General features: G+C 42.0%; 2 protein-coding genes across 6 annotated transcripts in view; both read left to right on the top strand.

Moving 5' to 3' along the window:
• The window catches only part of LOC121857692 (solute carrier organic anion transporter family member 1C1-like), a 73900-nt gene extending 13310 nt beyond the window's left edge, over positions 1-60590 (top strand). The window contains exons 3-17 of one of the 2 annotated variants that reach the window (XM_042353770.1): positions 19438-19607; positions 20054-20269; positions 20589-20695; positions 21424-21517; positions 22122-22262; positions 22520-22702; positions 23203-23367; positions 37117-37256; positions 37407-37522; positions 37814-37952; positions 38207-38248; positions 46561-46769; positions 47160-47263; positions 57683-57784; positions 58113-60590. In XM_042353770.1, the coding sequence (XP_042209704.1) occupies positions 19438-19607; positions 20054-20269; positions 20589-20695; positions 21424-21517; positions 22122-22262; positions 22520-22702; positions 23203-23367; positions 37117-37256; positions 37407-37522; positions 37814-37952; positions 38207-38248; positions 46561-46769; positions 47160-47263; positions 57683-57784; positions 58113-58273 (2089 nt within the window). In that variant the 3' untranslated portion in view covers positions 58274-60590. The remainder of the gene's footprint in view (positions 1-19437; positions 19608-20053; positions 20270-20588; positions 20696-21423; positions 21518-22121; positions 22263-22519; positions 22703-23202; positions 23368-37116; positions 37257-37406; positions 37523-37813; positions 37953-38206; positions 38249-46560; positions 46770-47159; positions 47264-57682; positions 57785-58112) is intronic. The other variant, XM_042353771.1, reaches the window with a different exon arrangement.
• A 26844-nt stretch (positions 60591-87434) lies between these two features.
• LOC121857763 (cysteine protease ATG4B-like) lies at positions 87435-131499 on the top strand. Of its 4 annotated transcripts, XM_042353913.1 has the most exons (5): positions 87435-87667; positions 127677-127765; positions 129383-129512; positions 130834-130932; positions 131261-131499. In XM_042353913.1, exons 2-5 carry the CDS (start codon positions 127751-127753, stop codon positions 131461-131463), a joined length of 447 nt encoding a protein of 148 aa, XP_042209847.1. In that variant the 5' UTR covers positions 87435-87667; positions 127677-127750; the 3' UTR covers positions 131464-131499. The 4 variants fall into 4 exon arrangements, with proteins under 4 accessions (XP_042209847.1, XP_042209849.1, XP_042209850.1 ...); XM_042353916.1 differs by lacking the exon at positions 129383-129512 and having other exon boundaries at positions 87463-87667; XM_042353914.1 differs by lacking the exon at positions 127677-127765 and having other exon boundaries at positions 87472-87667.
• Positions 131500-140000: the final 8501 nt, after the last annotated feature.

The following is a 140000-nucleotide window of genomic DNA, read 5'->3' as shown; positions in this document are numbered from 1 at the left end:
GCATGGTGCGCACAAGGTCGCCCAGTCATCAAAACTTTACCGAGTTCTTCACCCGCCACCCACCACAGCCGGCCCAAGTCAGTGATAGCGATAATTATAGTGAGGATATGGACTTATATGGACTTTGAGGTGTTTGACAAAGAGGCCCTGCAAGCCTCTGTGGTGGATAGTGGTACAATTGATACAAGTGATACAGGTGAGGGCCAATAATCTGCCCTCTGCCTCAGAACCAACCCCCCATCCCCGTGTGCCCAGCCATCTTTTCTACTAATGTAAGTGTTAAAAAACCTAATATTATTGATATTTCTCTTAATTATTAATTGTGTGTGCATACCATCATAAAGTTAAGATAATATTTTTACTACAACATAGTTGTGTGTCGTCAAAAAGTGGAGTTTGGGGGGTCGGCCCGGTCTCTATTTCAATTAATCCCATATGTTATGTTGTTCACTTTACACGTTTCTCACTTTTCGAGGTACCCTGTGGGTTGAATTAACCGCGTAAAGTGAGGGTTGACTGTATATATATACAGTGACCCCTCCGTTAACGAACTCAATCCGTTCCAGAAGGTCGTTCGTTAACCGAAAAGTTCGTTAACCGAAACCATTGTTTCAATGGGTTTTGGGTAATTGGTTCCAGCTCACCGAAAATTTCATAAATTCAACAAAAATGGTAGAAAAGTTCACTTACTTTGAGGTGTGTATGTAGAAGGCTCCTGGATGATGATGGGATTTAGAATAGGGGTGGAGGAGAAGGAAGAAGAGAAGGCATTGGGGTGGAAGAAGTCACCCCATGGCGCCATTTCACCCATAAAATTTTAGCTCTCTTGGTGTAATTCAAGATTATTTTCTTTAAATCAACACTGCACTGCATTATATATTGTCAATATGTAAAATATATTTCAAAATGACCAATAATTTGCTTGGAAACACAGAAAAAAGCGTTTAGTTGAAGACAGTCTCGAGCAAGATGTTACCTCCAGTGGAAACAGAGAGAGACTAACGCCTGTTTGCTGTGTTAAAAGGCTGGACGCCGTGCATTAAACTAGTCACTTTACCTTCAATTATGTTCTATAATTGTTAAAATGACTACAAAATTGAATATTAAACTTTTAAAATTATTGAATAGTATGAACTTCTTGATATTGACTAAAATAGTAAGGAATTTAAGCCCTAGAACCGATTAATGTATTGGCGGACTGATACTAAAGCTGGTTGCCCGGTCAGTGCAAGCGAAAACATGTTGATGTCGGTTCGTAAGAACTTCGTTAACCGAATTTTTTTTCGTTAACCGAATTGAAGATCCTTATGGAAGGCAGTTCGTTAATCGAAATTACGTTAACCGAGGTGTTCGTTAAACGAGGGGTCACTGTATATATATATATATATATATATATATATATATATATATATATATATATATATATATATATATATATATATATATATATATATATATACACTATATATATTTGTGTAATAAATGTATGTAGTAAGTATATACAGTAATCTTTTTCACTCAAATCCTAATGAAACACTATTGAATTAGAATACTGTAGCTGGTTGAAGCAAGCTTATAAATTAAAGAAAATACTTGCAGTGTGTTTAATATATTACAGTATGTTATAAATAAATAAATAAACAAATAAATCGGTAAATCCATTTCAAGTAAATGAAACAATTGTATTCGATACCGACATTAGTTCAAGTTAAATAACAGACTTTTAAGTGAGTCACTAGTGTTTACACTACACCAACCGGTAACATTTGATGCCATTACTTGAAGTGAATTGGCTTTATTTTAAAAAACCAAGGATGTGTAAACAGCACTGGTCAATGGGATGGTTGGTAAAGGACTACTGGGTCAGTAAGCTCCCAATGGTAAGTGTCACATTTGGGGTACCTGTCTTATACAGCGAATAGGGCTCAAAACCTACTTTTTAAATGGAAATTTGGGGGGCCGTCTTATACACCCCGTCGCCTTGTAATAATTATTCATAGTAAATAAAAATTTTAATAAAAATACACCAAAATAAAATAAAAATGATTACAATAATAATAATAATAATAATAAAATATAATAATAAAATTAATAATAATAATAACAATAATACTGTACGTAATAATAAAATAATGCAGTAAAGAAATACAAGAATGAAAAAAAGATCAAAAGTAAGAAACACGACCTAGACCTATGAATTATTATTATTATTATTATTATCATTTTTATTATATTTTAGACCCCCAGGCCCCAATGTGGGTCAGTGATCTATGCCCGGGTGGGCTAATACACATAAAAAAAAAAAAAATCCATTCTGAAAACCGAAAAATTCCGAAAACCGAAATGGCTCTGGCCCCAAGGATTTCGGATAAAGGATTGTCAACCTGTAATAATAATAATTATTCATAATAAATAAAAATTTTAATAAAAAATACACAAAAATAAAATAAGAATGATAACAATAATAATAATAACAATAATACTGAAATAATAAAATAATAATAATAATAATAAAGAAATACAAGAATGAAAAAAAGATCAAAAGTGAGAAATACGACCTAGACCTATGAATTATTATTATTATTATTATTATTATTATTATTATTATTATTATTATTATTATTATTATTATTATTATTATTATTATTATTATTATATTTTAGCCTCCAGGCCCCAATGTGGGTCAGTGACCTGTGCCCGGGTGGGCTGGTCCCTGTAAAAAAAAAAAAATAAAAAAAAATCAACCATTCTGAAAACCGAAAAATTCCAAAAACCGAAATGCATCTGGTCCCAAGGATTTCGGATAAGGGATTGTCAACCTGTATTTGTTATTACAGTGGTCCCTTGGTTAACGAGCACAATCCGTTCTAGAAGGTTGCTCGTTAACCGAAAAACTCGTGAACCGAAACCATTGTTTCAATGGGTTTTTGGGTAATTGGTTCCAGCTCACCGAAAATTGCCTAAATTCAACAAAAAAGGTAGAAAAGTACACTTACTTTGAGGTGTGTATGTAGAAGGCTCCTGGATGATGATGATGATGATGGGAATTAGAATGGGGGTGGAGGAGAAGAGAAGGCATTGGGGTGGAAGAGAAGTCACCCCATGGCGCCATTTCACCCATAAAATTTTAGTTCACTTGGTGTAATTCAAGATTATTTTCTTTAAATCAACACTGCACTGCATTATATATTGTCAATATGTAAAATAAATTTCAAAATGATCAATAATTTGCTTGCAAACACAGAAAAAAAGCATTTAGTTGGAGAGTCTCAAGCAAGATGTTACCTCCACTGAAAAGACAGAGAGACTGGCGCCTGTTTGCTGTGTTGACAGGCTGGATGGCGCTCATAAAACTAGTTACCTTACCTTCAATTATGTTCAATAATTGTTAAAATGACTAAGAAAATTGAATATTAAACTTTTAAAATTATTGAATAGTATAAACTTCTTGATATTTACTAAAATGGTAAGGAATGTAAGCCCTAGAACCGATTACTGTATTGGCGCACTAATACTACAGCTGGTGGACCGCCAAATGCAAGCGAAAACATGTTGAGGTCGGCTCGTAAGAAACTCGTTAATCGAGGGATTGCTCGTTAACCGCAGTTAAGAATCTTATGGAAGGTAACTCGTTAACCGAGGGACCTCTGTACTACACATTGAAACAAGATGTCATTGAAAAAGATGCCATTCATTAAAAAATTATATGAAACTTTCAGATATAGATTGTATTCAAATACAAACATGAGTAAAAATAAAGGGCCTTTGCTTACATAAAAATATCAATGGGAAACCTGTGCTTGGTGTTGTCTCATGATGTTCCTTGTCCGAGGTCGAATGGTTGACAGGCATACCCTCAAGTCCTCCTCCAGTGTTTGAAGCCGCGACCTGTTCTTGCTTTTCATTGTGTTCAAAGCAGAGAAGCCAGCTTCACACAGATACGATGTTGCCAAAAGAAGAAGTGCTTCAATTGCGTTCTTTGTAATGATGGGGTATTCCTCTCGATGGGACAACCAGAATGAAGTCATAACTGTTGATAGGTGCTTCAGTTTCAGTCCTCTGTCATTTCTGATTTCCGTCAGCTCATCCTCTTCTGCAACAGTTAATCCTGCTGACCCACACGCACTTACCACAAAACGTATCCAAATGCTATTTTTTAGAATGCTATCCAAATGCTATTTAAACTCCCGTGGCACACCTACGGATGCTTCGCGGCACACTAATGTGCCGCAGCACATTGGTTGAAAATCGCTGCACTAGCGGTTCAATGCCTTTGAAGGGTTTCACTCAAGGTTCGGTACCTTAGAAGAGCTTCACCAGAGGTTCAGTGCCTTAGGTTGGGTATAAGTGGGAAGGGGTTGGGTGTAAATGGGGCTGTCCAGTATGGGCCAATAGGCCTGCTGCAGTTTCCTCCATTCTTATGTTCTTATGTTCTTGAAGTGTTTCACTAGAGGTTCAATGCCTTAGAAGTGTTTCACTAGAAGTTCAATGCCTTAGAAGTGTTTCACTAGAGGTTCAATGCCTTAGAAGTGTTTCACTAGAGGTTCAATGCCTTAGAAGTGTTTCACTAGAGGTTCAATGCCTTAGAAATGTTTCACTAGAGGTTCAATGCCTTAGAAGTGTTTCACTAGAGGTTCAATGCCTTAGAAGTGTTTCACTAGAGGTTCAATGCCTTAGAAGTGTTTCACTAGAGGTTCAATGCCTTAGAAATGTTTCACTAGAGGTTCAATGCCTTAGAAGTGTTTCACTAGAGGTTCAATGCCTTAGAAATGTTTCACTAGAGGTTCAGTGTTTCACCATAACTGTGGTTCAGAGCATGAATTTCAACATACTGGAGAGAATACACTAGTTTAACCATTAAACACCTTACATCTCAAGGGGCTTAGTTATTTATACAGTACTACTCTTTAATACCAGATACCATAAAGGGTGGAGTAGTGTACTACAGAAGCATAATACAAGGTAGAGTAGGAACACTTCACCACTTTATGTCAATAGAGGCAAAATTTAGTCAAATCTTGTGCTGTATTGGGTTCAAGTATTCATCTTAAAAGAATATTATTGTTGAATAGACTTAACTGTTTACCATTGTTTGTGTGCTCCCATCTATGTACATTGTTTTTATACCTGCACTGCCCATGTACTGTACAGTCGGCCACAGTTACATCTGTTACAGCAGTTGACAGGTTTTGTGAGATGTGGCATGGCAGTGATTGTTTGCATCATAGTAAAACTCCTCGAATGGTCTTAAGGAACCTCACATTGGTAGACAGACGAAGGATGCTAATTAAGCATTTCGCCTCTGTCTCTGAATGAAAATATTTCTAGCATGGTTATAGTTCTAATAAAGATTATAAAATAAAACACCATTGGCTCCTATCTGCTAAATGGTGGCATTGTTGCAAGGTGTTGTAGTACAGGCACCAGTCTGATGGCCCTCTTTTGGACATTTTCAATCAACTGACAGTCATTAGTATATCACTGTTATCACAGGGACCAGTACTCCAAACAGGGAAGCACCTCACTCTTGAAGAGCATCTACTTGTGATGGACTATCTAGATATCTGAACAACCTTCTTATAAGATCTACCAGCTTAGTCGCTTGATTCATCTTCTTCTCATAATGGCCTGAGAACTTCAGTTTGTTGTCAACATATAAACGCAGGTCCTTTCAGTCTCCGTTAATGCTGTTTCTTCGTCCCGTTGGGACATGTGATATGCCTCCTTACTTTATGAAGTTGAATCTTAACTGAAGAGGTTATAAGAAATAAATTTTCAGAGCTGAAGTCAAAGCTGATGGTTCATAACAGTCTCGGCCCCCCGTGGTGCTTCTCAGAGTGCTAAAAGAGTTGTGCAACGAGCTTGGTGAGACCCTGAAGATCCTAGTCTGTAAGTGCCTGGATGAGCAAAGGGTCCCCAGTGATTGGAAATGGCTTACGTGAGTCTTACTGTCAAGAAGGGCGATCGTTACTTCACGAATAATTATAGACCGGTGATCCTGACCAGCATAGTATACTTGAGAGCATTATAAGAGATGCCATGATGGAACATCGTTGAAACAACCTTGTAAAGGATTGCCAACACAGTTTTATGCCGGGACGCTCCTGTTTAACACAATTACTCAAGGTGCTGGATGTTTGGACCCAAATTCTGGAACGGCGACAATATCGACAATACAGCATACCTGTATACCTATATTTTGCCAAGGCTTTCAACATCTTACCCCATAAAAAGCTGAAAATTAAACTGGAAGGGTATGAGATTCGGGGAAGTGACCTAGCATGGATTGGAGACTTTATGCATGATCACAGGCAGTGTGTGTGATGATTAATGATATGAAATCATCATGTGTACCCATGACAAGCGGGGTACCACAGGGCAATGTATTGAGCCCGTTGTTGTTTTTGTTTCATAAATGACATGCCAGAAGCTATACACTCCTCCATACAAATGTTTGCTGATGATTCCAAACTATTTAGGGAAATTAAGAACCAAACAGACTGTGAAGAGTTGCAGAAAGATCTCTGTGAGCTTCAAGAATGGTCTAAGAAATGGCTGCTAAGATTGAATTTCATGAAGTGTAAGAGGATGCACATGGGTCGTACCAACAGTAAGGAGGTGTATCATATATCCCAATGGGACAAAGGAACGGCATTAATTGAGACTAAATGCGATAAGGACCTGGGTGTGTATGTTGACAATGAACTGAAGTTCTCAAGCCATTGTGAGAAGAAGGTGAATCAAGCAACTAAATTATTTGGTTTTATAAGAAGGTCGTTCAGATATCTAGACGGTCCGTCCCTCATAAAGATTTTCAAGAGTGAGGTGCTTCCCATCTGGAGTACTGTCACACTGTTTGGTCCCCGAGATATGCTAGGGACTGTCAGTTGATAGAACTGTACAAAGGAGGGCCACCAGACTGGTGTCTGCCCTTCGATACCTCAGCTGCCCAGAGAGATTAGAACTCTTGCAATTATCTAGCTTATACTACAAACGGGCAAAGGGGACCTAATTGAGGTGTATAAACATCTCAAAGGGCACTTCTCAGTCAAGTGTCCATACCTGGTGCTGGTAGCTGCTTGCCCCTCAAGGGGTCTCAGCTCAGTGTTGAAGAAGCCACAAGTCTAGAAAACTGTGAGGGCAAACTTTTTCAGAGTGAGAATTGTGAACTCTTGGAATAATCTGCCAGAGAGTGTTGTGATGGCACCGAGTGTGAGCTCTTTCAAGACCAGACTTGACCAGCACTGGAGCAGGTTCAGATACATCGAGGAGCCAGTGCATGCCCTTACTTGCCAACAGTATGTGAGAGACGTGACCAAGTGACTAGTGAGCTGATTAATGATGAAGAGGGTAAAAGTAAAGTAAAAAGATGAACATGGTTGAGGTTTGCCAATTCTTAAAAGTGGAGTTGGCATCTTTTGCAGTTGAGCTCATATGTTTCGAAACATAATTAGTTTATTTGTAACTGCAAGTAGAAGGGCAGTTAACATGTGTATTAGGTTTAGGATCAGGATCACATGAGCGCTAGCTACATTGCAAATTGATACTTCCCAATTCAAACTTTAATTTGCATTTCATTTATAAATAGAACAGGAGTCTGTGAGTTACAATTAAACAAATACATTTGTAACATATGTCAACTATTTCATTGCAGTCACACTTCTTTTCATATGCTATATTCCTCTGTGGCAACTTATCTCCTGAGTTGGATGTTTCCAAATACAGTCAACCCTCACTTTACGAGGTTAATGTAACCCACAGGGTACCGCGGAAAGTGAGAAACGCGTAAAGTGAATAACATAACATATGGGATTAAATGAAATAGAGACCAGCTGACCCCCAAACTCCACTTTTTCCAACACAATACCCATGTTCTAGTAAAAATAACATCTTAATTTTATGATGGTACATGCACACAATTAATACTTAAGAGAAATAGAGAAATACAGTCGCCAAGCTAATGTCCATTCAAATAATGGACTCAACTCCCTCCCCCTCTTCTCACACTACACTCGCTGGCTCTTCCCTCTGAGAAATTTTTGGGGGAAAACCAGGTATAGTAAAAAATAATACCTCAAACTAAAGTTAGGATAATATAATTGACATTGCTGGATTCCTTGTAAGACCAGGAATATTTTGAATATAAATGTCATATATTTTTCACAAAAGATAACATATTTACTCAGAGTTAACATTACATCTAAAATTTGTATGTCTAATGCAAAATCTATGATGTTTATATTCAAAATGATCATCAAATTGTAAGAATTCCAGCAATGTAAATTATATTCTGGCCGGGTAATTTGTATGAATTTTATGAGTTAAAACAAATATCTTCAGTTAATAAAAAAAAAATATTCTTCACGACACTATCTGTCAATCAAAGTACCCCACCTTGCCTCCCCCCCTCTTCCAAGCGCCAGATGGTCAGTCCGTCCCAACCCTCCCCCCCACCTCCCACCAACCCTCCCTTCAAGAGAAAGGGTGGGTGAAAAAACTAGATTTTAACATTTAGTATTAAATAATACCTCAGATTAAATTTAGGATAATATAATTGACATTGCTGGATTCCTTGTAAGACCAGGAATATTTTGAATATAAATGTCATATATTTTGCACAAAAGATAACATATTTACTCAGACTAAACATTATATCTAAAAATTTTATGTCTAATGCAAAATATATGATGTTTATATTCAAAATGATCATCAAATTGTAAGAATTCCATCAATGTAAATTATATTCTGGCCGGGTAATTTGTATGAATTTTATGAGCTAAAATAAAAATCTTCAGTTAATAAAAAAAAAAATATTCTTCACATGGTAACAGATGGTCGGTCGCCGGTCCCTCCCACCCACCCACCAACAGTCCCTACTAGATAAATGTGTGGGAATACCAGACTGTTTACCTTTTTAGTAATAAATAATAAATCAGACTAAAGTTAGGATAATATAATTGACATTGCTGGATTCCTTGTAAGACCAGGAATATTTTGAATATAAATGTCATATATTTTTCACAAAAGATAACATATTTACTCAGAGTTAACATTACATCTAAAATTTGTATGTCTAATGCAAAATCTATGATGTTTATATTCAAAATGATCATCAAATTGTAAGAATTCCAGCAATGTAAATTATATTCTGGCTTGATAATTTGTATGAATTTTATGAGCTAAATAAAAAAATTATACTTCACCGTGTAAAGGGGTACACCCACCGCGGAATGTGAGCATCCTGGGTTCTGGCAGGGCACCGCGTAAACGTAGAAACGCGGAATGTGGGACCGCGTAAAGTGAAGGTTGACTGTATTGGTAAAGCAAAGCCAACAGTGGTGTCTTAGTTTCAAGAGGCTATATTGTAACTTTTTTATTTCATTTCAAAGGTAACATAAATAATAGCTACAAATATCATTACATCATTATTAAAAGACTCGCTTCTCAACCAGGTATTCCAACCCTCCCGATAAACCAAGTGCCATACTGCTCTTTCTAAAATCCACCATACCCACCTGTAAAGCTACTTTTCTTGCTGTTTATACTTTGTTGAAATACCTACGGTATATCCATGTTCATTGTATACCTGCACTGTATATGTGTATTGTATACATGCTGAATCAATGTAAACTTTTATCCTGTATGACAAATTTATGGAATTAATATTTATATATCCATCTATCTTTCCATCTGTTTATCTATTTATCTTCCTATCTATCTGCACACAGGGTACCAAAACCATCAGAGTCTCTCTCTCTCTCTCTCTCTCTCTCTCTCTCTCTCTCTCTCATTGTATGGAAATAAAATTGTCCAACACGGCAACACTTGTGGCTTGTTAGCCACAACAGCACTTGCTTGGTCACGCCTGTACATGTTCTGGGTATCAAGTTCTATCTACAGGAGCGAACACAAACACCTGTAGAGTTTCGTAGGTTCTATTTACTGGATAAACAGATATGTACACAAGGGAGGTAGCGCTCCTTACTCTGTATGGGGGTCAACTGGTCTCTAGGCGACATGTGGTGAGTGATACATTAGCAGCTTCCATATGTCGCCAGGCACATTAATTAAGCATGTGGGACATGGTAAATACATTGCCACACGCTGCTAGCTAGGCTGAATAAATAGTGTGTAGGGGTATCGAGATATTAATGTTGTCTAGCACTCAGGATGGAAGGAAACTCTAATGTGGTTTTCTTGTATAATATATAAGTTATATGATAGGCAGTCTGGTGCTGGAGGTGTTGCTTGTTCAGGAAGATGGGCAGAATGAGAGTTGGTTGATGAGGAAGCTCAGAGAAGGACAGCTGGTGGGTCGCCATGCTCGCTGGCTGGAGCAAGGACCGCCAGGCAGGCGAGGAGGAGCTAAGGCAGCCAGGCAGCGGCGGAGGAGGAGGTGTTGCTTGTTCAAGAAGAATGGTCTGAATGAATCTCAATGGAGAGACAGAGCTTATATACCCAGCAGCAGCCGCTATGAGTCATGTTGGGAAAACCCAGAAAGTCGCCGGTGACTGGTTCCGTTGCTAAGATACGGTAACATCTGGTTGGTTGCTAGGGAAGGCGGCACATTGGAATGCGATACGCAGTTTGTAGGGGAGACGTCCACTACAAGTGTATACAAATGGAGCACATACATAATATACATACAGCATACATAATATACATACATAATACATAATATACATACACCTCCCTCCCCCCTATACGCTCATAGCAAAGTCTTGAGCGGACCTTTTCTTTTGGATCCGTTCTGAGCGTCGAGGGACTCGAACACTGGGAAGGGAATGGGACTCAACACTGGTGGCAGGGTCAGCAGAAGGCATTGTTATGGGGCGGAGAAAACGGCGGTTCCTCCACCACACACGACCACTGGGTAACCGCACCTGGTAGTCCCGTGACCTACCGAGACCCATGACTACGCCCACTTTGTCCCAACATAGGGAGGTCGGGTCCTGAACACGGACTTGGGTGCCGACACTCAACCTGGGGAGAGAACGGGCGTGGTCATTGTAGCGGGCGACGAAGTCTTGAACACGTTTGGTGGCTCGGCGATCACAATCCTCTGTCTTGGCCTGCCACTCCTTGGAGAAGGATTGAGGGTGAGCAGGGACACAAGAACGAAGGGGGCGTCCATACAAGACCTGGGAGGGGAGCGTCCGGTGTAGTTAGGTGTGTTGCGGAGTTCAAGAAGACCCCGGTCGAAGGCCTCGCAGTCAATATTCCCAGAAGGGGCCACCTTAAGGATGAGGTGCTTCAAGGATTTGACAGCAGCCTCAGCGTGGCCGTTGGACTGCGGGTAATGGGGCGATGACAACACATGCCGGACTTCCCATCGGTCAAGGAACACAGCAAAGTCCCGGCTTGTGAACTGGGGCCCTCCGTCGGTTCGCAGGCGCACAGGAACGCCCACGTCACGGAAGAAGTGGCGGAACTTGATGATGGTGGCAGCAGATGTCGTGTCATTACCGCACTTGATGACAACCGGCCAACCAGAGAGACGGTCGACGATAACAAGGAAGGACTTTCTTGGCACAGAGAAAAAGTCGGGTGGGGTTGTCGTCACTCATGAAGGGTTCCTGCTGCTGGCTGGGTTGTAATACTTGGCAGGGCTCACACGCACGGACAACATTGGAGATGTCGGAGTCGATGCCGGGCCAGAACACAGTCTGTCGTGCACGTCGTTTGGTGGCCTCAGCTCCATGGTGACTGTCGTGAAGGCGAGCCAAGACGTGGGGACGTGAGGCAGCAGGGACAACTACACATGCTCCGTACAGAACAAGGTCTCCGTCGCAGTAGAGTTCATCGCGGAGTTTCCAATACGGGAGCAGGGTGTTGTGAAGGTCGTAGCGAATGCTAGGAAATCCATTCCTCACACACTCAACGAGTCGGACGTAGGAAGGGTCATCTCGGGCCGCTGTTCGAAGGTCCTCCATTGCCTTGTCGTCATCTGTTGACAGGTCCGAACGAAGGGATTGGACGGCGTGTAGAGTGACCACAGTCCTGAGGGAAAGAGCGAGGTCGGCGTCGAGCACATGGTCTCCTGGAGTAGGGCGGCTGACAGGAGAGCGGGATAAGGCATCAGGGATGCAGAGCTCCTTTCCAGCACGCCACACTGCTGTAAAGATGTACGCCGAGAGCTTCTCTTTCAGACGCTGGAGGCGAGGGTTCTCAACGGCGTCCAGCGTGTAGTGGTTGAGGATCGGAACAAGCGGGCGATGGTCGGTCACTAGGTGAAAGTGTTGCAGGCCTATGAGGTAAAACCTGCAATTGGACATCGCCCAAACCACAGCCAACAGCTCCAACTCAATAGTGGCGTAGCGCGTCTCGGTGTCAGAGAGGAAACGCGAGCCACACTGGACGAGCCGGAACTGCCCTCCACCATGATCCTGCAATAGGGCGTATCCCACGCCGTACAAGCGTGAGGCATCTGTCTGCAGAACCGTCGGCAAGGCTGGGTCAAACGTGGCGAGGACAGGTGGACTAGACAGGGCCTGTTTCACTTGCTGGAAGGCCTTGTCGTGGTCGGGGATCCACAGGAATGTCCTCTTGGGGCTCATCAGGGGGCGAAGTGGTTGGGCAGCTGCGGAGATGCCCGGCGAAAACTCTGCTAACTGGTTGACGAGACCGATGAAGGACCTCAAGTCAGTGAGGTTAGCAGGGGTGGGAAAATCCGTGATGGCGCGGACCTTCTCCGGGTCAGCTGCAATACCATTCCCTGAAAGGGTGTACCCACAAAAGTCAACTGAAGAGCTGGCCAGAACAAACTTGTCGGCATTTAGGGTAATGCAGTGCTTCCGGCACCTGTTGAGTACCTCGTAGATACGGCAGAGGTGATCCATATAATCCTCATCGTACACGAGTATGTCGTCGACCACTTTCACGCAGTTTGCTAGACCTTGTAGAGCCATATCACCTCGAAGACAGAAAGCGTCTCCTGTAGCGGCGAATCCCATGGGGCCACGGCAATAACTGTAACATCCATGCGGGGTGATGAAAGTTGTGAGTGGTCGGTCTTCTTCAGCAAGCTCTATCTGCCAGTATCCACACAGGGCGTCCATCGTCGTGAAGAAGCGCGCCTTCGGGTTCACACTGCGTATAGCTGCAAAGGGCGTGGGACGAGACACCTGGCTGTTGAGCTTGGAGAGGTCAGTGGTGATCCGAACACCACCTTTAGGTTTTGCGACGACAACCATAGGGTGACACCATGGAGACGGGTCATCGCCGGTTGGTGCAATAATTTCTTGGGCGACCATGGAGTCCAGCTCGTTTTTGACCGCCTCGCGGATGGCCAGGGGGACCAGTCGAGGGGTGTAGATAGCGAAGGGCTTCACGTCGTCCCTCAGGTGGATCCTCATCGGGGGGCCTACCATCTTCTTGAGAGGCTTGGATTCCAGAGCGGACTTGGTCACCAGAACGTCGCTGAATTCCTTCAGGAAGTACTTCCGAGCATCCGAAGGAGAGGTGTCACTGGCAAGAGGCAGGGGTAGGGCGGCAGCAGGGTCATTGCTGCTCCCTTCTTGTACCCTGTTGGCGTGTTTTACCTTGAGAATAGGTTTGGGGAAGCCCTGGGAGATGATGGCCAACTCTTGACAATGTCTGTAGGACAGCAAAGGAGTCGGGACACCGTTATGCACATCAATCCAGGCTTGACACGACCTGTTGCCAAAGGTGACTTGTGCTTGGAGTGAACCTAGGGCTGGGGCCATCTGTGAACCATCTGCCGTGAAGCGGAGATCCTTGGGTGGTGGTCCTAGATCACTTGGAGAGAGCCCCAAGCATTGCAAATGCTGGGGACCGATGACTGTAGCATCAGCGCCGGTGTCGGGCAACATCTGAAGACGGGATGACACACTACCGTAGGTCACGATGACACTGATGTACTGGGGGACTTTGGTCCTGGGAGGCGAGGAGGAGCACACATTCCTAATATGGCTCGAGCGTTGTCCAGGGTCGTCATGCCTCTGATTGGAAGACTGCGGGCGGCCCTCACTGGTGGAAGGGCACTGAAGCTTCCGCCGACGCTGTCCCATGGGTTTGTTGGTAAGGCAACACTTGTCGTAGTGGCCCAAACGACCGCACACATTGCACTGGACGCGTTTGGCTGGACACCGTACTGTGAGTGGCCCTTACAGTCACAACTGTTGCAGGTAGACTCAGCAGCTGGACACACCTGTGTTCCACGACCGCACACATTGCACTGGACGCGTTTGGCTGGGCACCGTACTGTGAGTGAACAGTGGCCCTTACAGTCACAACTGTTGCAGGTAGACTCAGCAGCTGGACACACCTGTGTTCCATGCTGCTTGCCACAGTTGTTACTAAATGAACCGGGCGTGGGCGTGGTGGGCGAAAGCGTTGGAGTAGACTTCTTGTCCTTCTTGTACCGGGACACAGCGCGCACAGCTGTAGGGGGAGCTCGGATGGCAGAGGTGGCACACCTGGCAGCCTCAAAGGAGCGACATATCGTCAACACATCCTTAAGAGAAGAGGAAGAGTCGAGGGAGGTGAGGCGTTGGACAAGCTCCTCGTCCTTAACACCCATCAGGATCACCTGCTTCAACTGGGTCTCTTCGCACTGCTGGTGGTTACCTAGGCATATATCTACCTCTTCTGAGGCTCTCTTGAGTCGTACATAAAAGGCATCGAAAGTCTCGCCCTCCATCTGTCTGCAGCTAAACAATTCCCTCCTGCATAGAGCTTCATTCCGCTGCCCTTTGATATGCCATTGTAGAATGTCCAGTACCTCCTCTACAGACAAAGAAGAGGTCGGAGGTACCTGCAACGTATGTTCCAAGACACGCTGAGTTTCCAAGGACATGCACATATGCAGCTGAATAAGTTGTTTAGGCTGTGACAAGCTCTGGAGATCCACCATTGTAGTATAATCAGTCCACTGTTGCCGCCATTCACGAAAGGTCTGGAAATTCACATCAGGCTTCAAGATGGGTGGTGTTTGAGCAGCCGCTTTAGGTGGGGCTGGTGGGCTTGAAGAAAGCGTTGATGAGGTATCTGAACCAGTCAGTACCGAGGCAGTGTTAGAGCCAGGGGCTTGGTTAACAGCGAGGCGAGATATCAAAGCTTCAAACCGTGCACTGTCTTCCAATCTCCGTTGGTGGTCTCTCTCTGCCTCTGCTTGCCTTCTTTCTTCATTCTCCACAAGTCTGTTAGCTTCATCCTCGCACCTTTCATTCCTCATGAACTTCATTAAAGCAATTATCTCTGGAGACAACGCTGAATATCGAGGTGAAGGGCTGCGCGATGTGGTGGGAGCTGGAGCGTCCTGTCCCGCTTGGTCATCCATCTCTGCCGAGCTGTCATCCGACTGACTCATCCGGGCGTTGGCTCCACGACTGCGTACGGCACGAGACATAATAACTTATCTGTGTACTGTGTCTCAAATCAATGTTGACCGGTCAGCCCGTCGTATCAACAAGATCTGAGACAAAAAAATAATTAAATGCACAGATAAGTAGATTATATATATAAAATATATATAAAGGAATGGCTGCAGTCAGTGTGTTCGTACGTGTGTGTGTGTGTGTGCGCGCCTCTCGGGCGGGCCAGGCAGGCTGTGAGGGGGTGGAGGGGGCGACTCGCGTCAGTTACCCTCCAGGCTTCGCGAGGGGAGGCGTACTCAAGTCTACTCCTTGCAAATGCCCAGAACATGCCTTTTACCTTGGGAATCCTTTAGAACAAGGTCACACAGTTATAACACTAAACACACAATGCACTAAACACTTCACAGAAAATCACTGTCACAGACACTGCTCAAAGTTGCTATAAATTCTTGGAGGAGACGGCCACTAGCGGCGGTTGACACAGAGAAGGGGTACATAAGCCGGTCTTCCCACAAACTCCACACTTTCACTTGTATAATTATCCAGTAAAATGACACACTGCGCCATGTACGTGTTCTGGGTATCAAGTTCTATCTACAGGAGCGAACACAAACACCTGTAGAGTTTCGTAGGTTCTATTTACTGGATAAACAGATATGTACACAAGGGAGGTAGCGCTCCTTACTCTGTATGGGGGTCAACTGGTCTCTAGGCGACATGTGGTGAGTGATACATTAGCAGCTTCCATATGTCGCCAGGCACATTAATTAAGCGTGTGGGACATGGTAAATACATTGCCACACGCTGCTAGCTAGGCTGAATAAATAGTGTATACAAATGGAGCACATACATAATATACATACAGCATACATAATATACATACAACACCCACCTGTGTTAACATTATCCGAGGTCCCTTTACTGTATTCATTTTTTCTCTCTCGCACTTCCATAATTACTTTTAAAAGAATTTTGAGTGAAAATAGTTCTTAGTGTTTTCAAGGATAGAGTATGTATGTTTAAATATGGCCTGAAGTTTGTATTAAGTATAAACAGTGGTGAAAACTAAGTACAGTGCCAAGGAATGTTCAACCATGTGCTTGAAAGTAAAATCCAACAACAACAATCCATTAGATTAAAATATATACAGTATATATTTTTTTTTTACCTTACGGCCACTCAATCTATAGGTGGCCATGCTAAAGTAAGGAGGCCAGTGGAACGGGCTTATTTGTGGGCTAGTACTGTTATCACTTCCACAGTTTATGTTAGTAGACTGTTCCATAGGTCTACCACTCTCTGCAAATTAGTGTTTCCTTATAATTGTCCTACATGACATCTTGATGAGCTTGAAGTTGTGCCCTTTCATGTTGGTGCAAGTGACATGACAAATTATTGGCCTGGGTTTAAGTTTTCCATCCCTTTCAAAATTTTTAGTGTCTCAGTATTATGGTTTCTCTTGATATTTATCCTCTGGGGTATCCATTGGCCATTTAGGCCTTATTGCAATAGAAAAAAAATCACAAAAGTAGATTAACATCAGAGTGTGGGTGCTTATCAAGTGGGCCCGGTCGTGTCTTGGTCAGAATATACGTAACTACCATCTTCAAGCCTCAGGTCCAATACTTCTACTCGTGTTTCTAACTTTGACTTTGCGTTGCGGTAAAACGCCTTTGGATTTGACTTGATCTCGCTTGCAATCAGCCTCTGGAACTCCTCTCCTCTTCTACACTCTGACTTTGCTTGGTTCCTGGATCTGGCATACATCCTCCTGTCCTGCTCATTTTTTACCTAACCTACATTTTGAATTTGTTTTTGTTTTTTCTTCTTAATTTTGTCGACCGCTACATGGTTCATGTGTAGTGATCTCCTTGTATTTTAGAGGCACTGGGTTTGATCTTGGGTATATATTTATCACTCAAATGGTTCACTTTACTGGCTATGATATTCAGCATAGTGTCTGCATTCTTATAACTTAGTGAGTCAGGCCAGTGGATACCCCTTATCCTGTTGTAATTTCCATTGTAATATTTTAACCTTGGCCTGGTTTTGTCATGAACCAAGGAACAGTTAAATCTAAAGGACAACATTATGGGGTGGCTGGTGCCAACGGAGGTTAGGTGTTCCAGCTTGGCCACCATACCCTCCTCGTTTGTTATGATGATGTCCAGTGGCTTGTGTGTTTGCTCCCCTCTGTAATGAGTCGGGTCTTTAACATGTTGGAACAAAAAATTACCTCTCGGAGTTTCTACAAAAAGAGTATCAGGATTATTTAAGTCATTTGGCATAGATAAAGTCCCCCCATGACAAGGAGGTGGCTAGGGTTGAGCACCATTGTGTTGTCTGTTAAGGTTATTAAGGTCCTTTGGTTTAATAAGCTACTATAAGGTAATCTGTAGATTCACCCGACAATAAGTAAGTCTCCCCTTTAATTTAATTTTACACCTCTTTAATTCTTCAAAAACATCCTCTCCCTGTACCCTCACCTGGCTGGCTCTAAGGTCTTGCCTAGCATAGATAACCACACCCCTCCTGCAAGTTGCTTGAGAAAGGTTCGTAAATGAGTCATATCCGTCTATACTGAACTCACATTCCTCCAAGTCATTTCTACTGTTCTTGTACAACAGTTCTACAACACCTGCTATATCAGGTTGATGTACTTTCATTAGTGTTTCAAACACAAGTGCCCAGAAAAATTCCGGTGATAAGAAAATTCATCTCAATGCCCATAAATCTCGCAAAAGCAGAACCATTCTGCATCAATTATTCCAGCTAACAGGGAGATTACTTATACAGTATAGTGTGTCAGTATCGTTGAGAACTCTGTTATAACACACATCATAAAAGAGAACGTTTCTTCTCTTCCAGTTCTCCATCATCTCCCTTCTGTACTGATGTACCCTATGGTGTTGTTTCTCTGGGTCCTGATATGCCCCACAGTGCTAGTCCCTTTCTTTTAGCCCTACAATGTCCTATGGCTTCCTCTGCCCCATGAGATCCCTTCTCCCAGCCAAAATGTGCCCCATGATTTACTTTTGCTCTTTTCTTTTATTCTCTTCACCACTGATTGGCTCTTTAGCCACTTGGTTGGTCGGTCACGTCTCTGTTACGCACTGTTGGCAAATACTGGGCATGCACTGGCTCCTGAATGCATCTGAACCTGCTCCAATGTTGGTCAAGTCTGATCATGAAAGAGCTCACACTCAGTGCCATCACAACACTGGCAGATTGCTCCAAGAGTTCACAATTCACACTCCGAAAAAATTCGCCCTCACAGTTTTCGAGACTTGCGGCTTCTTCGACCTTGAATTTTGACCCCTTGTGGGGCGGTCATCCACCAGCTCCAGGTATGAACACTCGATTGAGTAGTGCTCTTAGAGATGTTTATACACCTCAATTGGGTCACCCCTTGCCCGTCTGTAGTATAAGCTAGACAGTTACAGGCGCTTCAATCTCTCAGGGTAGTTCAGGTGCCGAAGAGCAGGCACCAGTCAGGTGGCTCTCCTTTGGACATTTTCAATCAACTGACAGTCCCTAGCATATTTTGGGAACCAGACCGGGTGACAGTACTCCAGGCCTGGAAGCACCTCACTCTTGAAGATTGTTACGAGGGACGGACCGTCTAGATATCTGTACGACCTACTTATAAGACCTGATAGTTTAGTTGCTTGATTGACCTTCTCACAATGGCCCCAAAACTTCAGTTCATTGTTAACATACACACCCAAGTCCTTTTTACATTTAATCTGTTAATGAAGTTTCTTTGTCCGGTTGGGGCATATAGTACACCTCCTTACCATTGGTATGACCCAGGTGCATTCTCTTACACTTCGTGACATTGAATCTTAGCGGCCATTTCTTCGACCACTCTTGAAGCTCACAGAGATCTTTCTGGAGCTCCACGCTGTCTGTTTGGTTCTTAATTTCTCTAAATAACTTGGTATTGTCCGCAAACATTTGTATGGAGGAGTGTATAGCTTCTGGCATGTCATTTATGAAACAAACAACGGGCCCAATACACTACCCTGTGGTACCCCGCTTGTCAGCCCCAATATACCCCATGGTTTCCTCTGCCCTGACCTGCCCCATGATGCTGCAGGTGTGGACTTGGAACCGTGAGGGGTGGGACGCTACAGAAGTTGGCTACCCCCGTCACCTACCTGGTCATCTCAAGTGTGGTGGCTCTGGTACAAGGTATCTTCTATACCTACGCTAATGCCACTCTCTCCACCGTTGAGAAGCGCTTCAGACTACCCAGCAAGATTTCAGGTGAGACCACGTAGAAGGAAGAAACACATACAATTACCTGAAAGAGGAAACTTGTAGAATTTCATGAAGGAGGGAACCTGTAGAGTCACCTGAATGAGCAAACATGTTTCTGGGAGGACAAAATCATCATTGAAACAAAAACATACAGTACTTGGGAAAACATTTTACCTGGATGGATAAAAAACATACCTTTAGGAACAGGAGACATGTTTATAGGGACAAAAACTTAATTAAGGAGATAAAATTTGACTTGTATGGACAAAATCATGGTTGTATCCTGTAGAAACAAAGAAAATAAATAGGCAGAGCCAAAAATGTATTGATAAATTAGCATGAAGGACAATGTGTTCTTGGTAATGCTTGACAAATTAGCCTCCACTTCATTACATTGTTTTTTACTTTAGTGCCCACACAGACTTTGCTCCACTATTTTCCTCTTGCCACAGGTCTAGTGACGACAGGGAATGATGTAATACAGCTGGTGTTGGCGTTACACATCAGCTTCTTAGCGGGACGGGGTCACCGTCCCCGCTGGCTGGCCCTGAGTATGTTGTGTGCTGCCCTGGGCTGTCTCCTCGCTGCCATCCCTCACTTCATCTTCGGTGCTGGTGATTTGGTCTCCTTGCAGCAGGATAATACCAATAGTACCCACCCACCTAGCAGTGAGTTAGTGCCAATCAATACTAAAGTGAGCTGGGAAACAGGTTTATGAATACTGGACACACAATTGCCTGTACACTATAAGTAACCAGAGGGTTTTCGTACAGCAATATGTTATAATACACTTGATACTGTGAATATATAGTAGTAGGTATTAATAGTGAGTTATAATGCCAATGCATATAAAATATAACTACCATACTCTAGGTTTATTTTACGTTACACCCATTTTCTCTCTCTCTCGCTCTCATAGTTTTGTTATAGGGGATTTTTATTTTGTTATATCTTAGTTATATTGTCATCAACGTCTTGCATTTCCAGAGGAGTTGTGTGGCTTTTCGGACAACTCGACCTCATCCTGTGAGACTGACATGGCAGCCATCGGAGCAGAACAATACACTGTAGTTACTCTCCAACTCCTCTCTCAGGTGAACCTTCATCACCCCCCACCAACCCAACACCACCCTTACATCACCCCAACACCACTTGACACCACCCTAAAACTACCTTACATCTCCCCCTCACACCACCCCAACACCACCCTTACATCACTCCAACACCACCCCAACACCACTTGACACCACCCTAAAACTACCTTACATCTCACCCTCACACTACCCCATCACCACCTGACACCACCCCAACATTACCTCACATCACTCCAATGCTACCTTACATCTCCTCAACACTACCTCACACCTCCCTAACACCACCTCACACCTCCCTAACACCACCTCACACCTCCCTAACACCACCTCACCTCCCTAACACCACCTCACACCTCCCTAAAACCACCTCACACCACCCTAACACCACCTCACACCTCCCTAACACCACCTCACACCTCCCTAACGCCACCTCGCACCTCCCTAACGCCACCTCACATATCCCCAACACCACCTCGCACCTCCCTAACGCCACCTCACATATCCCCAACACCACCTCAGCATATATCATTATTATTATTATTATTTAAAAACATTACTCCTTGGGAGTTTCTTGTTTCAAGTCTGTGGAGTATAATTGATGACTCACACTGAAAGTAACTGACTTTCTCTCATTGTTAATGTTCATCATGACTACGGTATATGGTGCTCCATATTGTTAAGATATATGAGGAGCTCTTAGTGATATACTGTATTGTGGTATGTGACAGATGCTGGCAGGGTTTGCATCACTAATGTACTACACTATTGGCTACACCTACCTTGATGAGGCTGTCAGTAAGAAGAGGGTCCCTATTTTCTTGGGTCAGTAGTCTTGGTTTTTGCTTTAATGTTTAATGTGTTTGTGCTCTCCTTCGTGGAACTAACTCATGTGATTGTGGTCAATCAGATGTTTCTGAAACATGCTTCAAACTCATCCATCTATAATGATCATTGTTAGTCACTTGTGTTCAGAGCATGTTTCTAACTTGTTCATTTCATAGTCGGTCAACTGTATTTAGAACTTACCTCCTTCTCACCTAACTAATTGTGTAAACTTCCTCTATTTTTGTAATCAATTAGTGTAAGCATGTCTCTGTTATTTTTAATCAGATACATTTACAGGTGCTTCTAAGTTTTTTCTGCTTGCTGTATAAAATATGCTCACAATATATATTTATATTTTATTTTTGGTGATCAGCTGTTTAAAACATGCCTCTAACATGTCTTTTATTATATTAATCAACTGTGTTTACAACTTGGCTCTAAGGTTTTCTTTCATTTTGATTAATGGTGATGATTAATCAGCAGTGTTTAGAACATTACTAAAGGTTGGATTTTAATCAGTGTTTAGGTCTTTGTGCTTAAATTTTATTTTGATTAAGTAGCTATATTTAGAATATGAGTAATTTATTTTTTTATTAATCAGCTGTGTCTGGGAGTATGAGGATCCTGGGCCCAGTCTGTGGGTACTCCCTGGCATCATGGGCTCTGTCCCACTGGGTGACTCCCTCACTCACCCCTGACCTCCACCCCAGGCATCCTAGGTGGGTTGGGGCCTGGTGGATAGGTAAGTGGATCAGTCCGTCAATAAATGGGTGAATGGGAATATTTGATAAATGATATATTGTGTCGATCATTTATGCTTTTAGATTTTTTTTCTTCTTCTCTGCATCATCTTTAACGCTTTCACTAATGGGATGCCATTTAAACAAAATTATATGACTAATGCCAGACAATTTTATTCAGCACAGAGAGACCCCCATGCACAAAGGGTTAAATATATGAAAAGAATGAAAACCTCAACCTTACCTGCTTCCTTTCTAGGCTATCTGGTAATTGGCTCCTCCCTGCTAGTGATCACCTGGTCCCTAGTACTCATGCCACGCACACTACCAGGGGCAAGGCGGAGAGCACTTGTTGAACTGAAAACTGCCGCTGAGAAGGGCAAGGAGGCTCTCCAAGCATTTGCCGAGACTCTTCGACCTGCTCAGTCCAAAGGCTATAAAGGTATTAACCTAACCCATCCTAATCTAATTTTATCAAAGTTGACATAACCAAATCTAACCCCAGAAGGTTGTATTAGGAGGAATGATCATCAAGTGAAATAAGCAGGGGTGTCTAATCTTCAGGTAATTCAGATTAGATTTTACATTAAGTGTGAGAATATGTATCATTTGGGACTAGAATATTAATATCTCTAGATTTTGAGGATGTTAATTCCTCCCTGTTGACGGCCTCCCCAGTTTCGACACCTATTTTTCATTTCTGCCATTTATCAGCTTATTGGCCATCTGGACACTTGGTCTGTTCCTTGTTACAACCTTCATTTTCCAGTGTTAGGACTGGAGGAACACTGGAATACCCAGAGAAAACCTGTTATGTTTGGATGATTTCATCTTGTCAATCCCCATTCTGTACTATAATGGCTTAACCTTCCCTCACACATAATTGCTCCACCTTTCCCCTTGATACATTCATTCTCCATCTTCCTCTGACATTTCCTACAGGTATGTGTGGCAGCCTGCGGCGGCTGTTGACCAACAAGGTGTTCATCCTGATCACCTTCAACCAGGTATTCTTCTGGTTTGCTTTCTTTGGCTACATCACTTTCAAGCCCAAGTTTCTTGAGCACCAGTTCAAGATGTCAGCAGCAAAGGCCAACCAGTATATTGGTAACTATTATGCTTTTTGCCCTTAAGTCTGTGGCTGTCTGTGTTTATCTCAGAAATACCCAACAGGAATGTTCTTGGAGTGACAATCCCCATAAAGAGGTCTTGGAGACAAGACAAACTCATGTAATATTTTTAACAAAATAACCTGGCCATGCCTATAAGCATTTTATTCTTAATCATGTTTACTTACAAAAACAAACTTCCCAGGTGTTTATGATCAAAATCTCTTCATTATTCACATGATTTTCATAAACATGGTTGTAAGCTGAAGAGCTCATTGTGTTAATGCTGCCATTGATGAATGGGTTAGGAAAAACGTAGTTCTGATTTGAGTTCTTTCAAACATTCTTCTTGTGTGTGTACTCATATATGCTGTGATTCTTGTACAGTAATTGTTATGTATATGTACTGTATGTGTAGGGCTTAACATTGTACTATGCCCCAGACAGTCATGTGTAGCCATTGTACTGTACTGCACACATCATGATCACCCTTAACTCTCTTCATTCATATTACAGTTGCATACCATTCAAATTCACCGTGTTTGTAGAGGGTCACAGAAAACGGTAAACTTTTGGAAGGAGTGTCTCACATGCTATATGTTATTTTATACGAATTGTACTAATGTACGGGCTTATCATATTAAGTGTATGTACTGATAGTATTAAGGAGAACTCAAGGTATTTATAGTATGACTGGGAAAGTCCAATTGATACAGTCTAGTGTACTACAGTAGGCTCTCGCCAATAACGTCTAATAGGTGCCTGAAAAACACCGTTATTAGCGAAAACGTTATTTGTGTGACATTAAAATACATGTAAAAAGGGTTTATTGGTGCTGCCGCCCCAAGAATTTCACCCATTTTTTCCCCTTTGTAGCCCTGCCTAACACTTTTAGTGAGCTGAAATAAAAAGATTTGTTATTCAATCATCAGAATAAAGAATTTGAGTAATATAACACTTACCTTGGGGGAGTTTTTGAGGTGCTTGGTGTGATGATTGTTCCGAGGCTGGGGCATGGAGGCTACTGCGTCGAACCTCCGCCCACATCCCTGGCCCCATCTCTGTCCCCGTCCCCATGCTGGCCTCTCGCACCCGGTTCACCCACTTCCGCTAACGCTTCATCAAACTCCGGGCATTCACTCGCTCATTGTACTGCTTCTGGTACTGTATTTTCTTGAAATAGATTCTAAAACTCCAATCACTTGCTCCCTTTCACCTGATTCACTCTCAATGTCTTGGATCATCTCTTGAAGGCTGGTAAAGACACCTAATAAGAGTGACAGCTTCTGTGTCGTCACTTTCCTCTGCTCGGTCTCCCCTGCATCACTCGCTGCATCACCACTCTCACCACCTTCTTCATCCTCCAGGAGATCCTCGACGTCATTTGTGTTATCTTTTTGCATCGGTTCTTCTAAATCTTCCCGAGTCACTTCTTGAAATCCTGGGGCTGGGATACTGCGGACGGTTTCCAACACTTGGTTCATTAGCTCTGTTGGCTGCTGTTTCTCCGTCTCGGCAGACTTGAGTTGTGGCAGGAGTGCCAACCAGGCATGCCTAACGGTTGCTTTCGTAGTACAGTATTTCCCCAGGCTTTTACAAAGAAATTGACTGCCTGGTGAATGTTATAATTTTTCCAGAAGGCAGTAACAGTCATTGTGGAGGTTGAAGGTATGCCAGGAGGAGGAGTGGAGGCGGAGGCTGTGAGTGAGCCAGGTGGAGTAGCGGAGGCGGAGGGTGTGTGAGTCAGGTTGAGCAGCGGAGGCGGAGGGTGTGAGTGAGCCAGGCGGAGCAGCGGAGGCGGCGAGGGGAGGACCCTCCTCCTCGCTACTGCTCACAGTTTCAGCAATTTCCTTCACTTCTTCTTGCTTATTAGTTCCTTCCTCATCTTGTCATGAACATATTTGTAGTACAGCAACTTTACATCCGCTATGATTTCTTGGTCTAGTGGCTGTATTTTGGAGGTTGTATTTGGCCGTAGAAACACAACCTCAACGCTTGGGTGATGTCCTACTAGAAATCGTGCATGACTGGGGGCATTGTCTAGAAAGAGCACCACTTTGAAGGCTACATTCTTCTTCCGGCAGTATTCTTTGGCATCCTTAACAAAACAATCATCAAACCACTTCTTTGATAACTCCGTGGACATGTAGCCTTTATTTGTCTTTTCCCAGTAGACATTCAGTTTGGACATATCACATCCCTTGTAAGCTCTTGGTCTTTTATATTTGTAGATCACCAGAGGCTTCATGAGGCAGTCACCTGAAGCATTACAGGTTAGGAGGACACTAAAGCGATCCTTTGCCATTTTCACACCTTTTGCCTGTTTTTCTTTCTTAGAGATAAATGTTACTTTAGGGGAATTTTTCCAAAACAACTCGGTCTCGTGACAGTTAAAAATCTGATCCAGGGTATAACCTCCCTCTTGAATGATTTGATTGGCAATTTCAGGGAAGGAATCTGCAGCCGTTAAGTCAGCAGACGAAGCCTCACCCCGATACTTTGCATACTTTGTGCCACTTCTAATCTTAAACTTATGCAGCCACCCTACTGAGGCATTGAAAGGAGGGGGAGACTTAATGTCTTTCATTCTACAAGCTAACCATTTCACAAGAAAATGCTCTGTTATTACTATCAACCTGTTTCTATCACTTTTATCATTCATAGCTCGCCTCGCATTTCCATCACTACCGAAATATTTCTTAGCCAGCGCAATACTCTTCTTGGTCTCCTCTAGGTTCCTCTTAATATTTCGCACTGTAGACTCAGGACAGTTCAATTTCCTCACTGTTATCGCCGCTGGCTTATAAATGCTGGTGTCAGTTGTTGACTATCGCTGCCTTCCCCGAACAAACTTTGGATCTCTCAGAGCCCCCCACACGGCCTGTTGCCTCGTGAGATGTGGCGGCTGGGGAGGGAGTGTTCGGATAAAGAGTTCCTGATTCTGCTGGATGTAAAGTTTAAAGGGACGTGGCTCTCATGACACAGATCTCCCTCTAGTGATGCCCCCCCCACGTGACCTGTGACCTTGCCAGATGCGGCGGGGTGTTTACCGCCAGCATCAGTGCTGGCACCCCAGGAGTGTTATCAGTACTGGCGAGTGAGTATTGGCGTGTGAGTGCTGGCGTTTGCTGCCCTACCCTAACAAAGATTGGGGGGTGGGCGGTGTTTACGGAGAAGAGGTCCTCATTCTGCTAAATGAATGGTTTAAAGGGTGGCGTGGCCGCCTGGACTCCAGGAGATCGCTCGCTCGAGTGATGCTGTGAGAATCAGCCCTCGAGTGATGCTGTAAGGAGCAGCCTTCTGCTCGCACTGATAAACACCACACAATCTTGTCCAAGAATTTGTGCTGAGACAATTTACACAGTACTGTTGTCTCTTGGAAAACCATACTGATCTGCATTGACCCGCACTTGTAAGTACAGCCTAAGTGAAGACATAACCCTCGGTACTGAAATATTGTTGACTAATTACGTCTACTCGTTTCTGCCGAACTTGGAGTAATAAGACAATGCAGAATGAAGCAAAGCTAAGATTAATAGAGTTATAAACTTTGTATCATGTCACTATGCTCAATAATCAATTATAATTAAGACAAATTGTGTGAGACTAACGAATTATGTATAAGATAGATCACCATGTAATACTAATGAACGCCTTGTTCTCTGCAGGTTTTGGCCACATCAATAAATATTGAATGCGTCAACAGGCGGGTTTCAATCATTCCCTTTGACTTGCCCGTCACCTGAACGTCCTTATTTCCAAGGCGTTTATATTCACAATATCAATGTTCCTTGCACCATTTTCAATGAGCTCAACAATCTGTTCTTTATCCTTGACCGAGTAGGCTCGATTCTTGTAACTTTGTCTCTTAGCTTTGGGGTCTTTTTCTCATTCACTTTAAAAGTTCCCGGGCATTTGGGTGGCAAATCACTCCATCCACCACCTCCCCTAGCCCCCACAGGCAAAAACGCAGAAGCCATTGTTGATCACCGACCCTAGCAACCACTGGTTATAGAGGCGAAAATCTCACACATGGGCGCAGCGCTGTATTCCACGGAGCGTGTGTGAGAGTGAGGCGGAGCGGACAACATGGCAGCAAACAAACGCTATCGTTGATGCGCCCGGACGCTTCCCGCGAAATCTCCGTTATTCAAGAGATTCCAAACGCTATTATTGAAAATGGGTATCTATTGTAACTTACCTTTCTTGTTGAAAACGTTATTGTGGAAATCGTTATTGGCGGTGTTGGAAGGTCACCGTATTTACGTCTGTACGATTACCGAACCTAGCTACCTTAGGTATCAAATGAAAATATAGTCTTTATCGACTTACGAGGATTCCGTCCCTACTACCAGGTCGTAAGTCAAATTGGTCGTAAGTCGAAAAGGCGAAAATAATACATAGAAATTTGAAAATGAAATACAGTACAGTAAAAGTAATCAATAATGGAAAATGAATAAAGTGTTACTGTGCACTTACCTTTAATGTAGTCATCTGAATGCACACGGGGCCTCAATACTTATTTAATTAAGCATGGAGACTACATTAATTGGATGAAGCAGAGGAGGAGACAGGGCTGGGTGGGTCATCAATGTCGCTTTCTTCAGACAGGTTTATGTACTGTGGAAACTTGCTTGTTGAAGGTATTGGATCATCTTTAGGGAGTGAAGAGGCAGCAGTGGGGAGACTTCTTAAAAAATATGTCCAATTTAGACTGCACAGTTTGCCTTTTCTTTTCATTGTAAATCTCCCTGTAGCAAGCAAGTGCATCTTGCATCAGTCTGTCAACTTTTGCAAAATGCTCAACATTTTGATCCATTTCTTCAAACATTTGCATCCCCTTATTAATGGTAGGAAATGCCTCTGCCATTTGTTTCACTGAAAACTTTTTGGGGGGTGCAGGTTCCTCTTTTCCATTTTGTCTCTCTTCTTCCTCTGCAATTATCTGTGCATCCAGTTCAATAAGATCCTCGTCACTTAGCTCTTCTGCTACACTTTCCACCAACTGCTCAACATCTTCATTATCAATTTCTAATTCCAGCTGTTTACCCATCTGCACTATCTTGTTACTAATCTCAGAAATTGCTTCATCTTCATTAAATCCTTTGAAACTGTTCACATATCTTTTCAGGACCTTCTTCGATATTCCATTCATGCACTGACCTGTAACCTCATCCCATGCTGCAGCTATGTTCTTTGTACATTGCAAAATGTTGTAGTCCTTCCAAAACTCTCTTGAGCATTTTCTCACCTTCAGTAGCAGCAATAACCTGAAAGAAGGTCATACGTAAATAATACGCTTTAAAAGCAGCAATAGCACCTTGATCCATGGGTTGGATGATAGAGGTAGTGTTAGGTGTAAGGTAGACTACCTTAACATCAGGATGCAGGTCGTCCAGGTGTGGTGGGTGTCCCGGAGCATTATCTAAAATTAATAAAATCTTGAACGCAAACAGTGCTAGGGTCATCCATGCTTTCTTATTACTGCGATAAAACACTGGCAGTGTGTGCTTGCTGACATTTTTAAAAGCCCTTGGGTTCTCTGAATGACATATCCCCCCAACAGAAGTGTGATTCGGTCCTTGAATGCCTTGAATCCCGGCATGTTTTTCGCCTCTTTGTGGATGTATGTCCGTTCTGGCATGCGCTTCCAGAATAAGCCAGTTTCATCCACATTAAATATTTGCTCAGGCAAATAATTTCCCTCCACGATGACAAGATCTAGCTCCTCCTTAAAAGCTTCAGCGGCACCCACATCAGCACTTGCTGCCTCTCCACTCACCTTTACACTGTGCAAATTATAACGTTTCTTAAACCTTTGGAACCACCCATGACTTGCTGTGAAGTTTTGGTTGCACTCATCTCCTGCCTGCTCTTTCAGGCTTTCGAAAAGGCTTCTTGCCTTAGCCTGTATGGTTAGAAGGCTTAAGGGTACATGCTTTTGCAGCTGATCTTCCATCCACATCACAAGTAATTTCTCCATCTCATGAAGAGGACCTTGTCTTTTTTCCGTTATTATTGTTCCCTTTATAGGTGCTGATCCTTTCACTACCTCACGAAATTCGTTCCTTGTCCTTCAAAATTTTTTATATCGTCATGTGAGAGAAGCCAAGGTCGCGTGATATGGTTGCTACCATTTTTCTATTTTCATATTGCATTATTATTTTCATTTTCATCTCAGAAGTAATTGACTGCCTCTTTTTCTTCTCAGCACCACGAGAACTCTCACTTTTACGCTTGCCAGCCATTTTAAAGGGAATTACAAACGAAAATTTTGTCAGTACTCAGTGCGATCACTAACAACAACAACAACGACGGCCAAACACCAACTGAGCGGGCTACGGCATGGATGCTATACACTACGAGGTGGCCCAGCCCAAGCTGTCATACGGCGTCACATTACAACCAAACGTCGGGACTCGAAAATACGTGATGTGAAAAATATTTTTTACGACCATGGCGGTCTTATGTCCGGGTTGTCATAAGTCGAATATGTCGTAAGTCGAGGAGAGACTGTATAAGGACAATGATCTGGAAAAAGGATAAATGTTTCAGTCATATGTGAAGTGTTGGGGTTGACCCAGAAACTATACTTCAAAGGTTATATCGTGTGTACCTCAGTATGAACTTAATACACATCGTTACCCCATGTGACGAATAACCACCATAAGTGCGATGATTAGAAAACCTTATGAATGTGTTGAACAATTGCGAAGTGTGGGGGAATGAATACTTGGAGGTTTAAGTGAAGGAGATACCCAAGCCAAGAACCAAGGCTTTTCTATGTTTGTTGGGGTTAACCCGGCTACAGTTTTGAGTTAATGATATAACTCAATTAATTTCCCCAAGAACTGGCAAACCAGACACTTACTTTAGTATGTAATTTAGAATTAAGGCATGTAATGATAAGGCATAAAGTCACAATATATAAGAAAGAGTATATGTGAGGACTAGAATAATGTCAAGGATAAAATTAAAAATAGATATTCATAGGCCTAGCTCAGGGTGGGACGCCAAGCGTGGCTCTCAGTCGGGCATCGCTTCTCACCCAAACCGGTCAGTACCCTAACACTCATGATACCCCACAGTATTTATAGAGGCCTATCTAGCAGTATATGTACATCTTAATACCTTGCCTAATGTTATAAAGTGAATTAATATAGTGGTAATAGTGTGTGGTGATATAAAAGCCTCTCAGGCATTATTCTCAGTCGAGCATCGCTTCTCACCCAAGCAGCAGGTGCATGCCGAGAGCGTAGGTAGAGTCCCCAGTGAGATCGGAGGAATGCTCGGCCCAGCCACCATCGCCCTACTTTGAGGCACTCACGTGTTACTATGGGGAACGATGCTGGCCACCATTCAGTCTCCCTTAAGGCCCCTGGACATCCCACATATCAACATCCAGGACAGAAGACAATGATTGTCTTATATGAGATACTTCGCGGTTGCCACTTAAGCGACCCCATGATACCGGACGCTGGGTTAGTCCTGGTGTGATTACCGGGGAAATATCCCATCTACCTAGCAAGAGTAGAGTGTCAGCGGGGTACTGATCATGTGTACCTTGGCGCTACAAGGAAGATTGGTGCTGGAAATGTTGGTGCTACAAAGTATTTTTGGGTTATGAGGGCTTGAACTCCCACCATTTATGAGGGCCTCTGTGTGCCAGTAACAATTCCTTTTACTCTTATATTTATCACCATTGGTAGCGTGACGATAGGAGGCTCGTGGGTAGGTGTAATGATAGTATCAAGCAATAGGGAAGAAATAACGGTAACTACTGTAGGTAAATAATAGACACAATTATACAAATACAAAGTTTATTTAAACATGAATATGAAATTAGAAGAAAGAATTTATTTGTACTAACAGACGAAATCTAGTACTAGGCCCTCAGGCTCAACATACTCACACCATTACTGGGTGGACATATTCAATAACACTTCCAACCCTACTGGGTGGACATACTCAAGAACACAATTATTATAGTCATTTAGCACCATAAATACTAGGGCAACTGCCACTACAACACTCAGTCGTCAGGTGTGATACTCAAGCAACAGCCATGGGGTCCAGCCACCATGGAGTACTATCCGACGAACTCTGGAGATCCCAGTGGATTAATTCCACCACACAAATAGCCCTACTGAGTTAGACACTCATCCACCAATGATGGGGGCTGGTAGTGGTGTGTGGCTTGGTGATCCGGCATCACCTCGTGGACCAAGCGTTAGGGCCAGACGAGCCAGTTATGGGGGCTATAGGTAGTCTGAAGTGTCTGACGGCCGGGTCTCACGAAGGTAACTGATCCTACTGGACCTCGGACATCTCCCCAGACATAGTGGATACAACATCCACGCTACAGACACGGCCTAGGCTGCGTTAGGGACCTGTATGGATGAAGGGACGGGCACTTACTAACCGGTGACAACAACATCACGTTTCAGGGGACGTTAAAGACGTAAATACGACTTCACTCAGAGCATATCAACTACGTTACTGTAACGCTTGCACAAGCAACTATTAATTGGGTCAAATCACTTAAAGAAGGGCAAATTACAACACAGAGTGGAATGGCATACCTGTATGGATGAAGGGACGGGCACTTACTAACGGTAGAAATGCCCGCGTGCCCTCACTCAAACCAGACCAGGGAGTCCACCTACTCCTATTCCGATGAATTAATTTACGGTACACTCTGACGTTGAAATTGAGACTATGAACTCATTTTCATTCTCTACTATTATCTTCACTAACAATGCTCTGACTCAGCTATCAAAAGCAAATTTAAATTGATTACAAAGGGTTGGATGGCAACAGGTCCCAGCATACAGCGTCTGCTACTCAATCCGCGGATTATATTCCAAGCTCCCATAGACAAAGACGGGGGAAACAGAGAAAACGGGGGACGTTTCCACTGGGGGACTCAGAAGGTTTTGTGGACGTTTGAGCGTAATATGAATCCTTAAGGTTTTCAGGTTAGCTCTTATCATGACCATTACAGGGTGATTGTATAAAAAATGACCCGAGTACATTCATCCGCCTCTACCGCCGTGGACTTCCCCGAGTCCCGAGTATTGATGTTGTCGTCCACACCTTCCCTGGTCGTAAATCCACCAAACTGCGGTATATGCTCAAACTTAACTGCCTTGAGCAGATTAATGATGTTGCCTTCTCTCTTACGACCTCCCACCCTCCTATCCTCGTCTACTGTGATGGGTCTGTTACCACGCTGAGCAGCGCTGGGGCAGCTGTGTGGATTCCTGAGCGCCAGGCACGCAGGAAAATTAGGGTCCATGACTGGGCCTCCTCCACTGACACTGAAAGCATAGCCATCCTTGCAGGTATTCATGAGGGGGCGACCTATGCTCGCACTGAACGCCGGAACCTCCTTATAATCGGTGACAGCACTTCTGCGCTAGCGAGGCTCAAATTACCCTCCCCCTGCCGCCCAACACACCCTAGGCGCTGTCACCGAGCTAGAACAAACTGATGGCACCCGTGTCAAGTTTATTTGGATCTCGTCACATATAGGAATAACTACCTGTGACACTGTTGATCAGCTTGCCAAAGAAGTGACACAAGAAGAAGATATTGAAGCCACCCTCACTCTCTCCCTGAATCATCTCAAATCTCGCATACACGCCACACAACGAGAAGCATTCGACGAAAATTGAACACACCTGAAACAATGGGGCAGCGTCACACTATGCCACTATGACGCTGTAACCGGTGACTCCAACCGCCACTACAAAGAGTATCAATCCTTGACTTGATCTCAACAGATTATGTACATGAGACTGCGCCTAGGGTACAGGTACCTATGGGAGTACATTGGCAACCCTGAGCCTGGCCACACTGTTTGTAAACTTTGTGGCCAACCCGACTATCACACCCTCTCTCACTACATCCTCACTTGCCCTATGACCTCCTCCTACAGGTCCCCAGCTGTTACCAACACCTCTTCCCTCCCTAACCAGATATCCCTCCTCCTAGTGACAGGCCTGGCACTTGACTTTATTAGGGACCTGCCACGCTTTGCCATAAACAGATGAAATGTACCGGGAATTTTCCCTCCACACACTCATCATTCTGTCACTTTTTGTAACTTGCTGACAAAACCTATGACCCTTCAGGCTTTTATGCCCTTAATGCAGGAGTCATAAATGCTAGCATGAACTTAGCATGCTTTCCAGATGGGCACTGTAAACGCTTCTGCACTTCACCATGCACAGGATGTAACGGGGTGCCCAATAAACTAGCCCCCTCCGGGGCAATCTAATCTAATCTATTTTAATTAGTTCATTTGGAGATGCTCATGTATTTTGATGAAGGTCAACTATTTTTTTTATTGTGACTGAATGCAATATTTTTTTGTAGGAAGTAAATGACCCGGTAGTTAAGTCATGATTGATGTTTCACCCTTCCTCCCACTCTTGATTTGGTCAATGAAAAACACAACCCAATGCCTGGCTCGCTCTGCCATCTACCTAAACAAGCTACATACTGTCCAGGGGGTCTGGTGGCAGCGATCTTAAAATTTAGAGTAGATTTAAGTTATCCCCTTAGGATTAGTGACCCCAGAATGGACAGTACAGTGGTCCCTCGGTTAACGAGCGCCTCGGTTAACGAGATTTCGGTTAACGAGTTACCTCCCATAAAATTCTTAGATTCGGTTAACGAGCAACCCCTCGGTTAACGAGTTTCTTACGAGCCGACCTCAACAAGTTTTGGCTTGCACTGGGCGGTCAACCAGCTGTAGCATTAGTCCGCCAATACATTAATCGGTTCTAGGGCTTAAATTCCTTACTATTTTAGTAAATATCAAGAAGTTTATACTATTCAATAATTTTAAAAGTTTAATATTAAATTTTTTAGTAATTTTAACAATTATTTAACATAATTGAAGGTAAAGTGACTAGTTTAATGCGCGGCATCCAGCCTCTTAACACACAGCAAACAGGCGTTAGTCTCTCTCTGTTTTCAGTGGAGGTAACATCTTGCTTGAGACTCTCTTCAACTAAATGCTTTTTTTTCTGTGTTTCCAAGCAAATTATTGGTCATTTTGAAATTTATTTTACATATTGACAATATATAGCGCAGTGTTATTTTAAAGAAAATATTCTTTATTTACAACAAGTTTAACTTTAAAAAGCACGTGTTGACATTGTTTGAATCCAGCATGGGGCCTAAGAGATCAAGAAAAGCGATTTCAATCCAAACCAAGCAGGAAATCATAAAAAAACGTGAACAAGGCATTAGAACAAATTCTTGCACAGAAAGACAAATTTAAAGAAGTGAAAGTGAGAAACAAATCTACAAGAGTGTTTAAAAGTAGATCTCTAATTGCAGAAACTGAGAGGTTACTTATCATCTGGATTCGGGAAAAACAGATGAAAGGTGATTCAGTTTCTACTGAATTCATTAGTGAAAGAGCCAGGGAGATTTACAAACATTTAAAGACAGATCAACCTGGTTCTTCAGGCACAGAATTTGAAGATTTTCGGGCCAGCAAAGGCTGGTTCGAAAAATTTAAGAAAAGAAGTGACATTTTCAGTGTTGTTAGGCATGGTGAAGCTTCTAGTGCTGATAAGGAAGGGCTTTCAAAGTTTTTAGATGAATTTAAAAAACTGATGAAAGAAGAAAATTATCTTCCACAGCAAGTGTTCAATGTGGACGAAACTGGGCTGTTCTGGAAAAAGATGCCCAAAAGAACATTCATCACCAGAGATGAAGCCTCTTACCTGGGCATAAACCCATGAAAAACCGTCTCACTCTATTGCTTGGTGCCAATGCTTCAGGGGATTTCCGACTGAAGCCTACGGTATGCTTGTCTACCACTCTGAAAACCCCAGGGTGTTCAAGCAACAGAAAGTGGTAAGAACAAAGCTTGGAGTTTATTGGAAGTCCAACCGTAAGGTATGGGTGACAAGACAGCTCTTTTAATGAATGGGCTGTTGATGTGTTTTGCCCTTCTGTCAAGAGCTACCTAACCACCAATAAACTCCCTTTAAAGGCTCTTCTCCTCATGGATAATGCTCCTGGTCATGACCCTGACCTTGCCAGAAATTTTGAGTATCAATTTGACTTTGTGAAAGTGTTGTTTTTGCCTCCAAACACTACATCAATCATACAGCCAATGGACCAGAATGTGATCAGCAACTTCAAGAAATTGTACATGAAGAAAATGTTTAGGAGGTGTCATCAGGCAACTTCCCATGATCCTGAACTAACACTGAAACATTTCTGGAAGACACAATTCAACATCCTAGAGGCTGTAAAATTGATTGTGTCATCATGGCAAGAAGTCTCCACTAGATCCCTCAATTCTTCATGGAAAGCACTGTGGCCATCAGTAGTCCATGATTTTGAGGGATTTGAGAAAGAAACAGAGTTGGACCAGGAGATTGTGTCCATTGGTCAGTCATTGGGCCTTGAAGTGGAGGAGGAGGATGTGGAAGAGCTTGTGATGTCTCATGAGGAGGAACTTACTCCTGATGACTTGAAGCAACTGGATGAGATGTTACAGGTAGAGGCTGACAGTGGTGAGGAGAAAATTAAAAGTGATGACCATATGTCAGCTAAACAGTTGAAAGATGTGATTTACCACTGGAAGAAGTTCAGGGAACTGGCTTCAAAGCACCCAGAAGTGGAAAAAACTGAACTAACATTGTGTCATGTTGAGGACTCAGTGGTCTCCTTCTTTAAACATAAGTTAATGGTGAGGAGGACAGATGCCCCACAGACCACAATTGACACTTTCTTCAGTAAAAGGCAGAGGGAACAAGATGCTGTCCCTCAGCCTTCCACTTCAAGAAGGAGAGAGGATGTTCATGGTGGAGAATCTGTCAGTCCAGAGGTTCCTGACATTTTCATGGAAGGTGACTCACCTTCCAAGAAGCAGTAAAATGCTTCTCCTCCACCTCCACTTCCTTCTCTTCTCCCTTCTTTTCCTCCACCTCCCACTTCAAATTCACATCATCATCATCATCCAGGAGCCTTCTACGTACACACCTCAAAGTAAGTGAACTTTTCTACCTTTTTTGTTGAATTTAGGCAATTTTTGGTGAGCTGGAACCAATTACCCAAAAACCCATTGAAACAATGGTTTCGGTTAACGAGCAATCTGCTGGAACGGATTGTGCTCGTTAACCGAGGGAACACTGTATAGTACTAATAATTATTCTTGAATTGTTTGGCATTATCTATTAAAAAACTAGATTGTTTTTAGCTTATTTCATATTAAATAAATGAAACACTATTGTAATTTATTTGAAAGTACTTGTTTATATGTGTGTGTATTTAACAGATATTAAACAAAGGATTAACAAAACAGTTCTGCTGTTGTGACATTTATCCCTAATGAAAAATAAATGTATCTCTTGAAGGTCACACTCCACATCCAGTCACTGAAGATAATTGATCCAAATAATTTTCCAGTTGCACTACTTCTTATTATAATAGTCATCCCCCATGGTGGAACTATAGGATTCCTCTTCCTTTGTCTGTCTGACCTGAATCTTCTATTACTGCTCAATACCTAAAAATCATTGAAGGTGGTTTTTCCATCATCATTAGCAGAGATTTAGAAAAGGATTAGACAATAATGCACCTTAAATGGATTTTGCATTAGATAAATAATGGTGGCCTTTGGGAACAGTTTGAGACTTTGAAGTGGAATATACTGTATAGCTTCTTTTAAATCTCATGTGACCTTTGAGACAGATTTGGTGTACATGTGTTTCAGCTGGAGCAGCCCTTGCAGCGACTCTAGTGGGCTGGCTCGCTACAGGAGTCGCCATCACTCTGTTTCGGCCACGCACTAAGACTGTCCTCGCTTTCATGGCCATTCTCTCACTCACTGACTGTCTACTCCACTTATGTATGGTTAGTTAGCTGGTTACTGTTACAGATGAGCTATTTATTTGGCATTTTTCACTTTGACAACCATTGTTCGTGAACTCTCTTAATAGTTTTTAGCTTATCTACTAGTAATAAGCAATTTGCCAAGATGCCTTGAATATTTCTGCTTTTTAGGTGAACATCTCATGTGACCATGACATCATCAGGGGCATGGACCAGGTGCTTGAGTCTCGTGTTAAAGCTCACCCCGAACACCAAGTGTCTGTCCCAAAGAATAATATTACACTCCAGTGAGTACCTGATCTCTGTTTGATAGGTATAATTCACCTCTGAAATGTGGACTACCCAGTACTGTACATCAAGTGTGAAGTCTTCTTTATAGTTGTGAAATTCTACTACCTGTACAGTACAGTATTTTGTCAAGATTTTCCCTCTACTTAAATTACTTTTATCCTCTTCGCTACTGATCGGCTCGTTAACCACTTGGGTGGACGGTCGGTCACGTCTCTTTTATGCACTACTGTATTGTTACGTGCAGGGGAATGTATTTACACAATTGTTACCCATTCCATCTCCCCCAGCAGCACTTCCTTGGATGATTGCTCCTCAGAGTGCGGGTGCAATTTCAAGTTTTCGCCAGTGTGTGTGGATGGTGTCACAAATTTCTACAGCGCATGTTTTGCTGGCTGCACTGCTGTTGCAAAAGCCAATGGCACCATTGTAAGTTGTAATTGAAATTACTGTTAGTTACTGAAGTAGTTCATTAAAAGTATGAGAAATAAATTATAACTGACTGTTAAGTAGAATGCAGTCCTGTATCTTATTGACCATTTACATTGATAATATGGTTTAACTTCGTAATTTGATTGAACATACTGTACTTAAAATTCAATTTGATAATATGTTCTGTAATTCCAACTTCAGTATTTTTGTCTAATGGGTCTGAGAGTTGATCAGATTTCTTCTTTTTGCAGGTTTATAAAAACTGCACCTGTTCTAATACAGTGGAGTCTGTGGTAAGTAAATCCTCCCACCAAATACTGTACAATATATAATTAAACATATTAGCCACCAGAGTTAAAGAGATTAGTGTTACTGTTGCTAATATATTTTAAGATTTTTTTTAAAGGTATAATTTAGTGTTTATGAAAGTTACACTAAATATAATCAAGGTGGGTTGTCTTTGATTACCTCAGGGAGTTGTAACCCTGCCTTGTTGTTGTGCTGTTAAACACAACAGTTTTTTTTTCTCTCTCTCTCTCATTTGGGCATGCCTGAGAATTTATACTAAGTTACTCTATTATTATCTTTCTCATTACTTATTCAACTGGTAATTATGTTGCCATCACTCAGGCCTGCCTCACACAACATAAACATGGCTTCAGGATTAAAACCTCTTTAATTAGTTAGGCAGCTGACAAAGAGGTCAAGACATATAAATTCTAGGCATTTTCTGGCAGTTAAGTTATATTGGAGGAATGAAGTGTGATACAAGTACTGTGTGTACGTCAACAATGAACTTAAGCTCTCAGGCCATTGTGAGAAGAAGGTGAATTGGGCAACGAAGCTATTAGGTCTTATAAAAAGGTCATTTAGATATCTGGATGATCCGTCACTCGTCACGATTTTCAAGAGTTAGGTGCTTCCCGTCTGGAGTACTGTCACCTCGTCTGGTCCCGAGGTATGCTAGAGACTGTCAATTGATTGAGTGTGCAAAGGAGGGCCACCAGACTGGTACCTGCTCTATGGAACCTCAGTTACCCAGAGAGATTAGAAATGCCTGCAACTACCGAGCTTATACTACATTCGGGCGAGGGCTACCTATTCGAAGTGTATAAACATCTTAGGGGGCACTGCTTGCTCGAATGTATATACCTGGAGCTGGCAGATACCTGCCCCACAAGGGGTCACAGCTCAAGGTTGAAGAAGCCACAAGTCCAGAAAACTGTGAGGGCAAACTTTTTCAGAATGAGAATTGTGAACTTTTTAAACTATCTGCCAGAGAGTGTTGTGAGGGCACTGATTGTGAGCTCATTCAAGGCCAGACTTGACCAATACTGGAGCAGGTTTTGACATATTCAGGAGCCAGCGAGATGCTTATATGCCTCAAATAGGTCTCCCCTTGCTTGTCTGTAGTATAAGCTAAGCAATCTCAGGTGCTGTAATCTCTCAGGGTAGCTGAGGTGCAGTAGTGCAGGCACCAGTCTGGTGACACTCCTTTGGACATTTTCAATCAACTGACAGTCCCTAGCATATCTCGGGGACCAGATGGGGAAGCTCTTCACTCTTGAAGATCGTTACGAGGGACGGGCCGTCTAGATTTCTGAACGACCTTCTTATAAGACCTAATAATTTAGTTACCTGATTTACCTTCTTCTCACAATAGCCCGAGAACTTCACTCATTGTCAGCCTACACACCTCGGTCTTTTTCACATTGTCTCAATTAATGCAGTTTCTTCATCCCGTTGGGACGTATGATATGCCTCCTTACCGTTGGTACGTCCCAGGTGCAGCCTCTTACACTTCGTGACATTGAATCTTCGCAGCCATTTCTTTGACCATTCTTGAAGCTCACAGAGATCTTTCTGCAGTTCTTTAAAGTCTGCTTGGTTCTTAATTTCCCAAAATGACTTGGCATCATCCTCAAACATTTGTATGGAGGAATGTACAGCGTCGGGCATGTCATTTATGAAGCAAAAAAACAACAGCCCAATACACTGCCCTGTGGTACCCCGCTTGTGACAGGTACACATGATGATTTCGTGCCACTAATCACCACACACACACTGCTTGCGGTCATGGAGAAAGTCTCCGATCCACGCTTGGACATTTCCCCAAATCTCATACCCTTCCAGTTTAATTTTCAGCCTTTCATGGGGTACACTGTCAAAAGCCTTGGCAAAATCTAGGTAAATATTGTTGATTTTACCACCCTGTTCCAGAATTTGGGTCCAAATATCCAGTACCTTGAGTAATTGTGTTAAGCAGGAGCTCCCCGTCATAAAACTGTGTTGGCAATCCTTTACAAGGTTGTTTCGTATTAGTTGTAACATCATGGCATCTCTTATAATGCTCTCAAGTACTTTACATACGATGCTCGTTAGGCTCACCGGTCTATAGTTATTCATGGAGTGACGATCGCCCTTCTTGAAGATTGGACTCACATGAGCTATTTTCCAATCATTGGGGACCTTTTGCTCATCCAGGCATTTACAGAACAGGAACTCAGCAAGATCGTTGCACAACTCTCTTAGCACTCTGGGATTCACCCTTTAGCTTTAACAGTATATTTCTTATAACCTATTCTGTGAACACAATGTGGGTCAGTGCTGTGTCGAACCGTCTTTCCTCAAACGCAGGAAAATTAATCACATCCTCTCTTGTGAACACTGAGGAAAAGAAGCTTTTTAATGCCTCAGCTTTATCCTGGTCAGAATCTGCGTAACTACCATCTTCAAGCCTCAGGTCCGATGCTCCTACTCATGTTTTTATTTTCGACTTTGCATAGCGGTAAAATGCCTTTGGGTTTGACTTGACCACGCTTGCAACCAGCCTTTGGAACTCCTTTTCAGCCCTTCTACACTCCGACTTTGCTTGGTTCCTGGCTTTTGCATACATCCTCCTGTCCTGCTCATCGTTTGACCTAACCCACACCTTGAATATCTGGGTTTTCTTCTTAACTTTGTCGACCAGCGCATGGTTCATGTGTAGGGGTCTCCTTGTATTCCTAGAGGCACTGGGTTTGGTCTTGGGTATATATTTCTCAATCAAATGGTTCACTTTACTAGTTATGATATTCAGTGTAGTGTCTGCGTTCTTATGCCTTAGTGGGTCAGGCCAATGGATGCCCCTCATCTCATTGTAATTTTCCTTGTAATATTTGCATCTTGGCCTGGTTTTGTTGTGAACTAAGTAACAGTTAAATCTGAAGGACAGCATTGCATGGTGGCTGGTGCCAACTGGGGCTAGATGTTCCAGTTTGGCCACCACACCCTCCTCATTTGTTATGATGAAGTCCAGTGGCTTGGGTGTTTGCTCCCCTCTGTAATGCGTTGGGTCTTTAACATGTTGGAACAGAAAATTATCTGTCAGTTTCTACAAAAAGAGTAGTGGGGTTATTTAAGTCATTTGGTGTGAACTCCTTTCTACAGTCAAAGTCGCCATAGTTAAAGTCCCCCATGAGAAGGAGGTGGCTAGGGTTGAGCCTCGCTGCATTGCCTATTAAGGCTCTTAAGTTCCTTTAGTTTGGTAAGTTACAGTTTAGGGATCTGTAGGTACACCCGACAATAGGTAAGCCTCCTCCCTTTAATTTAATTTTACATCACTTGGATTCTTCAAAATCATCCTCTCCCTGTATCCTCGCCTGGCTGGCTTTAAGGTCTTGCCTAGCATTGATAACCACACCCCTCTTGCAAGTTTATTGAGAAAGGTTCGTAAATACTGTCAGTCATATCCGTCAATACTGAACTCACATTCCTCTCGGTCGATTCTCCTGTTCTTGTACAACAACAGTTCTACAACTACTATATCGGGTTGGTGTACCTTCAGTAGTGTTTCAAACTCCTCTCTCTTATCAAAGAATGTGTCAGTATTAGTGTACATGACATTCAGGCCGGAATTTGTTCTCAGTAAAGTCTCTGCTCTTGGTAGTAACCCCGGCTCCCTTCCATTCTCAGCATTGTATTTTGCAGGGTGTGGTTAGAAATATAATTGTTTACACGGCGCTCGCCTCCTCATGGGTGGGAGGTAGAGCTGATGACTCCTCCTGAGTGGAAGGTAGAACTGGTGCCCCCTCCTGGGTGGGAAGTAGAGCTGGTGCCTCCTCCTGGGTGGGAGGTAGAGCGAATGAAGGGCGTACTGCTGCCTCCTGGCTCTGTGTTGGCGCTCTTGCTTCCACTACCCTCCCCCTGAATATAACCCATGTACACCTGTCCTCGTTCCTCCTCGACTCCTCTGCTTCAAGCCCTGCAGGACCTTCCTGTGCTGTTTCCTCGGCATTACCGTGCAATCTGGGTGAATGAATCTCTTCCGAAATGCATCTCTCCTTGCTAAGTTTTTTGCCTGCCGAATAACTTCCCATTTCTTCTCACTCACTAGTGTGATCTTGTGGGGGGCAAGACTTGCCCCCTTGCTTTTGTCCCAGCCTCCTCACATCCTGAGGGGATGATGGCATATTCACAACCTCTGTACTGTACAAGTAATCTCAAACTGCAAATTATCATGTGTTTTCCTACTCTCAGCTCCATCCGACTGGCTGGTTGTAGCTGTAGTAAAATTAATGTAAAAATTAATATGGTTGTTTGAAGTTATGTTATTTAATGTTAATAAATGGAACAATATAAGTAGCTAACCATTAATGTTAAAGAAAAATTCCGAAATCCGAAATGCTTCTGGCCCCAAGGATTTCGGATACCTAAGGGATTGTCAACCTGTCCCTCAGACTAAAGTTAGGATAATATTGTGGGGTACGGGATATTGGGTTCACACTCAGGATGGGATGGAGAAAGGAAACTCACAATGTGCTCTTTGTATACATGTTGTATTGGATGTACAGTGCAGCTTGGTGCTGGGAAGTGGCAGCGTGGTTACAAGCGTGATGTAGAGAGAGTTGGTTGGTGAGGGTGCTCAGAGGACCAGCTTGTGGGCCGCCATGGTCGCCGGCGAGAGCGAGGGCCGCCAGGCAGGAGCGGAGGAGAAGGAGGTGTTGCTTGCTGGTGGCTGTAGGTAGAAAGAGGCAGGTCACCACGAGGTCAGGTCTTATATAGCGGGAGTAGGCGTGGCTTAATAGTTGACCTCAGTCATGTAAGGCGGCGCTGGTTGACCTAGACACGAGGTGCGGCTAGATTCGTGGTTCGACTCGTCAGCGACAAACAGCGTTTGTAGGGGAGGAATCCACTACAGTACTCCCCCTTCCCTCCAGGCGGTGTAGGAGACTTGTTGTCTGCAGGGTTGCATGGCACATGTGAGGCAGAACGGGCGGTGCATGCCTCATGTGAGATGTAATGGCGAGGGCGAGGATGAGCTGGCCGCTAGGGGAGACAACTGTCTAGACACACGAGATCTGTGGGAGAAGAGAGGGAGAAAAAGGGTGTGTGGGGGTGATGAATGTTGTGCTTCTGTCGCTGCAGGGGCAGCGTCATCATGGTCACTGGCTGGGATGACTGGGTCAGGGGCGACATCAGGAGGAGGGTCTATGATAGGAGCAGGTTCTACAACAGCAGCAGGGTCCATGACAGTAGCAGGGAGTGCCTGAGGGGAAAAAAAAACGGTGTGTGGGGACGATGAATGCTGTGCTTCCCTCTCGGCAGGTACAGAGTCCTCAGATGCGCCTGCTGGGGTCGATAGGACGTGGTGCTTGGGGCAGGAAGAGGAGCTGGTGTCTGCTTAGAGAAGCAGTGCTGCTCTAGGGTGTCTAACCTGCGGTGTAGAGACAGTAGCTGTAGAGCCGATGAGAGCTGCCTCTGTGTGGATAAGCCAGTCTTCCATGTTGCTTGAAGACTGGGAGAGTGATCGGTTTCTCCTCCATCCTGTCTGAGTGCGAATCTCCGAGGGTCACCATTTGTGGGGTTATGTGATATTTCTCCTCCATCATGTGTGAGTGCGAATCTCCGGGGTCACCATTTGTGGGGTACGGGATATTGGGTTCACACTCAGGATGGGATGAAGAAAGGAAACTCACAATGTGCTCTCTGTATACATGTTGTATTGGATGTACAGTGCAGCTTGGTGCTGGGAAGTGGCAGCGTGGTTACAAGCGTGATGTAGAGAGAGCTGGTTGGTGAGGGTGCTCAGAGGAGGACCAGCTTGTGGGTCGCCGGAGGAGCGAAGGCCGCCAGGCAGGAGCGGAGGAGAAGGAGGTGTTGCTTGCTGGTGGCTGTAGGTAGAAAGAGGTAGGTCACCACGAGGTCAGGTCTTATATAGCGGAGGTAGGCATGGCTTAATAGTTGACCTCAGTCGTGTAAGGCGGCGCTGATTGACCTAGACACGAGGTGCGGCTGGATTCGTGGTTCGGTTCGTCAGCGACAAACAGCATTTGTAGGGGAGGAATCCACTACAATATAATTGACATTTCTGGATTCCTTGCTGGTCAGGGAATATTTTGAATGGAAACTTCATATATTTTGCACAAAAGATAAATTATTTGCTTTGTGTAAACCAAATTATTACATTAGATCTAAAATTTGTATGTCTAATGCAAAATCCATGATGTTTATATTCAAAATGATCATCATATTGTAAGAATTCCAGCAATGTAAATTATATTCTGGCCGGGTAATTTGTATGAATTTTATGAGCTAAATAAAAAAAATTATACTTCACCCGTGTATATGAGTAGACGCACCGAGTAAAATGAAATTCCGGTTCTGGCTAGGTACCGTGTAAAGCGAAACCGCATAAATCGGGGTATTACTGTATACTTTTTAGTACTATACTTGATACTGAAACATTACTAAAACCCCACCTAAGTAACACATACAGGGTAGTAGGACTTAACCAGAGAGTACTTCTGTCCCTGAATCAAGCAGGGCTCACTTAACATCCAGACTGTAGCCAAGCAATAGTAGGTGGTCTCCAAACTAAGGCCCGACATCATGCATCTAGCTCAGCAACCACAGCAGGCAGTATCAACTCCACTCAGTGCCTCTGAGAACAAGAAATACAGCATGATCTGATGCTCTTGCTTATTTATTCACAGTAGTCATGACACTAGCGGGGAGGACTGGCTACAGTATTTACAGAGCTATTACGTTGACTCATATACACATGGTTCTATTGCAAGTAGCACTCTTAAGAGTTTACATTTATTTCTTTAGGCTAATCTTTTTAATTTTAATCAGTGTCTGAGCTATCAATAGTTCAGTAAAACATTCACTTAAAGGGAACAAATTGAAAATCATATCTAAAAGGTTTCTCCTTCAAATGAACAAGGACAAGCTTTCATCGACACCTTGCACTTTCACTGATTGATTACAGATGGTTAATTTCAACATTTCACAAAGCTACTTCAATGCATCTATGAGATTCTCTTGATATTTCCAAGCTGGAAGGGTACAGAATTTTGGAAAGTGTCCTAGCGTAGATCAGAAATTTTCTTCATGGCCGCAAGTAGTGTGTAGTGATTAACGGCACGGAATTGTTATGCGTACCTGTGAAAAGTGGGGTACTACTGGGCAGTGTACTGGACCTATTGCTGTTTGTTTGTTCATTTCATAAACGACATGCCTGAAGTTATATACTCCTACATGCAAATGTTCGCAGACAGCGCCAAATTATTCAAGGAAATCAAGAATCTCACAGACTGTGAGGAGCTACAAAAAGATCTCTGTCAGTTTCAGGAGTGGTCAAAGGAATGGTTAAGATTCAACATCACAAAATGCAGGAGGATGAACCAAGGTCATGCCAAACAGTAACGAGGCATATCACATGTCCGCAGCATTAGCGGAGACCAAATGTGAAAAGGACCTTGGTGCATATGTTGATAACAAACTAAAGTTTTTGGACCATTGTGAGAAGGTGAATCATGCTACTAAGCTGGTGGGTCGTATAAGGTCTAACTACAATGTGACAACTAAGAGAACCACAACAGATGAAACGGCGTGAAAGTACTTCTGATGGGCTCATAAATTAATGTAGTTTATATCATAATTTTTCACTGTAATTACGTATGGGGCTTTCAACATATTACTCAATTGATCTTGAAAGCCTCGACTAACATTAGGTATATATATCTTAATGCTACACATACGGACTTAATTTTAATTTGTAAATTACTTTCTACGTGTCATTTCTGGGACATACAAGAGTGCACATATATTTGTTATGGGTGACTGAAGAAAGAAATAATCTATTGAGTGTAATATGAATCATCATGTCTCACGAACAATATCTACTAATGTCCTTAGTATATTGTCATTGGTTCCCACCCTATGGGTAGGTGTTAGGGCATCCATCCGTAAAACTCTGCTTCAACATGCCGGCTGGCAACCGGGTCAACAGAGTTGTGCCCATCCCCTGGTCTTGGGCTGGCATCCTGGGTTTGCATTGGTGGGAAAGGAAGGAGGGGGGGGGGGGGTCATTCTGTTATGGTTTTACGATTTTACCCAACAGCTGCCATTAGGTAATCACAGCTTACCCACTCAAGCATGGAAAATGGGTATAAAACACTGATGATGGTTAGAGTTTTTGTGTTTTTAGATGATTATGAATAGATCCTACTTTCCTTTCAAGTATCCTTGATATATTTTCAGGCAATGATGCAAACCTTCGTACATGTACAGTATTAGGTTACATAAAATCATTAATTCTTATTACCATTGTTTGCCCCAGAGTGTCATATCCTCTAGTGTGACCTCATATGTAGGTACAGCTTCTCCTGATGTAACCTCAGAGGGGACCAGTGCATCACCCGTGTCTTCAGCAGTGGCTGGATACTGCCGCTACGACTGTCCCACCTTCTACATGTACCTCGCCCTTACTGTCCTCACCAAAATGACCAATGCTGCCAGCAGAGTTCCTGTAAACATCATATTATTCAGGTTAGTTCCATATCTCTCATACATCAAGTATTCTCAGGGTGTTTCCCATATTTGTTGTTCCAGTTCCATACACTCTTAAAACCAATAGTTTCACCACACTTTATTGAACATGGAGGAAATAAATAGGAAGAATGTGAAAGTTCAGTCTTCCACATATTTTCTTAATCCCTGAAAATAAGCATTTTATATCTAATCTGAAAATGGAGAGCCTTCATTCCCACCACAGTGAAAGTATGTAGTCATAACCTTAGTCATCACTAATGTCCAGTATTGTGAAGTACTGTGTCATAATCAGACAACTCTATGATCCAGTAAAATATAAATTAACCTTAGACAGGCATTTTAAATTGCAGTGCTTTAGTCAACATTTTTATTAATATTTATATACAGGTGTGTACAGGAGCGAGATAAGGACTTGGCTTTGGGTGTGTTCAATGCCGTCCTGGCCTTAGGTGCTTCCATACCAGCCCCCATAATCTTTGGTTGGGTCATAGGTAAGACATACTTTTGACACTTGTTACCTCACTGTCTCCTTTGTGTTACACTTATTACTTCATATATTGCTTCATGTTATACTTGTTGCTACATTTTACTATTTCATGTTTTATTTATTCTCTCTCTCTCTCTCTCTCTCTCTCTCATTTATTATCAGTTTCACAATTTTTGTTATATAGTACAGGTACACCACTGGTTATCCGGAAACTGATGGTCCGGCACCTCCTTTAGTCCAGTCAAAATTATAAGAGGGCACTTAACTTCCCTCCCTCCCAGCCTGGGTGAAGCTCGTTTTAGGCTTAAAGTTTTTATCTATAAAATGTAGCTGACTAGACATAGCAAAATATAAATTACATTGCTGAAATTCTTGTAAGATAGTGATTAATTTGAGTATGAACATCTCATAGCTTGCACAAGAGATAGAAATTTTAGTCTAGTGTAGTACTTTTGAGTACAAGTTTTTTAACTTATATTTTCGGGTAGATATATGTAACTTTGTTCTTTAATTTTACTCATTTACATGCACACACCATACTAAAGATATACAGTTGTACCCCACTTAACGCGGTCAATTGAACCCAGAGGGTCCCGCGTTAAGTGAAATCCGCGTTAAGTGAACAACAGAACATATGGGATTAATTCCAATAGAAACCGGCCCGACCCCCAAACTCCACTTTTTGAAGGCACATACCTATGTTGTAGTAAAAATAACATCTTAATTTTATGATGGTACATGCACACAATTAATACTTAAGAGAAATAGAGAAATACAGTCGCCAAGTTAATGTCCATTCAAATAATGGACTCAACTCCCTCCCCCTCTCACACTACACAGCCGGCTAACAGATGGTCGGTCGGTCCCTCCCTCCCCCCCCCACCCCCCACCAACCGTCCCAAGGAGATGTGTGGGATAACCTCAAACTAAAGTTAGGAAAATATAATTGACATTGCTGGATTCCTTGTAAGACCAGGAATATTTTGAATATAAATGTCATATATTTTGGACAAAAGATAACATAGTTACCTAGAGAAAAATTTTTATCTAAAAATTGTAAGTTTAAAGCAAAATATATGATGTTTATATTCAAAATGATCACCAAATTATAAGAATTCCAGCAATGTAAATTATATTCTGACCGGGTAATTTGTATGAATTTTATGAGCTAAAACAAATATCTTCAGTTAATAAAAAAAAAAATAATCTTCACGACACTATCTGTCAATCAAAGTACCCCACCTTGCCTCCCCCCCTCTTCCAACCGCGGTCAGTCCCAACCCTCCCCCCCACCCCCCACCAATCCTCCCTTCCAGAGTTTTTAACATTTAGTATTAAATAATACCTCAGATTAAAGTTAGGATAATATATATTGACATTGCTGGATTCCTTGTAAGACCAGGAATATTTTGAATATAAATGTCATATATTTTGCACAAAAGATACCATAGTTACCTAGAGAAAAATTTTTATCTAAAAATTGTAAGTTTAAAGCAAAATATATGATGTTTATATTCAAAATGATCACCAAATTATAAGAATTCCAGCAATGTAAATTATATTCTGACCGGGTAATTTGTATGAATTTTATGAGCTAAAACAAATATCTTCAGTTAATAAAAAAAAATAATAATTCTTCACAGGGTAACAGATGGTCGGTTGGTCCCTCCCTCCCCCCCACCCCCCACCAACCGTCCCAAGGAGATGTGTGGGATAACCACTAAATTTTAATAAATAATACCTCAAACTAAAGTTAGGATAATATAATTGACATTGCTGGATTCCTTGTAAGACCAGGAATATTTTGAATATAAATGTCATATATTTTGCACAAAAGATACCATAGTTACCTAGAGAAAAATTTTTATCTAAAAATTGTAAGTTTAAAGCAAAATATATGATGTTTATATTCAAAATGATCACCAAATTATAAGAATTCCAGCAATGTAAATTATATTCTGGCCTGGTAATTTGTATGAATTTTATGAGCTAAAACAGGCAGTCAGGCAGGGTGGCGGGTGGGGCAAATCTAAAAATAGCGTCTCGGACACCGCGTATATGTGGAAAAAATCCGCGTTAAGTGAAAGTTCAGCTTTGGCAAGGCACCGCGTATATGCGAAAACGCGTTAAGTGAAACCGCGTTAGGCGGTATATATATATATATATATATATATATATATATATATATATATATATATATATATATATATATATATATATATATATATATATATATATATATATATATATATATATTACACCTAGACCCCGACTTACGACTACGTGGACTTACGACCGTCGGGACTTACGACCCCTCAGAAAAATTTTTTTTTAAATGACACACGCATTTTCTATACCGAAACGTTTCCAGTTAATGTAGTCTCCATGTATAATTAGAAAATTATGGGGGCCCCATGTGCATTCAGCTGACTACATTAAAGGTTAAGTGCTCAGTCACACTGTATCCATTCCTTATTATTTATTACTTTCACTGTACTGTATCCATTCATCATTATTCATTACTTTTACTGTACTGTATTTCATTGTAGATTTTTTATTAAAAAAAATTTTTTTTTAATTTTTCTATGTCGGACTTACGACCTGGATTTGGGTCCCTAACCCCGTCGTAAGTCGGGGTCTAGGTGTGTGTGTGTGTATATATATATATATATATATATATATATATATATATATATATATATATATATATATATATATATATATATATATATACATACATACATACATACATACATACATACAGTCCCCGACTTACAACGGGGTTAGGGACCGATGACCAGATCGTAAGTCGAAAAGGTGAAAATAATACATAGAAAATCTAATATGGGTGTCTCTTTTTCGTCTCAGCACCACGAGAACTCTCACTTTCATGCTTGCCAGCCATTTTAAAGGGAATTACAAACAAACAAAATTTCATTACACAGCGCGATCACTAACGTCGGGACTGGAAAATAAGTAATTTGAAAAATATTTTATACGACTGCGGCAGTCGTATGTCCGGGTGGTCGTAAGTCGAGTAGGTCGTAAGTCAAGGAATACCCTGGTCACACGCATAAGGTCTAGGGTTTGAGTCCTGGCTGGTGAGGTCGTTGATTATATGTTCAAGTCCGCATGTTATATGGACTAAGTGCAAGTAATGAATACCATGATACCGTATATGTGGCCATCCCTCTCCGTCTTCTCCTGTTCGTTCACGAAACTTTTCGGGCTTCCGCCCTGGGTGTTCTGATTACTCTCAGCATGCAGGCCAGAGTTAAGTCTTCATAACTCTATTTTATTAATGTCCCCAGTAGCGGGTTCAGCCTATCCAGGCGAACTTTAGCGAGGCTGCTAGTCTTAGTGATCCTTCCGGATGCTGACCTTCCTGTCTTGCTAGCAGTCTAGAGTTATGTTGGGATGAACCTTGTATCCTTAGTATGGGTTAAATGAGAACCATTCAGGGTGGAATTCTCAGCCCAATACATCTTGCTGGAGTAATGGTGAACGATGTTAGCCAATGGAGCGCTATGGTAGCAGCTCATCACTGTCAACCCTTCTGGGTGACTTGATGCTCACTCAGGCATCATCGCTCAAGCATGATTATTTGAAGCGGTGATGTCTGTGCACCGTGATTGGCAACAAATAGAGAACTTGGTGATCCCTCAAAATATAAATGCTCTAAAATGAAGTTAGTTTGATTAAGAAACAAAGTTCATTGAGCTGAGGGATAATTGAGATAAGAGAAGGGAGAGGTGTATGATATAGTGAGTTAGTTGTTTATGATTGTCATACTGGTGACTTATATAACAATAAGAGATATTAAATGAAATAACTTACTAAAATATCACAGTTACGAGTCATATTGATTATGTTTGGGAGAAAATGTTATCTCCCTTGTATTATTATGATGATACAATGTGAATCATAGTGTTTCTCCTAGTTTAGATGAGTGATGTGCAACTGGAGGATGAAGGACAGTTGTCTGGACTGCTAGATGACGGAGGAGACCATGGAACGGTCCCTGGGGAACATGTGTTGAGTGAGGAGCTGTAAGGAATTGAGAGTTCAGCTCATACACTACATACAAAGATGTGAATTCAGTAGTAGTAGTAGTTTCACCAATGACCCAAGGGGACCATACTACATGTAATTATCAAGGATGTAGGGCCACTTGGATTACCAAGTTAGATCCTCATTTGGCTTGCATAATTCCTAGCAGCTGTGTCTCAGAAAACCTGTTTTCACCATTGGATTGTGCAGTTTATGATCAAATTTTGACAATTAATCAAGCTGCTGGAGATAAGAAGGAATTATCAAAGATCCAAATTAAGAGTAGATGGAATAAGGCCTTAAAGAGTAAAATTCTAAATGTAAAACACTGGAAAGATCCCAAGTTGGCAGAAAGTTTAGAATTATGGGTGATAGGTAAGAGGCTTAATCCCCAGTTAGACCAACCTGCTTCTGCTAAGAAAAGTAGGTTATTGGATATTTAAGGCAAGAACCTATACCTAGTCAACCCAATTTTAGTGGATTTCAGAATCAGGATGAGGAAGTTGGCACTAATAGTGTTCAGTCACTAAAGCAGTGAGAACCTGTTGAGACTGACTTCATCCTGTCCCCATTTTGGCAACCACTTCCACCTGGGGCAAAAGTGTTGGTTAATATGAGTGGAAACAGGCTGCTGTCGACTGCCATGCAGCTGATGGAGAACATTGAGTGTAAGGATGATCCAAACAGGCCTTGGGAAACATTGGTAAGACCTAAATCTCCTTTGTTTTCAACCACATCCGAGTCTGTGGATTCCTTATTCAAGATATTTTATGAAAATGTTTCTAAACTTCCTGATCTCTCAGCACTTAAAAAGAGACAGGAAGGCCAAGCAACCGAGGGTCATCATTCATTGCATTCAAAAGGTGATACTACAATTTCTTGGCCTGATAATTGCCCAAAAAATTATCTCTGAAATAGATTGAGTCTGGGCTAAAATAGTGAAAGACTTAACATTCATTCCCTCAGATCGGAATGCTCACAATTTTTTTTTTTTTTTTTTTTTTTTTTTAGTTCCAATGCAATGACAAAAAGAGTTCCTGATATAACTTTCTCAGTATTTGTCGGCTCCAAAATATACTGACATAAGCTATGAAATAAATTTGAAACCAGTTGCTTCTGCACTGTTGCAGGAAGAGTTCAAATTTAGGAAGTTGGCAATGGGTATTTGGTCTGCAATCATGATGTGTCAGTTATTGACTAAGCTGGTGAAGGACTATGAGGACAGTTCAAAAGTAGACAGATGTTTTGCTGCTGCTATACAAGGGATTCCATATTATCTGTACAACTCATTTATGGAAATGTTGTTGAAAGCCCTAAAACTAAAAGCTCAGCTAAGGAAGCAAGCCACTAATAATGCTTCAAGTGGTAGTGCTTATTTATTGCTATGTTCTTCCCCTCTTTCTCCTGCTTTGTTTGAGGAATAAGCATTAGTTAAGTATAGATCAGCTGTTGAGCAAGCTATTCATAATACTGTTCCCAGGAGTTCTAGGTTCAGTTATCAACCTAGAGGAAACTTTAGGGGGAATAACAATTCAAGACATAGTAGGGGGAAGCCGTTTGTTCAGAAGTGGAAGGAGACCTTATTCCACCACATCAACGATCACTCCCTCCCAATGAAGCCAGACAGCTGGGTCGTCTAGGGAGTTGGGAAAACAGGTGGACTTCTTCCATATGGACGTACAAGACAATCAAAGGGAGCCTCACATGGACTTGATTGAGGCGCCCTCCCCTAGTGTTACAAAAAAGGGGTCAGAAACCAACCCCCTTACTCACAGAATTTGTAATTCAACTGCAAACAGAGGTGTGATACAAGTGTTGCAGTCAGAGAAGTGTTTCATGTCTCGCCTGTTCCCAGTCCCCAGGAAAGGCAGTGACAAATCCTAGGTACAGAAAGTTTCTAGTGTTTGCAGTGGGGCATGTAAGTTATCAGTTAACAGTGATGCCATTCGGCCTAATAATTACACCAAAAGTGTGTACAAAACTGGCGAAAATCCCCAGGGAGATCCTTATGAAGGAGGGCATAAGAACTTTGGCTTATCTAGAGGATTGGCTGACAGTGGGAAACTCTTTCAAAGACTGTCAAAGGGCGACCCAACATACACTAGTACTAATTCAAAACCTAGGATTAAGATAAACCAGGTTAATTCAAATTTCCTACTATGTCAGAAATTGGATTGGTTAGGTCAGTCTTCCAGAAACAAAGGTAACAGATGTGATAAACCAAGTAGAAGCCTTTTGTGTAAAGCAAGAGGTTTCTTGGCATAATTGGAAAAACTACTGGGTCTGTTGAATTTTGCCACCATAGTACTATAGTTCCTTTGGGCACGTTAAGCAAGAAGCAACTAACTCATCTGGGGTCGAAATTGATTCACAGAAACAAAAATATTGCTTCTTTTCTCCCTATTCAGATAAAGATTCATCTGTCATGGTGGACAATCTAATCGGTTCATCTCCCTGGGTTCCCCCTCGAACAGACTTGGTCGTTTGTACGGACGCGTTTGAGATAAAATGAGGATACCGTTCCTCAAAAGGAGAATTCTGTCAAGGGAAGTGGAACAACTCCCTTTGAGACAAACACATAAACATAAAAGAATTAGCAGTAGTTCTATCCTTTTTGTTGGCAAACCCAAATTTAAAAAACATATCGTTTCTGTTTGCCATGGACAATAGAACAGCAGTGTTTTGTCTCAATCATCAAGGCTCAACCAGATCTTGGCCCCTTCTCACACTGAAAGAAAGAAAAATCAAAGTTTGTGTAACACAAGCACTTTACCTCAAAGCAACTCACATACCGGGAGTACAAAACAATTGGGCAGATGCGTTGTCCCGTCTCAGGTCAGTATCGACTGAAACAGAATGGTCCCTAAAGATATCAAAGTTCAAGAGTCTAGTGAGGACTCCACAAATAGATCTCTTTGCCTCACTAAACAATCACAAGATGTCAACTTATGCATCTCTGGAACGATCGAATCTTTTAGGAAATGCTCTACTCATAGATTGGAACCATTGGAATTCAATCTATCTGTTCCCACCTGTGAAAATGTTGCCCAAAGTGGTTAAAAAACTCAGATCCTTCCAGGGAAAGGTCCTTTTAATTGCAACATATTGGATCCTACATCCGTGGTGTCTGGATCTGTTGGAATGGTGCCCTCATCCACTACAATTGCAACATGGATGTCTAGACCAGGTATTGCACCCTCAGTTCGAGATATCCTTGGCACTTCACGCTTGGAGTTTCTCAAAAGATGTTTAAATAGATTGTTGGGTATTTCCAATATAGTTAACCAAGTGATAGCAGGTCATAGACCCCAAACTTCTATGCAATATGAGAAAGCTTGGAAACTTTTTTTTTCAACAATTTATCAGGTTAACGACTCCAATCACATTGTCGGAAACAGTGGTGTTAGAATTTTTAGACATTCTGTTCAGAGTTAAGGGCCTTCAAGGATCTACAATTGCATCTTATTTATCGGCATTGGTTGACCCTCTGGCATGGTGTTTTAATATTTACTTTGAACCCAAGAATTTATCAAATGCTCAGATCGTCCTTTTTCATTCAGAGACCCCCTCGGCCTAAGAGAATTCCACCTTGGTCTCTAGATAAAGTTACTAAATTTCTTATGGGGCCTAATTATAATATAAATCTGAACCGGGATAGATTGCTCCAGAAGGCAGCCTTCCTTCTAGCAATAGCAACAGGTATGAGAATCCATCATTATTAGTATTTTCTGAGGAAGATGTCACCCCTTTATTCTACGAAGATTCTAAGAAAAAATGATAGTGAGAATTTTCAAGCTCAATCTCAACGGCTAATGGATGAGACAAGGGTTCCTCATATATTGTGCCCAGTTAAGATTCTTCAAGAATGGTTAACCAGATTCCCTAATCGAGTCCCCTATGTATTCTCATCACAGGATGATAAGAAATTGTCTCCCAGTCAAATGACAAAATATTTATCTCAGTGAGTCAAGCAGACCCTGGCCAAAATTTTTTGGCACACGACACCAGGAACTATGCAGGGTCTGTGGTCTTTCTGCGGTATATGAGCTTCAGTCAGATCAAGGAAGCGGGCTTTTGAAAATCTTAAAATACCTCTAAAAACAGCTATCTTCATCTATCTCTGAAAGATGTTTCACATGTGGTGGTACTGGGGTCCCCTCCCCCATCTAGTTATTCTCCACAACCAGGACCTTCTTCTTCCTCATCAGAATAAAGTGAGTATCCTACTTGGATATGTAAATTAACATTTTACCTTCCGGTATATGTTCCTAATATTGGAAAATATTCCAAAAAGTTTATAATTATAATCTGGACCTAAGCTAGCGGAGCCTTATATGCAATGTCACCTCTCTCTCCACCTCCTGCTCGGGTAATCAAAGCTAGACATCATATTCTGGATTGAACAAAAAGCCGGTTTTTTTTCTAAAAACCAGTTTTTGTGATATAGTCCAGAATGCGACGTCGACATCCCACCCATCTCCACCCCTCGAGAGTTGACATTTGTTTACTGCTCCATCTTGGGCAAGAGATGACGGTAGCAATGTGTGTGATGGAGGGTGCGGGAGGGGTTTTTGATAATTGCAATTAAATGCCAGGTAGTGACGTGTCCTCCTAATATTACGTATTTAAGTAATTATTAGATGTTTTAATTGCCTGTATGTTGACCTGGCGAATTATGCTAGGCATTTCCATACCTAGGTATAAAGCTACATGTCGCATTCTGGACTATCACAAAAACTGATTTTTAAGTTTTTTTTTCACATTTAATTTACATTTAATGTTTGTTAAATTTAAGTTTCTAGCAGTCCATGGTGCTTTAGAGACATGATAGGTGTATCATTAGTGGATCCGAGGTGTATTGTTGATTTATTATTACTTGACCTCGGTTGGTTCGGCAAAACGGATAATCCAGCAAGGCTTTGGAACCAAGGGTCCTGGTAAATCGGTGGTGGAACTGAATATGATTTATTTTTCCTTTTCTTCATCATTACTGGCCTCTCACTTTCTCTTCACTCTCCCAGACCATTCACTTGTTTAATATTTTAATTTTCCTTGATCTCCCCCTTTTTTCCTCGACTACCTAAACATTTCACATTTTTTTTCTTCTTTTCGCTATCTTTTTAGCATACAGTAGTTTCACATTTATTCAGCACTGTACAGTATTGTAAACATAGCATTAAAGGTGCATTTTATAATTACAGTGTAGTCTCATTTACGCGGCTTTTGTTTACGCGTTTGGTCATTTACGCGGTGCCTTGCCAGAATGAAATGCTTTAATTACGTGGTAAATTTGGTCATTTACGCAGGTGAAGTATAATTTGTTTACTGTATTTACTGAAGATATGTGTTTTAGCTCATAAAATTCATACAAATTACCCGGCCAGAATATAATTTACATTGCTGGAATTCTTATAAGATTGTGATTATTTTAAATATGAACATCATAAAATTTGCATTAGACATACGAATTTTAGATCTAATGTAAGAATTTTGATTAGAAAGAGCAAAAATTTTATCTTTTGTGCAAAATATATGACGTTTATATTCAAAATATTCCTGGTCTTGCAAAGAATCCAGCAATGTCAATTATATTATCCTAACTTTAGTCTGAGGTATTATTTATTACTAAAACTGTAAGCCTACTGTTTTCACCCAAACATTTCTCAGAGAGGGAGGAGCCAGCGAGTGTGGGAAGAGAGGGGGGGGGGGGAGTTGAGTCCATTATTTGAATGGACATTAACCGGCAACTGTATTTCTCTTAATTATTAATTGTGTGTTCATACCATCATAAAATTAAGATGTTATTTTTACTACAACGTAGGTATTGTGTCGGAAAAAGTGGAGTTTGGGGGTCGGCCCAGTCTCTATTTCAATTAATCCCATATGTTCTATTATTTCATTTACGCGTTTCTCGCTTTACGCGGGCCTACACGGGTTCAATTGACCGCGTAAATGCAGACTCCACTGTACTACAGGTATTATTATTATTACCACATATTTTTTCACAGTTCTACTATTCGACTGACTTATCTTCTGCCAAATCAAAAAGTAAATATGTATACTGTACAAATGGAAAATTGGCCCATGAGAAAAAAGTGGGCAAATCAAGAGCTCAAAAATATAGTTGTCAAGCTACTAGCCAGTTCCCTATAGCATTAACTTGCTCTCTACAGACATAGTCTTTGACCAGGACAGATGTGAGTAAAGTTACGGTATCATTCCTGAATTTGTTTTTGAGAAAATCCACGCTCACTCACCGTCCACACTTGACAACTTATTTATACAGTATCCTCATTATCAATTGTCTGTTCTCTTTTATGCACTGTTGGCAAATACTAGGTATGTTTGGGCTAATGCATTTTTTTCCCAATAGACCAAGCTTGTCGCCTGTGGGAACAAACTTGTGGGAGGAGAGGGTTCTGCTGGCTCTATAATCTGGATGTTTACAGACATATCCTCCATGGTATCCCTGCAGGTAAGTGCAACAAGGGAGAGAATGGGAGGTGGATATATAATAGGTGGGGCTTATATAGTAGAGATAGTACTTAAGGTATAAAGATGAAAAGGGAAAAAATTTGCATAAAAGTGAGAGTATGATAGGGAATATGGGAGAAAATGAGAGTAGCAGGAGACCAGGTTGAAGAAATGGAAGAGGAGAGAGACAACAATACTTGCAAGTGAATGATAAGATAGTGAATGAGTAATTTATTGGATTTGGAATCCATTTTACTAAAAACTGTTACAGTATATAGTATATATCATTATAAGAAATTTTATTATTCACAGATTGTTGTAATTTTCAGGCTTAATGGCTGGCTGTCTGCTGACGGAACTCATTCTGCTATCAATGCACAAGTCCATCCACCTCTACGGGGAGGAGGACGAACCCAGTACGCACACTGTCTACACCACAACCACAGAGGAAGAACGAAAAAACAAACAAGAGATAGATGCTTGCTTATAACCATTATCAAGCACAGCTCTCAGTTCTTATTGGGATTAGATGTTTTACATAGCATTCTGCTACAGCTTAAGAGTTTATAACAGGGTAGAATGTCATGTAATAAGACTTAATTCAAGGCACCCTGCAACATGGTGAGAAAAGGCTCAAGTTAAAAAATAAATCTGAACATATTTATATTTGTACTTGATGCAAAAGTTTAGAGTACAAAGCAAATAAATTTCTTACCACACTTTGCCAGGTGATCTCACGATTGTGGGAAGTTCGAGTAAAAATAAATAAGCTTTGCTGGGTGATGTGATGTTTATTTTTAGATGACCTGGCTACTGGCAGTACACAAATTACAGTACTGTGTGTGTGTGCTATATTGTATTCATCCATTCCTGTCCTTATCATATAAGAAGGTCAAGAGGTGTTGATAACTTCTAGTTACTTAGTACCCTGTATACCATAGGTCCGATACCCAAAGCCTTAAAACACTACTGTACTTAAACAATTCTGCAGGGCTTTCAGAATCAATCTGTACCTGGTACTTTTAGCTGCCTCAACTTAACACTGGTAACCTTCTAGCTGAAATGCAACAACTTGCCAAAGATATGTATAGTTCATGTAATAATATTATCAACTTCCAAGTCAGTAAAACTTTTCTGCATGGCAAAAAGATTATTGTAGTGAAGACATTCTGGAGAAGTTACTGGTATCATTCAGACTTTCTTCATGGCTGTAAGAATTGTGTCATGATTAATGGCACAAAATTGCCTTGTGCACCTTTGACAAGTGGAGTATCACAGGGCAGTGTGTTGGGACTGTTGATGTTCTTTTGCTTCATAAATGATATGCCAGATGTCATTTATTCCTTCATATAAATGTTTGCAGAGGATGCAAAGTTCTTCAGGGAAATTAAGAACCAATAGACTGTGAGTCTACTGAAAGATCTCTATTGGCTGCAGGAGTGGGCAGAGGAATGGTTGTTGTTTCAATAGTATGAAATGCAAACGGGTGCACCTAGACTGTATGACCTATAATAGTAAGGAGGTATATCACATGTCCCAAAGTGGCAAAAAAAACATCAATAATTGAGACCACATGTGAAGAGGAAGGATCTGGATGTGTACGTCTGTTGACAATGAACCATTTTGAAAAGGAGGTAAATCAAAGAACTAGAGTACAGTACTAGGATTTACTCGTATACGAACATTGTTATTCAAAGGTGAGGGACTCCTTCGCTTGGAGTACTAACATCCTGTTTGGTCATCAAGACATGCTAGAGAATGTCCAAAAGAGGGCCACCAGACTGGTGCCTACACTCTAGCACCTCAGGTATCAAGAGAGATTTAGAACACCTACAGTTGTCTAGATTATATGGATACTAAAGACAGCAAGGAGTGATTTAATGGAAGAAATTGATCAATTTAGTATTCATGGAATAAGTGGAGAGACCAGATTCACTGTAAAAAGTGAAAGTGGAGACAACTGTACCTCTTGAGGTAGAAGATTATTGACAATTTTGTTTCGAAGTATAGAAACATTAAGGACAGATGGGCATTATTATTATTACTTACTTTTTTCCTCTTCGCCACTGATCAGATCTTTAGCCGCTTGAGCAGTCGGTCACGTATGTTATGCACTGTTGGCAAGTACTGGCTCCTGAATGTATCAGAACCTGCTGCAGTATTGGTCAAGTCTGGCCTTGAAAAAGCTCACACTCGGTGCCGTCACAACACACTGTGGCAGATTGTTCCAAGACAAGGGCGGATCCAGGGGGGAGGGTCCGCCCCCCCCCCCCCCTTTCCCCAGAAAATTCAAATATTTTTTTCTTTAATGCAGTATTGTACTCAGACATTTTGGTAAAGTACAATTTAATTACTACTGACCTCAGAATATCTCCTAATATCAAGTGCACATGGCTTCAAAATGGGTGGGCTCGCTGTGTACTCCATGTTCCCCCACTCAACTTCTTGGTCCCCCCTTTTGATATTCCTGGATCCACCCCTGCAAGAGTTCACAGTTGGGCATGCAACTGGCTTCTGACACAAGAAGACAATGAAAAGTTAGTCACTGGATGTCTGAATCATTTCACCATTTCATTTCCTTACTGTCACATTGAGCAAGAAGGCAAAGTGCCCTGAATGCTGGCTTTTAAACATCAGTACAGTCGAATGCACTTTTTTTTTTCCTTACAACAATGTATTTTGCAGGCATTAGTGATGTGGTATTGGGATATGCATTTCAAAATAGTATTTTCCTTATTATACTTGGCAATGTTTTTAATGTTTGATATAAAATGTATTTTTAATAAATTTTTACATTTGTTGCATCAGTTACTGTTTTGTTTCCTATTAACCATGAAGGAAAAGGTTTATTGAAAGCCCAATTATTCTGTTGAAGACTATAAGTGTAATAGCTTGTTTGTGGAGGGAAATAATGATGCATTTCTAGAGATGCATATGATTTATGGCATTACAATGTACTGTACATGTTATGAAGTGGTTAGGTTACTTGGCTTTTTTGTTTTTAAAAGGTGGGCTATGCCCAGGGACAGGTCACTGACCCACATCAGGGCCTCGGGAGCCAAAATATAACAATAATATTAATAATAACCATAAATAAATACAAAGATGAAAAAATTAATCAAGAGTGAGAAACGATATACAGTATCTATGTTGTGTTGTCAATAGTAAGAGAAACAATTGAAACCCTGCAATTGTGTGTAAATGAGGCAGAAAGTCAGATCAGCACTCTTGGACATGGTCACAATTGTTTTGATGCCATATGGCAGCAGGGTCTACCATTAGACAATATATTATGCTTCCAATATCTCCCCAGGCAGTAGTACTTCCCTGTTTGATAGCTGTCTACTCTACCTACTACAGCAACAGTCTCTTCCAATTCCTACCAGCCTCCCACATTCCCCTCTGCCAGCCTCCCACAGTCCGCCCTACCAGTCTCCCACAGTCCTCTCTGCCAGCCTCCTACAGTCCTCCCTACCAGCCTCCCACAGTCCCCTACCAGCCTCCCACAGTCCCCCTACCAGCCTCCCACAGTTCCCCACCAACCTCCCACAGTCCCTCTACCAGCCTCTCAGTCCCCCTGCCAGCCTCCCACAGTCCCCCCAACCAGCCTCCGACATTCCCCAACCAGCCTCCCACAGTCCTCCTACCAGCCTCCCAGTCCCCCCTGCCAGCCTCCCACAGTCCCCCCTGTCAGCCTCCCAGTCCTCCCTGCCAGCCTCCCACAGTCCCCCTGCCATTTTGTGTTGTCTCGTATTGTATCTGGAGGCCATAACTTACAGGACCTTTGGAGCTCCTGTAACAATAAACCTGGACATACAGGTTTTTTTTTTCCAAATTGCATAAACAGCATAATCCTGCCAAGTTATGATAATCCTCATTAAAGCTGTTTTCAATGGAAAATAATATTAAAAGATATATTCTAATCAGTTAAAAACTATCTTATATAAAGCATCAGTGTTTATGTTTTACTAGGCAAGATGGAGCTGATCGATGTACTGTATATTTAAACGATCGAGCTTTGCTACGTGAAAGGAAGTACAGAGACCGTTTGGACCCTCTTACACAAGTGATGAACATATGCTGAGGTTCTACATGTTTCCTCAATGTGAAATTTTTAAGCAGTACAACATGTGATGCGCCTTCTTACAGCTGGTACGTCCCAGGTGCATCCTCTTACACTTCGTGACATTGAATCTTAGCAGCCATTTCTTCGATCATTCTTGAAGGTCACAGAGATCCTTCTGCAGATCATTCCTGAATAACTTGGCATCGTCCTCAAACATTTGTATGGAGAAGTATATAGCTTCCGGCATGTCATTTATGAAACAAACAAACAATAACGGGCCCAGTGCACCGCCCTGTGGTACCCCGCTTGGCACTGGTACACACAAGATTTAGTATCATCGGGGGCGGATCCAGGGGAGGTCCTGAGAGTCCAGACCTCCCTTTTCATCAGAAAATTACAATACCTTTTCTTTAATGCAGTATTCAGGCGTTTTTGGAATTTAAAAAGTAATTGTTACTGACCTCAGAATAACTCCTAATATTAAGTGCACATGGCCTCAAAATGTCCATAACATTAGTCAGATTTTCAAAAAATTTCAGGGGGGCTTATAGCGCCCCCATCTGGGTGGGCTCGCTGTGCTCACCATTTTCCCCTACCCATTAATTCCTGGATCCACCCCTGACCATTAATCACATGGGTGGTGTGACTTTTACATGGATGCTGTGACTGAGGCATGGTTTTTTTTTTTTTTTCACGTCCCTACATCCTTGTGTAAGGTGAAGCGCAGAAGCGTTTACAGCGCCCAACAGGGAAGCATGCTAAGTTCATGCTTGCCTTTATGTCTCATGAGTTAAGGGCGTAGAAGCCTGAAGAGTCAAGGGCGTAGAAGCTTGAAGAGTCAGTGGTTTATGTCATCAAGTTATTGGAAGCTCCAACAACTCCCTGAATACGAATTCGCAACTTTCGACTTACAACAGGCACCTACTTTACTGCTAGGTGAACAGGGACTAATGGGGGCTAGGAAGTATGTCCAAACAACTTCCACCGGCCCGGGAATTGAACCCGTGACATCTCGCTTGCGAGGCAAGAACAGTACCACTTCTACCACCGGTCCCCCATGAGGCATGGGTTGTGTGGCTGAGGCATGGGTGGTGTGATTGAGGCATGGGTGGTATGACTGAGGCATGGGTGGTATGACTGAGGCATGGGATGTGTGACTGAGGTATGGGTGATGTGACTGAAATATGTGTGGTGAGACACAAAGGACTAAGGAGAGTGCATCCCAGACCCCTTGGCCAAAGACCATCTAAAGATGGTCTTTGTCTTGGCGCTCTAGACTGCAAACCTGGAAGCGTCCCAGACCGCCAGTCACCATGGGGACGCCCCAGACCTCCAACCGCTTCTCGGGGCACCTCAGACTGGCAGCCATCCCTGGAAACACCCAAGGTCGCACCCTTAGGTGCATCCTTTTGCATTTCGTGATATTGAATCATAATAACCATCCTTACCATTTCCTCCAATATGTCCTGGAAATCACGCATCCTTAACATTGCTAAAGCTGCCTCCCGAAAGTTGGGAATGCTGTACAGATGCCGTAGCTACTTCACTCCTGAGCAGTTGCTTCAAGTATATAAGGGATTCGTTCATCCTCACTTGGAGTACTGCTCTCATATCTGGGGTGGCTCTTCTTCTGTCCAACTGTTAGATAGGGTGGAATCAAAGGCATTTTGTCTTATTAACTCTCCTCCTTTAGTCGACAATCTTTCTTCCTTTCTCTTCGCCGCAATGTTGCTTCACTCTCTCTCTCTTACATGTACTTTAACGGGCAACGTTTGGTGGATTTGGCATCCTGTGTACCACCGGCAAGGCCGTGGGCTCGTAACACATGTCTTGCCCGCGGTGCCCACCGTTTCTGTGTGGATGTCGGTCACACTAGAAAAACCCGTTATAGTACATCCTTCTTTCCTCACACAGCCAAACTGTGGAATGCTCTGCCTTCTGTGTTTCCATATTTATATAATCTGTCTCACTTTAAAAAGCTTTTTTCCGGCATCTTCGTGGTGTAGATTAACACAGTACTGTATGTATGATATATATGGACACAAAGTAGTACCTTCAGCTGTATATTGTTATATTACTATTATTAATTATGTATAGTAAAGTATTACAGAACATGTATTAATTCTATGTAATATTCTATTTATTGTGCACCATATTATGTATATAAATTATCACATTTATACTTTATGTATTCAGCTTGTGAATGCTGGCATCTGTATAGGCCAGCGCGTAGTAATACATAGATAGATGTAGAGGTAGTTAAGACTGAGTCCTGGTGGCGTGCCCACAGGCTTCCTACTGTATTATCTCCCGTACGAGAATAGAACCTACTTTTAAAGACAACAAGTGTTTGTATATACCCTCAGTAATATAGAACATTCTTTGGGTATCTGGCAATACGCTAGATGGCGCAGTGATTATTTCTCAGTGAGATTCAGTGGACCAAGACTTCCCCGGACTCTGTTTATGGCGTCTCTTCCACTTCAGCCGACAGCAAGACTACTACAAGCCCCTAGACTTACAGTGTTGTGAAGTGCTATGCTGTGTACAGTGCTATGCTGTGAAGTGAAGTGTTTTGTGAAGTGCTGTGCTGTGTATTTTAATCATAATTGTCTGTGCAAGTTGCGGTCAGCTGACTAAGGGAGCGACCCGACAGTACGTGCTCTCCCGTCTCTGGTCTGAGGGTGACTGAGGAGCTACGCGACGCTGGCCACTCGCTCCTACGTCTGGCAGCGCGCCAAGTCTCTCCCCTCCCGCCAGGCACACACACACACACACACGCATTCACCTTATATTTCTGGTGACTTACTGTAAACTTCTGTAATTCTGTGCATAGATTACGAGGGGCTGACCCGGTCTTTTGCACAGATAGAGTACGGAAGCAGTCGGCATGTCTCACAGGGATCATAACGATACCCTGGACGATGGGGCTACGAGTTTTAGTGTGGGAGATCTCTCCCCACCCACCCACACTCCCCACAGTGACAATGCCCAATCACCCACAGAATCTCCTCGCTCGTCGCGAGCCAGCTCTCCTGCGATACATGCGTCCACAGATCTCCTTCAACTGATAAAGTGGATGGAAACTTCTCGACGCCAGGACGATATGGCAAGGAGAGAAGAGGAAGAAATTAGGTACAAAGAGTCTGAAAGACGACGCCACAAAGAGGAACAAACACGCAGAGAACTCGAAGACATACGTAGACGTGAGGATGACCTTAGAAGACAGGAGGATCAAGCCAGATTTGAAGCTTTGATTTCTCTGTTAGCCTCCCCACAACGTTCTACCGTACAAGATTCGTCTGCTACAACTGATGTTGATGCGACTAGAGGTACTGGTACCTCATTTTCCAGAGTCGGAACAACACCTCAAAAGGCTGCTGTACAGACGCCTCCCTCTCTGATGTCTGACGCTTCTTATCAGATGTTTCGGGAATGGCGTCGACGTTGGCAAGACTACGCAACAATGGTTGACTTGTCCAGTTTATCACAGCCGAAACAAATGATCCAGCTTCGTATGTGCTTGTCCTTAGAGACACAACGTACTCTCGAGCACACACTTCAAGTGCCTCCTACGACAACTCTGACGGTAGAGGCCGTGCTCGACAAGTTGCAGGAACACGTCAAGGGACAGCGCAACGAAGCACTCAGGAGAAGACAACTCCTCCAATGTAAACAGCTTGATGGAGAATCTTTTGACGCGTTTTTTGTAAGGCTCAAAAGGTGTTCAGAGGAAGTTGATGTTTGTCCCGGACATTCTCAAGTCTGTGAAGAAACACAACTTAAGACAATTATCTTAACGGGTGTCCGAGATGAAGAGCTAGTTCAGCGTCTCATTTCCCTCGACCCCACTTCCTCCCTTCAAGATGTTGTTACGAAATGTCGAGCGTACGAGGCCGCCAGGTGTGCGACTTCAGCTTTACGCTCACAGCCTGACCAGGTGAGGGCAGTGTCTTCCTACAGAAAGGGTAAGAAGCAGCAAAGTAACCCCACCCCTCACCCTCCAGCTACACCTTCAGCAGCAGTTTTGTGTAACAGCTGTGCGAGACAGCATAATGCCTCCCAGTGCCCAGCTGCTCAAAGCGTGTGCAGAAGTTGCGACCGCCAGGGTCACTGGGCTTATACAGTCAAGTGCCCTGCTAGCAAAGTTCAGTGTAGACTTTGTGGTCGTGTGGGCCATTATGACAAATGTTGTCGTAAGAAGACACATAAAGGACACCACCTAGGATCCAAGAAGTCATCCTCAGGTAGTGCTGGCGCGCCCCCTCCTTCTGGCAAGCATCAAGACGCTGTGTCCAGTCGTTCCTGCCGTCGTGTAAATAGTTCCACAGACACGACGCCCCAGCACATCAATGCCGTCATTTCTTACGGTAACTCGGCATCCAGTCTTCAGATGTTACCTGACACCGGTGCTGACGTCTCAGTAATTGGTCCACAACATTTAGCAAGTTTGGGAATACCCCGGAGCAACCTACAGCCCCCTCCTCAGACAACGAAACTGACAGCTGATGGTTCCAAGATGGCTCCAGCGTTGGGATCTTTCTGGGCTACCCTTACCTTTGGTAAGCAGTCTTGCTCAGCCCGGATTGATGTTCATAATGGTATCCCGACTCCGCTTTTATCATATGGCCATTGTCAAGAATTGGCCATTATTTCCAAGGAATTCCCTAAACCTATCTTAAAGGTCACCCATGTCAACAGGTTGAAGGAATTCCCTATCTCTACTAACACGTCCCCTTCTGACGCAAGAGCTTACCTTCTCAAGGAGTTTGCTGACGTGTTGGTTAATAAGAAATCTTTAGGATCCACACCACTCAAGCCGATGGTGGGTCCACCTATGAAGATTCATCTTAAGGATGGTGCTACACCTTTTGCCATCCACACCCCTCGTTTGATTCCTCACGCCTACAAGGAGCTAGTTAGACAAGAACTTGACTCCATGGTTGTTCAGGGAATCATCAAACCGGCCGGAGACGAACCTTCACCTTGGTGCCACCCTCTCGTCCCCGTCGCCAAACCTCGTGGTGGAGTACGGATCACCACCGATCTGTCAAAACTTAACCAACAAGTTTCCCGTCCAGCCCACCCTTCACCCACACCCTTCGCAGCTGTTCGAAGTGTGGACCCGAAGGCGAAGTTTTTTACAACTATGGACGCCTTATGTGGTTATTGGCAGATCGAGTTGGCTGAAGAAGACCAACACTTGACTACATTCATCACACCATTTGGAAGATACCAGTATTGCAGAGGACCCATGGGATTTGCCGCTACGGGCGATGCCTTCTGTCAACGTGGTGACGCGGCCCTTCAAGGAGTCACGAATTGTGTCAAGGTGGTTGATGATATCTTACTCCACGACGAAGACTACTGTGCCCACCTCTCCCGGATATATGAAGTTCTCACCAGATGTCGAAAGTACGGGATTACCCTCAACGCTGACAAGTTTGTAGTCGCCGCTCCATCAGTGAACTTCTGTGGGTACACTCTCTCAGCATCAGGCATTGCAGCTGACCCGGAGAAAGTAAGTGGAATAAGGGATTTTCCAACCCCTGCCAACCTAACAGACCTCCGTTCTTTTTTAGGTCTGGTCAATCAGCTGGCTGAATTCACACCTGACATCTCCGCCGCAGCCCAGCCGTTACGCCCCCTGCTGAGCCCCAGGAGGACATTCCTGTGGACCCCAGATCATCAAGAGGCCTTCCAGCGAGTTAAGCAGGCCCTTGTGAGTCCACCTGTCCTCGCCTGTTACGACCCAGCCCTACCCACCGTCCTCCAGACTGACGCCTCCAGACTCTACGGCGTTGGTTACGCCCTTCTGCAGGACCATGGCGGTGGACAACTCCGCTTAATTCAGTGTGGATCCCGGTTCCTGACGGACGCTGAGACCCGATATGCCACGATTGAGCTGGAGATGTTGGCTGTTGTCTGGGCGATGGCGAAGTGCCGTTTCTACCTGATAGGACTTCAGCACTTCACCCTCTTCACGGATCATCGCCCCCTTATACCTATAATCAATCACTACTCTTTGGATGCAGTAGAAAATCCTCGCCTTCAACGTCTGAAAGAGAAGCTCTCGCCTTATCTCTTCACGGCTGTGTGGCGTGCGGGTAAGCTGTTGTGCATCCCGGATGCCCTGTCCCGCGCCCCTGTCAGTCGCCCCACCCCAGAGGACGAGATGTTGTGTTCTACAGCTGCTGCATCCCTCAAGTCAGTGGTTTCATTGAAGGCCGTCTTCACATCAGAAGAGTCTACAGCACCGGATGCAGACAAGACCCTTGAAGATCTCCGCACCGCAGCCCGGGCCGACCCTTCCTACATCCGGCTCGTCGACTGTGTGTCTCAGGGATTTCCATCTACCCGATACGACCTTCATGAATCGCTACTCCCGTACTGGAAAATACGCGAGGACCTCTATTGTGACGGAGACCTCGTCTTGTATGGTCCACGAGTAGTTATTCCTGCTGCCCTACGCCGCCGTACCTTGGCCCGCCTTCACGACAGCCATCGAGGAGTGGAGGCCACCAAGCGACGGGCGAAGCAGACTGTATTTTGGCCCGGAATCAACGCGGACATTGCAAGTACCGTCCGTGCCTGTGAACCGTGCCAGATTCTGCAACCTAGCCAGCAACAGGAACCTTTAATGTGCGACGATAACCCTTCAAGACCCTTCGAGTCTGTGTCGGCCGATTTCTTTGCAGTTGCAGGGAAGTCCTTCCTCGTCATTGCCGACCGACTGTCTGGATGGCCTGTTGTCGTCCCCTGTGGTAGTGATACAACGGCTACTGCTACCATCCGGAGCTTCAGGCATTACTTCAGAGAAGTTGGTGTTCCCCTCCGCCTCAGGACTGATGGAGGACCCCAGTTCACCAGCCACGAGTTCCGGGACTTCATGGACCGTTGGGGAGTCCGTCATGTCGTGACCTCGCCCCACTACCCCCAGGCGAATGGACACGCTGAAGCCGCAGTCAAGACTGTGAAACACCTGATCCTTAAGGTGTCACCCTCAGGAAATATCGACTGCGAGGACTTCGATCGAGGTTTGTTGGAGTTACGCAACACCCCGAACTTCACCGGACGCTCCCCAGCCCAGGTTCTATACGGACATCATCTCAGGTCTTGTGTTCCTGCCCACCCGAAGTCTTTTTCTCAAGAGTGGCAGGCCAAGACTGAAGAATGTGACCGCCGTGCAGCAGAACGAGCCGCAGATGTCGCTGCTCGGTACGACTGTCATGCCCGCCCCCTTCCCAGGTTGAGTATCGGCCAGCAGATCAGGATTCAAGATCCGGTATCTCACCGCTGGGACAAGGTTGGGGTTGTTATGGGTATTGGCCGGTCCAGGGACTACCAAGTGCGTCTTCCTAGTGGTAGAGTATGGTGGAGGAACCGTCGTTTCCTCCGACCTGTGGAGCTGCCTAGTGTTGACCCCTCCCCAGTTGAGTCCCCTAATGTTGATGTCTCTAAAGTAAATCCATCCCCACCTTGTGTTTCTGCCCCAGTACTCCGCAGGTCCGAGCGACTCAGAAACAAATGGTCCGCTCAAGATGAAACTATGAGCGTATAGGGGGGAGGGAGGTGTATGATATATATGGACACAAAGTAGTGCCTTCAGCTGTATATTGTTATATTACTATTATTAATTATGTATAGTAAAGTATTACAGAACATGTATTAATTCTATGTAATATTCTATTTATTGTGCACCATATTATGTATATAAATTATCACATTTATACTTTATGTATTCAGCTTGTGAATGCTGGCATCTGTATAGGCCAGCGCGTAGTAATACATAGATAGATGTAGAGGTAGTTAAGACTGAGTCCTGGTGGCGTGCCCACAGGCTTCCTACTGTATTATCTCCCGTACGAGAATAGAACCTACTTTTAAAGACAACAAGTGTTTGTATATACCCTCAGTAATATAGAACATTCTTTGGGTATCTGGCAATACGCTAGACTGTATAAATTTTTTTTTCTCTAATTTTAATTTCTTTCTGTTCTTATTTTTTCGCCCCTAGGCCCCGTTGTGGGTCATTCGACCTGTGCCTGGGTGGGCTAATTCCCATAAAAAAAAAACCCGCTGACCAATCCTAAAGCTGAAAGAGATCTTTCTGTAGCTCTTTCACAGTCAGTTTGGTTCTTAATTTCCCTGAATAACTTGGCATCTTCTGCAAACATAGGGTTCTATAATGTTGAGTCCCAATTAGCCTAGCTAAGCACATTACATGTAAATTGCATAAATATACTGGTCCATTTATTTTGATATAAAGTATGTTGTTTGTTTGTTTCATAAATGGCATGCCTGACGCTGTACACTCCTTCATACAAATGTTTTTGCCGATGACGCTAAGTTATTTCGGGAAATCAAGAACCAAGCAGACTGTGAAGAGCTGCAGAAGGATCTCGGTGAGCTCCAAGAATGGTCGAAGAAATGGCTGCTGAGATTCAGTGTCACAAAGTTTAAGAGAATGCACCTGGGGCGCACCAACGGTAAGGAGGCGTATCATATGTCCCAAGTGTAAGGGCGGGGCACACACTGCCACCATTGAAAGGGCGGCGACTCTACTACTGACTGCTGAACCACCAAGGCCACCCTTAAAGACAGGGATTTTCTACTCTCCCTTATACTCTTATCTCATCCTTCTCTCTGTCTACATATTTCAATTCATGGTTACTACATAACCTCTGTTCTTTTGGTAGCATGGCGAGGGTAGGCACATGGGTACTGTAATTCTGGTATCAAGGTCACTTGGACAGAAATAAAGGTGGATACCGAGGAGAAATGAATACCCTTAATATACTCTAAGAAATGGCTTATAAATATGAAATCAAAGTAGGAAAAAGGATGGCATTAACATACAATTCCAAGGTGCAACACCTCGGCTTTACTCAACTGCAATTCACTTAGGTACTGTACTCTTACTCCTCACAACCTTACTGGTGTTACATAACATTACATACAGCTCCAAGGATCAACCTTTGGCTTCTCTTAAGTGCCATTCCAAATGGATACTTTACTTCTTACCACCTTACTAGGTACATTTCATTACATACTATGAGGGCCACTACTGCCACCACTTGAGGGCCTCTGTGTGCCAGTAACAATTCCTTTTACTCTCATACTTATTACCATTGGTAGCGTGACGATAGGAGGCTCGTGGGTAGATGTAATGATAGTATCAAGCAATAGGGAAGAAATAACGGTAAATACTGTAGGTAAATAATAGACACAATATACAAATACAAAATTTATTAAAACAATAATATGAAATTAGGAGAAAGAATTTATTTTTACCAACAGACGAAATCTAGTACTAGGCCCTCAGGCTCAACATACTCACACCACTACTGGGTGGACATACTCAATAACACTTCCAACCCTACTGGGTGGACATACTCAATAACACTTCCAACCCTACTGGGTGGACATACTCAATAACACTTCCAACCCTACTGGGTGGACATACTCAATAACACACAACTCTTATAGTCACTTAGCACCATAAAGACCAGGACAACTGCCACTACCACCTTCAGTCGTCAGGAGTGATACTCAAGCAACAGCCATGGGGTCCAGCCACCATGGAGTACTTTCCGACGAACTCTGGAGATCCCAGTGGATTAATCCCACCACACAAATAGCCCTACTGAGTTAGACACTCATCCACCAATGGTGTGTGGCTTGGTGATCCGGGGTCACCTCGCAGGCCAAGCGTTAGGGCCAGACGAGCCAGCTATGGGGGCTATAGGTAGTCTGAAGTGTCTGACGGCCGGGTCTCACGAAGGTAACTGATCCTACTGGACCTCGGACATCTCCCCAGACATAGTGGATACAACATCCACGCTACAGACACGGCCTAGGCTGCGTTAGGGACTTGTATGGATGAAGGGACGGGCACTCACTAATGGTAGAAATGCCCGCAGCGCCCTCACTCAAAATAGGCCAGGGAATCCACCTACTTCTATTCCGATGAATTAATTTACTGTACACTCTGACGTTGAAACTGAGACTATGAACTCAGTTTCATTCCCTACTATTATCTTCACTAACAATGCTCTGACTCAGCTATCAAAAGCAAAATTAAATTGATTACAAAGGGTTGGATGGCAACAGGTCCCAGCATACAACGTCTGCTACGAAATCCATGGATTATATTCAAAGTTCCCTACAAACAAAGATGGGGAAACAGAGAAAACGGGGGACGTTTCCACTGGGGGACTCAGAAGGTTTTGTGGACGTTTGAGCGTAATATGAATCCTTAAGGTTTTCAGGTTAGCCGTCATCACGATCATGACAATACATGACAAACTTACATATGATACCTTCACAGCACTGTTGTTAGTACATATGAGATGCACTCAACCCACAACACGTTGTTACTGATACAAACAAGTTTACATGGGTTCACTACCCAACATGGGATAATTATATTCCAGATAATTATCCCCAATCAAATACAACAAACACTGTGGACCATATAACTTCCAGGAGTGTCTCAGGGTAGGACACTCAACAACTGACGATCGCTGTTATGATCGGTGGTAGTTGGACACGTGGTGACAGTCTGGGGTCCAGCCCCACGATGTTGACTGGATCAATTTAATCTGGCCGAATCGGCGACATCGTCCAACTATTGCTAACTGCTAGGTATCCACCGACTCCGGGCAGCCGGTGGGGTATTCAAATAACCCACACACAGGTTCTGAGAACAAATGCGGAGAAGCGTCACAGGAAGAACGTCTCCCTCCTCGCACAGGGTTTTTATACCCATGAGTTGCCAGAAGTGGCTACTCATGCAATGACAAAAATTACAAACAAATCAACTGCTACACATTCAAAGATGACCCTCAGTTGACACTGGTCTAGCGAATTACTTAAGTTGATTTACATAAACTAGTTCAAGATTGAGCTTCCCAGTAGAAAGTGGAATATACGCATTGGCAACAGTGTTCACAAGGCGTGGCTTACGGAGAGGGATCCTTGGTGTAAAACGCGTTTCTTCGTAGGGATGTCTTGCGGACGTGAAGTACAATAAGAATCAACAGTTTAAAGCTGACCAGCAGTCAATGTGACCATTGCACAAGTGGAAGAAGAAACTGCACTATTTGAGACTGAATGTGAGAAGGACCTAAGTATGTATGTTGACAATGAGCTGAAGTTCTCGGGTCATTGAGAGAAGAAATTAAATCAGGCAAATAAATTATTGGGTCTTATAAGAAGGTCATTCAGATATCTAGATGGTCCGTCCCTCATAACGATCTTCAAGAGTGAAGTGCTTTCCCATCTGGAGTACTGTCACCCCGTCTGGTCCCCGAAATATGCTAGGGACTCTCAGTTGGTTGAAAATGTTCAAAGAAGGGCCACCAGACTGGTGCCTGCATTTCGGCACCTCAACTACCCTGACAGATTGGAGCGCCTGAACTCGCCTAGTTTATACTACAGACGGGCAAGGGGTGACCTAATTGAGGTGTATAAGCATCTCAAGGGGCATTACTCAGTCGAGTGTCCTTACTTGGAGCTGGCGGACGCTTGCCCCACAAGGGGTCACAGCTCAAGATTGAAGAAGCTGCAGGTCCAGAAAACTGTCAGAGCAAACTTTTTCGGAGTGAGAGTTGTGAACTCTTGGAACAATCTACCAGAAATTGTTGTGATGGTGTAAAGAGGTCTTTTTTTTATTTCATATTTATTCTTCAATTCTTCAATACTTATAGGCTATACTTGCTTCATATCTATATTTTCAATTAATCTTTTCTTGTGTATATATTAATAATTTTATTTTCTAAGTCTTTCTGTCTATAAATATATATCTTATATTTCTTTGTTTATATTTTCTAAGTTAATATTCTTTTCTATAGTGGTCCCTCGGTTAACGAACGGTTCGATTAACGAAATTTCGGTTAACAAACTAGCTCCCATAAGGATCTTCAATTCGGTTAACGAACAAAACTTTGATTAACAAAATCCTTACGACAAACATGTTTTGTTGTGAGCATCAGCTGATCAGCTGATCAGCTAGTCCGCCAATACTGTACAGTAATCGGTTCTATGTTTACATTCGTTTCAAGTGGAGTAAATATCAAGAAGGCTGTGCTCTTTAATATTTTTGCATTTTTCATATTAAAATTATTATTAATTTTAAAATTTTGTTAACATATTGATACTATATGCAGTACAGGGAACTAGTTTTTTGTGCACCCATCAGCCGCTTGACTCACCCTCCAAAGCGTCAGTTTAACTTTGTTTACAGTGGAGGAAACATCATGTTTGTTGCTCTCCTGAATACAGAGTATTTTTATGTTTTTACATTAAATTTATTGGTCATTTTAAAATTTAGTTAACATATTGATAATATACAGCACAGTGCAGTGTTGATTTAAATAAAATAATCTGTAATTATAGCCAGTGAACTAAAAAACTTTATTGGTGAAATTACTGCATCAAGCATGGGCTCAAGGAAAGGAGATTTCTCCTCCATCCCCACTTCCTTCTCTTCTCCCGTCTCTTCCTCCACCCCCCAGTTCTAATTCCCATCATTATCATCATCAACCGGCAACATTCTACAAGCACACTTCAAAGTAAGTGTACTTTACTGCATTTTGTTTATACTTTGTATGTACTTTTCTGTGAGCTGGAACCAATTACCCAATATCCCATTGAAATAATGGATTTGGTTAATGAAATTTTCGGTTAACGAACGACTCTGTGGAACGAATTGTGTTCATTAACCGAGAGACCCCTGTATTTTATTTCTTCTGTCATATATATATATATATATATATATATATATATATATATATATATATATATATATATATATATATATATATATATATATATATATATATATATATATATATATATATATATATATATATATATATATACTGCCAGATTCTGGGGTCACTAAGTCTAAGGGGATAACTTAACTCTAATCTTAATTTCTAAGGGTCGCTGCCACCAGACCCCCTCTGGACAGCATGTAGCTCGTTAGGTAGTGTGCAGAGTGGACTAGGCATTGGGTTAGGTTTTCCATTGACCAGATCGATAAGGGTAAAGAAGGGCGAAACCATAGCATGTCTTAATTGATTTATTCCTTATACAACATACTGGTAAAAAACATATACATGAATTGGCCTTCCTCAGAAGAACAACGAAAATGTGGTTACCCAGATGGGCCCCAGACTCTTACATTGATGGCGTGTCATCCACATACTTATTGCATAACAATCTGTGACCACCTTACCTCGGTCATTCCTTCTTACACTATCCCTTAACACATCAGACTGCTCCACCTGTATGGAATATAGCACCGTCGGTTATCATACATAGTAGCACCATCTCAACACACTGTTACACTCCATACCTGCAAGTATGGGACTCCTTGTGACTTTTAGGTATACACAACAGGCACCTCGTTCGCACACCGCCCTCGGTGGGTAAAGACGAGGGCTTCACCTAGAGACATACCAGCACTATTTCTACGCCTGGTATTATAGGTCGCTCCAAGTGACGACCGCAGTTTCTCACGGTCTCCTTAGTTGTGACTATTCATGTGGAGTGGTGCGCTGGGAATCCACCGGTTCACAGTGGACTGGTATAGTGGGGAGTAATCCCCACCTGTTGTGGCGCTCAAGGGGACAATGGCGGCCGGGTGGCAAGATACTCCGACCACATGGCACCTGCGGTGACGGCAGAACGGGAAGGACTGAGAATTAATGCCTGACGGGCGGTTATCCCACCCCTTAACACATCCCTATCACACTTATATATCCGGCAAAGCTTTAAACTGTAGTAACTGCTATTTATCAACCTTAATTGTAGGGCGGGATATAGCCCGCTAGGACACTGACCTGCGGTGACGGCAGAACGGGAAGGACTGAGACCGGGGTCCCGCCGCTCCGCGTCACATAGGCCTACAGTTTCCAATCCTCAATTTACACTTTTGTCTCTTGTGGTTCTCACCTGAACACTTTACGGTATATTGTCACTCATTTCTTATAAACACATATATTAATCCTAAATTACACACTAAGGTCAGGTCTTGGTTTGCTAGTGCTTGGTTAAATGCCTGGGATTTTAATATCAACGGGGCATCTGAGGCGGGTACATGACGCGCCTTGAAACAAAAGCCGAATGATCATGGCGGGGGTGTATCAACTTCACTTAAAAACTGTAATGAGGGATCCTCCTCTCACACAGTGCACTATTTGAACACAGACATAAGATTCTCTGATCACTGTACCTGTCGTGGGTATATGTCACGTGAGGCTACGAGGTGTATTAAATTCATACCGACGCACACACGATATTTCCTTTCCAGTATAGTTTCTAGATCACTGTCAACACCTCACATAGTTCTGATACATTTATCCTTTTTCCAGATCATTGTTCTCATGTATTTTCATATGATATCTGTTGGAGTTATGTTCGCTACACGCTCACAGACGTAAATAGTAGGACCTTCAAACCCTGATCCACACTTAGTCTTACAGTACCCTAGTCCGGCTCAACTGGACTTTAACATTCATCTTATGCCTACCCTGAGTGATCCTTAATGCTATGAATACATACACTTGATATGATATAATTATACCTGGGTACAATACCACACATGGTCTAGGAACCTTGAGTAGGGGAGTTGTCCTTTCTCAATGTTTCCCGTTTTCTGGGGTTCTACAAGCATTGTGTATTTGAATGTTATGTAGCGTAATATGAATTAGATGGGATTTTTAGGGATGACAATGATGTGCGCAGTACATTTATATTAAAATTATTAGTCATTTTAACATTTGTTTAACATATTAATAATATATGCAGTACAGGGAATTAGCTTGTTGTGCGGCCATCAGCCTATATATATATATATATATATATATATATATATATATATATATATATATGCTGATAACCACAAGGAAAAAGAAAACACGAAGTTCCCAAGCGCTTTCGTGTAATTCACATCTTCAGGGGTGAGTACTTTCTGGATTTAATATCTTTTCTTTCTCTCAATTTATTGTTATGCTTTAGTTATATTCTATACCATGGGTTAGTCTTGGAAAACCATGTCATTCATACTATAACACTTATTATACTTACAACGGTAGCCTGCCACCACCCAGACTTTTATTAGAATATAACATTGTGGGGTTTCAAGATGTTGGTTCACACTCAGGATGGGTTGGAGAAAGGAAACTCACAATGTGCTCTCTGTATACATATCGTATTGGATGTACAATGCAGCTTGGTGCTGGGGAGTGGCAGCGTGATTACAAGCGTGGAGTAGAGAGAGCTGGTTGGTGAGGGTGCTCAGAGGAGGTGTTGCTTGCTGCGGCTGTAGCTAGAAGAAGGGTGGTCACAGCGAGGTTGAGAGCTTATATAACAGAGGTAGGCGTGGCTTGATGGCTGACCTGCGCTTTGTCAGACGTCGCGAGTAGCCGACCTTAGACCACGAGGCATACGCTAGGGAATTCGCGAGGGGTCGGCTGGTCAGCGACACGGCGGTTGTAGGGGAGGAATCCACTACAATACTCCCCCTTCCCTCCGGGCGGTGCAGGAGATTTGTTGTCGGCAGGGTTGTATCCCACATGTGAGACGTAACTGGCGGGGGTGTGGATGAGCCGGCCGCTACGGGAGACAACTCTGTCTAGAGACACGAGATCTGTGGGAGAAGGAGGTTTGTGGGTAAGAGAAGATTGTACAGGTGAAGAATGTGGTGCTTCTCTCGCAGCAGGTACACAGTCCTCAGTGGCACCTGGTGGGGTGTCTGGGTCCGCGTCAGGAGCAGGGGCCCCGTCAGGAGGAGGGTCCATGACAGCAGCAGGGTGCAAGACAGGCGCAGTGGGTACCTGAGGAAGAAAAGAGGGTGTCCAGAAATGTTGTGAGCGAGGTGGTGCTGCAAGGGGTAATTGTGGGCAGACTGTCTGAGGAGGTGCGGGATTAATGTGTTCAGGGCGGTGGGAAGGCTGGCGTGGGGCAGTAGCCTTCAATGCAGAAACCGCCTGACGTAGTGTTTGTAGTAGGTCGTGACGGGCAGCAGGAGTGAAGTGGTCAAGGTCAGAAGTAAGGCGTGTGATTTGCTGCTTGATATTGGTGGCGTCTGAGACAGGACGGGTGTGTTGGGGTCGGTAGGATGTTGTGCTTGGAGTAGGGACAGGTGCAGCTGCAGGCTTGGAGGAGTAGAGCTGCTCTAGGGTGTCTAACCTGCTGTGTAGGCACAGTAGCAAGTCCCGCATGTCTTGTGAGGTGTCGGTCGTTTGGGGAGTGCTGGTCAGGTTGACGAGACCGGAGGAAAGTGAAAGTGTAGCCGTGGAGTTGTGCGCGGACGCATGGCGCACAGCAGTGTATTCATGGAATACCCTGTCTGCCGTGGCTGCGTAGGTGTCAGAGGTGGTGGAACAGTCCAATACCGAGAGGACAAGACGAACTTCTGCAGGGAGCTTCTAAGTGTGAAGCTGGCACAGGATAGTGTCAGAAAGCCTGTCTGTGTGGTGGGAGTTCCGTCTACGCATCTCGTCCCAGAGACATGCAGGCGTGTTGTTGCCTAGAGAGAGACAGGAAAAGTCTTGTAGGAGAGTGGTGTGAGGCCGCTGGTGTAACGGGCCATTTCTTTCTCTTTATAATTTACCATCCAGATATTCTTTTTTGTTAGTATTCTTATTTATTCATATACTTGTATGTTCTTTGTAGCATTCTTTTCAATGAGTATCCTGTTTTATATAGTTAGCCTTCTTCAATTCTTTATATATATACTTATTCTTATATATTCTTGTTTATATTTCTCTGCTATAGTTTCCAAGTCTTTCACTTCTTTTCATAGACTGTGTATTATATTTCCTGAATTTCCCTGTCCTTACCTTTCTGAAGTATACTCTGTTTTTACTTATTCTCATACATGGGTTAGTCTGGGAACCATGTTATTCGTAGTACAACACTTATTATACTTACAAGTAGGCTGCCACCACCAGACTTTTGGGTTAGAATATAACACAACTCATGGACAACTTTGGTAGTGTGGTAGATATGTATAGGCACGTAAGTAAGTATTATTTTCTGGGAACCGATGTTTAGAAGGAGTAGAGAGGTGATACTCGTAGATTACTAATTCAATATTTATTAACACAGTGAGTGAATAAGATGTTATTTAAATCCACTCAGACAACTGGGCCCTCAGGTCTTACTGTATCATTGATCAAATAGATCCACAATTACTTATTAATTCATGAAACACTTCAAGTACTTATTATGTCATTAAACACCTCCAAGTACTTATTACTTCATTAGACAATTGTTGTATTATTCCACTGACAAATGAGATTCAATAATTATTACACACGGTAGGATAATATTGTACCCTCAGGTCTTACTTTTACAAGTAACAAATTACCTCTTCAATTCTTAGTTACCCATTATACACTCAGGTCATTATTTCATGGTCACTACCGATAAATACATAACATACTGGACAAACTACACCTATAGCAACATACAATACTTCCGGTTAGTTCACAAGGAACAACATGGCACTTTTAACTATGTTTCTGCTAGTTATCCCCCAAACATGGGCCGATACTGCGCCTTGCAAATAGATGGACTACAATCACCAGACAGAGTCAGCGGGGTACATTTGTTTACAGCGACCGCCAAGCTAAAGGCTCGCTCGCTAGGTGCGCCAAGGTAGGTGGACTCGTGACCAACTGGCAGAGTCGTCGATGGCGCCTCCCGAGGGAATCTCGTCCTGGGATTCTAATCTCGCCACCTTAAAGACATCCTTCAAGAACCATCTTGCCCATAGGCAGCTACCGGACCTCAGAGGTGTTGCTAACACACAAACAGCGTCTGGAGAGACGTTGAGGAAGAGTCACGAATGCATGAATATTTAACTTCAACTATACAACATACGTCTGGCAATGGCCTAGACGACACTTACTTTATATTAATCCTTTCACTGGGTAAATGATAATTTCACTGTTACAACATGAACACTGATATTCACAAAATTGACTAAGTTAAACTGAATTAATATGGTGGCGTGGAACACACGTTAACATACCTGGAGAGACGTTGAAGAAGAGACAAATGCGTGATTCTCCCTCGGGTATCGGTATATACGTGTGCCCACGGGGCAACTCTAGCCCAGTCATTCATACCAGAAAGGTTGATTTCACCAACACCAGACCTTCTCTACCATTTTGGATCGCTGTATACTTAGTTATGAACTTCAGTGTTCCTGATCAGGGTAATTTCCTATGTCTATTCATATAATCGAATCGGAGATTGAGCTTGCCAGGAAAAAGTAGAAATACACATGTTGATAACATTAGTTCTCCCAACATCAGCGAATTTCTAGACAAGGACCCTCTATGGGTATAGGTTGAGATCTTGGAGATAAGATTAATGGCTTTCTCGAATAGACAACTGACACTAACTAAACTACAAACATCAGATTCTCTGATGTTTGGGCATCAAAATTATCTAATTTCAGTAGTACTCTGAAATGCCTGGCTCTAACCAGGGACAATATCCTTGGAGGCTATTCGTACTGGCAGACTCGACACTCACTTACTTAACAAGTGTTACGAACAATAAAGACAGTTAAAGCTTTCAACATCACTCACAAAGGATCTTGTATGCTTTAACTGTAATCAGACATATCTAGGTTGACTCAAAACAATGGTGTTCTCTCTCACCTTCAGATTTACTTTATAGAGAAGTTGGTTTCAGGAAGTCTGAGAAAATGGGATAATGGAGGACTGAGGCGTCTTGAAGTTATGAGAAAATGGACTCCTCAGATGGAGGACTCAAACGAAAGCAGAGTTACATGTTTTGTGGGCAATTGAGCGTAATATGAATCGTCTGATTTTGGCGTTAACTGACGTGTATGACCGTGTTCATTACTCTGGTATCCCGTCTTCAGAGCATCCCATAGGGCTGCGAATTTGTTGTCAGCTGAAGGGTTGGTGATGGTCTCTGATACTTGCGTGGCGACTTCTGTGAGCAGGGAACAGACCAGGGCGACGTACTTTTGTTTGTCTGTAGCTGTAGAGCCGATGAGAGCTGCCTCCATGTGGGTAAGCCAGTCTTCAATGTTGTGATTGAAGACTGGGAGAGTGATCCGTTTCTCCTCCATCCTGTGTGAGTGCGATTCTCCGGGGGTCACCATTTGTGGGGTTTCGATATGTTGGTTCACACTCAGGATGGGTTGGAGAAAGGAAACGCTCTGTATACATATCGTATTGAATGTACAATGCAGCTTGGTGCTGGGAAGTGGCAGCGTGATTACAAGCGTGGAGTAGAGAGAGCTGGTTGGTGAGGGTGCTCAGAGGAGGTGTTGCTTGCTGCGGCTGTAGCTAGAAGAAGGGTGGTCACAGCGAGGTTGAGAGCTTATATAGCGGAGATAGGCGTGGCTTCATGGCTGACCTGCGCTTTGTCAGACGTCGCGAGTAGCCGCCCTTAGACCACGAAGCATACGCTGGGGAATTCGCGGGGGGTCGGCTCGTCAGCGACACGGTGGTTGTAGGGGAGGAATCCACTACAATATATCTCATTGAACTGTTAGGTAGCGTGCTAGCGATCTTCTAGGCACTTGAGTTACAATAGCCTTTAGTTATTTTCTGAGAACCCACGGTTAGAAGGAATAGAGCAGTGATACTCGTAGTTTACTAATTCAATGTTTATTAACATAAGGAGTGAACAAGATGTTAAATAAGTACACTTAGTTAAGACTGGACCCCTTAAGTCTTACTTTACAATTCATAAAATAGATCTTCAATTACTTATTACATCATTGAACAACCGTTAAATTATTTCTTTGACAAGTAGCAAAATAGATCTCCAATTCTTGGTTACAACGTTAAACAATCATTATAATACGGGATGAAGAAACTGCACTATTTGAGACTGAATGTGAGAAGGACCTAGGTGTGTATGTTGACAATGAGCTGAAGTTCTCGGACAATTGCGAGAAGAAGGCAAATCAGGCAAATAAATTATTGGATCTTATAAAAAGGTCGTTCAGATATCTAGACGGCCTTTCCCCCGTATCGATCTTCAAGAGTGAAGTGCTTCCCCATCTAGAGTACTGTCACCCCGTCTGGTCCCCAAGATATGCTAGGGACTGTCAGTTGGTTGAAAATGGTCAAAGGAGGGCCACCAGACTGGTGCCTGCCCTTCGGCACCTCAGCTACCCTGAGAGATTGAAGCGCCTGAACTTGCCTAGCTTATACTACAGACGGGCAAGGGGTGACCTAATTGAGGTGTATAAGCATCGCAAGGGGCACTACTCAGTCGAGTGTCCTTACTTGGAGCTGGCAGACGCTTGCCCCACAAGGGGTCACAGCTCAAAATTGAAGAAGCCGCAAATCCAGAAAACTGTGAGGGCAAACTTTTTTGGAGTGAGAGTTGTGAACTCTTGGAACAATCTACCAGAAAGTGTTGTGACGGCACCGAGTGTAAGCTCTTTCAAGACAAGACTTGACCAACACTGGAGCGGGTTCAGGTACATTCAGGAGCCGGTGCATGCCCAGTACTTGCCAATAGTGCGTAACAGAGACGTGACCGATCGCCCAAGCGGCTAACGAGCCGATCAGTGGTGAAGAGGATAAAAGTAAAAAGTAAAAAGACACACTTCACAATATCCCAAATTAACATATTATTTAAAACATCATGTTATTTCTAAATGAACAACATGGCACTTTTCCCTCAGTTGATAGTACATATGAATGATGTACACAACCCACATAACAGGTTGTAGCGTTTGGGATGTGGCCAGTTGTCAATTTTCTCTGTGTTTGTCTATTTTCTCTTTGCATGGCTCACATACATACGTACATGTAGGAGATCTCGCACTGGGGATGGAGGTAAGAAGGGAAACTCACAATGGCGTTTTCTGCATATATATATATATATATATATATATATATATATATATATATATATATATATATATATATATATATATATATATATATATATATATATATATATATATATATATATATATATATATATATATATATATATATATATATATATATATATATAGTATGTACAGTGCAGTGCTAGGGAGTTGCTGTGTGGTGAGGAGCTTGCTGTGCGGTGAGGAGCTTGTTCAGAGGAGGTCTTGTTTGTTTGAGAGAGTTGAATAGAATAACCTTCACGGTGAGGCTGGGGAGTATTTATGCGATTCTGCAGGATCAGGTAGAGAAGTGTGAAGTGAGTGGCACTGCTGATTGGCTGAGGTGAAGGCGGTAACGGGTCAATCACTGCGCAGTCCGAGAGTGAGGCCCGGTCTGTGAAACTCGCTGCTGATTGGCTGATAAGCGGACGGCAAGTGATCACTCAGCAGTTGTAGAGGAGAGTAGCCACTACAAGGTTATTACTGGTACTATCAATATTTATGGGTTCATTACTCAACATGGGAAAACTATATTTCTGCTAATTATCCTCAATTATATACAACAATAATACTTTGGCCAATATAACTGTAAGGAGTGCCCCAGGGTGTAACACTGGTGTCACCACAACAAACGAAGAGCGCTGTTAGGGTCGGTTGCAGTCCGAAACCCTGTGAGGGAATTCGGGCCTAGTTCCCAGGGTGCAGACTCGCACAATTTAATCGTGCCGAATTAATGACATCCTGCAAGACAGCCAGCTGGTATGCAGCTACCGGTCCCCCAGTGACTGTTGGGTATTCAGCTAACACACACACTGTGCCTAAGATATGATGGAACAGCGACAGAGATGTGACAAAAATAACTCAATCACAAACAATCTTTCATCAGGCAACGACAGACGATATTTACTTTACATTAATTCTTTCACTGGGTAAATGATAATTTCACTGTTACAACATGAACACTGATACTCACAAAATTGTCAGAGTTAATCTGACTTAATAAGGCGGGCGAGAGAACATACACAAACCTGAGATATGATGGAACAGCATCAGAGATGTGACGCTGCTCCTAGTACACGAGTTTATATACGGCTATCTGACAACTCATGCCAGTGCACTACATATGCCAGGAAGGCTAATCACGCAATGACAGAAATTACATTCAACTCAGTTGTTGTACATTTAACTATGAAAATCAATGCCATGGGTCAGGTGAATTTCCTACGTCTATTTATATAATCTAATCCGAGATTGAGCTTGCCAGGAAAAATTGAAATGGACGTCAAATACACACATTAACAACACTATTTTCACAAACTCAGCGAAACTACAAACAAGGAACTATTCACGGGGATATATTAGATTTTGGAAATTATGTGGGTTTATGAGATATTGATGTACACTCAGGATGGGATGGAGAAAGGAAACTCACAATGTGCTCACTGTATACATATTGTATTGGATGTACAATGCAGCTTGTTGCTGGGAAGGCAGCATGGTAACAAGCGTTGAATAGGAGAGAGCTGGTTGGTGAGGGTGCCCAGAGGAGCACACGGCTTGAGGGACGCCGAGGTCGCCGGCGGAAGCGGGAGCCGCCAGGCTGGCGCGGAGGAGGAGGTGTTGCTTGCTGGTGGCACTGGGTAGAAAGAGAGTGGTCACAGCGGTGTCAGGCCTCATAAGGCGGGGGTAGGCGTGGGTTGATAGTTGACCTCCACTCTGTAGGCGGCGCTGGAGGCGTAGGCTGGGGAATTCGAAAAGGTTCGGCTACTCAGCGACACACGGCACTTGTAGGGGAGGAATCCACTACAATACTCCCCTTCCCCTACAGGCGCGGCGGGAGGCTGGAGGTTGGCAGGGATACGTGCCACATGTGAGGCAGAACGGGCGGTGTATGCCACATGTGAGACACGAGGGCGTAGATGAGCCGGCCGCTAGGGGGGGCAACTCTGTCTGGATACACAAGATCTGTGGGAGAAAAGAGGGAAAAGGAGGGTTGTGGAGGTGATGAATGTTGTGTTTCCCTCGAGGCAGGTACAGAGTCCTCAGATGTGCCTGCTGGGGTGTGTGGGCCTGGGTCAGGAGCAGGGACTGCATCAGCAGGAAGAGGGTTCATGACAGCAGCAGGGTGCATGACAGCAGCAGGGTCCACGACAGCAGCAGGGTGCAGGACAGTAGCAGGGGGTACCTGAGGGAGAAAAGAGGGGTGTGTGGGTCCGCGTCAGGAGCAGGGGCCGCGGCAGGAGTAGCGGCAGGGGGTACTGCTAGGCCGGGGGCGGCGTCTGAGGCAGGACGGGTGTGTTGGGGTCTGCGTGGATAAGCCAGTCTTCCATGTTGCTTGAAGACTAGGAGAGTGATCAGTTTCTCCTCCATCCTGTGTGAGTGCAAATCTCCGGGGGTCACCATTTGTGGGGTTATGAGATATTAGTTCACACTCAGGATGGGATGGAGAAAGGAAACTCACAATGTGCTCACTGTATATATATTGTATTGGATGTACAATGCAGCTTGTTGCTGAGAAGGCAGCATGGTAACAAGGGTTGAGTAGGCGAGAGCTGGTTGGTGAGGGTGCCCAGAGGAGCACTCAGCTTGAGGGACGCCGAGGTCGCTGGCGGAAGCGGGCGCCGCCAGGCTGGCGCGGAAGAAGAGGTGTTGCTTGCTGGTGGCACTGGGTAGAAAGAGAGTGGTCACAGCGGTGTCAGGCCTTATAAGGCGGGGGTAGGCGTGGGTTGATAGTTGACCCCCGCTGCGTAGGTGGCGCTGGAGGCGTAGGCTGAGGAATTCGAGAAGGTTCGGCTACTCAGCGACACACGGCGCTTGTAGGGGAGGAATCCACTACAATTATACAGGTTGACAGAATCGTTCAGGAGATTAATGACTATCTTAAATAGACAACTGACATTAACTAAACTACAAACATCAGATTCTCTGATGTTTGGGCATCAAAATGATCTAATTTCAGTTGTACTTATAAACTCATGGCTATCCCCAAGGACGATATAAGGACATGCCGCTCGTACTGGCAGACTTGACACTCACTTACTTATAAAGTTTCACAAACAATAAAGACAGTTGAAGATTTCAACATCACTCACAAGGGATCTTGAATGTTTCATCTGTAATCAGGCATATCTAAGTTGCCTTAACAGATACGACTACAGTTGCAATTTTAAATTTTGTGTCATTATACTATGGGATACGGAGTCACGGATGCTCTATAATATTGAGAGAAAACGGAGGACTCAGGCATCCTGAAGCGATGAGAAAACGGATGCCTCAGACTGGGGACTCAATAAAGAAGGCATAGATACATGTTTTGTGGACTATTGAGCGTAATATGAATCGTCTGATTTTACGTTAACTGACGTCTACGACCGTGGTCATTACAATGGCACCGAGTATGAGCTCTTTCAAGACCAGACTTGACCAACACTGGAGCAGGTTCAGGTACATTCAGGAGCCGGTGCATGCCCAGTACTTGCCAACAGTGCGTAACAGACGTGACCGATCGATCGCCCAAGCAGCTAACGAGCCGATCATTTGGTGAAGAGGATAAAAGAAAAAGAAAAGTAACAGAGACGTGACCGATCGCCAAAGCGGCTAACGAGCCGATCAGTGGTGAAGAGGGTAAAAGTAAAAGTAAGTAAGGAAGTGATTGACTGACTCCTAGCCTGCTCGTAGGTGTTTTTATACTTCATCATACGCCCCTCGAACATCCTCGCACCACCCAGAGACGCCTGGTATATTCTAGACCGTTCTACTCTGATCGAGGCTTACAATAACAAGTAAACCATAACTAAAATGATGTAATACATTCTAGAATATTTTTACATAATTAATGCATCAATATATACACGGAAATTTCACTAAATTTGTCAACATAACTTCTGCATTGGACAGAAAACAATAAAAACACCTAGTTTACACAATTATAATACGAAATCATGCCTCGACATAACAGTATTCATTCTTGCAAACTGCTAGTAATATTGTAAATCCTCCATACTCAAAACTATTTTGTGATGTTGTTCGGGTTTTGTAAGTCATATGTAAACACTGATATGTCAATGGCCAATTATTGAAACCCTCTTTGAAAAAGCAGCAAGGACCCACCCAGTCAAATGAGACTAATAAAGCTGTTTTTCCTGATAAAAACTAGCCGGAAATGAGTGTCATTAAGATTTACCATGAATCGAATTAATTTAACAACCTAACGAGCCGATCATTTGGTGTAGAGGATAAAAGAAAAGGAAAAGTAACAGAGACGTGACCGATCGCCCAAGCGGCTAGCGAGCCAATCAGTGGTGAAGAGGATAAAAGTAAAAGTAAAAAGTAACTCACGTCTTAAATTTTTTTATTGTTAATAATCACCAAGTACTGTACCCGAGTGTGAGACTGTGAGCTCATTCAAGGCCTGACTTGACCAACACTGGAGCAGGTTCAGTTACAGTACATTCTGGAGCCAGTATATGCCCAGTACTTGCCACAGTGCGTATCAGAGACGTGATCGACCGCCCAAGCGGCTAACGAGCCCATCAGTAGCGAAGAACGTAAAAGAAAAAATAAGTACTGTAAAGTAAAGCCTATACTATGTGTTTAAAGAGCTTTGTTGTTAACGCGCAGTAATACATTTATAGTATCACAAACGTCCCGAGTTAAATATACCGAATATTTCACTATATCCTGTGATAACATTAAAGGTTTGTTCAGTGGTAACTAGTTAAATGCAACATGTCACCTCATATCTCAGCCGGGCCTTATTACTTTACCCACAGTGCACATTTCCTCGTTCTTTAAAAACGCTGTTTATATGGTTAATTGAAATTGCTTCGCTCCAATTCGCCTTTTGGAGACAGAAGTTGGGTCGGCTGTGTGACGTCACCGTGAAAACAAACAGTTGACAGTGACCATGGACGAGATCATCGCAGGTGACTACCCTCTCTCTTTATTACATAACAAATAAAACATCACCTGAATGCATTTGAATTCATTATTTATATATTTCTCTCTTGTCAGCTACTTGTCAAGTTTATGAGGTGATTGTCAGTGAATACAAGGAGTGGCCGGAATAAATAAGGAGAATGGAAGCCCAAAGCTGAAATGATTACTTGACTCATAGTTAACAAGGAAATACTTTCCTGATCATACTCGTAATATAGGTTTGGGAACTTAACACTGTAATCAGTATGAGATGTAATAATTGATGTATTTAACCCATTATAAATAGGCAGGATTGCCTATCATATGTGAAAAGAAAATACTGTCTTGGTTAATATTGGAATAGGGGTTTAGTAGTGTTTCTACTTTATGCCTTGATAATGTTTGTTTATGGGACCTTTGAGGTAATACTGGAAGAGACGATTATCCCCAGCAGGAGTTTATAGAATTAATAAATTTTGGTATTATTGCATTTTTGCACACAACATTCCTACCCTAATCTATTATCATATTTGAATAAGACGTCTAATTATAAGATAATTGTCTTCTATTACATTACCGTTGCAAATGTATAATAACGGAGGTAGCGTATCCCAAATTTTCTCTATTTCTTCCATTAATCTTCCGCCATTATCACCTACCTCACCTCCTACATTGCGTGTCTCCTTCATAAATCATCACGCGCATGCGTTCCCGTACATGTCACGCGGCCAATCAAAAGCCTTTTTTATTTTTTTTTTTGGCAACCAATTACAATGATTTGTGGTTTAATTCACGGTATTTTTGGCCCAATCAAATTCGATTTTTATTTTGGGTCTCATATCTCGAAATTCAAATTCATTTCCAACAATGAAAGTCTGCGTTGGGTGTCACTTCAATTATATGGAGCTGATTCGAGTTGTGGGGAAAAAAAAACGAAACTATAGCATTTTTTTTATCTCGTGGTGTTTTCCCGACCTCAGTATTGTGCTGAGTGCAAGAACGAATGTAAATATCGTCAAGACCAACATATGTGGCATTGTGGTAACTCGAACTAGAACCAGGCCAATAAGGTAGGAAATAAGTGATTCCATCATATGGTGAGAGTCAGTTAGGTTAGGTTAAGTTAGGTCAGGTTTATGTTTTTCTTTTTGTGTATTTTGTATTCACTTAGCCATAATTTTTGTCGGAAAACACTGTACCAAAAAATAAAAATAAATAAATATATGATAAAAAAACCGGCCAATTTCCGACGGATATGAAGGTCATAACCAATTTAAACATAAAATACACTAGAAAAACATATTTTTGACTTTCTAACAGAGTTGTGTGCACTTATGCAAATTAACCTAAATTTTTTCCAAGGTTGTTGTTTGGTTGATAATAATAAATAGGTACAGGATACAGGTCCGGCAGCCGTATGTGAAATGTCGATGTGTATTGGTCCGGCAGCCTAATGCTCAAATGTGGTGGACAGACTGTATAATGATAGTTACTAAGATTGTCGTCTTTCTGGCTAACCTAACCTAACCCAAGGAATCTAATACTGTACTAGAGAAGGTTAGCCCTCTCATTGTTATTTTTTTTCTCTGTGATGGTGATGATGCCAAGCGGCTGGGGAGTGGCAAACACATTAATCCCATTGCAGCTTAGATGATGATGTGCGATAACACCAGATTATTAAATAAAAACTATATATACTCAGTAGATTATTGACATCCAACTTTACATATATAAGGATAATTTTTCAAAGCCACACATTGATTATTTTGCAGTAAAAGATAATTATTTGCCTACTTAGTGAAATGTTCTACCTCTGGTTCTTCAGTATGAGCGATGGTGATAGCTACTGCTTTACACTAATTTTACATCATTTGGGTCTTTTTTATTTCATGTACCGTGTCCAAAAATATATACGTATCGTATATATAAAAAAGGATTTTGAATGCAGATTTTCCTGCTGATTCAAAAAAAGTAAATAATTTTTGTCTCTTGTGAAATGATTTTTGAAAAAGATACAGTACAGTATATTGTTTTTATTAGATTAGGTCTTTTCAGTTTCATGTACTGTGTCCCAAAAATATAGAAAGATGTTTCTGAATGTAGATTTTCATGCCAATTCCAAAAATATAACCTAACCTAATAAATAATATACTGTACATCTTTTTCAAAGCTTATTTCTAAAAAATATATATATATATATATATATATATATATATATATATATATATATATATATATATATATATATATATATATATATATATATATATATATATATATATATATATATATATATATATATATGATTATCTTGAAAATGTACATTGAAAAACATATTTTTATATTTTTTTTTACACGACATGATACCGAAAATACCTAACCTAATCTAACCTACCTAATAAAAATAATATATGGTGTCTTTAAAACAAAAAATTAAGGCTGTAGGTTTTAAGCTTAGGCTCCAATAATGTACAGTGATTCCTCGGTTAACTAACGCCTCGGTTAACGAATTACCTTCCATAAGAATCTTCAATTCGGTTAACGAAATCCTTACGAATTCCTTTCAACATGTTTTTGCTTGCTCACCAGCTGTAATATTAGTCCGCCAATACAGTAATAGGTTCTAGGGCTTAAATTCGTTCCCATTTGAGTAAATATCAAGAACGCTGTACCATTCAATAATGTTCCAAGTTTTATATTAATTTTTTTAGTAATCTCTGCTCAGTAGAGTTAACATCTTGCTTGAGACTCTCGTGAACATAAACTATTTTTACGTTTTTACAGTACAATTATTGGTCATTCTGAAGTTTATTTTACATATTGATAATATATAGCGCAGTGCAGTGTTGATTTAAATAAAATAATTTTTAATTACAGCTAGTGAACTTAAAATTTTAGTGGTTATTGAATCTAGCATGTCTCCAAAGAAACCGAGAAAGGTGATTTCAATTCAAGTTAAACAGGAAATCATTAAGAAACATGAAGAAGGCATTAGAACAAATGTGCTTAGTAAAGAATATGGCATGTCGGCATCAACTGTGTCGACAATTATTGCACAGAAAGACAAGTTCAAAGAAGTGAAAGTGAGAGACAAATCTACCAGAGTGTTTAAAGGTAGATCATTAATGGCAGAAACAAAGAGGTTACTTCTTATTTGGATTAGGGAAAAACAAATGAAAGGAGATTCAGTTTCTACTTAATTTATTTTTGAAAGAGCCAGGGAAATTTACGAACATTTGAAGGAAGATCAACCTGGTTCTTCTGGCACAGAGTTTGAAGAGTTTAGGGCCCGCAAGGGCTGGTTCGAAAAATTTAAGAAACGAAGTGAAGCTTTCAGTGTTATTAGGCATGGTGAGGCTGCCAGTGCAGATAAAGAAGGAGCAGCAAAATTTGTAGTGGAGTTTAAGAAACTGGTGGAGGAAGAAAATTATCTTCCACAACAATTGTTCAATGTGGATGAAACTGGGCTGTTCTGGAAGAAAATGCTCAAAAGGACATTCATCACCAGAGATGAAGCCTCTTTACCTGGGCATAAACCCATGAAGGACCGTCTCACTCTATTGCTTGGTGCCAATGTTTCAGGGGATTTCCGACTGAAACCTATGCTTGTCTACCACTCTGAGAACCCAAGGGTGTTCAAGCAACAAAAGGTGGCAAGAGGACAACTTGGGGTTTATTGGAAGTCCAACCGTAAGGCATGGGTGACAAGACAGCTCTTTAATGAATGGGCTGTTGAGGTGTTTTGCCCTTCTGTGAAGAGCGACCTACCCACCAATAAATTCCTTTTAAAGGCTCTTTTCCTCATGGATAATGTCCCTGGTCATGACCCTCAACTTGCCAGCACTTTGGAGGTTCGATTTGACTTTGTCAAAGTGTTGTTTTTGCCTCCCAACACTACATCAATCATACAGCCAATGGACCAGAATGTGATCAGCAACTTTAAGAAGCTGTACATGAAGAAAATGTTCAGGAGGTGTCATCAGGCAACTTCCACTGATCCTGAACTAACACTGGCACAGTTCTGGAAGACACAATTCAACATCCTGGTGGCTGTAAAATTGATTGTGTCCTCATGGCGAGAAGTCTCCATTAGATCCCTCAATTCTGCATGGAAAGCACTGTGGCCATCAGCAGTCCATGATTTTGAGGGATTTGAGGAAGAAACGGAGTTGGACCAGGAGATTGTGTCCATTGGTCAGTCATTTAGCCTCGAAGTGGAGGAGGATGATATGGAAGAGCTTGTGATGTCTCATGAGCAGGAACTTACCACTGAAGACTTGCAGCAACTGGATGAGATGTTAGAAGCTGACAGTGGTGAAGAGGAAAGGGAAAGTGATGACCATATGTCTTCTTCAGACTTAAAAGATGTTGTTTACCACTGGGAGATGTTCAGGAAACTGGCTTCAAGGCACCCTGATGTGAACACAACAGAACCTGTTTCGTGTAATGTTGAGGACAAAGTGGTCTCCTTCTTCAAAAATCAGTTAATGATGAGGAGGAGAAATGCCCCACAAACAAAAATTGACAGTATCTTCACTAAAAGGCAGCGGGAAAAAGATGCTACCCCTCAGCCTTCCACTTCAAAATGGAGAGAGGATTTTCCTGCTGTAGAATCTGTCAATCCAGAGGTTCCTGACATTTTCATGGAAGGTGACTCGCCTTCCAAGAAGCAGTAAAATGCTTCTCCTCCACCCCCACTTCCTTCTCTTCTCCCTTCTCCTCCTCCACCTCCCACTTCAAATTCATACCAGCAGCATCAACCAGGAGCCTTCTACATACACACCTCAAAGTAAGTGTACTTAACTGCATTTTTTTTTTATGTAATTTTCGGTGAGTTGGACGAACAACCTTCTGGAACGAATTGTGTTCGTTAACCGAGGGACCAGTGTAAAAGGTTTTTAAGATCAAGCTACATTATTCCAAGTTTGAATAATTACAGGTGCTCCCCTACTTACGACTGCTTGGACTTACATCCATCGGTACTTACGACCTGCTCTGACCTTACGATTGTCGGGACATATGACCGCGGCAGTCATGGCCATAAATATTTTCAAATGACGCGCGCATTTTCTATACCGAAACGTTTCTTTCCCGGGCGAGAGCGTGGCGGGCGGGCTTGGGTCGCCGCTTGGGTGCACTCACTCAGTGGAGCGCTTAGTTGGTGTTTGGCTATCGTATCCTATACTGATCACGCTGTGAACTTTCGTTATTATAGTATATAATTGACTATAATGACTGGAAAGCGTAAAAGTGAGTGTGCTGGTGGTGCTCCAAAGAAAAGGAGACAGGCAATTACATTTGAGATGAAAATGAAGATAATAACTCAGCATGAGAATGGAAAGACTGTAGCAACAATCTCACGTGACATAGGTTTCTCACACTCGACCATATCCACAATTCTGAAGGACAAGGAACGTATTCGTGATGTAGTGAAAGGAACAACACCTATAAAGGGAACTATAATTTCAAAGAAAAGACAAGGTCCTATTCACGATATGGAAAAATTATTGGTGATATGGATAGAAGACCAGATACAGAAGCGTGTACCCTTAAGCCTTCTAACCATACAGGCTAAAGCAAGAAGCCTTTTCCAAAGCCTGAAGGAGGAGGCAGGAGATGAATGTGATCAAACCTTTACAGGAAGTCATGGGTGGTTTGATAGATTTAAAAAACGCTACAATCTACACAATGTTAAGGTGAGTGGAGAGGCAGCTACCCGGTAGTGCTGATGTTGGTGCTGCCGAAGCTTTTAAGGAGGAGTTAGATGAAGTGATTGTGGAAGGGAATTATTTGCCTGAGCAAATATTCAATGTGGATGAGACTGGATTATTGTGGAAGCGCATGCCTGAGCGGACATACATCCACAAAGAGGCGAAAACAATGCCAGGATTCAAGGCATTCAAGGACAGAATTACACTTCTGTTGGGGGGGGAATGTTGCTGGTTTCAAGCTAAAGCTCTTCATGATCTATCATTCAGAGAATCCCAGAGCTTTTAAACATGTCAGCAAGCACACACTGCCAGTGTTTTATCGCAGTAATAAGAAAGCCTGGATGACCTTAGCACTGTTTGAGGATTGGTTCATGACTTGTTTCATTCCACGAGCCAAGGAGTATTGTCTGCAACAACGGATTCCATTCAAGATTTTGCTGATTTTGGATAATGCTCCGGGACACCCACCACACCTGGACGACATGCACCCTGATGTTAAGGTAGTCTACATTCCACCTAACACTACCTCTATCATCCAACCCTTGGATCGAGGTGTTATTGTTGCCTTTAAAGCGTATTATTTACGCACGACCTTTGCTCAGGCTGTTGCTGCTACTGAAGGTGAGAAAATGCTCAGAGAGTTTTGGAAGGAGTACAACGTTTTGTCATGATATAAAGAACATTAGTGCAGCATGGGATCAGGTTACAAAACATTGCATGAATGGAATATGGAAGAAAATCCTGAAAAGATGTGTGAACAGTTTCAAAGGATTTAATGAAAATGAAGTTATTTTGGATATTAGTGACAAGATAGTGGAGTTAGGTAAACAGCTGGAGTTAGAAATTAATAATGAAGATGTTGGACAGTTAGTTGAAAGTGCAGCAGAAGAGCTCAGTAACGAGGATCTTATTGAACTAGATGCACAGAAAATTGCAGAGGAAGAAGAGAGACAAAATGTAGAAGACGAACCTGCACCCCCCAAAAAGTTTTCAGTGAAATAAATGGCAGAGGCATTTCCTACAATTAATAAAGGAATGCAAATGTTTGATGGCATGGATCAAAATTATGAGCGTTATGCCAAAGTTGACAGAATGATCCAAGATGCACTTGCTTGCTACAGAGAAATTTATAATGAAAAGAAAAAACAAGCTGTTCAGTCTAAATTGGACATCTATTTTAAGAAGTCCCCCAGTGCTGTCTCCTCACGCCCCACCAGTGCTGCCTCTTCACTCCCTCAAGATGATCCAATACCTTCAACCAGCAAGTTTCCACAGTACATAAACCTGTCTGAAGAAAGCAACATTGATGACCCACCCAGCCCTGTCTCCTCCTCTGCTTCATCCAATTAATATACTGTAGTCTCCATGTATCCTGTAAATAGAAAATAATGGGGGCCCCGTGTGCATTCAGCTGACTACATTAAAGGTAAGTCCTCAGTCACACTGTATCCATTCCACATCATTTATTACTTTTACTGTACTGTATTTCATTGTAGATTTTTTTTTTTAATTTTTTTTTATTTTTTTTTATTTTATTTTATTTTTTTTTATTTTTTTTTATCTTTGTCGACCTTACGACCAGCCGGACTTACGGCCTGGATTTGGGTCCCTAACCCCGTCGTAAGTCGGGGAGCACCTGTATAACAATAATAATTTGCTCTGCAAATGTTCACTTATATAAATATTTTATTCCTACACCACTTCCTCACTATACAAACCCATGATAACTAACGGTAATCTACTAAATTTATATTTCATTAACTTCTTAATGTGCTATGTGCTAAATTACAATAATTAGGTACTAAATTGTGTAGTTATATAGTAATTTACAGTAGTTAGGTAGCTGTAGGTTATCTTGCTTGTGAACGGATATATATATATATATACAGTTAACCCTCACTTTACCTGGTCCCACATTCCGCGTTTCCACGTTTACGCGGTGCCCTGCCGGAACCCAGGATGCTCACATTCCGCGGTGCGTGTACCCCTTTACGCGGAGAGCGGCTGGCGAGCCGCGCCATTTTTGGATCCAAACCTCTCGCCATCCACCATGTTGTGCAAGCTGCGCGAACATGGTGCGCACAAGGTCGCCCAGTCATCAAAACATTACCAGTTCTTCACCCGCCACCCACCACAGCCGGCCCAAGTCAGTGATAGTGATAATTATGGTGAGGATATGGACTTATATGGACTTTGGGGAGTTTGACAAAGAGGCCCTGCAAGCCTCTGTGGTGGATAGTGATACAATTGATACAAGTGACACAGGTGAGGGCCAATAATCTGCCCTCTGCCTCGGAACCAACCGCCCATCCCCGTGTGCCCAGCCATTTTTTCTACTAATGTAAGTGTTAAAAAACCAAATATTATTGATATTTCTCTTAATTATTAATTGTGTGTGCATACCATCATAAAGTTAAGATAATATTTTTACTACAACATAGTTGTGTGTCGTCAAAAAGTGGAGTTTGGGGATCGGCCCGGACTCCATTTCAATTAATCCCATATGTTATGTTATTCACTTTACGCGTTTCTCACTTTACGCGGGACCCTCCGGGTTACATTAACCGCGTAAAGTGAGGGTTAACTGTATATATATATATATATATATATATATATATATATATATATATATATATATATATATATATATATATATATACAGTATTACCCCGCTTAACGCGCTTTCACTTAACGCGTTTTCGCATATACGCGGTGCCTTGCCAAAGCTGAACTTTCACTTAACGCGGCATTTTTCATCATATACGCGGTGAGTGTCCGGCTCGAGAGCTATTTTTAGATTCGCACCACCCCCCACCCGCCACCCTGCCTGACTGCCTGTTTTAGCTCATAAAATTCATACAAATTACCCAGCCAGAATATAATTTACATTGCTGGAATTCTTATAATTTGGTGATCATTTTGAATATAAACAACATATATTTTGCATTAAACATACAATTTTTAGATAAAAATTGTTCTCTAGGTAATTATGTTATCTTTTGTCCAAAATATATGACATTTATATTCAAAATATTCCTGGTCTTACAAGGAATCCAGCAATGTCAATTATATTATCCTAACTTTAGTTTGAGGTATTATTTATTAAAATTTAGTGGTTATCCCACACATCTCCTTGGGACGGTTGGTGGGGGGTGGGGGGTGGGGGGGAGGGAGGGACCGACCGACCGACCATCTGTTACCCGGTGAAGAATTATTTTTTTTTTTAACTGAAGATATTTGTTTTAGCTCATAAAATTCATACAAATTACCGGTCAGAATATAATTTACATTGCTGGAATTCTTATAATTTGGTGATCATTTTGAATATAAACAACATATATTTTGCATTAAACATACAATTTTTAGATAAAAATTGTTCTCTAGGTAATTATGTTATCTTTTGTCCAAAATATATGACATTTATATTCAAAATATTCCTGGTCTTACAAGGAATCCAGCAATGTCAATTATATTATCCTAACTTTAATCTGAGGTATTATTTAATACTAAATGTTAAAAACTCTTGAATGGAGGATTGGTGGGGGGTGGGGGGAGGGTTGGGACTGACCGCGCGGTTGGAAGAGGGGGGGAGGCAAGGTGGGGTACTTTGATTGACAGATAGTGTTGAAGAATATTTTTTTTTTTTTATTAACTGTAGATATTTGTTTTAGCTCATAAAATTCATACAAATTATCCGGCCAGAATATAATTTACATTGCTGGAATTCTTATAATTTGGTGATCATTTTGAATATAAACAACATATATTTTGCATTAAACATACAATTTTTAGATAAAAATTGTTCTCTAGGTAATTATGTTATCTTTTGTGAAAAATATATGACATTTATATTCAAAATATTCCTGGTCTTACAAGGAATCCAGCAATGTCAATTATATTATCCTAACTTTAGTTTGAGGAATTATTTATTACTATACCTGGTTTTCCCCCAAAAATTTCTCAGAGGGAAGAGCCAGTGAGTGTAGTGTGAGAAGAGGGGGAGGGAGTTGAGTCCATTATTTGAATGGACATTAACTTGGCGACTGTATTTCTCTATTTCTCTTAAGTATTAATTGTGTGCATGTACCATCATAAAATTAAGATGTTATTTTTACTACAACATAGTTATTTGTCGTCAAAAAGTGGAGTTTGGGGGTCGGGCTGGGTTCTATTGGAATTAATCCCATATGTTCTGTTATTCACTTAACGCGGTTTTCACTTAACGCGGGACCCTCTGGGTTCAATTGACCGCGTTAAGTGGGGTACAACTGTATATATATATATACGGTGACCCCTCGTTTAACGAACGCCTCGGTTAACGAAATTTCGGTTAACGAACTGCCTTCCATAAGGATCTTCAATTCGGTTAACGAACAAAAATTCGGTTAACGAATTTCTTACGAACCGACCTCAACATGTTTTCGCTTGCACTGACCAGGCAACCAGCTTTAGTGTCAGTCCGCCAATACATTAATCGGTTCTAGGGCTTAAATTCCTTACTATTTTAGTAAATATCAAGAAGTTTATACTTTTCAATAATTTTAAAAGTTTAATATTCAATTTTTTAGTCATTTTAACAATTATTGAACATAATTGAAGGTAAAGTGACTAGTTTAATGCGTGGCATCCAGCCTCTTAACACAGCAAACAGGCGTTAGTCTCTCTCTGTTTTCACTGGAGGTAACATCTTGCTTGAGACTCTCTTCAACTAAACGCTTTTTTTCTGTGTTTCCAAGCAAATTATTGGTCAATTTGAAATATATTTTACATATTGACAATATATAATGCGGTGCAGTGTTGATTTAAAGAAAATAATCTTGAATTACACCAAGAGAGCTAAAATTTTATGGGTGAAATGGCGCCATGGGGTGACTTCTCTTCCACCCCAATGCCTTCTCTTCTTCCTTCTCCTCCACCCCCATTCTAAATCCCATCATCATCATCATCATCATCCAGGAGCCTTCTACATACACACTTCAAAGTAAGTGAACCTTTCTACCATTTTTGTTGAATTTAGGAAATTTTCGGTGAGCTGGAACCAATTACCCAAAAACCCATTGAAACAATGGTTTCGGTTAACGAACGACCTTCTGGAACGGATTGAGTTCGTTAACCGAGGGGTCACTGTATATTGTTGTACTGAGGCTCATAGCAAGAGCATCAGGCTCCATATTGGTTCATTGTGTAGTCAGTGCACCACTGAACTTGTTGAAGTTTCGTCTTTTGATGTGGAAATTCGTGTTATATATATATATATATATATATATATATATATATATATATATATATATATATATATATATATATATATATATATATATATATATATATATATATATATATATATATATATATATATATACAGTTGTACCCCACTTAACGCGGTCAATTGAACCCAGAGGGTCCCGCGTTAAGTGAAAACCGCGTTAAGTGAATAACAGAACATATGGGATTAATTCCAATAGAACCCAGCCCGACCCCCAAACTCCACTTTTTGACGACAAATAACTATGTTGTAGTAAAAATTCTATCTTAACTTTATGGTGGCATGAAAAACAAGTAATATAGAAGAGGTTAGGTTAGGAAAGATAAAGGTTAACATAGGAAAAATAAAGAATAGGTTAAAAAACGAAAATTTTTAAGGAACACTCACGGTAGTAGAAGAGATGGGTCGGCATACGGGGATGGAGGCTGGTTCCGAGGCAGAGGGCAGATTACTGCCCCTCAGGTGAATCACCATTACTAGGTGAATCACCATTACTAGGTGAATCAATATCACTGTCACTTACAGTTGTTATGGCTTCCCTGACAAATCCCTCAAAATCAACTTCACTATCACTATCACTGGCTTGGGCTGGCTGTGGTGGGTTGCGGGCGAAGAACTCGGTTATGCTTTGCTGACGGCTGGCTTTGATGTTGTCATGATACACCGTGATGTACGGCTCCATAGCCTGCACCAGTCGGGTATGGAAGACGTCATGGCGTTCATCGTCAGTGTCGCGGGAAACGATGGACTTAATTTTTTCTGTTAACTCTATGACACACTTAATATCACTATGACTTAAACTAGGTTCTTCGGAGAATGACGCACCTTCTTCCTCCTCTTCACTGGCGGGTTCTTCTTCCAACATCTCGTCGGCAGTCACTTCAGGATCTCTGATCACCTCCATGATGTCTTCGTTGGTGGTCTCGGAGAAGCCTTCAGCTGTAACAGTCTGCGCAGCTTCTCTGGCAAGGTCCACTGCTACTGCAACAGTCTGAACCTGACCAGTCACAGGTTCACTCCTCCTCTCACCTGGTATGCCATGCAACACATGTCTCCATGCGTGACGAATCGTAGCAATAGACAGCAGATCCCATGCCTCCACCAAGAAGTCTACAGCTTGTTTGACGTTAAACTTCTTCCAAAATTGTTTGACGAGAAGTTCTTGAGTCGCCGCCTCTTGTTCCTTGTCCTCGTCGCTTTTACTCTCGCTGTCGGTGTCACCCAGCTTACGCAACTCATCCTTGGTGTTGGTAGAGTCGTTCAGGAGCTTGAATTTCTTTGCCGAGTATGCAGCTTTAACATTGCAGATTAACTCCTGGTCCATGGGCTGGATTAATGACGTAGTGTTGGGAGGAAGGAAGACCACTTTTACGTTGGGGTGACGATCCATAAGTAGGGGCGAGTGTCCAGGTGCGTTGTCAAGGAGCAACAAAATATTGAAAGGAACATTCTGTTGCTCGCAGAATTTCTGCACGTCAGGAACAAAAAAGTTGTCAAACCAGAAGAGGGACAGAGAAGAGGACATCCACGCCTTACGTGCGGTTAGCCAGTGGACATTAAGCTTGTTCATGTCCATATTCTTGTAGGCGTGCGGCTTGCGGGCTTTGTGAATCACCGATAACTTTGGTTTACAGGTACCGGAGGCATTGGTGGTAAACAGGACGGTGATGCGTTCCTTCTGCATCTTCCGGCCCCTTACCTTGCTCGCAGACTGGACAACGAAGGTCTTGGAAGGTAACTTTTTCCAGAAAAGACCAGATTCGTCCATGTTAAACACCTGGTCGTCACTGTACTGTCCTTCCTCCATAATCTCACGTAAAAACGGAGGAAAATCTCTAGCCGCCGCACGGTCAGCACTCGCTTCCTCACCAACAATGCTGATGTTGGTGACCTTGTTCCTCCTCTTAAACCTATGCAGCCAACCATGGGAAGCATTGAAGGGTTTGGGCTCTGCAATTCCCAGTTTACGTGTCACTGCTGCGTATAGCTCACGTGCGTACTCCTGCACTGAGCGCGTGTCCACCGCCATGTTGCGTCGCGCCTGACGCACCAAATAACTCACCAGCAAAGTTTCCACTTTTGCCAGCACCCTGTTCTGGCAATACCTGATAGATGAAGCACCTGCAGACTTTGTGATCTTCATGTGCTCCTTTATCTTGGCTACATCCTTCTTTATTGTACGAATCGTAGATTCGTTGACGCCATGCTGGCGCGCGAGATCAACTTGGCGTCTTCCTTTCTCCAAATCTTGAACAATTTGGTACTTCAGCTCGTAGCTTAATGAACGTCGTGTCTTCTTTGGTTTAGTGCCGCTGGGTCCAGGTAAGGAAAGGTTTCTCTCTGGGGGTGGTGGTCCGGCGGAAGCCATTTTACGGAACAATGGATGCGCGTTAACCCGGCGTGGCCTTGAGGGATGAAACTGCCGCGGCTAGGTCAAGCGTCGTCTCTCCTCCCTCCCTCCCTCCCCGGGGTAGTCACGTCATAATACTTTAAGCCAATTACAGCTAGCAGCAGAGGGGGGTAGGGCTGCATGGCCAATCACAGTCCGAGACGTCATATGACGTCAGTGATAACGCAACAAAGACACACACTGCGCAACCTTACCGCGCCGCTTACCCAAGCGGAGGGAGGAGGAGGGAGAGGCAGGCAGGCAGGCGGGCGGGTGGGTGGCGCGTGGCGCGTGGTCAAAATCTAAAAATAGCATCCGAGCCGGACACTCACCGCGTAGCTGTGGAAAAACCGCGTTAAGTGAAAGCGCGTTAAGCGGGGTAAAACTGTGTATATATATATATATATATATATATATATATATATATATATATATATATATATATATATATATATATATATATATATATATATATATATATATATATACACACACACACACACAGTGGTCCCTCGGTTAATGAACACAATTCGTTCCAGAAGGTCGTTCATTAACCAAAAATATCGTTAACCGAAACCATTGTTTCAATGGGATTTTGGGTAATTGGTTCCAGCTCACCGAAAATTACATACAAACTAAAAATAAATGCAGTAAAGTACACTTACTTTGAGGTGTGCATGTAGAAGGCTCCTGGTTGATGATGATGATGGGAATTAGAAGTGGGGGTGGAGGAGAAGAGAGAAGAGAAGGCATTGGGGGTGGAAGAGAAGTCACCCCATGCTGCCATTTCACCCATAAAATTTTAGTTCTCTTGGTGTAATTCAAGATTATTTTCTTTAAATCAGCACTGCACTGCATTATATATTGTCAATATGTAAAATATATTTCAAAATTACCAATAATTTGACTGGAAACAGAAAAAAAGCGTTTATGTTGAAGAGTCTCAAACAAGATGTTCCTTCCTCTGAACTGGTAAACAAACTGACGCCAAGCTTGATGTGTTGAGTGGCTGTTTGGCGCGCAAAAAAATAGTTTCCTGTACTTCAATTATGTTCAATAATTGTTAAAATGACTAAAAAAATTAATATAAAACTTTTAAAATTATTGAATAGTACAACCATCTTGATATTTGCTAAAATGGTCAGGAATTTAAGCCCTAAAACCGATTACTGTATTGGCGGACTAATACTACAGCTGGTGGGCAGCCAAATGCAGGCGAAAACATGTTGGGAAAAATTCGTAAGGAATTTGTTAACCGAGGGTTTGCTCATTAACCGAAGTGAAGAATCTTACGGAAGGTAATTCGTTAACCGAAATTTCGTTAACCGAGGGATCACTGTACATTGGGGGTTTTCGTGTAGTTAGCTACTAAACTACAATAGTTAGGTACTAATTTACAGTAGTTGCAAACTCCACATCATTTCCTTGGGTGACAAAATAATTAAATAATTCTAAATGGATATGACTTAGAATATTTCTGGTGCATTTCAAGGCAAGCAAATTACAGTGTTATCATAAACCTTTATGTGTATTTTGAACACACTGAAATAGTTTATATTTAGGTAAAGTACCAAATTTATATTTCAATATTTTCTTAATGGCCTTGTTGCTAAATTACAGAAATTACTTGTCAGTATTTTGTGTATTTCATTTGTGCAATTAACATTTTGTCTAATATTGATCAACAATGTACAGTACCTTCCCTTCTTAATAACAGACAGTATTGTATATACCAGTACAGTGGGGTATGCTATAACGAACGGATTCTACTACGAATATTCCTATAATGAACGGTTTTACCTATAAAATTGAGAATGCTATAACGAATGAAACTACTACAACGAACGCGGATGAATACTGGACTATTTCGTCCTACGCATGAATATTGTTGTACTGAGGCTCATAGCAAGAGCATCAGGCTCCATATTGGTTCATTGTGTAGTCAGTGCACCACTGAACTTGTTGAAGTTTCGTCTTTTGATGTGGAAATTCGTGTTATTTTTATAACTATTTTGTTATACAAGTGTACAGTTGAAACAATGAATCGTCAAAAGCGAGTGAGAAAGCTAATAACCCTTGAAACTAAGAAAGAAATTATAAATAAACAGACAAAGTGCCTGTAAAACAGTCACCAAAGAGGGCTAGGAAGGATGACTCCTCTCCTTCCACCTCTTTTCCATAATTCTCTCCTCCCCCCTCCCCCTCTGCCTCCTGTCCTGCATACTAACAACACTAAGGTAAGATAAAGTACCGTATTTTTTTACAATTTCCACAGAAATTTTTCAATGTTAAGTGGTTGTATTTGGGGGCCTGGAACGGATTAATCCTATAACGAACGAATGCTATAACGAACGAGGTTCTAGAACCATTTAGATTCGTTATAGCATACCCCATTGTAAATTGTATGTCAATATACAAACAATTTATTTACTTTTACTTTTTACTTCTATCCTCTTCGCTACTGATCGACACGTTAGCCGTTTGGGCAGTCAGTCACGTCTCTTACACACTGTTGGCAAATACTGGGCATGTACTGGCTTCTGAATATATCTGAACCTGCTCCAGTGTCATGTGGTCAATCTGGTCTTGAAAGAACTCACACTCGGTGCCATCACAACACTCTCTGACAGGTTGTTCCAAGATTTCACAATTCTCACTCCGAAAAAGTTCGCCCTGACAGCTTTTTGGATTGCGGCTTTTTCAACCTTGAACTGTGACCCCTTGTGGGGTGGGCGTCCGCCAGCTTCAGGTATGAACACTCGACTGAGTTGTGCGCTTTGATATATTTATACACCTCAATTTGGTCACCTCTTGCCCGTCTGTAGTATAAGCTAGGCAGTTACAGGAGCTCTAATCTCTCTAGATAGCTGAGGTGCCAAAGTGCAGACACCAGTCTGGTGGCCCTCCTTTGGACATTTTCAATCAACTGACAGTCCCTAGCATTTATGGGGGACCAGACGGGGTGACAGTACTCCAGGCGGGAAAGCACCTAACTCCTGAAGATAGTTATGAGAGACGGACTGTCTAGGTACACAATCTGAATGACCTTATAAGACCTCATAGTTTAGTTGCTTCATTCACCTTCTCACATGGGCCTGAGAACTTCAGTTCATTCTCAACAAACACACCCAGGTCCTTTTTGCATTCAGTCTATTAATGGAGTTTCTTCCTCCCGTTGGGACATATAATACGCCTCCTTACCATTGGTATGACCCAGGTGCATCCTCTTAAGCCCCCCCATAGACAGTACGACCACTGGTTCCGGCTCCGGCTCCGTCCTGTTTCCAGCTTGCCCCGAAAAAAGAGTCGCCCACAGACTTTCCGGCGGCCTGTTGCAGCGAGCTTCAGTCTTGTCAGGCTGTTATACTGTGCAGACATGGCTTCTGCTCAAAGATCTGTCTTTCTTAGTGCTAGGAGCTGCTGCTGCGGTTTACGCTGTAGCAGAAATAGAGAAACCAAAGGGAAGGAGAAGGAAGTGGGTGAAACAGTGGCTGATGAAAAGGAATGAACTATCTCATATATATTGAAACATAGGGCCTAGTCAGCTCTTGATCCCATATAAAATGTAACAGATCATAGTACCAGAGTACGGGACTGTAAATATCCTCTGCGGCAGCCCCTGATTTTTGGATGCTTCCACCTTTTTCAGTTCCTTGCGGTAGGTGCTCCTAAGGTTGTTAATTTTTGGGGCAACAGTATCTCTGGTGGCATTTTCATCCTTTTCTTTAAGCTTCTCTAGAAGTATATCATATGCAGCATTTCGTTTTCCTTTACCACTATAGTCTTTCGACTTTACCTTTACCTTCCAAAATCTTTGTCACATGATGTGCTTGTCATTTTCTAGATGTTTACTCACTGGGAGTTGCTATGAGACTGATGCCAATCGTACGACAGCCCCACGGACAATCCGTCAGGCCGGTGCCTGAAGTGGGACGGAAGGCAGAAATCTGGCGCCGACAGATTCTGAGCTCGCCGGACTCCTCCCACAATTGGCAGTACGATGCCCCCCTACACGATCGGTTTTACTTACGATTCCGGCGGACGGATCCGGCAGACGTATCGTCTATGGGGGGGCCTTACACTTCATGACATTGAATCTTAACAGCCATTTCTTCAACCACTCTTGAAGCTCACAGGTTTTCCTGCAGCTCTTCACAATCTGTTTGGTTATTAATTTCTCTAAATAGCTTGGCATCGTCCACAAACATTTGTATGTAGGAGTGTATAGCTTTTGGCATGTCATTTAGGAAACAAACAAACAACAACAGGCCCAATACACTGCTCTGTGGTACCCCGCTTGTCACGGGTACACATGACGATTTTGTACCATTAAGCATCACACACTGCTTGCATTCATGTAGAAAGTCTCTGATCCACGCTAGGACACTTCCCCCGAATCCCGTTCTCTTTCAGGTAATTCTCAACCTTTCATTGGGTACGCTGTCGAAAGCCTTGGCATATTCTAGGTATATATTGTTGATATTGCCATCCTGATCCAGAATTTGGGTCCAATCATCCAGTCCCTGAGTAATTGTGTTAAGCAGGATCATCCTGGCATAAAACCGTGTTGGCAATCCTTTGCAAGGTTGTTTCGTAGTAGATGTTCCATCATGGCATCTCTTATAATGCTCTCAAATACTTTACATACTATGCTTGTCAGGCTCGCTGGTCTATAGCTATTCGTGGAGTGACGATCACCCTTCTTAAATACAGGACTCACATATGCCATTTTCCAATCACTGGGGACCTTTTGCTCATCCAGGCATTTACAGAACAGGATCTTCAGGAGCTCAGCAAGCTCATTGCACAACCCTCTTAGCATTCTGAAATGCACCATGTCAGGGCTGGGACTCTTATGAACCTTTAGCTTTGACATTTTATTTCTTATACGTAACCTCTTCTGAGACCACAATGTGGGTCAGTGCTGTGTCAAATTGTCTGTCCTCAAACTCAGGAAGATTGATTGCATCATCTCTTTTGAACACCTGAGGAAAAGAAACTGTTCAACTCCTCCACCTTGTCATGGTCAGAATCTGCGTAACTACTCCTCCACCTTGTCATGGTCAGAATCTGCGTAACTACCATCTTGAAGCCTTAGGTCCGGTACACCTACTCACATTTTTAATTTCAATTTTGCATAGCTGCAAAACTTCTTTGGGTTTGACTTGACCTTGCTCGCAATCTGCCTGTGGAACTCCTTTTCAGCCCTTCTATACTCTGACTTTGCTTGGTTCCTTAATCTGGCATGCATCCTCCTGTTCTGCTCATCATTTGTCCAAACCCACATCTCGAATTTCTGAGTTTTCTTCTTAACTTTGTCGACTGCTGCAAAGTTCATGTGCAGTGGTTTTCTTGTATTCCTAAAAGCACTGGGTTTGGTCGTGGGTATGTTTTAATCGATTACCCTTGCAATATTTGAACCTTGGCCTGGTTTTGTCATGAACCAAATAACAGTTAAATCTGAAGGACAATGTTACATGGTGGCTGGTGCCAATGGGGTTAGGCGTTCCAGCTTGGCCACCATACCCTCCTCGTTAGTTATGATGAGGTCCAGTGGTTTGTGTGTTGGCTCCCCTCTGTAATGAGTCGGATCTTTAACATGTTGGAATAGAAAACTGTCTCAGAGTTTCTACAAAAGAGTAGTGAGGTTATTAAGGTCATTTGGCATGGTTTCATTTCTCCAGTCGAGGTTGGCATGTTTAAAGACCCCCATGACAAGGAGGTGGCGAGGGTGAGTGCCGATGCATTGTCAATTAAGGCTCTTGAGTTCCTTTGGTTACGTAATAGGCTACAGTTTGGGGATCTGTAGATTCACCCGACAATATGTAAATCTCTCCCCTTTAATTTAATTTTACACCACTTTAATTCTTCAAAAACATCCAACCCCTGTACCCCCACCTGGCTGGCTCTAAGGTCTTGCCTAGCATAAATAACCACACCCCTCTTACAAGTTGGTTGAAAAAGGTTCGTAAATGAGTAATATTGAACTCGCATTCCTCCAGGTCGATTCTCCTGTTTTTGTACAATAGTACTGTAGTTCTACCACATCCACTATATCGGGTTGATGTACCTTAATTAGTGTTTCAAACTCTGCTCTCTTGTCAAGAAATGTGTCAATATTAGTGTACATGACTTTCAAGCCGAAATTTGTGCTCGGTAATGTTTCTGATCTTGGTAGTGACTCCGGCTTCCCTCCATTCTTAGCAGCTGCAGCGTTTACTAAATACCTGTACATTGTATTTTGTGGGGTTTGGTCAGAGATGACATTTTTACATGGCGCTCGCCTCCTCCTGGGTGGGAGGTAGAGCGGGTAGGGGATGTCCCTCTGTCCCCTGGTACTGTATTGGCTCACTTGCTTCCACTACCTCTCCCTTGTATATTACCCGTGCACGTCCGTCCCCATTCCTCATCGAATCCTCCTTCTGCTTCAAGTACCATAGGAGTTTTTTTTTTGCTCTTCCCTCTGCATTACCATGTGAACTGGGTGTATGGATATATTCCGAAATGCATCGCTCCTTGCTAAGTTTTTTGCCTGCTGAATAGCTTCCCATTTCTTATCCTCACTCACTAGTGTGATCCTGATGAGGCGAGGCTTGTTCTCCTGCTTTTGTCCTCGCCTCCTCACATCCTGAGGGGGGGGGCTGATGTTCTGAAACCCCATCTTATCGTGTATTTTCCTACTCTCAGCTTCCTCCGACTGACTTTCTGGGACTCCAAAAACTATTACGTTGTTCCTGCACTCAGAACGTTCCCGTTTTTCCTCCTCTCCCCTATGAGTAGGTCTACTAGTTGCCATGTCTTCAACACACTTCTGCAGAGTCCCTAACTGCTGAAGGACCTGTTCGTATCCTGCTTTACTCTCCGTCACCTTTTGTGGCCCTGCAAAAACCTGAGCATAACTCTTCTTCACTACTCCCTCTATTCCAGTTACTTCCTCAGTCTTAGTGAGGATCTTTTCCCAACTTGCTCTAGTTTGGCAACCAACAAGAATCCAGTTTCCTCTATTTTCATCTCTAAGTTTCTCATTCCCTTATGATCTGCAATAGCCTCATTTACTTTGGTTATGCTCCCCTCCTCTTCCCAGCTAGCTGGGTCCTTCCCTCCCTCCCTACCCCCACCTTCCCTCCCTACCAGAGAAATGTTTGTGTTAAAACAGTATACGTATTTATATTTTTAGTAATAAATAATACCTCAAACTAAAGTTAGGATAATATAATTGACATTGCTGGATTCCTTGCAGGACAGGGAATATTTTGAATGTAAATGTCATATATTTAGCACAGAAGATAAAATGTTTGCTAATTTTCATCATCGCCTTACATTACATCTAAAATTTGTATGTCTAATGCAAATGTTAAGATATTTATATTTAAAATGATCACCATCTTGTAAGGATTCCAGCAATGTAAATTATATATTTTATGAGCTAAAAACATATGTATCTTCAGTAAATAAACAAATTATACTTCACCCGCGTAAATGATGAAATTTACCGCGTAATTAAAACATTTCATTCTGGCAAGGTGCCGCGTAAATGACCAAACGCGTAAACAAAAACCGCGTAAACCCAGACTCAATTGTTTCTCTTACTATTGACAACACAACATACAGGTAGTCCTCGACTTACGACTGCATGGACTTACGTCCATCGGTACTTACGACCTGCTCTGACCTTACGACCGTCGGGACATACGAAAGTGACAGTCGTGACCAAAAATATTTTCAAATGATGCGCGCATTTTCTATACCGAAACGTTTCTGTCCCAGGCGAGAGCGTGGTGCGGCTGAGTCGCCGCGTGGGTACACTCACTCAGTGGAGTGCTTAGTTGGTGTTTGGCTATCGTATCCTATACTGATCGCGCTGTGAACTTTCGTTATTGTCGTATATAATTGACTTTATAATGACTGGAAAGCGTAAAAGTGAGGGTACTGGTGGTGCTCCAAAGAAGAGGAGACAGGCAATTACTTTTGAAATGAAAATGAAGATAATAACTCAGCATGAGAATGGAAAAACAGTAGCAACCTTCTCACGCGACATAGGTTTCTCACACTCGACTATATCCACTATTCTGAAGGACAAGGAACGTATTCGTGAAGTAGTGAAAGGAACAACACCTATAAAGGGAACTATAATATCAAAGAGAAGACAAGGTCCTATTCACGATATGGAAAAATTATTGGTGATATGGATAGAAGACCAGATACAGAAGCGTGTACCCTTAAGCCTTCTAACCATACAGGCTACAGCAAGAAGCCTGTTCCAAAGCCTGAAGGAGCAGGCAGGAGATGAATGTGATCAAACCTTTACAGGAAGTCATGGGTGGTTTGATAAATGTGAAAAACGCTACACTCTACATAATGTTAAGGTGAGTGGAGAGGCAGCTAGTGCCGATGTTGGTGCTGCCGAATCTTTTAAGGAGGAGTTAGATAATGTTATTGTGGAAGGGAATTATTTGCCTGAGCAAATATTCAATGTGAATGAGACTGGATTATTGTGGAAGCGCATGCCTGAGCAGACATACATCCACAAAGAAGCGAAAACAATGCCAGGATTCAAGGCATTCAAGGACAGAATTACACTTCTGTTGGGGGGGAATGTTGCTGGTTTCAAGCAAAAGCCCTTCATGATCTATCATTCAGAGAACCCCAGGGCTTTTAAAATGTCAGCAAGCACACACACTGCCAGTGTTTTATCGCAGTAATAAGAAAGCCTGTATGACCTTAGCACTGTTTAAGGAATGGTTCATGACTTGTTTCATTCCACGAGCCAAGGAGTATTGTCTGCAACAACGGGTTCCATTCAAGATTTTGCTGATTTTGGATAATGCTCCAGGACACCCACCACACCTGGACGACATGCACCCTGATGTTAAGGTAGTCTACATTCCACCTAACACTACCTCTATCATCCAACCCTTGGATCGAGGTGTTATTGTTGCCTTTAAAGCGTATTATTTACGCACGACCTTTGCTCAGGCTGTTGCTGATACAGGTAGTTCTGCTATAACGCGATAATTGTGTTCTTGTAAAATATCGTGTTATAGAAAATCACGTAATAGAAATAACAGGGCTTATGGAGAAAATAGGGTTAGGTGCAGATTACTCGAAATCGAAAAAATTTAGTAGTTAGCCTAACACAAAGGATAGCACAGTCTAAATAAATGTTACATTCATATCTAATAATGAAATCATACAGTAAATGTAACACTTTACTTGATGGGGGAGAAGGGTGATTTTGAGGTTGATAAAATCGAGCTTCTCTTCAAGTGTTATATCCTTTCTTTTATGATCATCACCGGGAATTCTATCACCAGAACGCTTCTTGTTGATATTCTTCTTTACTATATTCACAGTTAATATACCACAAAATTTGAGAAATAGTAAGCAAAAATCGCGTTATAGCAAACAAGCGTTCGCGTTATACAAATATCGTTCCTAATTCATAAATCGCGTTAGAGCAAATTCGCGTTATCAAAACACGCGTTATAGCAGAACTCACTGTACTGAAGGTGAGAAAACGCAAGGAGAGTTTTGGAAGGAGTACAACGTTTTGTCATGATATAAAGAACATTAGTGCAGCATGGGATCAGGTTACAAAACATTGCATGAATGGAATATGGAAGAAAATCCTGAAAAGATATGTGAACAGTTTTAGAGGATTTAATGAAAATGAAGTTATTTCGGATATTAGTAACAAGATACTGGAGTTAGGTAAACAGGTGGAGTTAGAAATTGATAATGATGTTGGACAGTTGGTTGAAAGTGCAGCAGAAGAGCTCAGTAACGAGGATCTTATTGAATTAGATGCACAGAAAATTGCAGAGGAAGAAGAGAGACAAAATGTAGAAGACGAACCTGCACCCCCCAAAAAGTTTTCAGTGAAACAAATAGCAGAGGCATTTGATACAATTAATAAAGGAATGCAAATGTTTGATGACATGGATTAAAATTATGAGCGTTATGCCAAAGTTGACAGAATGAGCCAAGATGCACTTGCTTGCTACAGAGAAATTTATAATGAAAAGAAAAAGCAAACTGTGCAGTCTAAATTGGACATCTATTTCAAGAAATCCCCCAGTGCTGTCTCCTCACGCCCCACCAGTGCTGCCTCTTCACTCCCTCAAGATGATCCAATACCTTCAACCAGCAAGTTTCCACAGTACATAAACCTGTCTGAAGAAAGTGACATTGATGACCCACCCAGCCCTGTCTCCTCTTCTGCTTCTTCCAAATAATATAGTCTCCATGTATCCTGTAAATACAAAATTATGGGGGCCCTGTGTGCATTCAGCTGACTACATTTAAGGTAAGTGCTCAGTCACACTGTATCCAGTCCTCATTATTTATTACTTTTACTGTACTGTATCCATTCCTCATTATTTATTACGTTTAGTGTACTGTATTTCAATGTAGATTTTTTATTTGATTTTTTTTTTTTTTAATTTGATTTGATTTTTTTTTTTTTTATCATCATCTATGTCGGACTTACGACCTGGATTTGGGTCCCTAACACAGTCTGCGAGGAATATTAAATCGCGATAGGGCTGGCGAACTAAGTTCTCGCAAAAATAAGTTCATATGTTGTGAAGGCTGTCCCGGGATGCGAGATGTCAAAACGCTTGGTTTGCTGGCAAGTGGTGACATTTAGCAATTGAGCACACGTCACGGCTTGTAGTCAGTGCGCCTCTGGCAACTGTGAGGGGAAGATTTATTGTATGGGTTCCCGCGCCATGTGGCCGTGTTTACATTATTAAAATGTACTACCCTGTATGTACTAAAATTTTTATCTCTTGCAAAATATATGACGTTTATATTCAAATTTATTATTATCTTATAAGAATTCCAGCAATGTAAATTATATTTTCCCCAGTCACTTCTATGACATTTTATAAGCAAAAAACCAAAACTCAATCTAAAGGACATAAATAAACAAATAAATACTTCACTAGACCTTTGGCGGCACCAACTATCAAACATGTCACTGTCACCTCCCCTTCCTCCCTCCCCCCCTCCCTCCCCCTCTAGGGTTTGTTGTTTTAGGCTAACAGTTTTATCTTATATAATATCACAGACTACAATTAGGAGAATATAATTTGCATTGCTGGAATCCTTGCAAGACAGCGAATAATTTGAATATAAACGTCATATATTTTGCACAAGAGATAAAAATTAATCACCTGTATCACATTACAGTAGTAATTTAAGAGTTCTAGTGTATATGTACGTATATGCCTGTATATATATATATACGTATAGTGATTTAAGGGCAATTTTGGGAATTTTTAGAGTACAGTCGGCCCTTAACATACACGGATTTGCAAATACGCGGATTGCCCTGCCGGAGGAATATTCTGTACATTGAAGTAATTGAAGTACATTCAACTCGTGCGTGGCACCAAACACTGCACACCGCCCGCTACCCCACACACACACACATAGCGCATCACGCCACCCTGCGCTCCCTCACTCAGTCAGTCTCGCTGTAACCACACTTGTGTTGACATCAGCATTGTAGTTGCAAAAATATTACATTTCCGTGAATGTATTATATCAAGCACAGTATGAATAGAATATCACTAATATAACAGTATTTTAACCGAAAACTATTATAAAAACGAGTAACATATCTTGAACATCGGAAGGTTAGGTAAAGTCTTTTGTTTTCATATAGTTTATCCTAATTTACATTGAAATACATTACGTTTCAGCAAAACTACTATTTATTTCTGAGAATATGGAAATGTAATATTTTTGCTGAAATGACGTACGTATTACAGTGGAAAGTGACGACGAAGCAATGACTTTCGCTTTCTTTCGTTCAAAAGATGTTACCGTAATCGCTTTTCGAATGGTTTTCAGTTAAAAAACTGTTGTATTACAATAATATTCTATCCTAATTCACTTGTGATGCAACAGTTTTTTAACTGAAAACCATTCAAAAAGCGATTACGGTAACATCTTTTGAACGAAAGAAAGCGAAAGTCATTGTTTTCGTCACGATTTTATCCCACTTTCCACTGTAATACGTACGTCATTTCAGCAAAAATATTACATTTCCGTGAATGTAGTATATCAAGCATAGTATGAATAGAATATCATTGTAATATAACAGTATTTTAACCGAAAACTATTAAAAAAACGAGTAACATCTCTTGAACATCGGAAGGTTAGGTAAAGTCTTTTGTTTTCGTCATGTATTTTATCCTATTTTACATTGAAATACATCACGTTTCAGCAAAACTACTATTTATTTCTGAGAATATATTCATTCAGGCGCAGTTTAGATAAAATATGCATGTGATGTAACATTTTTTTAACTGAAAACGATTCGAAAAACACGTACCCTCTAGCCCTGTTCAAGGAGAAGACTGGGAAGAGCTGTTTGGTGCTTAAGACGATGACAAGGAAAATGATTTTGATGAATTTTAATGAAAATGTCCAGAAATATGGTATCGTAGTATTTATTCAAGTGAATTAGGATAGAATATTATTGTAATACAACAATAGTGACGATGTGGAGGAGGCGGAGGGATAGAGCGGGGAGGAGTGGTGAGTCGGTGACTGGCGGGAGCAGGGACGAGTGGAGATGCCAGCCAGTACATTACGGGTGTACAGTATTAATTGTTTTTATAGCTCTTTTTGCATTTTAGTATTAAATACTGTACATTACTACAGTGAACCCTCACTTTACGCGGTCACTTGAACCCACGGAGGCCCGCGTAAAGTGAACAACATAACATATAGGATTAAATGAAATAGAGACCGGCTGACCCCCAAACTCCACTTTTTCCGACACAATACCTATGTTCTAGTAAAAATAACATCTTAATTTTATGATGGTACATGCACACAATTAATACTTAAGAGAAATACAGTCGCCAAGTTAATGTCCATTCAAATAATGGACTCAACTCCCTCCCCCTCTTCTCACACTCCTGGCTCTTCCCTCTCTGAGAAATGTTTGGGGGAAATACCTCAAACTAAAGTTAGGATAATATAATTGACATTGCTGGATTCCTTGTAAGACCAGGAATATTTTGAATATAAATGTCATATATTTTGCACAAAAGATAACATATTTACTCAGAGTAAACAAAATACTTACATTAGATCTAAAATGTGTATGTCTAATGCAAAATCTATGATGTTTATACTCAAAATGATCATCAAATTGTAAGAATTCCAGCAATGTAAATTATATTCTGGCCGGGTAATTTGTATGAATTTTATGAGCTAAAACAAATATCTTCAATAAATAAACAAAATATACTTACCGAATTACTATCTGTCAATCAAAATACCCCACCTCCCCCCCTCTTCCCACCTGCTCCCTGGGTCCCTCCCTCCCTCCCTCCCTACCCCTCACCCCCACCTTCCCTCCCTACCAGAGAAATGATTGGGTTATAACAGTATATTTACATTTTTAGTAATAAATAATACCTCAGACTAAAGTTAGGATAATATAATTGACATTGCTGGATTCCTTGCAAGACCAGGAATATTTTAAATATACACTTCATATATTTTGCACAAAAGATAACATATTTGCTCTGAGTAAACAAAATACTTGCATTAGATCTAAAATTTGTATGTCTAATGCAAAATCTATGATGCTTATATTCAAAATGATCATCAAATTGTAAGAATTCCAGCAATGTAAATTATATTCTGGCCGGATAATTTGTATGAATTTTATGAGCTAAATAAAAAAAATTATACTTCACCCCCGTATATGAGTAGATGCACCGCGTAAAGTGGGAATTCCGGTTCTGGCAGGGTACCGCGTAAATGTAGAAACGCGTAAAGTGAAACCGTGTAAGGCGAGGGTTCACTGTATTTATTTCTGAGAATATGGAAATGTAATATTTTTGCTGAAATGACGTATGTATTACAGTGGAAAGTGGGATAAAATTCTAACGAAAGCAATGACTTTCGCTTTCTTTCGTTCAAAAGATGTTACCGTAATCGCTTTTCGAATGGTTTTCAGTTGTGGGATTATGAGGCTAATAATAGGATAGAATATTATTGTAATACAGTACGGTACAACAGTTTTTTAACTGAAAACCATTCGAAAAGCGATTACGGTAAAATCTTTTGAACAACGAAAGAAAGCGAGTCATTGTTTTCGTCATGATTTTATCCCACTTTCCACTGTAATATGTACGTCATTTCAGCCAAAATATTACATTTCCATATTTATTTCTGAGAATATATTCATTCAGTCAGAGTTAAGGTAAAATATACTTATGATGTAATATTTTAATGAAAATACGGTATCGTAGTTTTCTTTTGTTTCAAATTTAATTAACAAAGATTGATGTTTTGAATGTAATGAACAAAAATTTATGTACAGTATCTATAAATAAACTTTAAAAAATGAATAATTTATGTTTTACATCGTCCGGTGCTACCATACCATGCATTTGGCTACTCTGGGCTTGCTATGATGACGCAAGAGATCTGCCCTGGCAACTGTACCAACATTCACAGCTGGTGGTCCGTTGGTGCGTCGTTTCCATTGTTTACTGGTAGTTACTGGTAAATATTTTTCAACCTAACGAAACTATTACCCGTTTAGAGGTCGACCCCCAATTTTTTGCCAAATAATTTGGTCTTAAAAACTTGAACTACACACAGGTATATACGGTAAATAAGGGCATGGGGGGACCAGTTTTTTTTGGGGGGCAGCACATATATGCGGATATTTAACATCCACAGGTATCTGTTACGTAGCCCCCGCGTATGTTAAGGGCCGACTGTTCTGACTTGCATTTTTTGGCTTTACTTTGTATGTATCTTTTCTGTGAGTTGGAACCAATTGTGTTTGTTAATCGAGGGACCACTGTATTATTTTCGCATTTCGACTACGACCTGGTGATGGGTCCCTAACCCGTCGTAAGTCTGGGACTGACTGTATATATATACAGTAGTAGCCAGTTCTGTGATCAGTGAACCCACAGGGTACCACGGAAAGTGAAAACCCTTAAAGTGAACAACAGAACATATGGGATTAATTCCAATAGAGACTGGCCCGAACCCCAAACTCCACTTTTTCCGACACAATGCCTATGTTGTAGTAAAAATAACATCTAAATTTTATGATGGTATGCTCACACAATTAATATTTAACAGAAATACGGTCACCAGGTTAATGTCCATTCAAATAATGGACTCAAATCCCCCCCCCTCTCTTCCCAGCTCACTGGCCCCTACCTCTCTGAGAAATGATTGGGTGAAACACTAGATTTTAACGTTTAGTAATAAATAATACCTCAGACTAAAGTTAGGATAATATAATTGACATTTCTGGATTCCTTGCAGGCCAGGGAATATTTTGAATGTAAACTTCATATATTTTGCACAAAAGATAAAATACTTGCTTTGTGTAAACCAAATTATTACATTAGATCTAAAATTTGTATGTCTAATGCAAAATCCATGATGTTTATATTAAAAATGATCATCATATTGTAAGAATTCCAGCAATGTAAATTATATTCTGGTCCAGTAATTTGTATGAATTTTATGAGCTAAAACAAATATCTTCAGTTAATAAAAAAAAAATATTCTTCACGACACTATCTGTCAGTCAAAGTACCCCGACTTGCCTCCCCCCCTCTTCCAACCGCGCCAGATGGTCGGTCGGTCCCAACCCTCCCCCCACCCCCCACCTTCCCTCCCTACCAGAGAAATGTTGGGTGAAAAAACTAATTTTAACTTTTAGTAACAAATAATACCTCAGACTAAAGTTAGGATAATATAATTGACATTGCTGGATTCCTTGTAAGACCAGGAACATTTTGAATATAAATGTCATATATTTTGCACAAAAGATAACATATTTACTCAGAGTAAACATTAGGCCTAAAATTTGTATGTCTAATGCAAAATCTATGATGTTTATATTCAAAATGATCATCAAATTGTAAGAATTCCAGCAATGTAAATTATATTCTGGCCAGGTAATGTGTATGAATTTTATGAGCTAAATAAAAAAAAAAATTATACTTCACACGTATATGGGTAGATGAACCGCGGAAAGTGAAAGTTGGTTCTGGCGAGGCACCGCGTATATGAGAAATCGCGTAAAGTGAAACCGCGTAAAGCGGGGTAATACTATATATATATATATATATATATATATATATATATATATATATATATATATATATATATATATATATATATATATATATATATATATATATATATATATATATATATATATATATATATATATATATATATATATATATATATATATATATATATATATATATATATATATATATATATATATATATATATATATATATATATATATGCAAGTAATTCATTGTAGGTGCGCGTCATCTAGGTATATGCTGATAACCACAAGGAAAGATGAAAACACGAAGTTCCCAAGCACTTTCGTGTAATTCACATCTTCACTGGTGAGTACAGACTAAAGTGAAAAGTACAAATCAAGGTGTATATATACAGAGGAGGGTGAGACCAGGTCTTGAATAAATAAAATACTCACGTTCATTTCACATTTCCATTATTGATTTTATCAAAGTTATATATCCGTTTTTCATTGTGGATTTATGAAATATATATATATATATATATATATATATATATATATATATATATATATATATATATATATATATATATATATATATATATATATATATATATATATATATATATATATATATATATATATATATATATATATTTATATATATATATTTATTTATTTATTTATTTATTTATTTATTTATTTATTTTGCAATGGCTTAATGACTTGGAATCACAGTGGATAGGCAACAGCACAAGATGGGGTTACACTGGAAAATGCTTGGCAACCCCTGGTACTTTAGAGCAGTGGCCCCCAACCTATACTTTGGGCTCCCTCAGAACCATATTATGGAGCCCACAAGGGTTTATTAGAAAATTGTGAATTGTTTGGGATTCTTTGTAAGAGTGATATTACTGAAAATATTTAATAACTTGATACAACTGTCGTGTACAGGACGTGTGTATTTACCCCAGACCAGGTCCAGAGAGAGAGCCAGCCAGCCTTCTCACTGGAGTAAGCACACACTTCCTGTCCAAAAGCAAATGTAAAAAGTATGTAACTATAATTACAATGACAAATGTGGCCTAGAGCCTACAAAGGGTTGGGGACCATTGCTTTAGAGCAGTGGTTCCCAACCTTTTTTGGCTGCGACCCTAAATTTCCCAATAATACGGTGTCGTGACCCTCAGGCATAAAATATATTATATAGCTTGAATGTTAAGCAAAAATTTGTTTGACTTTATGATAAAGTACTATATTTTTAAAATTGTCTGAAGGCCCCTTGCGACCCTACTGAGGACACCCTGCGACCCTGATTTGGGTCGCGACTTGAGGTTGGGAACCGCTGCTCTAGTGTGTTTGACAGAATCGTGCTTGGTGTGCTCATTTTAGTGAATAGAATGTAAACCTGGTATTGGAACAGACTTCCAGCCCAAGCTGTGGAATCAAAAACAGTACTGTACAATATTGGGCTCAAAATATCCCCAGACAAAACTATCAAGAACATTGGAGGGATCCCATACAGATCACTGGCCTCCTTCCCTCAGCATAATAGTCTCTAATAGGTGGCCACTAGGTAAAAGGGCAATACATGGACTGTACATTACATGAGATACACATCTGATCCGATGTTGAATCTCTTCTTCGATGTCTACAGTGGTGGACAAGTGGGAGCCAAGATACTGAAAGTGGGTAACATTAGAGAGGGTATTACCATTAAGCTGGATGGATGGTGGAGGTGTGGCTGAACCAGGAGCAAGCTTAAAGAGAATCTGAGTCTTACGTACATTCACCTCAAGGCCAAAGTGTGCATACGCATTTGCATAGGTGTTCAGGGTCTCTTGTAGGGCGCATTCAGTGTGAGCGACAAGGGTGAGGTTGTCTGCATACTGAAATTCAGTAGTGGAAGCTGCCGACACCTTTGTTCCTGCCTGCACTCATATTATGTTGAAAAGATCCTTCATCCAGTACTCGATGTCCACCCTGCCGGCTAAATTGGCACTGGCACGAGTAAGGAAGGCAGCCAAGAAAATGGAAAAGTGAGTTGGTACCAGTACACATCCTTGTTTTACCCCTATTTGGATGGGGAAGAACTCAGAATGGGTGCCATTGTGCAGGACACTGCCGTTCATGCCATCATGGAGTTGCCTCACAATGGCGATGAATTTTGGTGGACAGCCAAAACAGCTGAGGGTCCGCTAGAAGGATTCCCTGTTGACCGAGTCATAGGCTTTGGTTAAGTCGAAGAAGGCCATGTACAGGTCATTACGCTGTTCTCTGCACTTTTCCTGTATCTGGCGGGCAGCAAAGATTGTCAGTGGTGCCACGTGATGGTCTAAAGCCACATTGAGACTGGGAGGAAGTTTTCTGCCTCAGGAAGAAGTCTGTTTAGGAGGACTCGGGCGATAATCTTGCCAGCTACGGACAGCAGCGAGATCCTGCAGTAGTTGCCACAGTCTGACCGGTCTCCCTTGTTCTTATAAATATTGAAGATGGAGGCGTCTTTCAGAGCTTGGATGAATTCCTCCTTTTCCCATATATTCTCCAGGAGAGAATGGAGACGGCTGGTAAGCAGAGGTTCTGCTTTATACACCTCGGCTGGGATTCCATCAGGCCCTGTGGCTTTGTTATTTTACATCTGTTTGGTGGCAGTAGTGACCTCATTCAAGCATGGAGGATATCTGAAGTGGGTCAGCTCTGGATGCTGAGGGACCTGCTGGGTAGTCAGGTTATCCACATCGGTGTTTCGGTTGAGCAGTGAAGGCTGCCGTCTTCAGCTTTAATTAGGGAGTTACCGTCGGATGAGCGGAGGGGGCTGCACCATGAGTGATTGGTCCATAAAATGTTTTAGTGGAATTGAAAAATTCGCGCATCTTGTGCTAATCAGCAATTTTTTGTGTTTCACATGCTTTATTTTTAAACCAGTCGTTCTTTAGATTGCCAAGTTCGCGCTTGGCCGCCTCTGTCTTCTTGCAGAAGGTATCAGCTTTGGTCCAAGATTAGCGGTTATTCTGCCAGTCAGTTAAAGCAGCACTTTAATCATCGACGAGTACATTGATTTCCGGGTCATTTTCATCAAACCAGTCCTGGTGTATTCTTTCGATCTGATCGAGGGTCTCTGCAGGTTTTTGTCATGACAGTGTCAAGAATATCCTATTCGACACTGGGATTTGGGTTGTTTGTTGTCGGGTTCTTCTGTTTACACAGCAAAAGCTATAGAAAAGTCTTTTTTAATAATATTTTGGTGTAAAGTAATACCAATCACTTGGTAAAAATCAGTTTCTGGCACCTTTCTCAGCTAGCTAATAACAGAGCCAGAGTCTTGTACACACAGTTACCTACGAAAGAAGCAAGAGTAAAGTTGGACCGTCTGTTGCTCTCATGCCACCCTAAGTACAGTAGTAGAATAACATATTGTGCATGGCTGAACATATAGTTTCTTTATTTATGGCTTGGTTTATTATTCTATATGTCATGTTCAAGAGGAGTAAATTATCTATACAGCACTCCACATGAATTTCAGCGTAATCTAGCAATAAGTTAGGAGGAGTAGGATTTTGAAAATTGTAGGATTTTGAAAATTGATAAGAATACCTGTTACTGTATATGGGAAAAATCAGGGATTAGGCAGAACTGATTCAGGGGTATAGCAACAATGTATCTGGTGTCCATAATTGCTGACAGGAAATTGATATTGATTGATCAATTACAGTGAGTTCTGCTATAACGCGTGTTTTGATAACGCGAATTTGCTCTAACGCGATTTATGAATTAGGAACGATATTTGTATAACGCGAACGCTTGTTTGCTATAACGCGATTTTTGCTTACTATTTCTCCAATATAGTAAATATAGTAAAGAAGAATATCAACAAGAAGCGTTCTGGTGATAGAATTCCCGGTGATGATCGTAAAAGAAAGGATATAACACTCGAAGAGAAGCTCGATTTTATCAACCTCAAAATCACCCTTCTCCCCCATCAAGTAAAGTGTTACATTTACTGTATGATTTCATTATTAGATATGAATGTAACATTTATTTAGACTGTGCTATCCTTTGTGTTAGGCTAACTACTAAATTTTTTCGATTTCGAGTAATCTGCACCTAACCCTATTTTCTCCATAAGCCCTGTTATTCCTATTACGCGATTTTCTATGACACGATATTTTACAAGAACACAATTATCGCGTTATAGCAGAACTACCTGTATATATTACGGTAAGTCCGCGCTTAACACCGTCCCGGTTCACATTGTTTCGGTACTACGTCGCTAAACTTTAGAGACCAAAAATTCATTTAACGTTCCGGTGATCCGATACTACATCCACACTATGCTCTCTCGGCTTGGCGCAGAGTCTCAGTGACTCACCACCCTCCTCCTCTCCTGCCCTACTACGCTCCTGCCATACTCCTCCCCTCCCGCCATCCACCTCCTCCGCTTCACTACCCTCCACACACTCGCTCTACCACCTCCACCCATTGGTGAGTACCAATACCAACTTAGTAGTTGTATATGTATGCATTATTTTCTATAGAAATGACGTTGATTTTCTGTATATGTAATATATTTCATGGAGCAAAGGGAGGCTCAGGAATGTAAATCCCGTATTTTAACTTTCTTATGGGGAAAATTGATCCGCTTAACGTTGTTACGTATAACGTCACGTTTTTAGGAACGTAACCCTGACTTTAAGCGAGGACTTACTGTATTAATGAATTTCATCTTTCAGCTGGACGCTCCCCTTAATAAGATAATTTACATCATTAACCTTGGATAAAACTTCATATGGTTCATGAAACTGCACTTTGATGCATGTTTTTGGATTGGCAAAAAGTTTAAACAAAATCACCAGGTGCTAATACTCTAACTTGAGCCTGTAAGTCATATGTGGCTTTCATTCTTTTCTGAGCTTCCTTCAAATTCTCCCTTGCTAATTTACAAGCTGAGTGAAGTCGCTCTCTGAATTTCTGAACATATACAGGAAGAGTAAGTTCATCGTCATTGTCAATCCATGAATCTTTTAAGACCTTGAGAGGGCCCCTGACTTGGTGTCCATACACAAGTTCAAATGGGGTGAAGCCCGAGGACTCTTGTTTACTATCTCAGATTGCAAATAATAAACGTTGGATTCCCACATCCCATTCTCTATCATTCTCTATACAATATTTCCTTATCATGCTTTTTAGAGTCTGGTGAAACTTCTCCAGTGCCCCTTGAGACTCCGGACGATATGTTGTTGCTAGGTACTGATGTACTCCCATCTCCTTCATTACTTTCTTGAATAGCCCTGAGGTGAAATTTGAACCCTGTCAGACTGGACTATGTTTGGAACTCCATATTGGGTGAAAAATGTAGTTATGCATCTTCAAGGAATAACTTAAGGATACCTTGTAGTGCTACACATCATTGTGAGAAGGAATTAGTTCCCTTTTTTAGTTTTAGGAAGGGGCCCTACACAGTCTATTATGATTTTGCTAAAAGGTTCTTCAACTATTGGAATTGGTTTTAATGGTGCAGGCTTAATGGTCTGAATTGGTTTTCCTGCTAGTTGACATTCATAATAAGTTCTACAATATTTACCTACATCACGTCGTAACTTGGGCTAATAGAAATGTTGAAGGATTTTGTGATAGGTCTTATTTACTCCAAGATGACGACCATTATAGTCATGTGCAAGAGCTAATACTGTATAGTTTACAGCTCCTCCCCGACTTACGACGGGGTTAGGGACCCAAATCCAGGTCGTAAGTCGAAATGGTCGTAAGTCAGAAATGCTTAAATAATACATAGAAAATCTAAAATGGGTGTCCCTTTTTCTTCTCAGCACCACAAAACACTCACTTTTAAGCTTGCCAGCCATTTTAAAGTGAATTACAAACGAAAATTTTGTCTGTGTACTAACTTTGGGATTCAAAAATTACTGGGTTCAGACATTACGGACTTGGTGGAACATTATCATAGTGACTGAACACTCAGAAAATGCAGTCCAATCTGACACAGCTACTGGCATTGGTACTACTACCACAGGTAGATTTGCAAGGAACACAGACGCATTCCAGACGACACACTTTAATTGAGAGTATTGAACAATTTATTGATCAATCATTTGACGATTTACACTGTACTAAACTAAGGTCAGGTTTTAGGTACGGTACCATACCTAATTACAAGCAAGTTTCCTCTTATCCTACAGAGAATAACAGTGTGTCAGAAATTCCTCCTTTACCTCCCGCAACTACTAATCCTCCAGTCATATATAAGTTGTCTAACAACACACTAACCATAGCTACTTCAGGCATGTCATCTAACAATTCTAACATTGTTCAGGTATTACCACACAGTGATTGCATTCGCGAGTTCACGGTGGTAGATGATTATCGCGTAACTATGTTTTGTCCGCGGTCACATAAAGGAAAGGAGTTTCGCTAGTGAACATTTGGATGCTAGTGGTCTGGCGGATCCTTCATATACTGAGTTTAAAAAGACTTTAAATGGTCTTTTTTAATTAGGAGCACTAGAAGGTCACCTGAATTGGATTTTTAGATGGGTTGACCGTCTTCCTAGTATGGTTCGGGTAGAGGATACTATGAAAAGTGTCTCCATTGCAGGTGATGTCTGTCAAGATATCAAAGCGAATTTTCGTGATTCGGCCTTGCTGGATGGTGATGACAAGATGACATTAGAGAATTTTGCAAAATTAATTGAATTTGCTACTTTTCTCCAGACGATACGAGACCCTGCTTATACACAAGCAAAGACAGATGACTAATTGACTATACCTGTAAGGATACAATTCTTGCTTACGCATGGAAGATCGCAATTAAGACACCTCGTATTCCCCAAGCAAGGACGGTAATACCTGTGGCCTCGGTTCAACAAAGAGTTCCCAAGAACTCTGGAACAAAACTCAAACAACTTTTAGAATGTAAACACTGCAACAAGAAAGGTCATACAATGGACTTTTGTTACCAGCTCCAATAAGGTGGTGTCAAACCCAAACACCACACACCCCCTAACACAAATCCACGACCGTGACAAGACCCACCCAAATCTTATTCAGCAGTTGCTCAGACCAAGTCTGATATGGAACCAACAGCTGATATGTGGTGTGTGTATCATCAGTCTGCCTCCCATAATTCCGACGACTGTCAAATTCTTCAACGATGTCGGGATATAGGGTATGAGATACCCCAGGTATCACACCAGCAGACGTCGCGTCATCGCTATCATAAGAAGTCGGGGGAAGATCAGCATGTCTGTCGCAGCCTCGTTAATAGCTGTTCTGAACAAAGTGGAAGTGTTATCTGTTCCGGCAAGGGTTGGTGTAATCAAACTTGCACTAGATATAGGTACTGGTGCGTGTGCAAATGTACAGTACCCCCCTGTACTCTCATTATTGTCCTATCAAGAACTATAACAACGTCCCCCCCCACCGGGTTTTAAAATTAGACTGACTGATACAGATCTATCAGGAGTTTCTTGTGCCCAGCTAGATATTACGGGAATGGTGACACTACCATTACATTTTTCTAATCTTGGTATACCATTTCTTACAGAATTTTATGTAGTCAAGGACTTTAACTTACCAACTGACAGATTACTTGGTTTTCCAACTCTTAAACACAACATGATTGATGCCCAGCCAAGCCAACATACTATCACTGTTAGTGGTGTTACCTATCGTGCCATGCACAAATCTGTACCATTGCTCTCTGCAAGGGTGAATGTTTTGTCCAACTCTCCTATTACGAGGAAGATGGATACCAAGTTCAAGCGAGTCCCAGACCCCACAGACTCATTTACCCAGCGTGATTATAGCAGCAACAGTTGGATGGTAGTACCTGCAGGCTTAATAGGTACTCTCCATTTTCAGAATGAGGAAATCACCAGAGCCAATGTTAGCTTACCTGACGTGTACACGGGGACTGACGTAGTCTGTCTTACGGAAACATGCAGAGTTAAAGGCCTAGCATGAGAGTCTACATCGAGTACGATTCGTCCTGGTGGTTTGACAGATGTCCTCGTTCTCAACAGGACGGGTGCTCTCAGAATATTGAAAGAGGGATGTTACTTGCGTGATTTTTCTAGTTTATCATAATCATTTTGCTCAACATCCTACACAATTCCCAATTGGTAGTGTTTCACCTTCAATTACACAAACCAGACAGGAGAGGATAGATCAAATAGCACCACATGTTAAGGTAATTGATCACCCTCAAATCAAGACTAGACTCCTAGAGTTGCTTGCCGCCATTGTAGCCTTACCAGGGGAACAACTAAGGCAGTCAAGTTTAATTTCGCATCACATATCTTTAAAACCGGACACAAACCCGATTTACATACCAGCTTATAGACTACCACATAGCCAGCGAGCTCTAATGCAAGATATGGTTCAAGATATGAGGGGCTCAGCATTACAAGGGGGTAAAGCTCCACCCTGGGCAAAATGCGTTTTTTGATGGATATCACTATTTTCACCCTTCCTCTACATGTTGGCATTGGATGTAACCCTCTAGGTAGACTAGAAATATGATTGAAGTCCTTCAAAAATAGGGTGTCATTTCACCTCAGGCCGGGAGTTACACACTGAAATGATTTATGAGCAACATAAACAAGCTAAGCCTATAACACCAGAAATAGGCAATGCTGTTATGGTGAGAGAACCTGAATGAAATTCCAAACTTTCACCCATGTTTGAAGGTCCATTCCACATTATTGCCAAAGAAGCGGGCAACAAATTACAAATTTTGAAACCATATTCACAAACTTCAGACGTAGTACATGCAGACACACTTAGAAGGGCCCACCCAGATATACTCCCCTGGAATGTTAACGATGTCCCAGACACACCTGTTCAAACCGCAAACACGTCACGTACACCAAGTGTATCTAATGATTATTGTTTAAAACTACGTTCTGCGAAACGTATATAATAATTTTCCTAAGATTTCTACCCAGGTAAAACAAAGTAAAAATCTTCTGCTACTTCGTCTTAGGACCCTTCAAAAGAATATCATCGCAGCTGGATGCTCTATTCCATCATCTCAAGATGACATTGCTAAGAAGGCTCGTTCTCATAGACGGAGAAAGCGAGGATTATTTAATTTTGTTGGTTTCATTTTTATGTTTTTGAATCAAAGGTTAACATTATTATTTCTGAATCAAACCATTTATCTAGGATTGTATATAATTTGATGAATTCACTGCCTATACTGGAATGGCTAGTTTCTTTTTCTGAGTACAGTATTTGCATTCAGCAGAAACTTCTGCTCAAACTTTATCTACTAACAAGTGCAATCTAATTACAAGTGTAGTTGATGCAGGGTTAGGACATGTGGATGCACAGCTTGTGCCTGTATATACTTCGTGAAGCATTACAAATAGCCAAGATGAGTTGTCACTTTACTCCTGTTTTCACAGATCAGGAGGTGGAATATTGTTATCCTTTGTTAGAGTCAACTCTCACACACAATGCTATCCTTATTCACATACCCATGCTTTCTCAACGCAAATTTAATGCATGGCATTTAGAACCTTTCCCATTGTATTCTAATGACACACTGCTTACTCTGGATAATCCAACTGAAATTTTACTAATAGATGATGACTACACATTATTAGCAGTGGATGATCCTAGGGTGTTGTCACGGTGTAAATCGTCATACCTACACTTGTATGTATGTCCATTGTCCAGCCTATGCATTTGCGTTTATTCCTGCTGCAGAAGGAATATGTGAACTGGCGATCATACAGACTAACGTTTGCTCAGCTCTGAAGCAATGTAATTATACAGTGTATACCGATTTCCATAAAAACTGTTTTATGCACATTTGCATCATGTGCAATATTTTTTTTCCCTGAAGAAACCAGTTTCATTTTAAGGTGCCAGGATGGTGGTCAACATTTAGTAGTTCGTTGAAAACCTTGCCTTTACATCATAATTTTGAATTGAATTTAAATCTAACTTCAGATTTGATTCCTTTGTTTCTGGCTCCTAATCTGGCTTTCAGTGAACTCAATGTAGTTTCAGATAAATTAAAGTTTATTTCTTATCTGAAGGAGTCACATTTTGCCAATCTAGACGTTAACCTGCCATTTCACTTTTCACAGGGATTTGCTATACAGTGGGGTATGCTATAACGAACGGATCCTACTACGAATATTCCTATAACGAACGGTTTTACCTATAAAATTGAGAATGCTATAACGAACGAAACTCCTACAACGAACATTATTTAATTTTTTTTTTTTTTGCTAATTTATTGTTTTTTTATTACAAGTATTAATGATATTCTTTATTTCAGGGGTTTAGATGCATATTTATGCACTTTTTTACAATTTTATATTATATTTTTCAGTGTTAAGTGGTTGTATTTGGGGGCCTGGAACGGATTAATCCTATAACGAACGAATGCTATAACGAACAAGGTTCTAGAACCAATTAGATTCGTTATAGCATACCCCACTGTACCTGGTTTAACGGTTCAACTATTGCATCAATATCTGCAGTTATATTTTTGGTTTGTTAATATAAATCAATATCATCCAAATTTACCATTGTACATAATATACTCTCCACTTAAGGCACATTCAGACGAGGGCCCCAGTAGCTGCTCAACCCCAGGTTGCAGCTTCCCCAGTTTAGTGTCTGCACACATATGCATGTAACATGGGTAGGTATATGTATAGGGTTTTTCTGCGAAGTTAGTTAATTCCTCGTGGAGCTCGAAAGGTGGTGACCGAGCATTGTATTAACCCGTCTAATTAGGTTAGGTTCTCAAAATGGCCGCTAATCGCCAAATCCGCGAATGACATTTGCGGATGGGAGGGGTTTACATTTTTACTTGTGTACAAAGAAATGTATATTCACACACAAAACACGTACAAATAAATAGTAATTGGAAAATACTCTCACAAATAATCAAACAAATTTATTAAAAATGTGACAGTCTACCCTCAAATCTGTGCTTTATTACTAAAATATTAAAGCACGGACTTGAGGGTAGACTCACATTTTTAGTAAATTTGTTTCTGATAATTTGTGAGAGGATTTTCCAATTATTATTTATTTGTATGTGTTTTGTGTGTATGTGTCTACACACACACACACACACACACACACACACACACACACACACACACACATATATATATTTACAATACAGGTGAAGGAAATTACTGTCTCTAGAATGAATGGCTCCCTGTCCCAGCTGCAAAAATGCCGGCTACTTTAAAACTACTCACAGAGATTCTTGGGGACATCCAGGGTGTCATCCGCAAATAATAGAGGAATGCGAAATAAAAATCCGTGAACTTGGGGGGTACCCTGTACTTATATAAAAATGGGTTATACAGTATACATTAGGATTCTATAACTATATCACCCACAGTAGTTTTCCATGAGCTTTGAGCTATTATGCACAGACCATGTAATAGGTATTTTCCACTGGCAAGTCGCTTCTCTAAGATGCTAGAATCAGCTGTTAAAAACCGGCTCTACTGCCAGTAGTCACTCAACTCTCAGAACGGATGGACGTGTGACATAAAAGATTATTATTGATAAGCTCCGTCGATCACTACACTCACAGCTCACATAGTGTTAATTACGGTGATATCATAGTTGACTGTGCATTATTTATTTTTATAATTAAATGGAGAAAAGACCATTTGGGTTATGCAAACGTAACCCATAAACTTTTTAATGTGACTATGAAGTTACCTCTCATCAGCAAAGCTCAGGTTACCGGAAGTAGTTACAATGCCACCAACGATGCTAATAGATGTAAATGAAAAGATGAATACACTATCTGTAAACCTTCATGTAGCAATATAAAAAGTCTAGGGGTATGGTAGGCAAGTCCACGATAAAGGAACTTACTGGTAAGGTTAGCCTAACGCAAACATGTGCTGTACCAGGTAGCTATCGTTAACTGACCCATGGAAATGCTTGAATTTTAGCCCCTCAAAAATACTGTACAATATCATGCTCATGTCAGACCATGGAGTTTGGGACCAGGGAGGTCTGACCTGTACTGTACTAGTTACAGTACACTACAGTACTGTATTTGTCTATTGTAATTCTTGGAACCATAAATATATACTCTTGATACTAAATGGGCATACTGTACTGTATGTGGGTGCCTCTTGTTTTTTAAAAGAGGTTATTAATTACAAACTGTATGAAGAAAATAATTGAGATAACAAAATTCAGATGAGATATGTTACTGAAGACTAAAGTTCAAAGGTTGTTTAGCTGTCCCAGTTGAAATAGTGTGTATTTTTCTTTATAGACCATGATTGGAAGATGGGTCCATAGAGTTCCATATCGGTGGCGCAGATACCTGCTTTGGATCTTACAAGCCCTCGATTCTTACCTTTGTATTATTATTGGGCGGCTTCGTAAATTCTCTAAGATGATAGGTACGTTAGAAGTATAGAAAATGACATTTGTGTTCTGTAAGGTGTTGTGTACAGAATGCGTTCCTGCTTTGTATAGTGCTAATTATGTACTGTAGGTTGCTGGTTATTGATGGGCATGATTGTTCTTTCTAATTGTGTTTTTTTTTTCTGTATGACTAATTCTGTGGGAGCCTTAAGTGTACACAGTAGTGGCTCTATCATCAACTACAGTATATCCCAGTTGGAGTGATTAAATGTATTAGTATTAGTTGATTTATACTCTTCTTTGCCATATTTTTCTTATGGCACTTTTGTCACCACCACCACCATTTTGATTAGGCCATAAAGTGATACTTTATCTCTGTTTTCTGTTTTATAAAAAGATTTTTACACAAATAGTTAGTCTTGTACAGTATAGCTGTTCGTTACTTCACTCATATATACAGGGTGTTTCATAAATACCTTTCATAAATCAGGGGGTGTATTCCTGAGACATAAATAAAGATGAATGACTAAATGACCAAATTGTCAATTCTCAATATTTTCAGAGTTACAGCACATGACAGGTTGGTAGGAATGTGATGAAACCTACGGTTACCTGACATAAATCCCCTTGGTTTTCTACCTGTGGGGTCACATAGAAAGCAAGGTGTATGTTACAGAGGTCCCATACCGTGAGGAATTGTGGCGCCGTGTGCAGGATAGCGTGACAAACATTCACAACACCACTGGGGTCTTTGAACGTGTGCGACAGGTTGATTGATGCCTACACGAGCAAGAGGGGCGGAACTTTGAACATTTGCTCTAAATGTTAATACTAGCACAAATCATATTGCATTATTATTGTTAATTGTCACTAACAACAGTGGGTGTTTCATTTACACCCTATAGGTTTCATCACATTCCTACCAAACCTGTCATGTGCTGTAACAGAGAATTGACAATTTGAACATTTAGTCATTTATCTTTATTTATGTCTCAGGAATACACCCCCTGATTTATGAAAGGTACAGTATTTATGGAACACCCTGTGTGTGTGTGTGTATATATATATATATATATATATATATATATATATATATATATATATATATATATATATATATATATATATATATATATATATATATATATATATATATATATATATATATATATATATATATATATATATATATATATATATATATATATATATATATATATATATATATACACACATATTTATTTTCCTACCTTGATGTTCTGTTCCTGTGACATAATAATGGTGTTATTGTATGGTACAGTATCAGTGTTCAACAAATATTGTATTAACTTGTATTTTAGTATGATTTATTTGCAGCGTGTATGACCTACGAGGGTGCACTGAGTGAACCAGAAGACTTCCCTAAATCAGAGGAACCAGTATGGATCTTTGGAAAACAGTACTCAACTCAAACAGGTCTGTTGTAACATTAGAGAGGACAATATAATCTAAGACTGTGTGAGACAATACATCTCCAAGTTCATTTATGTGAATTTATGTTCTCGTACAATTTCAAGATACTGTAGTGTGCAAAAGTGGCCAGAAGAACATAGACACAAGTGTTGAGGGTTAGATCAGTTTAATTTTCGCATGCATCATAAATCAAAATGTGAATGAAGGTCCTGTTTATATCTTCCGCTCAGGATTCATAGTTAAATAGGTTTTGATTACTGTTTAAGTGAATAATTTGCATGCAAGTTCACAAATATTGATTGTCTGTAACAGAAATTCTTTTTATTTTCAGACCTGGCACCTCTTCGGAGTGATGTGCAGTCACGAATATGGCTCACATACCGGAGAAACTTTGCACAGATTGGCGATACAAGTTACACCTCTGACAAAGGCTGGGGATGCATGCTACGTTGTGGACAGATGGTGCTAGCTGAAGCTGTTCTTCGAAGGCATTTAGGTATGAAAATAGGTTCTGCAATTTTGGTGTATCTTTGATTTGTAAGACTTTAATTAGAAGTGGGGCGGAGGAGAAGGAAGTGGGGATGGAAAAGAAATCACCTTTCAGGGAACCATGCTTGATGCAGTGATTTCACCATTTATATTTTAAGTTCACTAGGTGTAATTCAAGATTATTTTCTTTAAATCAACACTGCACTGCACTATACAGTGGGGTATGCTATAACGAACGGATCCTACTACGAATATTCCTATAACGAACGGTTTTACCTATAAAATTGAGAATGCTATAACGAACGCAACTCCTACAACGAACGCGGATGAATACCGGACTATTTCGCCTGGCGCATGAATATTGTTGTACCGCAACCCACAACAAGAGCGTCAGGCGCCATCTTTGTCTCATTGTGTAGCCAGTGCACCACTGTTATTGTTGAAATTTCGTCTTTTGATGTGGAAATAGAGTTATTTGTATAAATATTTTGTTATACAAGTGTACAATTGTGACAATGAATCGTTCAAAGCGAGTGAGAAAGCTCATAACTCTTGAAACTAAGAAAGAAATCATAAAGAAACGTGAGGATGGAACAAGCATTGCGAAACTTAGTGTTGAGTATGGGATGGCTAAATCGACTATATGTACGATTTTAAAGAATAAAGAGGAGTTGAAAACAGTGCAAGTGGCTAAGGGAATCTCTAGACTTAGCAAAGCAAGGTGTAATGTTATTGAGGAGATGGAAAATTTACTCTTAGTGTGGATAAAGGAGAAAGAAATGGCAGGTGATAGCATTAGTGAAGCTATAATTTGTGAGAAGGCCAGACAATTGTTTGAGGACCTTAAAGCCAAGACTCCCAGTGCAAGTGAAAGTGATGTGCCAGTGTTTATGGGTACTGTATAGATATGTACATACCAAGATATGTGAACACGCCTGACACCAGGACTCTTGTTACCATTCATTGTACCATTTATTCACATGTCTGTATTACTACATATTATTATAGCATGTCTGATGTCCATGCTTATGTCTAATGCCTATGTTCATTTACTATGTCCCGATGTACTATGTCTGTACCGCGCTAGTCGAGTAATTAGAAGACCTCATTTATTGTCCTAGGAATGTCTAGCAACTCCCCTTGCCTGGCTAGCTAATTTCCCTCAGATCGGCCTCGGCCTACCTACGGTCCGGGGTCCCTAGTAATCGCTCCTGTATCGGTTGGCTATCACGCCCAGCCTTGTACACTTATTGAATATATCTACTGCTCGTGCCCTGGAGTTTCAAGAACCTTGTCTAGGATTGTTTGATTTTAGTACTCAACGACAGTTTACAAGCCTCAAGAGCCGGCCCCGTCTCATTTCGACTACCGTCTGTTTCCCCTTAAGAAGATATACTCTAGTGCCCTAGTTTAAAGTGCTTTGTGACCTTTAATGAAGTGCCCTAAGTGCAGTGCCTTTTCTGTCTCTGCCTTGCCTGTTTCTCTTGGCCTACAGGTGTTCCATGATACGCCTTCAACCCAGTTTCCAGAACTGGCACTTCCGGCATACCCCATCCCGCGAGCTGCAAGCCACTGCCCCGCGTCCCCTCCACTGACACTCACCAGCATCTACCGCCGGGCGGAGAATACACGCCGCTAACCCCTCTCACTTACAAATAATTACAGTCAATGCTCTTTTACTTGCCAGCCAGTTCCTGCATAAGCAAATCCATTGGTAGAAAATATAGCACTTCACCTTATTCTCCTTCCATGTAACAATACCAAGCTTGAATGTCGACCAGCATTTGCTGGGAAATTTATATGAGAGATTATGAGGAAGGCGGCGCCTCCTGTAGACCCTCCCACCCCCCTCCGCCTCACCGCCCGAGTAGCGCCAAATTCAAGGATGGAGCTGGATATCACGTCAATTTAATCCACTTCCTACAAGTTTCTCAAGAGAAGGAAGCCCAAAGGCGTCAATTAGAGGGAGGAAAAACGGCGTCAAGAGAAATTGTCAAGACGGTCAGAGGATCAGCTTACCGCCTTCAACTTCAACAACAACACCAAGCTGATAACATAAATTCCCTGGACCTATTGGAATTGCTGGCCTTGAGACGACTTCACCAGCTGCTGCAACCAATTAAGCCAGCTTCAGCCTCATCTATCCTTCAAACAACGCCTCCTCACCGTCACCTATCTAGGTATGCCTCAATTGATATTTCTCAGCCACCCGTTCCAGTCTCAGCTCTCAAATCTGACACCTCTCATTTTCTCCTGCCGTCTCAGTACACCCCTGCACAGCAAGTCTTCCAGTTCCCCAGTCCCCACCTTACTTCAATCTGATGCAACACCTCAAATTATACCGTCAATAGCGGCGTCGTTTAGGAGCTTTGCTGTTATGTCTGACCTCTACCGAATACCCCCTCACCAACAACTCATCCAATTAGATCGTACATTTCCTGATGTTCAGCGCCTCCTAGAGCACGCTAGCGCCATCCCCCTGACTCCCAGGTCTGGTGACAGAGGTTTTAAGCAGCCTTGCAGAGTCATTTCCGTGGCCTCGCCAATGAAAGCTTTCGTCGTAAGGAACTGCTATCCTGCAAACAAGCTACTGGGGAATCAATTACTCGGGCTTCTACGCGACTTAAGGACCCTAGCAACCGGGGTGGACCTATGTACAGGCGTCCACTGTAACCTGTGAGATCCAGCTCAAGATGATGCTTGCTGAGTGGGTGTCAGTGACGAGGACCTGCTTCAAAGCTCCTCACCCTCATTTCCGCCCTCTTCCCTCACCGGCTTAGTCACCCTGTTGCCCAGGTGGTATGAAGGCCACAAAGAGAGCTGCCACAACTATACACTCATCGCCATCTCAGAGTCCACGCTTGTCTCCACCTACAAGAAGGAATGATCCTAGCCAGATGCAGGCAATCTCTCCACAGCTTCCCCGTCCACAGTCACAGTTTCTTCCCAAATCCTGCAGAAACTGTCAGCATTAAGCATGGTCCGGAAAGTGCCCTGCATTTCAAGTAGTACGTAACTGAGCTTCAGCTGGTTTCTGCAGGCCCATTGGCCCTTTTTACCTGATGTCCTGCCAACAAAGTACTCATGCTTTACGCCAGCTCAGACTTACTTAAGCCAAGTGTTGCAGGTCCACCAAAAACCTCCACCTCCAGGTCAAAGCGTCTCTTCTGCGTCCACACCACCGTCTCCAAGAATAACAAAGGATGCCCGGCGCGTGGATGATACCTGCGACAAACCAGGTCCCCCAAGCCCGTCAATGTTAGGTCTCTACGGTACCAACTCTTTAACCTCAGTGAGTACCTGACCACGGTAGCGAGGACATCCTGATGATTGGATAACACACCTGGACGCCCTCAACATCCCCAGGAGTAGCCTGTCTGCCCACAGCCATGAGCAGCGTGCTCTGGCGGATCCCCGATGTCTCCACCTTTGGGTTGCTTCAAGGCAACACTACAGCTGATCCCAAGTCTTGCCTTGCCACAGTCCATCCATGAGGCATCCAAACCCCTCTCTTGTCATGTGGCCATTGGCCAGGACAGCCATCGTCTCATCCACCCAGCCCATCCTCGCTGTGACACACCTCAACAGGTGTGCAAGATACCTGTCTCAGCCACCTGCTGCCGCCGGGAGTTCTTTTCGTCAGTTCAGCGGCGTCCTTGTCTCCAAGCCCGACCTCCAGAAGGCGCGCTCAAGAGATGACAGGCCCCCGATGAGAATCACACCTCCAAGCCTGGCCTTGAGCATGCCTCGCCATCCACACCCAGGCCCTATCCCTTTGCCCATCTGGGACAAGGTGAAGGCAGGCTCGATTCTCTGGTGCAGCAGGGATCATCAGGCTGCGCCGGTGAGAGCCACCTCGAGTGGTGTCACCCTCGTCTTGCTTCCCCCCAGCCTACATAAACAATTATTCCTCACAGTGGACCTCACCCATCTCTCCAACTACTTGAGTCTCCATCCGCCCATCCATATCTCGCCCGTAAGCAATCGCATCTTCCGTCTGCAAAGTTCTTTACCACGGCGGATGCTACGCAGGTACTGGCAAGTCAACCTGGCCGGAAAGATGCATACCACCTCACTACATTCATCACGCCCTCTGACGCTTCAACACTGCCGCGGTTACCTGACCCGCCAGCATAGCAAGAGATGCGTACTGCCTCCGACAGGAAATGTGTGGCCCCTGAAAATTAAGTGAATGACATCCGCGCCTCTTCGGCAGTGATCTCCGGCCGCAGACGAGTTCATCTGATGCTCCTGAATGTCTGTGGTATCACCCTGAACAAGATAAATTTGTGGTCGCCGCCCCCCAAGAATTTCACTCGCGGCTGGCAGCATCTCTGGGGATCTCGCTGATGAGGGAAAGGTCAAGGCCGTAAGGGACTTCCTACTCAGCGAACCTGACCGACCTTCGGCTATTTATGGGCCTGGCCGTCTTTGTGACTTCTCCCTAAAATCGCCCACATCCTTCGCCTCTCGCCCCTCTTGAGCCCCAAAGCGCTCGCTTCTCTGGACTTCTGACCACGACCTAGCGTTCGAGAATGTAAAAGCGTGCTGTCACCACCAGTCCTGGCACCCTTCGACCATTGTCCTTGCCATTCAGTCCTCCAGACCGACGCCTCCCACGTCCTCTGACCTAGGATATACCCTCCTTCAAGACCCCACTGGCCAAGATGAACATTCAGTGTGGCTCAGGTTTTTGGCGGACACGGAAGCCGATCGCCTTTGTTGAACTAGAATGCTAACGGCATCTTTGGGCGCCTTCTGGCCCTTTTACCTGTGCTGACCTTGACCTTCACCCTCATAAGCCGGACCATACCGCCCGCTCATGCCATTCTTAATCACTACCCCGTTGGACGCCATCAATCCTGGCCTCCAACCCTCAAGAAAGACGCCCCTTCGTCTTTTGAACTTCATCGCGGCGCGGGAAGCTTCCTGAACGCCCTCTCCGAGCCCCTGTTAGTCGCCCCACCGGATGGTGTTTGCCGCCAGCGCTTTGCTCAGCGTTGGTCTTCCAGCCACTTCTCTTCAGCAGAGCGGCGGCAACGCCTCCGCCGAGCGACTGGGACTCTCAGGAGCTTCGCATGCCGCGCTCAAGACCCAGCATCATCCGACTTTCTGTTCGTCTCCGCTGCATTTCCCCACACAACGCTTCGACATTCACCTCTACTTCCTCCCTTCTGGAAACTAAGGGATAACCTCTACTCGGGCCCGAGCTGGTGTGCCCCAAGACTCGTCGTTCCTTTGCCCTCCTTGGCCTTTATCCGCCTCCATGACAACCACCGGCGTTGTAAACTTCCTGGCGCCAGAGCCATCAGTCTTCTGGCCTGGTAATGGCACTTTGATATTAAAACACGGTTGCGAGGCCTGTGAGCTAACCCAGCCAGCAACAAGGCATTACTGTGCAGCCCTCTGGCGGCCCTTTGAATTCATCTTCTTTAATGTGGCGGAAAATCTGTACTCTGATAAATTGCATGACAGACTCTCTGGATAGCCCGTGGTAGTTCTAATGGTGGGATACCTCTTCAGGGATCATCCGGATGTTTTATTTGCTTCTTCCGGGGAAATCGGAGTGCACTCTCTGTACCTCGAACGAAGCAGTGGGCCCAGTTCAATAACCCACGAGGACTTCAAGAGCTTAGCCGAGCAGCTGCGGCGTCCACCACATAAATCTCCCTCTCATTACCCGCGGAAATGAATATATTGCGCTTGACATTAAGTCAAATAAATACCTCATCCTCCAAGACTGTACAAAATGAGGAATACTGGTTTCGCGAGGAGTTCGACAGGAGCCTACTGGAACTCCGCTTGCGGTGGCCTTCGTGTTGTCGCCCTTCGTGTGCTACCCAGTCCTTCTTAGATGAATAGCAGATCAGGCGGACGGTGCCGTGAAGGCTGCCGGATAAGCCCCATTGACAAACACTATGGCCCAAGCCGCCCCCTTCCCAGGTTGTGCGTCGGCCCAGCAAAATGTGAATCCAGGACCCGACGTCACCGCTGGAATGTAAGGTTGGTAAATCATGGGCATCATGGCGAACCTCGTTAAATGCCAAATCCGCCGCCTCCCCAGTGATGTGTGTGGTGAAACAGGCGCTCTTTATCTGACGAACCTTCCTCCCGTCCCTGTCGTACCCCCCCAGACCAGGAGCGAAGATGCCGTCAGTTGATCTCCCATTGTCCTACCGCTCCCGACTCACAGAAAAGTCCGCCCGCTGAGTTCTGGCGTAAGGGGAGGAGGTTAATATAGATATATGTGAACACTTTGACATACAAGACTCTGTTACCGTGTTGTACCATTTATTCACATGTGTCTGTATTACTACATATTATTGCCTGTATATCTGATGTCATTGTGCTTATCTCTATATTTACTATGTCGGTACTATATATGCAGCTAGTTGAGTAATTAGGGCCTCATTTATTCCGCGCAATATTTCAATTTCCACTCAGATAGGCACCGACCTGCAGGTCCGGGGTCCCTATTATCTTCCTGTGGATTCTCAACACCAGCCTTGTACCTTGAATATATCTGCTGGGTATACTGGGTTTCAGGGCCTTTGGTTACATCCACCACACCTGGTTGATTTGAGGTGGTTTACTGGTTTCAGAAGGAAAGCCATAATCACATAGTGGTATTTGTGAGATTTGTTTTTACTTCCCGTTGCGATAAGGGCTTAGCCCAAGAACACCATGACATTTCTTGAATATTCTATTAAAGAGGAGGCTTTGTTTCTCAGCAAGTATTCCAACTGTGATGAAACTGTGAACTTTTTGAGAAAAAAATGCCTGCGCCGTACACTTTATTTAAGGAGAAACTTCTGTCTGTACTTAAGCCAATGAAAGACAGGCTTACCCTCGCTTCTTTGTGCTAATAATGCTTCTGGTGAGCTGCAAAATAAAGCCACTCATAACATGCAGAAAAGACCCCAGAGCTTTAAAAACCCTTCAGAAGACCACCTTGGTGTTGTAATGGCAGTCCAAACCCAAAGGCTTGGAGTGACCAGGAATTTATTCTCTCTGGAGTGGGTGATTGAGGTGTTTTGGACCCAGTGTTACGGGGGCCTCAGGGAGATAATCTTCTACTAAAATCTTTGTTGGTGATGGACAATGCTGTACCCTCCTAATTTAGTGGTTGAATTGCAGGGGTTCAACTTCATCACTGTGCACTTCTTGCCACCCAACACAACACCTCTCATCGGCCATGGATCAACAGGTAATTTCTAACTTTTAAGAAGCTGTACACAAGGCACTGTTTAGAAAATGTTTTGCGTCCACTTCTTCCAGTGATGTTGGCTTGAAGGAATTTTGGAAGAGTCACTTCAATATAGCAGATGCTGTATTTTTTAATTACTTCAGCCTGGAAAAGGGTTACTGTGGTGTCTTTGTTGTGCTGCTTGGAGGCCATTGTGGCCTGAATATTAATCCTTCAAAAAGAGACTTTGAAGGCTTTGAAGAATCCAGAAAGAAAAAGGTATTTGTTCATGGCAGAATTGTGGCTCTGGGCAATTCCATAGGCCTGGAGACGGATAAATGATGTTGAGGGATTGGTGGAAGAAGCACAGTAAGGGAACTGTCCACTAGAGCTACTTGAAGCTTCACAAAGAACAAAAGCAGACCACAAAGGCGAAGCTTAACTTTTGAGTCAGGGAGGAGGAAGACAGGGAAGCCGCATCATTTCCAGTCAAAGATCTCCAGGTCAATTACTGTGGAGCAAACTGTCAAACTTGCTGAGGATTATCATCCTGATGTTGGTTCTGTGCAAAAAGGCCATGGTGTGTTTAATGACAATATTCTTTTTGGAAGGTCAGAAATCAAGGTTGAAGCAGCCAGCGCCCTGGATACCTTCTTTGAATAACAAACTTCTGAGCAAAGTGCCTGTAGACAGTCACCAAGAGGGCTAGGGAAGGGATTGCTCCTCTCTTCCACCTCTTCTCAATAATTCTCCTCCCCCCCTCCTCCCCCCCTCCATCTACCCTGTCCCCGCTGCTGAACACACTAAGGTAAGATAAAGTACGATTTTTTACATTTTCCACAGAATTTTTTCAGTGTTAAGTGGTTGTATTTGGGGCCTGGAACGGATTAATCCTATAACGAACGAATGCTATAACGAACGAGGTTCTGGAACCAATTACGTTCGTTATAGCATACCCCACTGTATATTATCAATATCTTAACTAAAGTTCAGAATGACCAATAATTTCAATGAAAAATGCAAAAATATTCAAGACACCAACAAACTAGACGCTCTCTCGACTGTAAACAAAGCCAGACTGACGCCTGGTGGCCGACTCACGATTCTGATGGGTGCACAACTAACTAGTTCCCTGTACTGCATATATTATCAATATGTTAAATAAATGTTAAAATGACTAATAATTTTAATATAAAACATGCAAAACTATTATAAAGCACAACCTTATTGATATTTACTCCATTGGAAACGAATGTAAACATAGAACAGATTACTAAATTGGCAGACCAGTCCATTAGCTGACCAGCTGATGCTCACAACAAAACGTGATTTTTGTAAGGATTTCGTTAATCGAATTTTTGTTCGTTAACCAAATTGAAGATTCTTATGGAAGGTA

Source organism: Homarus americanus, unplaced genomic scaffold (assembly GCF_018991925.1).
Source record: "Homarus americanus isolate GMGI-L3 unplaced genomic scaffold, GMGI_Hamer_2.0 scaffold16712, whole genome shotgun sequence".
Classification (NCBI taxonomy): Eukaryota; Metazoa; Arthropoda; class Malacostraca; order Decapoda; family Nephropidae; genus Homarus; species Homarus americanus.
Note: the sequence above shows the minus strand (reverse complement) of the source record. Positions and strands in the feature narration are given on the sequence as shown.

Coding starts and splice junctions, on each gene's coding strand:
- LOC121857763 (XM_042353913.1), top strand. Junction 129,513..130,833: donor TAAATTCTCTAAGATGATAG/GTACGTTAGAAG, acceptor ATTTATTTGCAG/CGTGTATGACCTACGAGGGT. Junction 130,933..131,260: donor ACAGTACTCAACTCAAACAG/GTCTGTTGTAAC, acceptor TTTTATTTTCAG/ACCTGGCACCTCTTCGGAGT.